This window comes from Ictidomys tridecemlineatus, unplaced genomic scaffold (genome assembly GCF_052094955.1).
Source record: "Ictidomys tridecemlineatus isolate mIctTri1 unplaced genomic scaffold, mIctTri1.hap1 Scaffold_210, whole genome shotgun sequence".
Taxonomy (NCBI): Eukaryota; Metazoa; Chordata; class Mammalia; order Rodentia; family Sciuridae; genus Ictidomys; species Ictidomys tridecemlineatus.
In genome coordinates, this window is record NW_027521806.1 from 3,993 (window position 1) to 148,171 (window position 144,179).

Sequence of the window (144,179 nt, forward strand, 5' to 3'; positions counted from 1 at the left end):
GCCCTAAGCAGAGACTGGCGAAAATCTCTTTCATGGAAAGGGGTTGCCAAGCTTCCAAAAAAAACTACGAGTTGCCTGAAATCTCAGCAAACATTTTCTCACCCAATCTTGATGATTCTTTCAGGTAATGATCAGTACACCAAAACCACTTGGCTCACCAAATTTCGTTCTTCTAGGTTAAACCGTTCGTTTGCAGTAACCGTTTTCATTTTTAGGTTTCACTCTGTTTTCTCCTATAGGGATAAATGTATTTGGAACTCTAAATCAAACACGGTTTGTGCTAGCTCTTTGAAACTTGACACAATAAAGCAGTTTAAAGTTCTATCTCTATGGTTTGTTTGCTGTTGATGTAGCCCTAAGCAGAGACTGGCGAAAATCACTTTCATGGAAAGGGGTTGCCAAGCTTCCAAAAAACTATGAGTTGCCTGAAATCTCAGCAAACATTTTCTCACCCAATCTTGATGATTCTTTCAGGTAATGATCAGTACACCAAAACCACTTGGCTCACCAAATTTCGTTCTTCTAGGTTAAACCGTTCGTTTGCAGTAACCGTTTTCATTTTTATGTTTCACTCTCTTTTCTCCTATAGGGATACATGTATTTGGAACTCTACATCAAACACGGTTTATGCTAGCTCTTTGAAACTTGACACAATAAAGCAGTTTCAAGTTCTATCTCTATGCTTTGTTTGCTGTTGATGTAGCCCTAAGCAGAGACTGGCGAAAATCACTTTCATGGAAAGGGGTTGCCAAGCTTCCAAAAAACTACGAGTTGCCTGAAATCTCAGCAAACATTTTTTCACCCAATCTTGATGATTCTTTCAGGTAATGATCAGTGCACCAAAACCACTTGGCTCACCAAATTTCGTTCTTCTATGTTAAACCGTTCGTTTGCAGTAACCGTTTTCATTTTTACGTTTCACTCTGCTTTCTCCTATAGGGATACATGTATTTGGAACTCTAAATCAAACACGGTTTGTGTTAGCTCTTTGAAACTTGACACAATAAAGCAGTTTCAAGTTCTATCTCTTTGCTTTGTTTGCTGTTGATGTAGCCCTAAGCAGAGACTGGCGAAAATCCCTTTCATGGAAAGGGTTTGCCAAGCTTCCAAAAAACTACGAGTTGCCTGAAATCTCAGCAAACATTTTCTCACCCAATCTTGATGATTCTTTCAGGTAATGATCAGTACACCAAAACCACTTGGCTCACCAAATTTCGTTCTTCTAGGTTAAACCGTTCGTTTGCAGTAACCGTTTTCATTTTTACGTTTCACTCTGTTTTCTCCTACAGGGATACATGTATTTGGAACTCTAAATCAAACACGGTTTGTGCTAGCTCTTTGAAACTTGACACAATAAAGCAGTTTCAAGTTCTATCTCTATGGTTTGTTTGCTGTTGATGTAGCCCTAAGCAGAGACTGGCGAAAATCTCTTTCATGGAAAGGGGTTGCCAAGCTTCCAAAAAAAACTACGAGTTGCCTGAAATCTCAGCAAACATTTTCTCACCCAATCTTGATGATTCTTTCAGGTAATGATCAGTACACCAAAACCACTTGGCTCACCAAATTTCGTTCTTCTAGGTTAAACCGTTCGTTTGCAGTAACCGTTTTCATTTTTAGGTTTCACTCTGTTTTCTCCTATAGGGATAAATGTATTTGGAACTCTAAATCAAACACGGTTTGTGCTAGCTCTTTGAAACTTGACACAATAAAGCAGTTTAAAGTTCTATCTCTATGGTTTGTTTGCTGTTGATGTAGCCCTAAGCAGAGACTGGCGAAAATCACTTTCATGGAAAGGGGTTGCCAAGCTTCCAAAAAACTATGAGTTGCCTGAAATCTCAGCAAACATTTTTTAACCCAATCTTGATGATTCTTTCAGGTAATGATCAGTACACCAAAACCACTTGGCTCACCAAATTTCGTTCTTCTAGGTTAAACCGTTCGTTTGCAGTAACCGTTTTCATTTTTATGTTTCACTCTCTTTTCTCCTATAGGGATACATGTATTTGGAAATCTACATCAAACACGGTTTATGCTAGCTATTTGAAACTTGACACAATAAAGCAGTTTCAAGTTCTATCTCTATGCTTTGTTTGCTGTTGATGTAGCCCTAAGCAGAGACTGGCGAAAATCACTTTCATGGAAAGGGGTTGCCAAGCTTCCAAAAAACTACGAGTTGCCTGAAATCTCAGCAAACATTTTTTCACCCAATCTTGATGATTCTTTCAGGTAATGATCAGTGCACCAAAACCACTTGGCTCACCAAATTTCGTTCTTCTATGTTAAACCGTTCGTTTGCAGTAACCGTTTTCATTTTTACGTTTCACTCTGCTTTCTCCTATAGGGATACATGTATTTGAAACTCTAAATCAAACACGGTTTGTTTTAGCTCTTTGAAACTTGACACAATAAAGCAGTTTCAAGTTCTAATTCTTTGCTTTGTTTGCTGTTGATGTAGCCCTAAGCAGAGACTGGCGAAAATCCCTTTCATGGAAAGGGTTTGCCAAGCTTCCAAAAAACTACGAGTTGCCTGAAATCTCAGCAAACATTTTTTCACCCAATCTTGATGATTCTTTCAGGTAATGATCAGTACACCAAAACCACTTGGCTCACCAAATTTCGTTCTTCTAGGTTAAACCGTTCGTTTGCAGTAACCGTTTTCATTTTTAGGTTTCACTCTGTTTTCTCCTATAGGGATACATGTATTTGGAACTCTAAATCAAACACGGTTTATGCTAGCTCTTTGAAACTTGACACAATAAAGCAGTTTCAAGTTCTATCTCTATGCTTTGTTTGCTGTTGATGTAGCCCTAAGCAGAGATGCGTGAAAATCACTTTCATGGAAAGGGGTTGCCAAGCCTCCAAAAAACTACGAGTTGCCTGAAATCTCAGCAAACATTTTTTCACCCAATCTTGATGATTCTTTCAGGTAATGATCAGTACACCAAAACCACTTGGCTCACCAAATTTCGTTCTTCTAGGTTAAACCGTTCGTTTGCAGTAACCGTTTTCATTTTTAGGTTCCACTCTGTTTTCTCCTATAGGGATACATGTATTTGGAACTCTAAATCAAACACGGTTTGTGCTAGCTCTTTGAAACTTGACACAATAAAGCAGTTTGCAGTTCTCTCTCTATGCTTTTTTTGCTGGTGATGTAGCCCTAAGCAGAGACTGGCGAAAATTACTTTCATGGAAAGGGGTTGCCAAGCTTCCAAAAAACTACGAGTTGCCTGAAATCTCAGCAAACATTTTTTCACCCAATCTTGATGATTCTTTCAGGTAATGATCAGTACACCAAAACCACTTGGCTCACCAAATTTCGTTCTTCTAGGTTAAACCGTTCGTTTGCAGTAACCGTTTTCATTTTTAGGTTTCACTCTGTTTTCTCCTATAGGGATACATGTATTTGGAACTCTAAATCAAACACGGTTTGTGCTAGCTCTTTGAAACTTGACACGATAAAGCAGTTTCAAGTTCTGTCTCTATGGTTTGTTTGCTGGTGATGTAGCCCTAAGCAGAGACTGGCGAAAATCACTTTCATGGAAAGGGGTTGCCAAGCTTCCAAGAAACTACGAGTTGCCTGAAATCTCAGCAAACATTTTTTCACCCAATCTTGATGATTCTTTCAGGTAATGATCAGTACACCAAAACCACTTGGCTCACCAAATTTCGTTCTTCTAGGTTAAACCGTTCGTTTGCAGTAACCGTTTTCATTTTTACTTTTCACTCTGTTTTCTCCTACAGGGATACATGTATTTGGAACTCTAAATCAAAAACGGTTTATGCTAGCTCGTTGAAACTTGACACAATAAAGCAGTTTCAAGTTCTATCTCTATGCTTTTTTTGCTGTTGATGTAGCCCTAAGCAGAGACTGGCGAAAATCACTTTCATGGAAAGGGGTTGCCAAGCTTCCAAAAAAAACTACGAGTTGACTGAAATCTCAGCAAACATTTTCTCACCCAATCTTGATGATTCTTTCAGGTAATGATCAGTACACCAAAACAACTTGGCTCACCAAATTTCGGTCTTCTAGGTTAAACCGTTAGTTTGCAGTAACTGTTTTCATTTTTACGTTTCACTCTGTTTTCTCCTATAGGGATAAATGTATTTGGAACCCTAAACAAAACAAGGTTTGTGCTAGCTCTTTGAAACTTGACAGAATAAAGCAGTTTCAAGTTCTATCTCTTTGCTTTGTTTGCTGTTGATGTAGCCCTCAGCAGAGACTGGCGAAAATCACTTTCATGGAAAGGTGTTGCCAAGGTTCCAAAAAACTACGAGTTTCCTGAAATCTCAGCAAACATTTTTTCACCCAATCTTGATGGTTCTTTCAGGTAATGATCAGTACACCAAAACCACTTGGCTCACCAAATTTCGTTTTTCTAGGTTAAACCGTTCGTTTGCAGTAACCGTTTTCATTTTTATGTTTCACTCTGTTTTCTCCTATAGGGATACATGTATTTGGAACTCTACATCAAACATGGTTTATGCTAGCTCTTTGAAACTTGACACAATAAAGCAGTTTCAAGTTCTATCTCTATGCTTTGTTTGCTGTTGATGTAGCCCTAAGCAGAGACTGGCGAAAATCACTTTCATGGAAAGGTGTTGCCAAGGTTCCAAAAAACTACGAGTTTCCTGAAATCTCAGCAAACATTTTTTCACCCAATCTTGATGATTCTTTCAGGTAATGATCAGTACACCAAAACCACTTGGCTCACCAAATTTCGTTCTTCTAGGTTAAACCGTTCGTTTGCAGTCACCGTTTTCATTTTTAGGTTTCACTCTGTTTTTTCCTACAGGGATACATGTATTTGGAACTCTAAATCAAACACGGTTTCTGCTAACTCTTTGAAACTTGACACAATTAATAGTTTCATGTTCTATCTTTATGCTTTGTTTGCTGTGGATGTAGCCCTAAGCAGAGACTGGCGAAAATCACTTTCATGGAAAGGGGTTGCCAAGCTTCCAAAAAACTACGAGTTGCCTGAAATCTCAGCAAACATTTTTTCACCCAATCTTGATGATTCTTTCAGGTAATGATCAGTAAACCAAAACCACTTGGCTCACCAAATTTCGTTCTTCTAGGTTAAACCTTTCCTTTGAAGTAACCGTTTTCATTTTTAGGTTTCACTCTGTTTTCTCCTATAGGGATACATGTATTTGGAACTCTAAATCAAACACGGTTTGTGCTAGCTCTTTGAAACTTGACACAATAAAGCAGTTTCAAGTTCTATCTCTATGCTTTGTTTGCTGTTGATGTAGCCCTAAGCAGAGACTGGCGAAAATCCCTTTCATGGAAAGGGGTTGCCAAGCTTCCAAAAAACTACGAGTTGCCTGAAATCTCAGCAAACATTTTTTCACCCAATCTTGATGATTCTTTCAGGTAATGATCAGTACACCAAAACCACTTGGCTCACCAAATTTCGTTCTTCTAGGTTAAACCGTTCGTTTGCAGTAACCGTTTTCATTTTTAGGTTTCACTCTGTTTTCTCCTATAGGGATACATGTATTTGGAACTCTAAATCAAACACGGTTTGTGCTAGCTCTTTGAAACTTGACACAATAAAGCAGTTTCAAGTTCTATCTCTTTGCTTTGTTTGCTGTTGATGTAGCCCTAAGCAGAGACTGGCGAAAATCCCTTTCATGGAAAGGGTTTGCCAAGCTTCCAAAAAACTACGAGTTGCCTGAAATCTCAGCAAACATTTTTTCACCCAATCTTGATGATTCTTTCAGGTAATGATCAGTACACCAAAACCACTTGGCTCACCAAATTTCGTTCTTCTAGGTTAAACCGTTCGTTTGCAGTAACCGTTTTCATTTTTAGGTTTCACTCTGTTTTCTCCTATAGGGATACATGTATTTGGAACTCTTAATCAAACACGGTTTGTGCTAGCTCTTTGAAACTTGACACAATAAAGCAGTTTCCAGTTCTATCTCTATGCTTTGTTTGCTGTTGATGTAGCCCTAAGCAGAGACTGGCGAAAATCACTTTCATGGAAAGGGGTTGCCAAGCTTCCAAGAAACTACGAGTTGCCTGAAATCTCAGCAAACATTTTTTCACCCAATCTTGATGATTCTTTCAGGTAATGATCAGTACACCAAAATTACTTGGCTCACCAAATTTCGTTCTTCTAGGTTAAACCGTTCGTTTCCAGTAACCGTTTACATTTTTAGGTTTCACTCTGTTTTCTCCTATAGGGATACATGTATTTGGAACTCTAAATCAAACACGGTTTGTGCTAGCTCTTTGAAACTTGACACAATAAAGCAGTTTCCAGTTCTATCTCTATGCTTTGTTTTCTGTTGATGTAGCCCTAAGCACAGACTGGCGAAAATCACTTTCATGGGAAGAGGTTGCCAAGCTTCCATAAAACTACGAGTTGCCTGAAATCTCAGCAAACATTTTTTCACCCAATCTTGATGATTCTTTCAGGTAAAGATCAGTACACCAAAACCACTTGGATCACCAAATTTCGTTCTTCTAGGTTAAACCGTTCGTTTGCAGTAACCGTTTTCATTTTTAGGTTTCACTCTGTTTTCTCCTATAGGGATACATGTATTTGGAACTCTAAATCAAACACGGTTTGTGCTAGCTCTTTGAAACTTGACACAATAAAGCAGTTGACAGTTCTATCTCTATGCTTTGTTTGCTGTTGATGTAGCCCTAAGCAGAGACTGGCGAAAATCACTTTCATGGAAAGGGGTTGCAAAGCTTCCAAAAAACTACGAGTTGCCTGAAATCTCAGCAAACATTTTTTCACCCAATCTTGATGATTCTTTCAGGTAATGATCAGTACACCAAAACCACTTGGCTCACCAAATTTCGTTCTTCTAGGTTAAACCGTTCGTTTGCAGTAACCGTTTTCATTTTTAGGTTTCACTCTGTTTTCTCCTATAGGGATACATGTATTTGGAACTCTAAATCAAACACGGTTTGTGCTAGCTCTTTGAAACTTGACACGATAAAGCAGTTTCAAGTTCTGTCTCTATGGTTTGTTTGCTGGTGATGTAGCCCTAAGCAGAGACTGGCGAAAATCACTTTCATGGAAAGGGGTTGCCAAGCTTCCAAGAAACTACGAGTTGCCTGAAATCTCAGCAAACATTTTTTCACCCAATCTTGATGATTCTTTCAGGTAATGATCAGTACACCAAAACCACTTGGCTCACCAAATTTCGTTCTTCTAGGTTAAACCGTTCGTTTGCAGTAACCGTTTTCATTTTTACTTTTCACTCTGTTTTCTCCTACAGGGATACATGTATTTGGAACTCTAAATCAAAAACGGTTTATGCTAGCTCGTTGAAACTTGACACAATAAAGCAGTTTCAAGTTCTATCTCTATGCTTTTTTTGCTGTTGATGTAGCCCTAAGCAGAGACTGGCGAAAATCACTTTCATGGAAAGGGGTTGCCAAGCTTCCAAAAAAAACTACGAGTTGACTGAAATCTCAGCAAACATTTTCTCACCCAATCTTGATGATTCTTTCAGGTAATGATCAGTACACCAAAACAACTTGGCTCACCAAATTTCGGTCTTCTAGGTTAAACCGTTAGTTTGCAGTAACTGTTTTCATTTTTACGTTTCACTCTGTTTTCTCCTATAGGGATAAATGTATTTGGAACCCTAAACAAAACAAGGTTTGTGCTAGCTCTTTGAAACTTGACAGAATAAAGCAGTTTCAAGTTCTATCTCTTTGCTTTGTTTGCTGTTGATGTAGCCCTCAGCAGAGACTGGCGAAAATCACTTTCATGGAAAGGTGTTGCCAAGGTTCCAAAAAACTACGAGTTTCCTGAAATCTCAGCAAACATTTTTTCACCCAATCTTGATGGTTCTTTCAGGTAATGATCAGTACACCAAAACCACTTGGCTCACCAAATTTCGTTTTTCTAGGTTAAACCGTTCGTTTGCAGTAACCGTTTTCATTTTTATGTTTCACTCTGTTTTCTCCTATAGGGATACATGTATTTGGAACTCTACATCAAACATGGTTTATGCTAGCTCTTTGAAACTTGACACAATAAAGCAGTTTCAAGTTCTATCTCTATGCTTTGTTTGCTGTTGATGTAGCCCTAAGCAGAGACTGGCGAAAATCACTTTCATGGAAAGGTGTTGCCAAGGTTCCAAAAAACTACGAGTTTCCTGAAATCTCAGCAAACATTTTTTCACCCAATCTTGATGATTCTTTCAGGTAATGATCAGTACACCAAAACCACTTGGCTCACCAAATTTCGTTCTTCTAGGTTAAACCGTTCGTTTGCAGTCACCGTTTTCATTTTTAGGTTTCACTCTGTTTTTTCCTACAGGGATACATGTATTTGGAACTCTAAATCAAACACGGTTTCTGCTAACTCTTTGAAACTTGACACAATTAATAGTTTCATGTTCTATCTTTATGCTTTGTTTGCTGTGGATGTAGCCCTAAGCAGAGACTGGCGAAAATCACTTTCATGGAAAGGGGTTGCCAAGCTTCCAAAAAACTACGAGTTGCCTGAAATCTCAGCAAACATTTTTTCACCCAATCTTGATGATTCTTTCAGGTAATGATCAGTAAACCAAAACCACTTGGCTCACCAAATTTCGTTCTTCTAGGTTAAACCTTTCCTTTGAAGTAACCGTTTTCATTTTTAGGTTTCACTCTGTTTTCTCCTATAGGGATACATGTATTTGGAACTCTAAATCAAACACGGTTTGTGCTAGCTCTTTGAAACTTGACACAATAAAGCAGTTTCAAGTTCTATCTCTATGCTTTGTTTGCTGTTGATGTAGCCCTAAGCAGAGACTGGCGAAAATCCCTTTCATGGAAAGGGGTTGCCAAGCTTCCAAAAAACTACGAGTTGCCTGAAATCTCAGCAAACATTTTTTCACCCAATCTTGATGATTCTTTCAGGTAATGATCAGTACACCAAAACCACTTGGCTCACCAAATTTCGTTCTTCTAGGTTAAACCGTTCGTTTGCAGTAACCGTTTTCATTTTTAGGTTTCACTCTGTTTTCTCCTATAGGGATACATGTATTTGGAACTCTAAATCAAACACGGTTTGTGCTAGCTCTTTGAAACTTGACACAATAAAGCAGTTTCAAGTTCTATCTCTTTGCTTTGTTTGCTGTTGATGTAGCCCTAAGCAGAGACTGGCGAAAATCCCTTTCATGGAAAGGGTTTGCCAAGCTTCCAAAAAACTACGAGTTGCCTGAAATCTCAGCAAACATTTTTTCACCCAATCTTGATGATTCTTTCAGGTAATGATCAGTACACCAAAACCACTTGGCTCACCAAATTTCGTTCTTCTAGGTTAAACCGTTCGTTTGCAGTAACCGTTTTCATTTTTAGGTTTCACTCTGTTTTCTCCTATAGGGATACATGTATTTGGAACTCTTAATCAAACACGGTTTGTGCTAGCTCTTTGAAACTTGACACAATAAAGCAGTTTCCAGTTCTATCTCTATGCTTTGTTTGCTGTTGATGTAGCCCTAAGCAGAGACTGGCGAAAATCACTTTCATGGAAAGGGGTTGCCAAGCTTCCAAGAAACTACGAGTTGCCTGAAATCTCAGCAAACATTTTTTCACCCAATCTTGATGATTCTTTCAGGTAATGATCAGTACACCAAAATTACTTGGCTCACCAAATTTCGTTCTTCTAGGTTAAACCGTTCGTTTCCAGTAACCGTTTACATTTTTAGGTTTCACTCTGTTTTCTCCTATAGGGATACATGTATTTGGAACTCTAAATCAAACACGGTTTGTGCTAGCTCTTTGAAACTTGACACAATAAAGCAGTTTCCAGTTCTATCTCTATGCTTTGTTTTCTGTTGATGTAGCCCTAAGCACAGACTGGCGAAAATCACTTTCATGGGAAGAGGTTGCCAAGCTTCCATAAAACTACGAGTTGCCTGAAATCTCAGCAAACATTTTTTCACCCAATCTTGATGATTCTTTCAGGTAAAGATCAGTACACCAAAACCACTTGGATCACCAAATTTCGTTCTTCTAGGTTAAACCGTTCGTTTGCAGTAACCGTTTTCATTTTTAGGTTTCACTCTGTTTTCTCCTATAGGGATACATGTATTTGGAACTCTAAATCAAACACGGTTTGTGCTAGCTCTTTGAAACTTGACACAATAAAGCAGTTGACAGTTCTATCTCTATGCTTTGTTTGCTGTTGATGTAGCCCTAAGCAGAGACTGGCGAAAATCACTTTCATGGAAAGGGGTTGCAAAGCTTCCAAAAAACTACGAGTTGCCTGAAATCTCAGCAAACATTTTTTCACCCAATCTTGATGATTCTTTCAGGTAATGATCAGTACACCAAAACCACTTGGCTCACCAAATTTCGTTCTTCTAGGTTAAACCGTTCGTTTGCAGTAACCGTTTTCAATTTTAGGTTTCACTCTGTTTTCTCCTATAGGGATACATGTATTTGGAACTCTAAATCAAACACGGTTTGTGCTAGCTCTTTGAAACTTGACACAATAAAGCAGTTTCAAGGTCTATCTCTATGCTTTGTTTGCTGTTGATGTTGCCCTAAGCAGAGACTGGCGAAAATCACTTTCATGGTAAGGGGTTGTCAAGCTTCCAAAAAACTACGAGTTCCTGAAATCTCAGCAAACATTTTTTCACCCAATCTTGATGATTCTTTCAGGTAATGATCAGTACACCAAAACCACTTGGCTCACCAAATTTCGTTCTTCTAGGTTAAAACGTTCGTTTGCAGTAACCGTTTTCATTTTTAGGTTTCACTCTGTTTTCTCCTATAGGGATACATGTATTTGGAACTCTAAATCAAACACGGTTTGTGCTAGCTCTTTGAAACTTGACACAATAAAGCAGTTTCCAGTTCTATCTCTATGCTTTGTTTTCTGTTGATGTAGCCCTAAGCAGAGACTGGCGAAAATCACTTTCATGGAAAGGGGTTGCCAAGCTTCCAAAAAACTATGAGTTGCCTGAAATCTAAGCAAACATTTTTTCACCCAATCTTGATGATTCTTTCAGGTAATGTTCAGTACAACAAAACCACTTGGCGCACCAAATTTCGTTCTTCTAGGTTAAACCGTTCGTTTCCAGTAACCGTTTTCATTTTTAGGTTTCACTCTGTGTTCTCCTATAGGGATACATGTGTTTGGAACTCTAAATCAAACACGGTTTGTGCTAGCTCTTTGAAACCTGACACAATAAAGCAGTTTCAAGTTCTATCTCTATGCTTTATTTGCTGTTGATGTAGCCCTAAGCAGAGACTGGCGAAAATCACTTTCATTGAAAGAGGTTGCCAAGCTTCCAAAAAACTACGAGTTGCCTGAAATCTCAGCAAACATTTTTTCACCCAATCTTGATGATTCTTTCAGGTAATGATCAGTACACCAAAACCACTTGGCTCACCAAATTTCGTTCTTGTAGGTTAAACCGTTCGTTTGCAGTAACCGTTTTCATTTTTAGGTTTCCCTCTGTGTTCTCCAATAGGGATACATGTATTTGGAACTCTAAATCAAACACGTTTTGTGCTAGCTCTTTGAAACTTGACACAATAAAGCAGTTTCAAGTTCTATCTCTATGCTTTGTTTGCTGTTGATGTAGCCCTAAGCAGAGACTGGCGAAAATTACTTTCATGGAAAGGGGTTGCCAAGCTTCCAAAAAACTACGAGTTGCCTGAAATCTCAGCAAACATTTTTTCACCCAATCTTGATGATTCTTTCAGGTTATGATCAGTACACCAAATCCACTTGGCTCACCAAATTTCGTTCTTCTAGGTTAAACCGTTCGTTTGCAGTAACCGTTTTCATTTTTAGGTTTCACTCTGTTTTCTCCAATAGAAATACATGTATTTGGAACTCTAAATCAAACACGGTTTGTGCTAGCTCTTTGAAACTTGACACAATAAAGCAGTTTCAAGTTCTATCTCTATGGTTTGTTTGCTGTTGATGTAGCCCTAAGCAGAGACTGGCGAAAATCACTTTCATGGAAAGGGGTTGCCAAGCTTCCAAAAAACTACGAGTTGCCTGAAATCTCAGCAAACATTTTTTTACCCAATCTTGATGATTCTTTCAGGTAATGATCAGTACACCAAAACCACTTGGCTCACCAAATTTCGTTCTTCTAGTTTAAACCGTTCTTTTGCAGTAACGGTTTTCATTTTTAGGTTTCACTCTGTTTCTCTTATAGGGATACATGTATTTGGAACTCTAAATCAAACACTGTTTGTGCTATCTCCTTGTAACTTTACACAATAAAGCAGTTTTTAGTTCTATCTCTATGGTTTTTTTGCTATTGATGTAGCCCAAAGCGGAGACTGGTGAAAATCCCTTTCATTGAAAGGGCTTGCCCAGCTTCCAAAAAACTACGAATCTCCGGATATCTCAAGAAATATTTTTTCAACATATCTTGATGATACTTTCAGGTAATGATCAGTACACCAATCCCACTTGGCTCACCACATTTTGTTCTTCTAGGTTAAACCGTTTGTTTGCAGTAACTGTTTTCATTTTGATGTTTCACTCTGTTTTCTCCTATATGGATACATGTATTTGGAACTCTAAATCAAACACGGTTTGTGCTAGCTCTTTGAAACTTGGAAAAATAACGTAGTTCCAACTTCCATCACTATGGTTTGTTTGCTATTGATGTAGCCCAAAGCAGAAATTGGCCAAAATCACTTTCCTAGAAAGGGCTTGCCAAGTTTCCAATAAACTACAAATCTCCTGAAATCTCAGCAAATGTTTTTTCAACCAATCTGGATGATACTTTCCGGTAATGATCAGTACACAATTCCCACTTGGCTCAGCAAATTTCGTTCATCTAGTTTAAACCGTTCGTTTGCAGTAATTGTTTTCATTTTGATGTTTCACTCTGTTTTCTCCAATATGGATACATGTAGTTGGAACTCTAAATCAAACACTGTTTGTGCTAGCTCTTTGAAACTTGGCAAAATAAAGTAGTTCCAAGTTCCATCTCTATGGTTTGTTTTACATTGATGTAGCCCAATGCAGAGACTGGCCAAAATCCCTTTCATTGAAAGGGCTTGCCCAGGTTCCAAAAAATTATGCATCTCTTGAAATCTAAGCAAATGTTTTTTTACTCAATCTTGATGATACTTTCAGGTAATGATCAGTACACCATTCCCACTTGGCTCACCAAATTTCATTCTTCTTTGTAAAACTATTCCTTTGCAGTAACCGTTTTCATTTTGAGATTTCACTCTGTTTTCTCTTATATGAATACATGTAGTTTGAACTCTAAATAAAATGCGGTTTGTGCTAGCTATTTGAAACTTGGCACAATAAAGTAGTTCCAAGTTCTATCTCTAAGGTTTGATTCCTATTGATGTATCCCAAAGCAGAGTTTGGCGAAAATCATTTTTATTGAAAGGGCTTGCCCAGATTCAAAATACTACGAGTCTCCAGAAATCTCAGCAAATGTTTTTTCAACCAATCTTGATGATACTTTCAGGTAATGATCAGTACACCAATCCCACTGGGATCACCAAATTTCATTCTTCTAGGTAAAACTATTTGTTTGCAGTAACGGTTTTCATTTTGAGGTTTCACTCTGTTTTCTCCTATATGGATACATGTATTTGGAACTCTAAATCAAACACGGTTTTTACTAGCTCTTTGAAATTTGGCAAAATAAAGTAGTTCCAAGTTCTATCACTCTTGTTTCTGTCCTATTAATTTAGCCCAAAGCAGAGATAGGGGAAAATTACTTTCATTAAAAGAGTTTCTCACCTTCCAGAGAACTATGAGTCTCCTGATATCTCAGCAAATGTTTTTTTCACCCAATCTTGAAGATACTTTCAGGTAATGATCAGTACACCAATTCCACTTGGCTCACCAAATTTCGTTTTCTAGGTTAAACCGTTCGTTTGCAGTAACTGTTTTCATTTTGAGGTTTCACTGTGTTTTCCCCGATATGGATACATGAATTTGGAACTCTAAATCAAACACAGTTTGTGCTAGCTCTTTGAAACTTGGCAAAATAAAGTAGTTCCAAGTTCTATCTCTATGGTTTGTTTCCTATTGATGTAGCTCAAAGCAGCGACTGGCGAAAATCACTTTCATTGAAAGGGCTTGCCCAGCTTCCAAAAAACTACGAATCTCCTAAAATCTCAGCAAATGTTTTTTCACCCAATCTTGATGATACTTTCAGATAACATTCAGTACGCCAGTCCCACTTGGCTCACCAAATTTCATTCTCCTTGGTTAAACCGTTCATTTGCAGTAACCATTTTCATTTTGAGGTTCACTCTGTTTTCCCAATATGGATACATGTCGTTGGAATTCTAAATAAAACGCGGTTTATGCTAGCTGTTTGACACTTTGCACAGTAAAGTAGTTCCAGGTTCTATCTCTATGGTTTGATTCCTATTGATGTAGCCCAAAGCAGAGACTGGCAAAATTCAATTTCATTTAAAGGTGTTGCCCTGCTTCCAAAAAACTACGAGTCTCCTGAATCTCAGCAAATGTTTTTTCACCCAATCTTGATGATACTTTCAGGTAATGATCAGTACACCAATCCCACTTGGCTCACCAAATTTCGTTCTTCTACGTGAAACCGATCATTTGCATTAACCGTTTTCATTTTGAGGTTTCACTCTGTTTTCTCCTATATGGATACGTGCATTTGGAACACTAAATCAAACACAATTTGTGCTAGCTCTTTGAAATCTGAAAAAATAAAGCATTTCCAAGTTCTATCTCTATGGTTTGTTTCCTATTAATGTAGCCCAAAGCAGAAACAGAGGAAAATCACTTTCATTAAAAGAGTTTCCTAGCTTCCAGAGAACTATGAGTCTCCTGACATCTCAGCAAAGGTTTTTTCACATAATCTTGATGATACTTTCAGGTAATGATCAGTACACCAATCCCACTTGGCTCACTAAATTTTGTTCTTCTAACTTAAACTGTTCGTTTGCAGTAACCGTTTTCATTTTGTGGTTTCACTCTGTTTTCTCCTATATGGATACATGTAGTTGGAACTCTAAATCAAACATGGTTTGTGCTAGCTCTTTGAATCGTGGCACAATAAAGTAGTTCCAAGTTCTATCTCTATGGTTTGTTTCGTATTGATGTAGCCCAAATCAGAGACCGGCAAAGATCACTTTCATTGAAAGAGCTTGCCCAGCTTCCAAAAAATTACGAATCCACTGAAATCTCAGCAAATGATTTTCACCCAATCTTGATGATACTTTGAGGTAATGTCAGTACACAAATTCCACTTGGCTCACCAAATTTCGTTCTTCTAGGTTAAACCGTTTGCAGTCACCGTTTTCATTTTGAGGTTTCACTCTGTTTTCTCCTATATGAATACATGCATTTGGAACTCTAAATCAAACACGATTTGTGCTAGCTCTTTGAAACCTGGGAAAATAAAGCATACCTAAGTTCTATCTCTATGGTTTGTTTCCTATTGATTTAGACCAATGCAGAGACTGGTGAAAATCACTTTCATTAAAAGAGCTGCCCAGCTTAAAAAAAATTACGAGTCTCCTGAAATCTCAGCAAATGTTTTTTCAACCAATCTTGATGATACTTTTAGGCAATGATCAATGCATAAATCCCACTTGGCTCACAAAATTTTGTTCTCCTATGTTAAACCGTTCGTATGCAGTAACCGTTTTCATTTTGAGGTTTCACTCTGTTTTCTCCTATACGGATACATGTATTTGGAACTCTAAATCAAACACGGTTTTTACTAGCTCTTTGAAATTTAGCAAAATAAAGTAGTTCCAAGTTCTATCACTATTGTTTGTGTCCTATTAATGTAGCCCAAAGCAGAGACAGGGGAAAATCACTTTCATTAAAAGAGTTTCCCAGCTTCCAGAGAACTATGAGTCTCCTGATATCTCAGCAAATGTTTTTTTCACCCAATCTTGAAGATACTTTCAGGTAATGATCAGTACACCAATCTCACTTGGCTTACGAAATTTCGTTCATCTAGGTTAAACCGTTCGTTTGCAGTCACCGTTTTCATTTTGGGGTTTCACTCTGTTTTCTCTTATACAGATACATGTAGTTGGAAATCTAAATCAAACACGGCTTGTGCTAGCTCTTTGCAAGTTGGCAAAATAAAATAGTTCCAAATTCTATCTCTCTGGTTTGTTTCAAATTGATGTAGCCCAAAAAAGGGACTGGAGAAAATTATTCTCATTGAAAGTGCTCGCCCAGCTTCCACAAAATTACGAGTCTCCTGAAATCTCAAAAAATGTTTTTTCACCCAAACTTGATGATACTTTAAGGTAATGATCAGTACACCATTCCCACTTGGCTCACCAAATTTCCTTCTCCTAGGTTATACCGTTCGTTTGGAGTAACCATTTTTATTTTGAGGTTTCACTATGTATTATCCTACATGGATACATGTAGTTGAAACTTTAAATCAAACACGGTTTGTGCTAGCTCTTTAAAACTTGGCAAAATTAAGTAGTTCCAAGTTCTATCTCTATGGTTTGTTTCCTATTGATGTAGCCCAAAGCAGAGATTTTGGAAAATCACTTTAATGGAAAGGGGTTGCCCAGCTTCCAAAAAACTAGGAGTCTCCAGAAAACTCAGCCAAAGTTTTTTCACCCAATCTTGATGATACTTTCATTTAATGATCATTACACCAATCCCACTTGGCTCATTATATTTAGTTCTTCTATGTAAAACCGTTTGTTTCCAGTAACCGTTTTCATTTTGAGGTTTCACTCTGTTTTATCCTATATGGATACATGTTGTTAAAACACTAAAGCAAACACGGTTTCTGGTACCACTTTGAAACTTGAAATAATAAGGTATTTCCATGTTATATCTTCATGGTTTGTTTCCTATTGATGTAGCCCAAAGCAGAGAATAGCGAATATCACTTTCATTGAAAGTGGTTGCCCAGCTTACAATAAACTACCAGTCTCTTGAAATCTCAGCAAATGTTTTTTCACCCAATCTTGATGATACTTTCAGGTAATGATCAGTACATCAATCCCACTTGGCTCACCAAATTTTGTTCTTCTAGGTTAAACCGTTTGTTTGCAGTAAGCGTTTACATTTTGACGTTTCACTCTGTTTTCTCCTAAATGGATACATATAGATGAAACTCTAAATCAAATGTGGTTTTTGCTAGATCTTTGAAACTTTGCAAAATAGAGTAGTTCCAAGTTGTATCTCCATGGTTTGTTTCCTATTGATGTAGCCCAAAGAAGAGACTGGCGGAAATCAATTTCATGGAAAGGGGTTGCCCAGCTTCCAAAAAACTACGAGTCTCTTGAAATCTCAGCAAATGTTTTTTCACCCAATCCTGATGATACTTTCAGGTAATGATCAGTACACCAATCCCACTTGTCTTACCAAATTTCGTTCTTCTAGGTTAAATCGTTCGTTTGCAGTAACCATTTTCATTTTGAGGTTTCACTCTATTTTCTCCTATATGGATACATGTAGTTGGAACTCTAAATCAAACACGGTTTGTGCTAGCTCTTTGAACCTTGGCACAATAAAGTAGTTCCAAGTTATATCTCTAGGGTTTTTTTTTATTGATGTAGCCCAAAGCAGAGACTGGCGAAAATCACTTTCATTCAAATAGGTTGCCAAGCTTCCAAAATCTATGAATCTCCTGAAATCTCATAAAATATTTTTTAACCCAATTCTGATGACACTTTCATGTTATGGTCAGTACACCAATCCCACTTGGCTCACCAAATTTTGTTTTTCTATGTTAAACCATTCCTTTTCAGGAACCGTTTTCATTTTGAGGTTTCACTCTTTTTTCTCCTATATGGATATATGTAGTTGGAACTCTAAGTCAAACAAGGTTTGTGCTAGCTCTTTGAAACTTGGCAAAATAAAGTAGTTCCAAGTTCTATCTCTAAAGTTTGTTTCCTATTAATGTAGCCCAAAGCAGAGACTGACAAAAATCACTTTCATTGAAAGGGGTTTCCCAGCTTCCAACAAACTACGAGTCTCCTGAAATCTCAGCAAATGTTTTTTCACCCAATCTTTACGATACGTTCAGATAATGATCAGTACACCAATCCCACTTGGCTCACCAAATTTTGTTCTTCTAGGTTTAACCCTTCGTTTGCAGTAACCGTGTTCATTTTGAGGTTTCACTCTTTTTTCGTCTATATTGATATATGTAGTTGGAACTCTAAATCAAACACGGTTTCTGCTAGCTCTTTTAAACTTGTCATTATCAATAGTTTTACGTTATATCTCTATGGTTTCTTTCCCATTGATGTAGCCCCAAGCAGAGACTTGCGAAAATCACTTTCATTGAAAGGGGTTGCCAATGTTTCAAAAAAATACGAAATTTCTAATATTTCAGCAAATATTTTTTCACCCAATCTTGATGATATTTTCAGGTAATGATCAGTAGAGCAATCCCACTTGGCTCACCAAATATCGTTCTTCTAGGGTCAACCGTAAGTTTGCAGTAACAGTTTTCATATTTAGGTTTCACTCTGTTTTCTCCTATATGGATACATGTAGTTGGAACTCTCAATCAAACACGGTTTGTGCGAGCTGTTTGAAACTTGGCACAATAAAGTAGTTCCAAATTCTATCTCTATGGGTTTTTTTTTATTATTGATGTAGCCCCAAGCAGAGACTGAAGCAAATCACTTTCATTGAAACAGGTTGCCAAGATTTCAAAAAACTACGAGTTTCCTAAAATCTCAGCGAACATTTTTTCACCCAATCTTAATGATACTTTCCGGTAATAATCAGTACACCAATCCCACTTGGTTCACCAAATTTCATTTTTCTAGGTTAAACCGTTAGGTTGCAGTAACCGTTTTCATTTTTAGGTTTCATTCTGTTTTCTCCTATATGGATGCATATTCTTGGAAATCTAAATAAAACACAATTTGTTCTAGCTGTTTGAATCTTGTCATAATAAAGTAGTTCCAAGTTCTGTCTCTATGGTTTGTTTTCTATTGATGTAGCCCCAAGCGGAGACTGACGAAAATCACTTTCATTGAAAGGGGTTGCCAAGCTTCCAAAAAACTACGAGTCTCCTGAAATTTCAGATAATGTTTTTTCACCCAATCTTGATGATACTTTTAGGGAATGATAAGTACACCAATCCCACTTGGCTCACCAAATTTCATTCTTCTAGGTTAAGCCGTTCGTTTGTAGTAACCGTTTTCATTTTTAGGTTTCACTATGTTTTTTCCTATAACATTATACATAGTTGGAACTCTAAATCAAACACGGTTTGTGCTAGCTCCTTGAAACATGGCACAATAAAGTAGTTCCAAGTTCCATCTTTATGGTTTGTTTCTTATTGATGTAGCCCCAAGCAGAGAGTTAAGAAAATAACTTTCATTGAAAGGGGTTGCCAAGCTTCCATAAAACTACGAATTTCCTGAAATCTCAGCAAATATTTTTTCACCCAATATTTATTTTTTATCTGTTCACTTGTTTTTTTTTTTATTTGTTGTTTAAAACCTTACAAAGCTCTGGACATATCATTCTTCGAACAATAGTTTCAAGTGAGTTATGAACTCCCATTTTTACCCCAAATACAGATTGCAGAATCACATAGGTTACACATTCACATTTTTACATAATGCCATACCTATCCTCTACTATCCCCCTCTCCCCATCTTCTCTTTTTATCCCATCTACTGTAATTCATTTCTCTCCTTATTTTTTCTGCCAATTCCCCTCACAACCTCTTTTATGTAGTTTGTTATAACAATGAGGGTCTCTTTCCATTTCCATGCAATTCCCCTTTTCTCTCTCTTTCCCTCCCATCTCGTGCCTCTAATTAATGTCAATCTTTTCTTCCTGCTCTTCCTCCCTACTCTATTCTTAGTTGCTCTCATTATATCAAAGAAGACATTTGGTATTTGTTTTTTAGGGATTGGCTAGCTTCACTAAGCATAATCTGCTCTAATGCCATCCATTTCCCTGCAAATTCCATGATTTTGTCATTTTTTAGTGCTGTGTAATACTCCATAGTGTATAAATGCCACATTTTTTTAATCCATTCATCCTTTGAAGGGCATCTGGGTTGGTTCCACAGTCTAGCTATTGTGAATTGTGCTTCTGTGAACATCGATGTGGCATTATCCCTGTAGTATGCTCTTTTAAGGTCTTTAGGGAATAGACCAAAAAGGGCAATAACTGGGTCAAAAGGTGGTTCCATTCCTAGCTTTCCCAGGAATCTCCATACTGCTTTTCAAATTGGCCGAACCGTTTGCAGTCCCACCAGCAATGTATAAGAGTACCCTTTTCCCCACATCCTCTCCAGCACTTGTTATTGTTTGACTTCATAATGGCTGCCAATCTTACTGAAGTGAGATGGTATCTTAGGGTAGTTTTGATTTGCATTTCTCTGACTGCTAGAGATGGTGAGCATTTTTTCATGTATTTGTTGATTGATTGTATGTCCTCCTCTGAGAAGTGTCTGTTCAGGTCCTTGGCCCATTTGTTGATTGGGTTATTTGTTGTCTTATTGTCTAATTTTTTGAGTTCTTTGTAAACTCTGGATATTAAGGCTTTATCTGAAGTGTGAGGGGTAAAAATTTGTTCCCATGATGTAGGCTCCCGATTTACTTCTCTTATTGTTTCTCTTGCTGTGAAAAAAACTTTTTAGTTTAAGTAAGTCCCATTTGTTTATTCTTGCTATTAACTCTTGTGCTATGGGTGTCCTGTTAAGGAATTTGGAGCCTGATCCCACAATGTGTAGATCGTAGCCAACTTTTTCTTCTATCATACGCAGAGTCTCTGATTTGATATCAAGGTCCTTGATCCATTTTGAGCTAATTTTTGTGCATGGTGAGAGGAGGGGATTCAGTTTAGTTTTGTTGCATATGGATTTCCAGTTTTTCCAACACCATTTTTTGAAAATGCTATCCTTCCTCCATTGCATGCTTTTAGCCCCTTTATCGAATATAAGATAGTTGTAACTTTGTGGATTAGTCTCTGTATCCTCTATTCTGTACCATTGGTCCACCCGCCTGTTTTGGTACCAGTACCATGCTGTTTTTGTTACTATTGCTCTGTAGTATAGTTTGAAATCTGGTATTGCTATACCACCTGATTCACACTTCCTGATTAGAATTGCTTTTGCTATTCTGGGTCTTTTATTTTTCCATATGAATTTCATGATTGCTTTATCTATTTCTACAAGCAATGTCATTGGAATTTTGATTGGCATTGCATTAAACCTATAGAGGACTTTTGGTAATATCCCCATTTTGATGATGTTAGTTCTGCCTATCCATGAACAGGGTATATCTTTCCATCTTCTAAGATCTTCTTCTACTTCTCTTTTTAGGGATCTGTAGTTTTCATTGTATAAATCTTTCACCTCTTTTGTAAGGTTGATTCCCAAGTATTTTATTTTTTCTGAGGATATTGTGAATGGAGTGGTTTTCCTTATTTCCATTTCAGAGATTTTATTGCTGATATACAGAAATGCCTTTGATTTGTGCGTGTTGATTTTATATCCTGCCACTTTGCTGAATTCATTTATTAGTTCTAGTAGTTTTTTTGTAGACCCTTTTGGGTCTTCTAGGTATAGTATCATGTCATCTGCAAATAGTGATAATTTAAGTTCTTCCTTTCCAATTTTTATGCCTTTAATTTCTTTCGTTTGTCTAATTGCTCTGGCCAGTGTTTCGAGAACAATATTGAATAGAAGTGGTGATAGAGGGCATCCCTGTCTTGTTCCTGATTTTAAGGGGAATGCCTTCAATTTTTCTCCGTTCAGAATGATGCTAGCCTGGGGCTTAGCGTAAATAGCTTTTACAATATCAAGGTAAGTTCCTGTTATCCCTAGTTTTTCTAATGTTTTGAACATAAAGGGATGCTGTACTTTGTCGAATGCTTTCTCTGCATCTATTGAGATGATCATATGGTTCTTATCTTTAAGTCTGTTGTGATATTGCCTTTTCATCCCTTATGTTAGTAATTTGAGTTCTCTCTCTTCTTCTCTTCGTTAGCATTGCTAAAGGTTTGTCAATCTTGTTTATTTTTTCAAAGAACCAACTTTTAGTTTTGTTAATTTTCTTGATAGTTTCTTTTGTTTCAATTTCATTGATTTCCGCTCTGATTTTAATTATTTCTTGTTTTCTGCTGCAATTGCTATTGTTTTGCTCTTCCTTTTCTAGGGCTTTGAGATGAAGTGTGAGCTCATTTATTTGTTGGTTTTTCCTTTTTTTGAGGAATGACCTCCAGGCGATGAATTTCTCTCTTAAAACTGCTTTTATTGTGTCCCATAGATTCCGATAGGTTGTGTCTGCATTTTCATTTATCTCTAAGAATTTTTTGATTTCCTCCTTTATGTCTTCTGTAACCCTTTGATCATTCAGTAACATATTGTTCATTTTCCATGTGATATTGGATTTTCCCTTCCTTCTTTTATCATTAATTTCCAGTTTCAATCCATTATGATCAGATAAAATGCATGGTATAATCTCCACCCCTTTATATTTATTGAGGGTTGCCCTATGGCATAATATATGGTCTATTTTTGAGAAGGATCCATGTGCTGCTGAGAAAAAAGTATATCCATTCGATGATGGTTGGTATATTCTATATATGTCAGTTAAGTCTAGGTTATTGATTGTGGTATTGAGGTCTATAGTTTCTTTATTCAACTTTTGCTTGGAGGATCTGTCCAATGGTGAGAGAGGTGTGTTGAAGTCACCCATAATTATTGTGTTGTGGTCTATTTGATTCTTGAACTTGAGGAGAATTTGTTTTATAAACTTCGAAGCGCCATTATTTGGTGCATAAATATTGATAATTGTTATGTCTTGTTGTTTAATGGTTCCTTTTAATAGTATATAATGTCCTTCCTTATCCCTTTGGATTAACTTAGTCTTGAAGTCAATTTTATTTAATATGAGAATGGCCACCCCTGCTTGCTTGCGAGGAGCGTGTGCATGGTATATTTTTTCCCAACCTTTCACCTTCAGCCTGTGTATGTCTTTTCCAATAAGGTGAGTCTCCTGGAGGCAGCATATTGTTGGATTTGTTTTTTTTTTTTTTTTTTGATCCATGTTACCAGCCTATGTCGCTTCATTGGAGTGTTTAAACCATTAATGTTTAGAGTTACTATTGATATATGGTTTGTACTTCCAGCCATGTTTGATTATTTATCTTGTTTTTTTTTTAATTGCGTTTGTTTCACCATGAATAGTTTTCCCCCCTCCGTTTGTCTTTACTGAGGTACTTCCCACTGTTGGCTTTGGTTATTGTTTTCCGTTTCTTCCTCGTGAAGTGTTTTGCTCAAGATGCTTTGCAATGCTGGTTTTCTGGCTACAAATTCTTTTAGTTTTTGTTTATCGTGAAAGATTTTTATTTCATTGTCGTATCTGAAGCTTAATTTTGCTGGGTACAGAATTCTTGGTTGGCATCCATTGACTTTCAGTGTTTGAAATACGTTGTTCCAGGATCTTCTCGCTTTCAGCGTCTGAGTTCAGAAGTCCGTTGTTAACCTTATTGGTTTACCCCTGAATGTAATCTTTCTCTTTTCTCTTGTAGCTTTAATATTTTCTCTTTGTTCTGTATATTGGCTATCTTCATAACAATGTGTCTTGGCTTTGGTCTACTGTGATTTTGTATGTTCGGTGTCCTGTATGCATCTACAATTTGTATATCTGTTTTCTTTTTTATTTCTGGAAAGTTTTCTGTAATTATTTCATCTAGTAGATTACTCATTCCCCTTGTTTTAATCTCTATCCCTTCCTCTATCCCAATGACTCTTAAATTTGGTTTTTTTATATTATCACATATCTCTTGTATGCTTCTCTCATGATTTTTAACCAGCCTATCTGAGATGGCTAGACTCTTTTCCAGATGATATATTTTGTCTTCATTATCTGACGTTCTAGCTTCTACTTGCTCCACTCTATTAATGATAGTCTCATTTGAGTTTTTAATTTGGTTTATAGTTTCCTTCATTTCTAAGATTATGGTTTGATTCTTTTTTATAGTCTCTATCTCCTGATAAAGATGCTTAACTTATTCCTTTATCTGTTTGTGTAATACATTCTCAATGTGTTCTTTCGCTGCTTTAATTTGCTGTCTTGTATCCTCTTTAAGGTTCCGATCCATCTGCCTCAAGTGTTCCATGAGTTCTTTATATGACCATTTTTCTGGTGACTCTATATCCTCCTGAATATTTAGGTTGCCCTGCATTGTTTACACTCCTTTTTTTCCTTGCTTTTTCATGCTGTTCATATTGTTTCTTGTTCTGTTTGACTGCTGAGTTACTGTTTACTCCTATAAATATATTTGAAGCTTGGGAGGAAAGGTATTAGAAGGGGTGGGTAGAAGTCACTAAAGAGAATAAGAGTAAGCAGGTAGAATTCAAGGAAGGGGGAATAAGAAAATTCAAAAGAAATGTAAAGACAGGAGAAAAGAAGGATAGAAAAAAATAGAAAATTAAAAGGGATTTAAAAAAAATAATAATAGTAGAAATGGAAAATGAAATTTAAAAAATAGAATAAAATAAAATAAGATGGATTAAAAAACATTTAAAAAGACAGCAAAAAAAAATTTATAAATGCAGTCCTAGAATTCAATTAATTGCTCTTCCAGTGAATGGAGCTATGCCCACCGAGCCAAGTTTCTCCTCTCAGTAGGCGGGAGTCAATCACTGTACAGCGGTTCTTCCTCCCGGATTGGGCGGGTCTCCATTCCTGCTGTTCGTCGTGTGGGCGGGGCCTTTTGCAGAGCTGGTCAGGGGTCGTTTGCAGCACTGGGTTGGAAGGGTGGTCATCTGCAGCTCCAAACTGCCAGAGGAGGTTCACAGAGTCAGGCTGGCGGGGCTGGGTGGGCAGCGCCTGCTCCCCCACTCACTGCAAGGGTGTAGACAGCGGCTGCTTGGCGGTAGCCAGCAGCGGTTCACAGAGTCGGTCTGCGGGGGCTCCGGCTCCCATGTTCACTGCACTGTGTGAGCGGCGGCCGGCTACGGTACACAAAGCCAGCACGAGGGGGGGGGGCAGGCAGGCAGCCAGCAACGGAGCCCAAGTTTGCTTCTACGTGTGGTTGGGTCACAAAGCCAGGCTGCGGGGGCCCAGGTAGGCAGTTCCTGCTCCTAAACTCGCTACAGCGTGTGGCCTGCAGCCGGCTGCAATTGACAGAGCCAGCTCGCAGGGGCCCAGGCAGGCAGCTCCTGCTCCTAAACTCGCTTCAGCGTGTGGGCGGCGGTCGGCTTGGGTTCACACAGCCCGCCCACGGGGGTCCAGGCAGGCAGCAATCGTTCCCAAGAACGCTGCAGCATGTGGGATTCACAGAGCCAGCTCGCAGGGGCCCAGGCAGGCAACAACCATTCCCACGAACGCTGCAGCATGTGGGCAGTGGTCGGCTGCGGTTCACAGAGCCCGCCCACGGGGGTCCAGGCGGTCAGTGTCCGCTCCTATGTTCACTGCAATGTGCAGGCAGTGGCCATTTGGCGGCCCTGGCGGGACTGTGCCCCTGCTCTGGGTTGCCGAGATTCAGTATTCTGTGGCAATCTTACACCTCCTATTAAACTTACTACTTCCAGAAAGGTCTCCTTTCAGAGTAATTTTGCTTGATGCTTCTCAGCAGGACGCATGTGGGTGTTTTAATGAGTCTCTCTGATCCCCTTACCAGGGAGGCATTGTATGTGCTGCCTCTTCGCTGGCAGCCATGTTCTTCTCCTTTTCACCCAATCTTGATGATACTTTCAGGTAATGGTCAGTACACCAATCTCACTTCGCTCACTAAATTTCATTCTTCTTTGTTAAAACATTCGTTTGCAGTAACCGTTTTCATTTTTAGGTTTTACTCTGTTTTCTCCTTTATGAATGCATGTAGTTGGAACTATAAATCAAACATGGTTTGTGCTAGCGCTTTGAAACTTGGCACAAGAAAGTACTTCCAAGTTCTATCTCTATGGTTTGTTTCCTATTAATGTAGCCCTAAGAACAGAGTGATGAAAATCACTTTCATTTAAAGGGGTTGGCCAGCTTCCAAAAAACTATTAGTCTCCTGAAATCTCAGAAAATGTTTTTTCAACCAATCTTGATGTAACTTTCAGGTAATGATCAGTACTCCAATCCCTATTGAAATCACCACATTTTGTTCTTCTAGGTTAAACTGTTCCTTTGCAGTACCTTTTTTAATTTTTAGTTTTCACTCTGTTTCTCCTACATGAATACACGTAGTTGGAACTCTAAATTAAACACGGTTTCTGCTAGCTTTTTGAAACTATACTCAATAAAGTAGTTCCAAGTTCTATCTCTATGGCTTGTTTCCTATTGATGTAGCCCAAAGCAGAGACTGACGAAAATCACTTTTATTTAAAATGGTTTTCAAGCTTCCAAATTACTACGAGTTTCCTGATATCTCAGCAAACATTTTTTCAACCAATCTTGATGATATTTTTAGGTAATGATCAGTACACCAGTTCCACTTGGTTCACCAAATTTCGTTCTTCCTGGTTAAACCTTTCAATTGCAGTAACCATTTTCATTTTTAGGTTTCACTCTGTTTTCTCCTATATCGATACTTGTAGTTGGAACTCTAAATCAAACACGATTTGTGCTAGCTCTTTGAAGCTTGGCACAGAAAGTACTTCCAAGTTCTATCTATATTGTTTGTTTCCTATTGATGTAGCCCCAAGAAGAGAGTAAGGAACATGACTTTTATTGAAAAGAGTTAGCAAGCTTCCAAAAAACTACAAGTTTTTTGAAATCACAGCAAACCTTTTTCACCCAATCTTGATGATACTTTCAGGTAATGATCAGGACACCAATTCCACTTGGCTCACCAAATTTCGTTTTTCTAGGTTAAACCCTTCATTTGCCGTAACCGTTTATATTTTTAGGTTTCACTCTGTTTTCTCTTATATGGATACATATAGTTGGAACTCTAAATAAACACGGTTTTTGCTAGCTCTTTGAAACTATACCCAAAATAGTACTTCCAAGTTCTATCTCTATTGTTTGTTTCCTATTAATGTAGCCCTAAGAACATAGTGATTAAAATCACTTTCATTAAAAGGGGTTGGCCAGCTTCCAAAAAAGTACTAGTCTCCTGAAATCTCAGCAAATGTTTTTTCACCCAATCTTGATGATACTTTCAGGTAATGATCAGTACACCAGTTCCACTTGGTTCACCAAATTTCGTTCTTACTGGTTAAACCTTTAGATTGCAGTAACCATTTTCATTTTTAGGTTTCACTCTGTTTTCACATATATCGATACTTGTAGTTGAAACTCTAAATAAAACACGCTTTGTGCTTGGTCTTTGAAACTTGGCACAAAGAAGTAGTTCCAAATTCTATCTCTATGGTTTGTTTCCTACTGATGTAGTCCCAAGAAGAGACTAATAAAGTGACTTTCATTGAAAGAAGTTAGCAAGCTTTCGAAAAACTACGAGTTTTATGAAATCACACCAAACCTTTTTACCCAATCTTGATGACACTTTCAGGAAATTATCAGTACACCAATCCCATTTGGCTCACCAAATTTCGTTCTTCTAGGTTAAACTGTTCGTTTGCAGTAAACGTTTTCATTTTTATGTTTCACTCTGTTTTCTCCTACATGGACACATGTATTTGGAACTCTAAATCGAACCCGGTTTTTGCTAGCACTTTGAAACTTGGGGCAATAAAGTAGTTCCAAGTTCTATCTCTATAATTTGTTTCCTATTATGTAGTCCCAAGCAGAGATAGACGAAAATTACTTTTTTTGAAAGAGGTTGCCAAGCTTCCAAAAAACTACGATTTTCTGAAATCTCAGCAAATATTTTTTCACCCAATCTTGATGATACTTTCAGGTAATGATCAGTACACCATTCTCACTTGGCACACCAAATTTTGTTCTTCTAGGTTAAACCGTTCGTTTGTAGTAACCGTTTTCAGTTTCAGGTTTCACTCTGTTTTCTCCTATATGGATACATGTAGTTGGAACTCTAAATAAAACATGGTTTGTGATGGCTCTTTGAAACTATACCCAAAAAGTAGTTCCAAGATCAATCTCAATGGTTTGTTTTCTACTGATGTAGCCCAAAGCAGAGACTGGCAAAAAGAACTTTCATTTAAAAGGGCTTGCCCAGCTTCCATAAAAATAGGAGTCTCCTAAAATCTCAGCAAATGTTTTTTGAACCAGTCTTGATGATACTTTCAGGTAATGATCAGTGCAGCAATCTCACTTGGCTCACCAAATTTCCTTCTTCTAGGTTAAACCGTTGGTCTGCTGTAATCGTTTTCATTTTGAGGATTCATTCTGTTTTCTTCTATATGGATACATGTAGTTGGAACACTAAATCAAACACGGTTTGTGCTTAGCTCTTTGAAACTTGGCACAATGAAGTAGTCCAAGTTCTATCTATATGTTTTTTTTCTTATTGATGTACCCTAAAACCGAGACTGGCGAAAGTCACTTTCATTGAAAAAGGTTGCCAAGCTTCCAAAAAACTACGAGTCTCTTGAAATCTCAGCAAAGGTTTTTTAAAACAATCTTGATGATACTTTCAGGTAATGATCAGTACACCAATCCCACTTGACTCACCAAATTTAGTTCTTGTAGGTTAAACAATTCGTTTGCAGTAACCGTTTTCATTTTGAGGTTTCACTGTGTTTTCTCCTATATGGATACATGTAGTTGGAACTCTAAATCAAACATGGTTTGTGCTAGGGTTTTGAAACATGGCAAAATAAAGTAGTTCCATGTTCCATCTCTATGGTTTGTTTCCTATTGATCTAGCCCAAAGCAGAGACTGGCGAAAATCAGTTTCATTAAAAGGGGTTTCCCAGCTTCTAACAAACTATGAGTCTCCTGAAATCACCGCAATTGTTTATTCGCCCAATCTTGATGATACTTTCAGGTAGTGATCAGTACACCAATCCCACTAGGCTCACCAAATTTTGTTCTTCTAGGTGAACCCGTTTGTTTGCAGTAACCATTTTCATTTTGAGGTTTCACTGTGTTTTCTTCTATATGAATACATGTAGTTGGAACTCTAAATAAACACGGTTTTTGCTACCTCTTTGAAACTTGGTAAAATAAAGTAGTTCCAAGTTCTTTCTGTATGGTTTGTTTCCTATTGATGTAGCCCAAAGCAGAGACTGGCATAAATCACTTTTATTGAAAGGGGTTGGTCAGCTTCCAAAAAACTACGAGTCTTCTGAAATCTCAGCAAATGTTTTTTCAACCAATCTTGATGATACTTTCAGGTAATTATCAGTACACCATTCCCACTTGGCTCACCAAATTTCGCTTTTCTAGGTTAAACCATTTGTTTGCAGTTACCATTTTTATTTTAAGATTTCACTCTTTTTTCTCCAATATGGATACATGTAGTTGGAATTCTAAATCAAACGCGGTTTATGCTACCTCTTTGAATATTGGCAAAATAAAGTACTTCCAAGTTCTATCTCTATGGTTTTTTTCCTATTGATGTAGCCCAAAGCAGAGACTGGTGAAAGTCACTTTCATTGAAAGGTGTTGCAAAGCTTTAAAAAACTATGAGTCTTCTGAAATCTCTTCAAATTTTTTTCACCCAATCTTGATGATACTTTCAGGTAATGATCAGTACACCAGTCCCACTTGGCTCACCGAATTTCGTTCTTCTACGTGAAACCGTTCGTTTGCAGTAACCGTTTTCATTTTGAGGTCTCACTGTGTTTTCTCCAATATGGATACATATATTTGCAACTCTAAATCAAACACGGTTAGTGCTAGCTCTTTGAAACTTGGCAATATAAAGTGGTTCCAAGTTGTATCTCAATGGATTGTTTGCTATTGATGTAGCCCCAAGTAGAGACTGACGAAAACCACTTTCATTGAAAGGGGTTGCCAAGCTCCTAAAAAACTATGAGTTTCTTGAAATCTCAGCAAACCAATTTCACAAAATCTTGATGATAGTTTCAGTTAATAATCAGTACACCAATTTCACTTTGTTCACTAAATTTCGTACTTCTTGGTTAAACCGTTCGTTTGTAGTAACCATTTTCATTCTTAGGTTTCACTCTGTTTTCTCCTATATGGATACATGCAGTTAGAACGCTAAATCAAACACGGTTTGTGCAAGCTCTTTGAAACTTGGCACAATAAAGTAGTTCCAAGTTGTGTCTCTATGGTTTTTTTTCTATTGATGTAGCCGCAAGCAGAGACTGACGAAAATCACTTTCATTGAAAAGGGTTGCCCAGCTTCCAAAAATCTTCGAGTCTCCTGAAATCTCAGCAAACATTTTTTCACCCAATCTTGTGATACTTTCAGGTAATGATCTGTACAGCAATCCCACTGGACTCACCAAATTTCGTTCTTCTAGGTTAAACAGTTCGTTTGTAGTAATTTTTTTCATTTTCAGGTTTCACTCTGTTTTCTTCTATATGGATACATGTAGTTGGAACTCTAAATCAAACACGGTCTGTGCCAGGTCTTTGACACTTGGCAGAATAAAGTGGTTCCAAGTTCTGTCTCTATGTTTTTTTTCCTATTGATGTACCCCAATCAGAGACTGATGAAAATCACTTTCATTGAAAGGGGTTGCCAATCTTCCCGAAACCTACGAGTTTCCTAAAATCTCAGCAAAAATGTTTTCAGCCAATCTTGATGATACTTTCAGGTAATGATCAGTACACCAAACCCACTTTGTTCACCAAATTTCATTCTTCTAAGTTAAGCCGTTCGTTTGCTGTAACCATTTTCATTTTAGGTTTCACTGTGTTTTCTCCTACATGAATACATATAGTTGGAACTCTAAATCAAATACGGTTTGTGCTAGCTCTTTGAAACTTGGCACAATAAAGTTGTTCCATGTTCTATCTTTATGGATTTTTCCTATTGATGTAGCCCCATGCAGAGACTGAAGAAAATCACATTCATGAAAAGGCTTGACAAGCTCCCAAAAAACGAGTTTCCTGAAATCTCAGTAAACATTTTTTCACCCAATCTTGATGATACTTTCAAATAATGATCTGTACAACAATCCAAAATGGCTCACAAAATTTCGTTCTCCAAGGTTAAACATTTCGTTTTTTAGTAACCTTTTCAATTTTTAGGTTTCACTCTGTTTTCTGCTATATGGATACATGTAGTTGGAACTCTAAATCAAACACGGTTTGTGCTAGCTCTTTGACACTTGGCAAATAAAGTCGTTCCAAGTTTTATCTGTATCCTTTGTTTGCTATTCATGTATCCTCAAGCAGAGACTGACGAAAATCACGTTCATTGAAAGTGGTTGCCAAACTCCCAAAAAACTAAGAATATCCTGAAATCTCAGCAAACCTTTTTTCACCCAATCTTGATGATACTTGAGGGTAATGATCAGTACACCAGTCCCACGTGGCTCAACAAATTTTGTTCTTCTTGGTTAAACCGTTCATTTGCAGTAACCGTTTTCATTTTAAGTTTCACTCTGTTTTCTCCTATATGGATACATGTAGTTGGAACTCTAAATCAAAAACGGTTTGTGCTAGCTCTTTGAACCTTGGCACGATAAAGTAGTTCCATGTTCCATCTCTATGGTTTGTTTCCTATTGATCTAGCCGTAAGCAGAGACTGACGAAAATCACTTTCATTGAAAGGGGTTGCCAAGCCTTCAAAAAACTAAGAATTTCCTGAAATCTCATCAAACATTTGTTTTCCCCAGTCTTGATGATACTTTCAGGTAATGATTAGTACACCAATTTCACTTGGCTCACCAACTTTCGTTCTTCTAGGTTAAACCGTTCGTTTGCAGTAACCATTTTCATTTTTTGGTTTCACTCTGTTTTCTCTTATATGGATACATGTAGTTAGAACTCTAAATCAAATAAGGTTTGTGCTAGCCCTTTTAACCTTGGCACAATAAAGTAGGTCCAAGTTCTGTCTCTATAAATTTTTTCCTAATTATGTCTCCCTAATGAGAGACTGACGAAAATCACTTTCATTGAAAGGGGGTGGCAAGCTTCCAAAAAACTACGAGTTTACTGAAATCCCAACAAACACTTTTTCACCCAATCTTGATGATATTTTCAGGTAATGATCAGTAAACCAATCCCAATTGGCTAACCAAATTTCACGAGTTTCCTGAAATCTCAGCAAACATTTTTTCAGGTAATGATCAGTACCCCAATCTCACGTGGCTCACCAAATTTCGTTCTTCTTGGTTAAACCGTTCTTTTTAAGTAATCATTTTCATTTTTATTTTTCACTCTTTTTTCTACTATATGGATACATGTAGTTGGAACTCTAAATAAAACAAGGTTTGTGCTAGCTCTTTGAAACGTGTCACAATAAAGTAGTTCCAATTACTATCTCTATGGTTTGTTTCCTATTGATATAGCCCCAAGAAGAGACTGGTGGAAATCACTTTCATTTAAAGGGGTTTCCAAGCTTCCAAAAAACTATGAGTTTCCTGAAATCTCCGATAACATTTTTTCACCCAATCGTGATGATACTTTTAGGTAATGATCGGTACACCAATCCCACTTCGCTGAACAAAATTCTTTCTTTTAGTTTAAACCGTTCATTTGCAGTAACCGTTTTCATTTTTAGGTTTCACTCTCTTTTCTCCTATATGGATACATGTAGTTGGAACTCTGAATCAACCACAGTTTGTTCTAGCTCTTTGAAAGTTTGCAAAATAAAGTAGTTCCAAGTTCTATCTTTATGGTTTGTTTTCCAGGGCAATTGAAGGGCAACTGTTCTTTCCCAGAGTTTTTGCCCATTCTGAGCACTGGCTAAGGAGCAGATCATGGCCCAGCTATGGATCACTGGTAGGGAAGAGAAAATGGACAAGTTTTTCAACATAGGACTAGAGTCATAGCTGAGGATGATACTGAAGATTATCAGTAAGTCTTCCTCACATGTTGAACTTTGAACATTAGCAAAGCATGCCAAGAAAAGCATATGAAGGAGGGTTTATTTAAAAAAGGTTAACATAGACTTCCTCCAGAATGGAGAAGGGGGACAAAGCTGGTATCCTCAAAAGTGATGTGTTCTGCCCTTTTTATGTCTTAGGCTTCCTTTGTTCTCTTGCCATTTTTACCTAATCTTTCACCTTCCTGCATACATCACTAGTCCTAGGAAATGCTGCTTGGTGGACTGGCTAAAATTTGGGAAACAGGTGAGCTGAAGGGGATAGGGTAGGATGAAGGAGCCCAGGACACATTACTTAACAACCTTTAGGCTCCCTGTAGGAAGGGACATTTCAGAGTATAGGTAATGCTTGCAACCAGCTGTAGCATGGGCTGGTTCTCATTAAGGGTGCAGGAAGGGCTCTGAAGGAATTAAAATTTTAATTCTCAGAGCACAATTTCCAACTTGCCAGACTCATTCGAAATTGGTCTCTTTGATCCAATCTGACTTGATTTACTTATCTATACTAATCTAATTCTGGCTTCAATGGTACTGGATAAAGACTTTCTATTTTGTGTTTTTCCACCAGGGATTGAGTCCAGGGGCACTTAGCAACTGATTTTTAACCACTGATTTATTCATTTATTTTATCTTGATATAGGGTCTCACTAAGTTGTTTAGGGCCTTACTTTTCAGAAACTGTTAACCTTGTGTTAGACCATGATGCAAGAAAAGACCACTGACTCCAAATAAATCAAATTAAAGCAAGCTTATTATTTTGACTGGCCGGCTGCCTTGCCCCTCAAAATCGTGAGAGCCAAGGACAGCTCCAAGCTTCTTTGTGGCCCAGTTTTATAGCCCAAAAAGCTACACAAAAAGGGGGGTTACATAAAACAATGCTCTGAGGAGCATAACATAAGTTTACATTTTTGCTGGCCCCAGCATCAGAATTTATGGAGATCTTAGAGACTCAGAGAGGGTCCTTATCCAGCCAGGGAAGGCCAGAATTTATGAGGCATCAGTAAGGTTTAGGAAAAGTTTGTTATATGGTCAGGGAAAACCGGACATGGGTGAGTTCAGGGCATTGGCAGGCATCCCAATCAGCTTTACAACATCAACTAACGGCCAGGCCATACAGACCTCCTGATATTTTTACAGAAAACAGAAATGAATCCTTCATAACTTGTGACAAGCTGGCTTCTGATTTAATGAGATAAGTAGGCTAGGTATATCACTTGTTTATCGTGATGAGACCTTGCTTTCCCAATGTAGAAGTATAACACCAGAGTGTAAAGGTCCGGCATAGCATCGGAGGAAGAGACCACACAAAGAGACTGGCTCCATGCAATTGGCAAAAGGGGATTTATTAATTCAGCATGCTGAGGTTCCAGGCTCACTCAGGAAGATAGAGCAGCCCAGAGCCCCAAGCAGAGGTTAAGCAGAGCTTAAGTACACTTTTTGGAGAGGGCGGGGGGGGAGGGGCTTTGCATACATGAGAACAAATCATCATGAGGCTCGGGAAAATTGAACAACAACTCTGAGACATGATTAGCACATTCATTGGCAGGAATAGGTCGGGCGGGGGTGATCGGTCACTCCTAAGCGGGGTACATATTCAAACTGATTGGTTCGGGGCCTGTGACAAACTGCACAGGGCTCTAGCTAAATAACCAGTAGGGCGTTGTCTTAACTATCTCAGGAATTTCAGGTTCTGGGTGTAGCAGAGAAACTTAACAATATCTAGTCTTTTACATTTTAATTCAGGCTTTGCAGCTTAGAAACTTTACAATGCCCGGTCTTTTATATTTTAAATCAGGCTTTGCAGCATAGAAACTTTACCCTTTCATTCCCCACTCCTTTTTCTGACTACATTTAATCTTAAAAGTAATGAATCATAATTATTGGGGAGTCTCGTTTTTCATCTCTGTCAGTGGAGCATATTGCTGTCTGATTACCATGAGTTGTCCTGTGTTTCCTGGAATCATTTTTAGCATGGCCTCCATTTTAGATTTCACTCGGTATTAGACCCCTATTTATCTAACTACACTGACTCCCTATCTTTACATCTGGCTTTATTCCCCCCTCTAATTTGGGAACTCCTTACTGCTGTGAGGAAGGAGGATGAAGAGGATCTCTCTGGCTTCTTCAGGCTGAAAAGGGATGGTGTGGGGCAAGCAGTTTGGAGTCCCCCTTAAAAATATCGGGTCTATCGAGTGGTCCATGCTAAAAGTCCAATTGAGAAGCAATAGGCTGGAGGGCCATTTGAGTAATAGGTGGTCTATAAGAGAGAAAAGAACTCATTAGTATTGGAACCATATTGATGCAGTAATAAATGCCACAGCACAGAAATATGCCAATGAGTATAATGGCTAAGACAAAGACTAACAATGTTTTCTATCAGGCAGTACCAGGAATAGGAGCTAAGATACTGTTTCCACGACAATGTTGCTGAGGACATGGCTTCTATCTGAGCATGTAAATCTTTGAGGATATTTGTCACATTGCCAGAAATGTCAGGGATGTAAACACAACAACTAACATTTAGGTTTACACATGCCCTTTCCCTTAAGATATAGTCTAATAATTTAATGCCATCAGATCTTTCAAAATCCTTTTACCAGTATGACCTCTGTGTCTAAGAGAAATCTTTAATTCTGTTACTATAGGGCTAGATAACCATACTAGCAAACATTAAGCCTACCTGCGTTGGTTAGGAATATCTGTGGGCCTTAAGCTAAAACTACTCTGGCAGTTTCTTTTGATAGTTATCAGGCATTTTTACCTAATAATCTCTTTTGCAGCCTCCAGCTTACTTATTTATGGAAGTTATATTTAACTATTATTATCATTAAAAATGCCCAGGAACAGCTGTGTTTTGGCTTTGAGTGTCTTTGCTAAGTGTTTAAGATGAAGCAATCCAAACTGACTTTTGTTTCCATCTATTGTTAACAGTCAGCTGAGTCTCTCTGGGAGTCCTCGGGGAACTTACAGCAGTTTCTCAGTACCACTAGTGCCATTTGCGCTAGGATGGGTCCAGGCCTTGCTTGACCATACAGCTTCCCTCGGAAGCATCAGGGATGTTTCCCTTCTCTGATGACTCTCCTCTTTACAGCAAATGCACTGATTGGCCTTCTGCCCTCTACTGGTCACATTAATCTCCCTGCTCGGGAAGTTATGTGGCCTAGAGTTGCAGAGCCCTTTGAAGAAGTCCCCTATTCCCTGATTCAGACTCACTCAGAGGGCAAGAGCCAAATTTTTAATTTTAAAACTTAATCTTAAACATCTAGCAAATAAGTTAACAGCCTTATATTAAGGGTACTGGACTTTAGTACCTGTCTCTCTATCCTGTAGGTGATAACTCCTTGTAACACATTATCTTAAATTAACCCAGGTCGTGAGCTCTTAAAGCAGTATCTCTTTAAAACATTAACAGGCAATCCTTAGTCCATCTAAAAGCAAACTACAAAACAAAACTAACTAGGGTAAAAACATATTTAGTTTATGTAATAGCTACCTAGAATTTTGGCAGAGTTATACATTATAATCTCCTGTTTGATATCCTGGCAATCGTGACAAAATCCAGCTTTTGGGCACAACTTTAAATGTACTGAAATCTGGCCTACCTCTTTCATAGTCTCTTCTACACGCAGTGAGATGGGACATAGAGCCTTATTTCAAGTAAGGCAGGGCTCTTCATAAATCTTAAGTATTATAGTTCTGAAGCTGATCTTTGTTTTTTTCAGACATCATTTTACAAAGCCTACATAAATTGTTGTTCAAGTTCACATGAACATTAGCTAACATAATATAATATTACATCTAAAACATGAATTAAAAAAAAGGCTGAAAGCTTCTAACCTCTTGTAGGAAAGTAGCAAAGTACTTTTGTGTTTTGCAATAAAACCTTTACACAGATCAGGCTCTCATTAACTTAAAAATACATTTAAATTGTATCTCAATGTAGAAAGTAACATAGAACTTTACATATCTTACTGATAACAAGTCCAGTTATTGAACACAAATGATATAATTAAATCTCCACCATGTTTTTCTCTTTGAGCCTAAAATTACCATACAACTTTAGAACACCAGCTTGACATAATGCTCTTTTGAAGCTTTTACCTTACAGACTTGTATACCTGGAAGATATGAACACATTAGTAACATCACAGTTACATTGATGATTTTATATTAACTAAGTTTGACTTTTAAAGAAATGACTAAGGGGGATATGGCAGGGCTTAGATAAATGACAGTCAACCCGTCTATTGGCAAGTTCTTTAAGATATCATCACCAACACCTGAAGATCAGAGCGAATAAAAACAGAATTAAGATAAACATTAGAGCAAAGATCAATTTCTGGCAAAAGTTCCATGTTGGGGGGCTGACAGAAAAGAGACCAAGGACCATGAGGAAGATTAAAATGATATAAAAACTCATGAATCCAAGATGGCAGATTAAGAGGTTCTCTGAATTTGTTGTCTCCCACTGTCTGATGTTCCCTGCATTCCATCATGCCTGGTAGTGAGCTTCAGCACTGAGTGAATTGTTCTCTTGAAGATGTTGGGGGTCCATCAGTCATCAGAGGCTGGTAGTGCCTAAGCAGAAGCTGGTTGAAAGTTTGATTTGAGACTTTCTGCAATTTAATTTGAAGGAACTTCATTATGCAGAGCAAGAGAGCACAAGAAAAGTATTGAAAAACCACAGTTGTTGTTTAACCATAGTTGTGTAACTTACTCAAAAACTTATACACATAACCAATTTACATAAACCTCCTTTATCCCTTACTTAAACCCTCTTGATTACTTAGTCACATAGACTCTCCTATCTAGAAACACAATTTTTTCTCTCTATTAGTTCCATACCTAGAACCTTTTTGTTTCTCTTTTTTTTTGTATTAACCTCCTTTTGTTCACATTTTGAAACAATACTTGTAAACTTTTAAATTTAAGCAGAGTTGACATTTTCTTAGGGCCTTTTTGAACACCTAGAGAAACTCATGAGTTTAATTTTAAAGACATCTTTACTTTTATCTGTTTACCCAATCTAAATTGAACCATTTTAATCAGGTGAATTGAAGATATTTGGATCCATTTTTAATTTTTTATTAGCACTCCTCATCTGTCAATTGTCATATCACTGCAGGATATATGGACATACACACATACAGACATACTGACATACAACACATAACAAGAGTGTTCACACATAACAATAATAATGGCCTTGCAGCTTTTCACAGATGAAATCTCTATTTCAATGTTTTAAAAAACTTCACTGATCAGAAAAACATTAACCTAGTTCTGTAGGATCAGAATCACGAGCTGAAAAGAAAAAAAAAAATACAGAATCTAAGAAAAAGCAAGAGCCCTAAAAAAAAGATGACTGTCCAGTAGTTAGTAAATATCATACAATTTAGTTCTTGGTTTTGTCTAGTCTGAATTCAGGTAAAAAGACACTTTTACTTTTTTTTTCCCCTTGGGCCTGAGCTCCAAGCTGCTTCTGTTTGCATATCAGCTTAAACCCTGGCTAAGGTCTGGAAGGAGCAGGGAAAAATTGCTATTTTGAGCAGACACTTTAGGCCTAAGGCATTTTAACCTTAAGTTATAATTTCCAGGTTTGGATGTTGAAAATTATGATACAAATTTAATAAGCAATTCCCAAAATTTCATATTTTTTTTAAACTAGAAAAACTTGCTTACATAAAACTAGAAATAGGTTCTCTACCATCAGAGGAAATTTCTTTAGGACCTTTAAGCCATTTTCCTTGTTCTGAAGTTTCTAAAGTAGCATTAAGTTACATTAAATTTACCTGAAAAATTTTAAAAAGAACCACACACTATCATGTATATCTGAAATTAAGCTTTAAAAATTTCCAAGACTGCTGCTATTTAATTATTTAATGTCATTTTAATAAGCCAGACCAATGTTCTAATTTAGCACTCTCTTTTCCTGAATTTTATAGGCTGAGGGGAACAAATACCATCATAATTTACTATCCTTGCCTAAACTAATGCACTGGTTCACCTAGTGAAATTTTCTCAAGCTACCCAGTTCAAAATTGAAACTTTTTAATTTTTTTATCCTAAGTATTTAAGTTTTCAAGCATGAACTATCTGAAATCAAACTAAACAATTGCTCAAAACCAACTTTTAACTGCAAGATAGTGCAATGCTTTAGAAACCCATTCAGATGCCAGATTGTTACAATAAAAAAAATCATCTTTTAGATACATATTCAACCCAGATCATTCCCAAAAAAAACAATCAATAATATCAACACATTACTGCATCCATTGTGCAGGAAAGAACTGAGGGAACTTCCCAGAGCTAAATGGCTCTGGCAGCTGCTGGGAGTCCCTTAATCCCATCCTCCACACACAGGATCATTTTCTCTGGTTTGGTTTGACCTTAGGCACTAGGCATTTATTTTTCAAACTTTTCAGTAGTCAGCTCCCAAAAAGTTCATCTTCTGCTTGTAGTTGTTTTGAGTGGTAGGCTTCCCCAAGAAAGCAGAGTGGGGATTTCTTAAAAGCCCCCTCGGGAGTGTCAAAATTTGTGACTGAAAATTTGGTTCCCATCCCCCAAAGTCAATTAACTCCAATTTAATAATGAGGACAGGGCTTTGAGAAAAGTCAAAGCGAGATGTAAAAGTTGTTAAATCTCCAGCAGGCATCTCTATTTTCACTCAAGCCGACTATGGGAGGGAAAGAAAACATTGTTTTCCAAATTTTGTTTAACAAAGAGCAGCAAAGTTTACCACCCACTTTGGGGCTGCATTCCCAAGCAACTTGACCCTGGGGACCCAGTCTCTTCTGCCTCCACAAGGGAGGTAAAGGGCCGGGTGCCCCCAGCCACCTTCCCCGCTCACTGGGTGGACAGAGGGAGGGGGCAGTCCCCCGCCAACTCCATCTCTGACCCCTCCTGCCCAGCTGTGGTGGAAATGTGTCCGATGGCAGCTGGTTGCCAGCAGAGGGGGGGGGCCGTCCCCCGCCGATCATACCTCTGACCCCGCCCACCCATCCCTCATGCCCGCTGGAGCACACCCCCTCTCTGGGGAGGGGAGACAGTGAAGGGGCGGAGAGGACAGGTGGGTGGAGGGGCCAGGAGGAACAGGGATGGGGCAGATCCACTATACCACCGGGTTGAATCCTCCAGGCAGACTGCTCGGACCCCACCCATGCAGGAGGAGATTACATGGCTCTTGATCTGGATGGCCATGCGGCCCCGGCTGAATGACAATATCTCTGATTTTGCGGATTAGAGAGAGATGGAGGGACTCTCCTGGGGGCCACTCAACTCTGAGTGTGGGCCACTCTGAAGTGCAGAGAGACAATACAAACGTGAGAAAAACACGGACACAGAGTAAACATTTAACACAAGTCCAGAAGCAAAAATTAAAGACAGACAGTCGACTTAACCAGAGGGAAAGAAAATAGCCGGCAAAGCCAGACGGGTTGGCAGCAAAATACGCTGACGAGGGTTCGTCTGCCCCTCTACCTGATGGGGAGCACTTCCATCCCCCCGAGCCCCCCTAAAGCGTCTTTTGGAGGGGTGGCCTGTGGCTCCTGGACATGTCTGTCTGCCACCACCAGGGGGAGCTTAAGCTCTTCGCTGACAGCCACACACTGCCAACCCAACCTGAGGCTCTGAGACTTTACACCCTCTGGGGGCTTATGCCCGCCATTGAGCCAGAAACCGCCAGAAACTGAACCTGAGCGATCACAAAAGAGTGATCACACAAGACAGATGCTCTCTGGGTGCTTACACTCTCCACTGAGCCAGAAATCGAACCCGAGCATCGTGAAAGAAAAACAAGGAGGAGAAAAAGAGAAGAAAGAGGGGAGAGAGAGAGAAAAAGAGAGAGAGAGAGAGAGAGAGAGAGAGAGAGAGACAGAGAGAGAAAAAGGTGCCTTACTTACCCTCTGAAGCAGTCCTTTGTTGGGGTCTCCCTGTCCGGCGATGTGCAGTTCCCGGCCAATGCACCAAATGTAAAGGTTCGGCATAGCGTCGGAGAAAGAGACCACACAAGAGACTGGCTACATGCAATTGGCAAAAGGGGATTTATTAATTCAGAATGCTGAGGTTTCAGGCTCACTCAGGAAGATAGAGCAGGCAAGAGCCCCAAGCAGAGGTCAAGCAGAGCTTAAGTACACTTTTTGGAGATGGTAGGGGGCTTTGCATACATCAGAACAAATCATCATGAGGCTCGGGAAAATTGAACAACAACTCTGAGACATAATTAGCACATTCATTGTTGGGAACAGGTCAGGCGGGGGTGATTGGTCACTCCTAAGTGGGGTACATATTCAAACTGATTGGTTCGGGCCCTGTGACAAACTGCACAGGGCCCTAGGCTAAATGGCCAGTAGGGCGTTGTCTTAATTTTCTCAGGAATTTGAGGTTCTGGGTGTAGCAGAAGAACTTAACAATACCTAGTCTTTTACATTTTAATTCAGGTTTTGCAGCTTAGAAACTTTATAATGCCTGGTATTTTACATTTTAATTCAGGCTTTGCAGCTTAGAAACTTTACCCTTTCAAGAGTAGCAAGCAGAGGCAAGGTTAGAGTGGAAAGTAAAAGCTTTATTAAAGGACAGCAGAGAAGACTTCTACTGGAAGAAGAAGGGGACCCATGAGGTTGAATCTGTGGAAGATGGGAGGAGTTCTCCCTCTTTTATTGCTGAGGTCTTTTTCTAGCTTTTCTGCATTCCTGTCCTCTGTTATCTTTCAGTGATTGAATGTAGGTGGGAAGGCCTGAAGGGTGCGGCACAGGTGGGCTAGAAGCATCTCCTGTTTGCTGGGAGCTGTTTCATTAACATTTCTTTTGGATGGGCTCAGGGCCTTGGGGACATTATCATTCCAAGTGTTGTTCTGCTTTTTTTTTCCTCAGACTCCATTCTCAACATGACCTTCATTTTTTATTTAACTGGATATTAGCCCAAATTTAGCTAACTATACTGACTACCTATCTTTAAATCTGGCTTCAAAACTGTCTTTGAACTTGACATCCGGCTTCCTCAGTCTCCTTGTTATGCTCGAATTCGGGACCCCCAAAAGACCACCAGAGACCAAGATCTATGTAAGCAGCAAAGAGGTGTTTATTGTGAGCTAGCTCTGTCCTCCGAATGCCCACAGCAACTGGTGATGCTGAGAGGCCCTGAGCCCAGGGTTTGCAGCAGTTTTATACATTCTTTGGAGAAGGCAGGGATCCCCACATCATAGCATCTCTTAGCAAATCATCACAAATAGTGGAAAAATAAAATAACAATTCTAAAACATGATTAGCACATTCACTGGTGGGAACAAGTTGGGAAGGTGTGATTGGTTACTACAAGAGGGGTATTCATTTGAACTTATTGGTTTAAGCCACAGGGGTGTTCCTACTAAACTACATGGTTTCCCAACACCATAAACTACTGGGAGGATCATATGGCATCCCAGGTATTTCCCTATCTCATGCTGATTGGTGGCTGCTAGGGGATTTCTATTGGTCCTCACCTAGCCTAAGTCAGGGACATAGGGCACAGCATATCTTTCCTGTTATTTGTAGATAAACAACTTAGCAGGGTGGGAATGCACCTAGGAGTGCTCTGTGGGTCTTTACAAGGACAAAGGTCATGTCCCTTCCTTGGACAGGCTTTGCTCTGAGGTAGAGGCCTGCTTTTCATCTTGAGTTGCTGGTGATACTGCTGGTTATTGGTCCTGCTTCCCCACATGTTGAAGTTTGAAAATTAGAAAAGCATGCTGAGGCAAGCATATGAAGTAGGATTTTTAAAAAAGGGTAACATAGACTTCTCCCATGAGGGAAAATGGGGCCATAGCTGGTATCGTGACATTTCAAGAAATAAGATGTTTTGCCATTTTTATATGTCCTAGGCTTCCTTTGTTCCCCTGCCTTTCCCACCTTATCTTTATCCTTCCTGATTAAGTGACTAGGCCCAGGAATGGTTGGTAGGAGGGCATGAATTATAGGTAAGGAAAAGGAGTGGGAGGGGAAGGTAAGAGGAAGGGAATTACAAGGATGGTGGAATGTGATGGACATCATTATTCAAAGTACATGTAGGAAAACACAAATTGGATATCAACATACTTTATATACAAACAGAGATATGAAAAATTGTGATATATATGTGTAATAAGAATTGTAATTCAAAAAAGTACATGTATAAAAACATGAATTGGTGAGAACACACTTTATATACAAAGATATGAAAAATTGTGCTCCATTGTGTAATAAGAATTTCAATGCATTCTGCTGTCACGTATTTTAAAAAAATAAAATCAATTAAAAAAACGTGGGAAACAGGTGGGCTGAAGGGGTAAGGGCAGGACAGAGTAGCCAAAGACACATTAACAACCTTATAGCTCCCTGTAGAGAGGAGAAATTACTGAGACAGGTTACCTTGGCAACAGATAGGGGGGCAGGTTCTTAATAAGATCCCTCAGGGGACAACTTCCCAGACTCACTCTAAATTGGCCTCCTTTACTGTACCTGACTTGATTTACCTATGTACACTGACTAACTGTCTTATTTTGGCTTTACTGGGATTATAGTGTTATGCTCGAATTCGGGACCCCTAAAAGACCACCAGAGACCAAGATCTATGTAAGCACAAAAGAGGTGTTTATTGCGAGCTAGCTCAGTCCTCCGTGTGCACACAGCAACTGGTGACACTGAGAGGCCCCAAGCCCAGGGTTTCCAGCAGTCATATACATTCTTTGGAGAAGGCAAGGACCCCCACATACAACATAGCATCTCTTAGCAAATCATCACACACCGTGGGAAAATCAAATAACAACTCTAAAACATGATTAGCACATTCACTGGCAGGAACTAGTTGGGTAAGGGTGATTGGTTACTACAAAAGGGATATTCATTTGAACTGATTGATTTAAGCCAAGAGGGGTGTTCATGCTGAATTACTTGGTTTCCAAACACCATAAACTACTGGGTGGGTCATTTGGCATCCCAGGTATTTCCCTGTCTCATGCTGATTGGTAGATGCTAGGGGGGTTGCTATGTATCCCCACCTAACCTGACTGAGTCAGGGACACCTGGTGCAGCATATCTCTCCTGTTATTTGTAGATAAACAATTTAGCAGGGTGGGAATGTGCCTAGGAGTGCTCTGTGGGTCTTTCCAAGGACAAAGGTCATGTCCCTTTTTTGGACAGGCTTTTCTCTGAGGTAGAGGTTGGTTTTTCAATAGGCCTGAGCCACCATGCCCAGCTGCCTTACCATTTTGGCAGGTATCATGAATATATTTTTCTTTAATATGAGTTTTCCTCAGAAAATTCTACACAGAAAGTAAATTACCTGAGGCAAAACCTTCTCAAAGTCTGAGTAAGATCTTTGGAGTCTCAGAATTTTAGGCAGTGATTACATTCTGTGGCAGGCAACCTGATATGAGAGCCCAGGAGGGAGATGAGATATCACACTAAGATCTGCACTTGCTTTGAGGCCTGAGAATACCTGCAGCATTTAGCAGAAGGCCCTTGGGTGGCAGAAGAGACACCTGTCTGGAAGAGAAATGACAATTGTGGAATCTTGAAGGGCTTCAGAAACATAACTGGTTTTCCACTGGAAATATCCATGTGATTTTTAAGCTGTTTACGGGTGGTCTCAGAATTTATTGAAAAAAGATGTGGATCTTCAGCCACAATTTAGGAACATCCTCCTGAGGGAAATGAACCTCAGGAACACTGGTAAACTAGAGGTGGACAGAACATTTTTAAAACCTGCTAAAACTGAAACCCCAGCCCCAACCAAGTGCAATTTTTTTCTGGAATAACTGTAAATACCGATCTAAAATTTTAGAAAAGTAAATTTCAATATGTTCTTTGTGCCATATGGAAAGAGAACCTTGTATTTTAAACTTCTTTTTAGAAAGCTTGACATTGTAAGTGCTCTTTCTGCTGCTGTGACAAGTATATAAATCTTTTAAAATGCTGAATGGAACTCTTGCCAGTTTTGTATTTCTGGAGTCTTCCTGGGGATCTTTGGAGTCATCTCTTCAACATATAAATATCACAAAGGGTATTTTCCCACCTTTCCATCTCTGGTGGTTATGCTCAGTTTTTGCTGCAAAGTTTAACATCTTCCCTTTGGAAAGGTATGCAGTTTTGATTTTTTCTTTTGATAAAAAGACCACTTATTTACCTATCTTCAATGGTTTGTAGCTTCTATGTCACAATCATACCACTGATTATCTGTGAAAAGTCGTGCTTCCCTCACATGATGAAGTATAATATTAGAGATGCACATCAAGAAAGCAAATAAAGCATTTTTTTATAGGTGGTAAGATAGATTTCTTCAAAAAGGGAGAAGGAGTCCATAGCTGGTTTCCTGGTGAAAGGGTAAACTATCTAAGCTGCAAAGCCTGAGTTAAAATGTAAAGGACCAGGTATTGTTAAGTTCCTATGCTACACTCAAAACCTGAAATTCCTGTAGCTGTTAGGACAATTCCTGGGACCTCCCAGTAGATATTCCCCCTGACCATTTAGTTATTAAATAACCTAGGACCCTGTGCAGCTTGGCACATAGGAATCTCAGGGCCCAAACCAATCAGTTTGAATGTACCCCCCTTTTTAGGAGTGATCTATCACCCCTGCCCGACCTGTTCCTGCCAATGAATGAACTAATCATGGTTGAGAGTTGTTGTTCAATTTTCCCGTGCCTCATGATGATCTGCTCTGATGTATGCAAAGCCCCTTCCCTCCCCAAAAAGTGTACTTAAGCACTGCTCAACCCCTGCTTGGGGCTTTTTGGCCACTCTCCCTTCTTGAGTGAGCCTGGAGCCCCAGCGTGCTGAATAAGATCCTCAATAAATCCCTGTTTGCTGTTGCATGAGTCGGTCTCTTGGTGATCTCTTTCTCCGATGTTCGCCGGACCCTTACATTTGTATCCCAAGAAGGGAGGGTGTTTTGCCTTTTTATATGTCCTTGGCATCCTTTGTTCTCCTTCTCTTTCCCTTTCTTTCTCTTTTCTGCTTAAGTGGCTAGGTCCAGGAGAAGTTTAGTAAGAAGGCCAAAAGGTGAAAAGCAGATGTACAGGGGAAGGGACTGATGGAGAAGCCCAAGACACATTAATTAACAACTTTTACACCTCACTTTAGAGAGGGGCAATTCCTGGAACAGGTTACCTTAGCGACATGTTGAAGCAGGGACAGGTTCTTAGATAAAGATGGACGAAGTGTCTGAAGAAATTAATATTTCAATCCTTTCATTTTGTAGATCTTACTCTTGCCTTTCTGCCTGTCTAATTCTGGCTTCAAAGGGGTGAGATTTCTTCTTGTCTTTGCAATGCCTCCTGTGTATTTCCCATGAAGTGCATTGCAAGCTAATTTAATGCTCATTCAACAATAAATTGGGATTCTTGGTCTTTGACTTTTGTGAAGAGGTTTTCTGGGTTTTCAGATGGTTTTATTTTTGAGTATTTTTCCAATTCTGAATGTAGGAAAATTAGCCCCTGCTATTTATGCCTTAATAAAGAAAAGAAAATGTCAACAGTATAATTTATCATTGAGATCCTCTGAGAAAATACTGGCACAGTGTCAAACTGTAGGGCGGTGAAAAGGTGAGACAACATAACTAATAACCAAGACAAAAAGCAGCAATAGAAACTATCACAGAGGAGCCAGCTATGAACTGTGATATAGAAGGACTTTAACACAACTGATCTATAGGTTTAAGAAGAAGAGAAGAAATAGAAGATTTTTATGAGTACTAGAATTTATACAAATAAAATGGATACTCTAGAAATAAAAAATCCATAAAAACTATAATAGTATATGAGTTTAATATCACATTTTAGTGGATTATAAAAAAGAAGGCATATGTATAAAAATATCTTAAATGAAACACAGAGAAAATAAACAGAGATAAAAAAAAATCATGAGACATGCAGGAAATGTCCAACATTTTTAAAAGGTATGTGTCTGGAGTTGCAATAGGAAAGAAGACAGATATTAAAGCAGAAGCAATACTTAAAGAATTTAAAGTGTTAGTAGCTAAGAGTGCTCAAGAATAGATTAACAACTCCAAGTAGAGACTTCTAGCATGCCATAAGTGGTATTCAAAAATAATAATATCTTAATATATAATGCTTCTTAAAAGTATTCTTTGTCCAATTATTAATACCTTAATATATATTGCTTCTTATAAGTATTTTTGGCCAGGACCTCAAAAATACTTAATGCCTTAATATTCTTAGACGGAGACTTTGTCAAAAATCAATAACAAAATAATCTTAAAATCAACATGCAAATAATTATTAAACACAATGATATATATTTTTTGTCACTCGATCAAGTCATTTGAAATTTTATTTCAAATGGGACTGCCAAACTAAAGAATAATCACTATCTTATTAGAAAGACAGACATACAGAGTTTTAAAAGACATTTTTCCAAATGAGTAAGACATTTGTGAGTTTGTTTCACCCGTATAGATATGGAATTAAAGGGAGAATCAGTGGTGCAAAAGTGATTCCTTAGAGAGAGAGAAAGGAAAAATTTAAAGCAAAGATGTTGTTAGATGGAAAAAAATGTTATGCACAACTAAATTGGAGGCAGAGGCTGAGTCTCCTGAAAAATTTGGAGAGTTGGAGATTTTTATCTCTGATTTATTTTGCAGTGCACCAATATAATTTATGCATTTTAAATTTTCACCAAATGGCTCCTTAAATTGAATTGGGTATAAATATGAGTGTACTTTCAAAGAAGAGAGTCCTATGTAGCTAGTTTTTCATTTGAAATTATGAAAATATAAACTCTCTAAAGGCTATTGATTAACACGTCTCTACATTACCCAGCCTCAGTATAAGAGATGTCTCACTTCTTTTCTGTCCTCAAGTTTGGCATCCACATTTTCATAAAATCTGATGTATATTTTTTTCAGAAAAATGGGGATTTGCTTTAAATGAACTATAATCACTGTTATGAGACACATGTCCTCACCTTGACATCCTAAAAGTAAAGTTGGCAAGGTCAAAATGAGCTGGCTAAATGTAGCATGGACAAAACTGAGCTCATGGTGCCACCCCCCCCTTGCACTTGAGAGGCTTTTTTCCCTGAATTTTAAGTAACTAACAAAACATACAAACTTCATAGCCCTTGGCATGACTCTAAAAATGGTGACAGCTCTTTCTGGCCATCTACCTGACTAAAAAATCCCAGTACATTTTCCAATTTATTCTCTCTTTAGCAAAATTTTCAATTCCTGTATTTTTTTTAAGATACTTTCCAAGTCCATGGAAATGTCCTCAATTCATACACTTTTGAATCTTTTGCAAAAATATATTTGTGAAAGTTCAGAAACATTATTTTACATTATAGATATGACAAGTGTCAGGCAGAATATAATTGAAAATATGCCTATGTGTCTTACTATTTGTTACTTTAGGCAGTTAATTTTTTTGAGATTCAATTTCTAAATCTGTACTAAAAATATAAGACCTCTAAACCTGTGTACCTATAATGAGGATTAAATGAGATAGTACTTACAAAGCTTTTCATATGTAACTAATATGGAATAAGTAAATATTTGTTTATCTATAGGACAGACTAGGAACCAGCTCTCATTAACTCTTTATATAAATATATCTTATTTTGTGTTTGCATTCTAAATGTCTTACTGTTTATATAACAGTTTCTGAATTTTAGCTCACCAATTCTATTGCTACATTCCTGGATTCTCATAGGCTTAACTTGGATTCAGTGAGCTCTTAGGACTATTCAGTTGATTCAGTGCCAGGTTTCAGTGGGTCTTGTTTTTAAAGACCTGTCTGTGTTTTACAGGTCTTATAACTGTGGCAGTGTGGGACAACAAATACTTCAAGACAGAACTGCCATTTAGGGATACTTATTTTCTCACAGATCCATGAAGGAAGGGCCATGCCTCACCAAGTGACACTCAGGAGTCCCCTAGGGTGTGGTGTGCATGCAGAGGAAGGGAGGGGAACTGTGGCCAAGCTACTTTATGGGAAGGGACAGATGAAGGAGATTAAGCTTATTTAGGACAATTTTTTAATAATGCCAGTGGGGTCTGGGGCACAAGAGCTGTTCCTAGTGGTTTTTTACCTGATCCTGGGGTGATGAGGGAAATACAAGTGTAGAGTATGAGAGCCCAGAAAGGCAAGAGGTTGGTTATGGACTAAATTGTGTGCTCAGGAAGGGGATCCGACAAGCCTCTGCCCCGGACCTGAAAACTGGCTCAAGACAGTGTTTCAGACATTCTAAAAATATTCTACACTCTATTATGTTAATCCATGAGAGACACAGTCTCATAACATGATGTAGGTAGCTCCTTGTGTAAAGGTAGGTTGCTGAGACATGGAACTCTGAAGATGTTGTGCAGCTGTGGCCTGGGGTCCTCTGGATGAACCTTCACTTGGGAGGACATTGGCCATCAGTCACTATTACAATGTGCCACATAGTCTTCTTTTCATGAGTTAGATATCATATCAGCAGTGTGAAAAAAAGGATGCACGTAGATCTTTACCTCAGAGAATATATACATTTCTCTCTGGATCTTACAAAGCTGGAACACTCAAAAGAGCATGGAGGCTGAAGGCATTATTTGTGAGACTCTCAGGCAAAAGTACTTGTTCATGAACATGGAACTGTGTTGATATGATGGTGTCATTCCTGAGTGTCAGGCTGTTGTCTGCATAGCTCTTCAGCAACAGGATAAACAAAACTGCATTGATGAGTGGACTCTTAATCATACTAAAAGTATCCATATGTGGTGACCATTCCAAAGTTTAGCATGTAATTTCCTATGCAGTTTAGCTATGACACTGGAAGTGAGTGAAAGAAAAAGTAGGGAAAATTCAAACATTTGAGACCCTTTATCTCAGTCCTCCAGGGCCTACTTATCTGGTAGGTACAATAGTCAAAGAAATGGTTTAATTTTTCTTTCTTTCTAAATGAGAAGAAAAATTCAGCTGTCACAATTAGGAGTATATAGTAATAAATCAGGCCTATGTCATATTTGTCTCTTTGTTGATGCAGTGATAAAGTATAATATGTAACATTATTTAATGAAGAAAAATGTCCACATGGCAAAATTACCTGTTAAGTTAGAGAAAATAATGTATTCCCCAAAGATGTTTGTGTGCTAAATCTGAAATCTGTGACTCTGGTAAAAAGGACTTAAAAAAGCAAGTTAAGAATCTAAGGTAGGAAAAAAATTGTTAATTATCCAGGGTAGTTCAATGTGATCACAAGAGTCCTTATAAGACAGAAACATGTCAGAAATAAGAGAGGTGATGACAAATGCAACGGGTGTAGTGACTTGCTTTGAATGTGACAGAACTGGTCTTAAGTAAGAAAAGCAGGTGGACTCTGAAAAAGGTGAGAAACAGATTCTTCCCTGGAGCCTCCAGAAGAAAGGCAGTCTTGTGGACATCTTGATTGAAGGTAAGAAAACTGGCTCCAGAATTCTGAAAACTAAAGCTGTAATACAAGAAATTTGTTTAAAGTCACTAATTTCATGACAATATGGTGCAGTCATGTTAGGAAATTTACACACCAGTGAAGTTATATAGCAGTCCTCCCATCATCTTGGATAAATCCCTTAAACAACATGACTTGTATTTCCTCCTCTGCCTAACAAGGAGGTTGAGTATGCAAATGTCATTCACAAAGTTAGATTATTTCAGTGGTTACACATGTAGAATAAACTAATGCTCCTGACAGAGTTAGGAGAAGGAATTCATGCATCTGTGACAAACTGGTCCTAGCCTGATCAAAATGTATTGAGAAAATGATGTGAAAAAGAATCATAGAGTCCCCTTCAAAGCCCTTACAGACTTGAAAATGACAATGACAGATTATTGAAACTGGAAAAAAAACTTGTAAAAAGTTCATATTATATTTCATAATTATATTTACCAATGCAATTCTTTAAAGTATAGTTGCTATTTGTATGTAGAAAATGAATTATGAGACCAGGCAGAATACTTGTCATCATACATGGTCTCTAGAAGAAATTGTTTTGAAAGGTAGAGCACATTGTGTTGGATCAAAGGTCTTAAATTATTACAAAATTAGGGGCTGGGGATGTGGCTGAAGCAGTAGAGTGCTTGCCTGCCATGCATGCAGCACTGTGTTCGATCCTCAGCACCACATACAAATAAAGATGTTATGTCCACCAAAAACTAAAAAATAAATATTAAAAAAATCTCTCTCTCTCTCTCTCTCTCTCTCTCTCTCTCTCTCTCTCTCTCAAAAAATGAAATGAAATTAAATTGGTTAGGACAACTTTTGGGGAACTTTAAAAAAATTATTACAAAATCATATCCTTTAATTTTTTGGCTTGAGTTATGAAGCCTATCTGGTTTCACTTGATAAAATGAGAAGTGTTTGCTTATTTAAATATATGTTCATATTTAAATATACACATAAATATATTTATGTTTTATACTTAAATATTTTTATACTTAAATATTATATATATATATATATATATAATATATATATAAATACATATATTTATATACTTTCTACCCCTTTGGGGAAAAAGATGGTTTCACTCAGTTTTCTCTGTAATCTCACTTTTTTCTCAGAATCAAGGTTGCACTGGGTTTTTGTCTTGATAAAACAAAAGACAAAGCATTCATTGCATCAGGCTTTGTATCTGCCACATGAGCATCTGTGATGCAGTCAGACAGCCAGCTAAGCACAACATGTTTTCACAAGTAACTCAAATATCACCCTTTCATCACAGAAAAAAATGTATAGTTGCTCCCTTTTAATCATATGTGGAGGTAAAAATCGAAAGACAGCAGCTGGAAATATTTATTTTGCTTCAAAAAAACAATCCTCAATATCAAAATAATTCTCAAATCTTGAAATTCAAGGCTATGAAAAACATTAAAAATGGTATTTTAATATCCCCCTCTTTTTAAAAAAAATATTTTTGTTTAGTTGTAGTTGAACACAATACCTTTATTTAAATAGGCAAGCACAGGAAAACAGGAAAAGAAAGTTGAGGGCATATGATGTCCCTTCCTCCCAGCACCCTGACTTCAAGGCTCATTTCCAGCCAACTTCAATGACTTGGTAAGGAACTACTACCAGTGCCCAAGATCCCCCTTTATCAAGACCCCAAGGACTAATGCAGGTCACACCTGAAAATGACCTGTGTCAACACTGCAGCTAGTTTCCTTGTGGTCCCAGTCATGGCTATCATGATTAGCTGACCCCTGGCATGAATATCTTTACCAATTGCTTCAAGAGACCTCTATTCATCCGTAAAAGCACCCCCCCATACCTGCTGGACACAGAGGGTGCATTGAAACTCCCAGAGTGCGGGACTGTAGCCTGGCTGGTGGCCCTGTACAGCACATTGCCCACCTCATAGAAGGAGGCATGGAGGAAGGGCGGGTGTGGTGGGTTCACATAAGGGAGCATAGGCCCACACTGGAACCCCATGGCCAGTCCCGAGTTCTGGATGTATCAGTCCCGTAGCCCCTACAGGGCAAGGTTCTTGTGGCCACTCTGCTCACCAGTCGGGCCAATATGGGTGGATAGGGGCATCCATTGCAAAGGGTTAGGGTGCACCTCTGGACTCTCAGCAGTTTCCAGGGGCAGGCCACAGGGCTTTGTAGGGTGGCATGGGTGTCGGGGTCCTTGCAGTGGAGGAGGGGGCTGCTGCCATCAGCTGCATACATGGGTGTTGGGCCAGGGAGCATGGGTGAGGAGGCCATCCTGGAGGAAGAGTTGTCCTGTTACCTCAGCTGTAGGTAGCAGCTCTCCCCAGCGTGCCCCATGCGGGCAGGTCCCCGGTGTAAGGAATAGTCCAAGAGGAAGTCTCCAAATACAGGTGAGAGAAGAGCCTCTATGGGAAGCAGGAACATGTAAGCTAGGCCTGGTGCCCCAGGGAGGGTCTGGGGGCACAGCTGTGTGAGAGAAGGCAGGGCCTGCTCATACATCACCTCATTGCTCTTTCAGACTGGTAGGCCAGTGGCAGGGGAAGCAGGAAGAGAGCCAGCTCCCCCAGCTCCCCCATCAGGGCCTCAGAGCTGTTGCTGCAGCAAGTGCGAGCTGCAAAGAGGAAGGTATGATCTGAAGCAGGGCCCTCCAGGGGTAAGCCCTTCTGAGAGTCCTTGCTGATGGCCTTCAGGCTTGCAGAGCTGAGGGCCAGCGTCCCAGCTGGCAGGCACACTTTGCCCCTCAACTGGAGGCACTCCTGGGCAGCAAGCATGTGGGGCTGGTGTCCACAGAGTTTCTCCGGCTCTTCAGATCCCCTTACAGATCTGACAGAGGTTGTTTCCATGGGGTTCGCCCTTCAGGGTACCCTCAAGATATTGCTTGCAGCAGGTCCCAAACCTTTGGTGGGGAGGGGTGCTTTGCCAGAGAGAAGCAGCCACAGGATTCCTCATTATCATGGCTGGCCCCAGACTCTGATAGGGAGGTGCTCTCAGAATGCAGAACTACATCTTCTTGGCTGAGCTGAGCTAGGCATGTGCCCAGGCAGAATCCCTGGGTGCTCCTGCAGACTGTAGCAGAGGCTTGGGAGGGAGAACTGGGAGGCCAAGGCAGCCGGGCATCCCCCAGCTGCTCCTCCAACTCATGCAGTGTGTGCGTCTGTACCTGGAGCCTGCGTCGCAGCTGTTTACCACTCAGCTCAGGGGCTGGGGCCAAGCTTCAGGCAGCAGCTGCGATGCTGCAGCACTGACACCTCCTATTCCAGCTCCTCAACAGGGCTTAAGGAGTGGTGCGCTGCGTTGGGATGCAGTGGAGGGTAGGTACAGGTTGCTGGGGCCGACAGCGCACCAACTGGGTCTGTTCACCAGGTTTCAGAGGGCACTCAGGGGGCAGGTGGCCAGTCAGCTCCACCTTCTGGAGACACCCAGGGCCTCTTGCAGGGCTAGCTGCCGGTCAAGCAGCACCCCCCTCCCCCTCAGAGATTCTGAATTCACTTGGAGGGCAGCTGTTATGCCCGAATTTGGGACCCCCAAAAGACCACCAGAGACCAAGATTGATGTAAGCAGCAAAGAGGTGTTTATTGCAAGCTAGCTTATTCCTCCACACACACACTTGGTTCCCTTCCCATTAAGTGGGAACCCAGCAAGTGGGAAGCTGGGCAGACTTACAGGCATAAGTCTGTAAGTCAACTTACTCAGAGGCCCATGGGCCACAGCCAGGAGTCTTACCTAGGGCACTTGCTCTGTGGCATAGGCGGTTTCGTTTTGGCCAGCAATAATAGTGGGTGCGCCCCTCCCTTTCTGAGCCCTGCTAGTCTCTGAGCACTCACCCACACCCCTTCCAGCTCTTCTGGTGGGCGGTATTCTGCCTCTGGACCATTAGCCTGGAGGCAAGATGGGGGAGCTTGCTGAGGATGGGAGATGTGTGTTGGCCCCTCTGCAGGTTGCGGACCCCCAACCCCCACCTTTAACTTGGTGGAGCCGCTCTTGGCACCAACGCCACCTCCAACGCTGAGCACACAAGCCTGAGGAAAACAGGGAAGTGAAGCACCAGACTACTGCAGCAGCCGAGATGAAGTGCCTTCTTTTTTTTTTTATAAATTTTTAATAATCCCAGAACTAGTGAAGAGTAGATAGAGCTGGTTTAATTGTTAATCAAATACTTTTCTTATAAATATAATGTTCTGCAAGAAAGTTCAATCTGTGGACACCTAATTTGTACTTGAATTATAATCCTAGAAATAATGAATATCTGATAGTCAAGATGACTTTTAGGAGCCAGATAAAATTTCAATTTTTAGTATTGCACTAATACTCAAAATTAAATAGATATTAACAGTGAAAGAAAGTATTCTCTGAAAATCAATGACATGCTTAAGTCAATATCTTTGTAAATTTTAGAATTTCAATTATGGAAGATTTATACTTAAATTTTCAGCACTAGAAAATGTGTAAGCAAAATCAGAAAAGATGGGAAATTAATTTCAGTATTTAGGATGTTTCAGTATTCTCTGGAAATATTCTTCTGCATTTACCAAGTTTCTTTCAATATGTGACATTTATATGTGAATAACATGACAGAAAAACTGACAGAAGTTAACATAAAAATGGACATTCACTTAAATGTCATTCTTAAAGACAGATCCTGAGGGATGAGGTTGTAGAAAATGATTAATAAATATATAATAAATAGTATAGTAAACCATTAAGATGCTGCAATTAAGGGTCACACATTAGGGGCACCAAATGGTTCATCAGGTGACAAATGCATACTACTCATCCCGGCTCAAGCCACAGTCCATATGTACCCAAACAGACATTTACCAATTGCCCCTACCAATGAGAATACTGTGGTAAAAATAAAGAATTAGAGCAGTGATCAACAAATGGGAAAGATAACTTTAAGAGAAAAAATTTTTTTAAGGTACTACAAACAACAAAACACTTTCAAGGTATTAAAAACCATTTGAGAGAAAATTGTGAGATCCCACAAAAAAAGCAATATTTGAGCTCAGAATACAAATCTGGAGTCCAGAATACCTTAGACTGTGGGAGCAGCACATCTGTAAGTGAGGCAGAGAGTAAATTAAGTAGTGTGAAGCAGTACAAGTGGGTGGAAATCAAGTTAAAAGGCCTGTCATTACCAGTCAGCATATGTGTGTTAGAAAACTACCCAAGGTCAGAAAAGAACCATCTGACATGATGAAGTGATCCCTGACCCTGACACAGGGCCAAGAACAAAGTCCATTTCTTCCATCAAGAATGGAAAACAGATGAACCATCTGTGCTCATAATCATGCTTAATCCTGAGCAGTGGGGAAAAATTAACAGAGGATAAAAAGATTTTCAAGTACTGATTGTGTCCCAATCCAAAGTTCAATATTTGCATATTTATAGGAATACCACATTGTCTAACACAAAAAAAAGAAAAAGAAAAAGAAAAAAGAAAGAAAAATTAAAAGCGTCACAAAAATTATCTCGTATGAAAACAAAGAGAAAATAGAAGAATAATCAGTAGAAAATACAAACTGACAAAAATAAGAAGGTTATAGCATTACTGAAGAAGACCATAAAAATGTTACAATCAAGTCAAAGAGGATAGCAAAAAATAAAAGATGAAATTTCATATATAAAAATTAAAATAGCTGAGATTAAAAGTACACTGTGTAGGACTTAGGGCAGACTTTTAAAGTTAGCAGGAATGAAATAAACATCAAAAGAATGAAGTGTGAATTCACAGTGGTAAATAATATTTGTGCAAGACAAATGTGATAATAGAAGCTTACCCAAAATATGCAAAGAACTGTTCAAGCTCAATTCAAACTTATATGCACAATGACAACAACCACCACCTGATGAAGTAATGGGCAAAAACCATCTGAACAGACTTTTATCAGAGAAGATATATAAATGGCAAAGTAACATATATGATAAGACATTCAACATTATTCATCAATAGGGAATTGCAAGTTAAAATAAAATGAGGTACCACTATGTTATTGGGATGGTAAAAAAATCCAAAACACAGATAAGACAAAATTCTAGGAGAATGTAGAGCAACAGATACTCTCATTCTTTACTGGTGGGATTGCAAAGTGGTACAGTCATTCATTAGTTTGTCAGTTTATTACAAAACTAATCTCCACCCATATAAATGTGACATTTTAGGGAAAATGCATAAATTTCATGAAAAATAGAAACTATTACAACTCCCCCAATAAGAAATATGTAATTTTGAATGGTCCTACATCTATTGAGGAAATTTAATTCAGAATATTAAAAACATCTGAAAGAGAACATTTAGCACCAAATAGTTGCACTAAAGAATTTTACCTAATGTTTAAAGAAATAACAACAGTCTACATAGTCTCTTTAGAAAATAGATAGAAAAGAAAACTTCTGAATTAATTTTATAAAGCTTCTGTTACCCTGATGTCAAAAAGAGTATCAAAAGTAATTGATAGTCCAATTACTCTCATGGACATAGATGTACTAAGTGTTAACAAACATTGGCACTCAGAATTAAATAATAATAATAATTATTATTATTATTATTATTATAAAAATTAAACTATATACCTTGTTCAAATGTTTTTTTTTCTAGTAACTTCACTCCTAGCCTTAATCTCAGTGATAATAAAATTTAATCCATGCAACAATTTTCACATGGTTGTTCACAGCAATTTTATTCATAATAGCCTCAAAAAGGCAAAAACCAAAATGTTTCTGAATAAGTGAATATATAAACTGAGGTACATGAATACCATAGAATACTACTCAGTCTTAAAAAGGGATGAACTATTGATACATGTAAATATTTTAATGGACCTCAAAAAAATTATGCTGAGTAACCAACAACAACCTCAAAGTTGTCACAAACTATACCTTTACACAATCATGTGCCACATGACAACTTTTTAGTCAATAATAGACTGCATATATGATGGTGGCCACCTTCTAAAACCCACAATCCAGTTGTGCTAGGGAAGTGGGACAGGTTTCCAAGTGTTCAAAGAAGATACCCCGAGATGGGAAATTACATATAAGGTTTGTTGAGAGACACTTATAGGGAAGCTCCAGGAGTAATATCTGACCCTTGAGATGCTTTGCCAACTAACACTTCAGATCCTCTCAATGTAATTCCAGAAAAAAAGCATCTCTCTTTTTCTTGATGCTTTGCTCAGTGGCAGCCAGCTTACCAAGTGGCTTTTCTCTCCACAGAGCCCTCAGTTCTGCATCACTTACCACATGGAGAGGGGTTTTATAAGCCAGACTACAGAAGCAGTGAGAGTACTAGTTTGTCTTGTACAGTTGGGACAGGCATCATAAAGAACATAGAGTATACACAAGAAAGAAGCTTTCAGCAGGTAACACTAAAGTGACTACATTCTTTGGAAACCCAAGTGAAAATAAGCATCCATTAATACAATTCCTATTGTTCCATTAAATTGGCCAAGATTTGGGGAACAGAAAAGGGTACTTCAGAAAGTTGTTTTTCTACCATCCTCCTTGTCTTCAAGAATAATACAAGTTGATGAAGGACACATGAAGGTGGACACTTAGGAATTATCAGGAAGCAAGTTAATTGGCTGCAGCTGGTCCAGAAAGGACTTCCACATAAATCAATTCATCCCTCTGAAATAGTCCAGAAATATTTAGAACTTTATACCCAGTGTGTAGGGGTATGGGGAATTCAGAGGCTCAAAATTTGCAGAAGTCTACATAAAAGTAGTTTTTGTGTGTGTATGTGTTTGTTTTCTTTTACAGTAGTGGGTAATAAACCCAGTCCTGAAAACAAAAATAAGCCAAGGTCATTCTCTTGAGAAAATTAGTTCATGAGAAAGGGAGAGTCCTGGATTCCCCCAGCCCTGGTTTTCAAGGAACCTATTTATCACCATTCACTCTTAACTTTTAGACTGTAAAGGACTTTCCACAGGATCTACCTACTTTTCTTTAAAGTATAAACACCCATGTTAAGGCTTGGTCCAATGCTAGAAGCCAATATCCCTTATCACACTCTGCTTTTGTAAACATACCTCCAGCCTGAAAACTCATACAAAAAATCACATATAATTTTAGACTATAAACTTATGAAACTCTTTAGTCTATAAATATTGTAAAAAACTAGAAAGGGGTGCTGAGAATCTTAAATGCTGGTCTCCTCCAAGTCCACTGCCAAATTTAGTTATTGTAAGAGAGCAATAAAAAACAGGAAGCCTAACCACATTTAAAGTCTTTTGCAGAAATCCTCGCTGATAGTATAAGAACAATTATGGTGAAAGTCTCTGAAGTATCTTAATAAAGAGGAGGGGGTGCCACTACATAAACTGTGGAATAGACTATAGCAGGTACGTTTGTATTCACCCTGTGATGTTTGGGCAACAAATTTGCCTAACAAAGCATTTCTCAGAATGACTCATTTTATTAGGAAATACATGGGTATGTTATATTCTATTAATTAATTAATTGATTAACTAAAATTCTAATTTGTTATATATGACAGCAGAATGCATTTCAATTCATATTACACATATAAATCACAATTTTTCATATCCCTGGTTGTATACAAAGTATACAAAGTAAACAAATACTAATAAATATTAATGCTAATATTGCTGAGTAAAAAATGAGCCAGACGACATTCATTATTACAACTGTTGTAGAATCAAGAACAAATTAAATTAAACAATAAATTACACCCACAATTTTTTTATAAAGACAAATTACATTGGTATTAATTCATGAATTCTAGAGTAACTTAACAATATTTTATTAATTATGTTAATTTGTATGATAATATTAGTTTAATATCTGTATTTTAAATATGATAATAAAATGTTAATATTTTTGTTATAGTACTATTTGTATTATAATATTTAGTTTAGCTTTTTGTAGTGCTGGGTGTGAAACTCAGGTGCTCCCTCACGCCAGATAAGGGCTTTTCTACACCCCTCCCATAATATATATGTATATTTTTTTAAATGCCAAATTTCTTTATTCTAAAAATGAGCACATTATAATTTTCCCTTAAATGCAAAATGTCCACTTCTCTTGCAGGTAAGAAATTTCACTAATATTTCTATGTCAACTGGCTTCTTTTTAATCAAAATCCTTCCATTGAAAATAATAAACATTTAAATTACTGAACTGTTATATTCATTACTCTCAATACCTCTTACAATACTTAAAACTTTATAAAACCATCGCATAACTTGCAGCACTGTCTGAGCTGGCCCCTCGGGGGTGAGGCTGCTAAGGACAATAGACAACATGGGAAAGGGTAAAGGAGGGTGCTTTGAACTGCAGTCTTCCTAGCCGGCCGGCTTTCAACTGTGCCTGTTACACAAAGAATGAGCAGAACGAGTTGTTTTATCATTTGCTGCTTTATTTTTACAGCAAACAATACTACTGGGAATGGTTCACTGAAAAAATACTAGAAGAGCTAAAAATACCTTTAAGAAGTTTTCTTTGGGGATTTAAACTCAGAAAAAACTGTAGTGCTTATCAACTTGATAGGTAACAAACAGACTTGAGAGGTGGGTACATAAAGTTAAAGAGATAATTCTATAAGCAAGACCTCCTGTGTTGAAACCAACATGGTTTATTGCAGGTAAAAAAAAATTTACCTGACATTCTGCCTGGTTTAAGTCAATATGATATGTTACAGTCTTGGGCAAACAACCAGTTACCTACTGGAGAAATGTAGGCCCAAAGTAAAGCTTCTCCTTGCCAAAAAGATTAACACAAGTTACCCTGGGATGGGATGGTAATGAACTTCACACACACCAGTTTTCACAGTTCAGGGAATTATGATAATTAGAACCAGTTAGGATGACTCAAAATGACCCAGATTTTCCTTGAATTGATTAGGATTTTAAATCTCCCTTCCATGTACGGATAAGACCATGTACAGTGGGGACTTGAAATCTGATGTCATCTTATGTCATTCAAAAATTAAGAGGTAAACCTGGCAGAACTTTCTGAATAATTCTCTGGGAACTCCAATGATACAAGAAGGTAGGAGGTACATACTGTCTGTCTCATCTCTGAGAAGACCCACTCTCTTTTTTGAGAGTGCTGCCTTCTTTCCTTTTTCTTAGTTCATCTAATAAACTCATGTCTGCTACTATGACATTTCTGAAACTTTTTGGTATGATCACAAGAACCAGTAACCTAGGAAAGCCTTGGCTTCCCTGGCTCCATAGTGGGCCTTTGGTCTATTAAAAACTTATATTTTTATATTTTGGAAAATTTCCATAATACTGGTATCTAACTCAGTGCCTTCTGCAGGTGATAAGGCCTTCTACCACTTAGGAACATCATGACCATACATTTTTTTGTTATGGTAATAAATTTATTTTCTAATGGATTTGTTTAGATATAATTGAACAGCAATAAATTAAATATTTTACAAGTGTAGAATTTGATAAGTTTTTAAATAAATAGAATTGTGTGGGCACCCAAACCAGGAAATCTGCCTGGATCACTGCTGGCTGGACGTGAACCTCCTGCCAATATAAGAAATAAGCAAACAATATAAAAAGGAAAAAATTAATTCTATATGGTTAAATCAAATTTGGGGAAGCAGCTAGATTGTTTCTCTGCTGTTCACACAGAAGCTGTTACATTTTGTAAGAACTAAAGCCAGGCAGGTAATAAATATGTGTATACTGAATGTGGCTTTGTTTAGCCCACCCCTTGGTGCCTGGCCAGCACAGGGGTCAGGTAGTTTTTTGTTTGTTTGTTTTTTCATTCTCAGCATGAGCAAATTCAAGATGCAGAAAAACAGTTTGCAGGAAGTTGCTATTAATTTTAAATAGGATCTGGCTCAGAATTACACAGTATGCATTATTATTTTAGTTAGGTTTTCTTCATCCTGCATGATTGTTCTGTGATTTATCCCTGTTCTTGCACTTAATTCTAGGCCACTCTATAGTAGTTAATAATTGGTTTACTTTTTTCCAGTTCAGAGTTATTGCCAATAAACTCTTGCAATCATCAATCCTTTGAACCTCGTCCATTCTAGTAGGTGTGTAGTTTCATCCATTGTGCATTTTGTTTGCATTTTCCTTGTGACTATGAAGCCAAGCATCTTTTTCATGCTGATAAGCATTTTCATTTATTTTCTACTGTGAATTGACTATTTAAATTATAGTAGCTTTTAAAAATATTTGTTTGATTCCTATTATTGGATTCTAAGAGTTCTTCATATATTATTTTGTTATTGGTAAGTATTTTATCTAGTTATATCTAAAATTTTTATTTTTTTAATCATAAATGCTTCTGTCAAATAGCAGAAATGTTAATTATGGTAAATTCCCTTTCTTCTCTGTTCTATCATCTTGGAGTTCTGTGTAAGAAATATTTGCATACTTTAAGAGCACAAAAAAATTCCATGTTTCTTCTAGAAATAATATTATCTTACCTTTAATATTTAGACATATAATTCAATTCAAACCAATTTTTTTAAAAATCTGAGCTATGAGTCAATGTTTTTAATTATTGTTTGGTTGTTTGGTTGAATTTTTGCTTTTTTTTTTTTTTGTCAGGGGTAATTAGTGAAATCTACAACCCCCTCTGGTAGGCCTCAATATGACAATAAACTATAAAACCAAAGCACTTGTCTTTTCATAGTACAATTAGCTGAAATAATGATCTACTTATTAAATCTTGAGGAACATAAGATTTAAGAATATAATCTTTTGGGAACAAGTGATAGAATTTACCTGTACTGTGCTATGGTCACACACTGAGTTAACAGCCAACCCTCTCTCCACTTGTCAGTTACAAATTGTTCACAGCAAGTAAGTGGCAACAAGAAAAAAAGTCATACAAGCCCTTGCAAATATTTCAATTAAAAAAGTGCCTAAATAAATAGATTTAGCAGAATTATACTTTAGAGGTCAAATAAGTATCAATTCAAACGAATTTAATCAGACTCTCTACTTTGTTTTTTAACTTTGTTTCAATCTACACAGCATAAATATTAAATGCTTATATATCATAATTAATTTGAAATGCTTTAAATATAAACAATTCAATCACAAGCCAATGCATTATGGCCTCATCAGTACATTTATACAACACTGTAATAAAAAACTTACTATAGCAATATTAACCCAACAAACGACTTTAGACACAAAGAACACACAATGTTAATTATTCTTTCAGTTGTACTACATGAGATAAAATACAAATTCTCAAGTTCTAGTAGTGATAATAAAATTAAATTACTTTGTAAAATGGATTAAAAAGTACTTAACTTGAGGCTACATAGCTCAGTGGTAGAGCACTTTCTTAGCATGTGTGAGGCACTGGGTTCTATCCCCAGCACTACATAAAAATAAATAAAATAATAACATTATGTCCATCTAAAACTAAAAAATATAAATAAAAATATTTTAGAAAAGTACTTAGTTTTTAGAAAATTTTGACTTTTTACTTGACAATAGGACCACAATGTGCCAAGCGAGCAAATCAGGAGTAAGGCATGTAGACCCACATTTTGTTTCAAATCTGATATTATGGTGGTTGATACGTATGTCACCAATGGTAGAATACTGGGATTCTTACAAGAATCTCACATAAAGTCCAAGTTCTATGGAGTAGAATTCAATTAAAAACGACCTCATATACTTTTTTTTTTAAGTGGCAATCAGACTTCTAACCTAATAAGAGAATCATTTTTAGAAATCATATAGTTGGGTGAGGTGTGGTGGGGAACAACTGTAACCCCAGAAACACGGAGGTGGAATTAGGAGATGGTAAGTTTGAGGTCAGCCTGGACAACTTAGCAAAGTTAAATTAAAATTTAAAAATAAGGAGGACTGTGGCTGTGGTTCAGTGGTAAAAAGCCCTTGAGTTCAACCCCCAGTATAACAAAATAATGACCCATAGTGGTATTCATCTTCCTTCAGCTGAAAGGATGAAGTAGGAAGTGTTGCCACAACTAGTTACAGAATAAAATCCAACTAGTAATTCCAACGCCACCTGCTATTTTTGTAGGGAAGTCTACCAGGCAGTCTAGTGGTGTTGTTTATTTCCTCAGCACAACAGTCACAGTGGACAGTATAATACTTCCAAATGAGTGACTTCATCAAGGCAGCTTGCAATATGTAGAAAGCAACACTTAAAACCCATTTTATCATGGCTAGTTGAGCTGTTCTGGGCTTTCACATGAGTCTTGAGTTTTTCCATCATCTTGTTGATTTTTTCCAGCCAGATACGGCAAACTTGTGCATCATGTTGACCGTGGAAAGCTCTGCTGCATATCCTGGATCTCTGCCCTCATCTGTGACTTATGCTCTGCATCCTTCTGCAGCACTCTGGATTTGAAGGAGGACAAGGACAGAAGTAGGATCCCAAGGACACTACATCCAAACAGGAAGCAGAGCACTGGCAGCCATGCCCAGCATCACGCTCATTCGTTTATCCCAGAGCTCCCTGAAGCCCAGACACCTCTACAAAAGCTGCAAGGGGACCTTGTCAGTAGGCGTGCCTACACCTGCGTAGTGAGTCCCACCAGCTGTGCTTCATTAAATATGGTTTGTAAAATTTATTACTACACATTTTATATTGTTGATGCTTTTTTGAATTGTTATAGCCCAGTGTAGATTATGGCTCAGCTCAGTAAACACCCTATAAAATGTAGGAGTTTAATAAATATGAGAGGGTAAGATCATAGGAGAAGTAATGTTAAGTTATCCTGGCTGTTCAGTTCTCAGCACCGCATATAAATAAAGTCCAATGATAACTAAAACAAACAAACAAACAACACCCCTCAAAAAAAAAAATCTAGCCTGAATGACTCCATTTTGAAGTTCCACCATAGTGACTTAGATGTAACCCTAGTTATATAACTTACTTTTTGTACAAGTTGTTTTTGTACTAGATGTGTTCAGAATAAGAATATGGTTATACGCATTGGCTGGCTGATTGCTACCTTTAGCTTCTGTGTCCTCCTTGCTTGCCTGCACCTACATTTTAGGGATGTGATTTTTTTTCCCCTTAGGAAACCCATAGAACTCGGACCAGGCACTGTTCCTGGCAGGTACAGTTTGAGTCCTGCATGGAACCGTTACCAGCTGGCTAAAATAAATACTCTCCAGTTTGGACAAAATTGGACTGAGAGTGTTTTCTGAGCGATTGGCCCACAACAGAATGACATCATTTTAATATTTCTATTTATGAAAGTTCATGTCTACCATATATACAATTGATATTTATGTGTATGTTGATTTTGAATCTCAAAATTTTACTATTCTAGACGTTTTTAAAAGATTAAATCTGATTTTTAATATAAATGATCATGTTTTCTGCAAATAAAGTTAATTTAATTTTTTTTCTTTTTCATTAATATGCTTTTTAATGATTTTTCTCCCTTCACAGAGTACAAAGGTAGAACCTTTAGTAGCAAACTGAAAAAAATGGTATTTACATTACCCGTTTTGTTCCTAAGGATGTTTATTCAGTCTATTGTCCCTAAGTTTTATGTTTCTGGTAAGTTTTAAATAGATTCCCTGTGTCAGACTCAGGAACTTTCTTTGTATTCCTAGATTTTGAAAACTTTTAAACAGAAGTTGATATTGGGTTATGGGTAAATACTTTCCTACATTTATTGAGGTGGTTTTATGAATATATGTGTATATGTCTATACATATTATACATGTGTGTAATTTTAGATTATTAATATGGGAAATTACATTGATCAATTTTGAAATGTTAAATCAACATTGCATTGGTATGTAAAAGTTTTGTATGATATATTAACCTATTTCATATGTTGTTGAATTTTCTTTGTCAAGTTTTGCTTAGAATTTTTTCATCCAAAATTAAGACGCACTGCAGAGGTGAGGGGATTAGTGATCTTAGTTTGTATTATTTGTTTGCAATGCTTTTTCCTGTTTGTTTTTTATTTTTTATAATGAGAATAATACTGGACTCATTAAATGAGTTGAAAAACATTTCCTCTTTATCTTTCTTTATGGTTTTGTGTAAAATTGCATTACTTCTTTTTTTATATATGGAATTTAATATTGTTGTCACTTGAGATTGAATTCTTATTGGTAGAAGGGTTTTTAACTAAAATTTTAATTTCTTCCACAGATACAACAATATTGACCAAATTCATTTCTTCTTGATAAACTTTTGGTTTATTCTTAACTTTGAAAGAATTAATTCATTTTATCATAGTTGTCAAATTTATTGGCATTAAATAATTAATAATATTTTCTGATTTTTTTTACTTTTCTTTTTCTTTCATTTTTTCTTTTTCTTTTTTTTTTTTTTCGTTTTTGAAGGGGCATGGGGTTTGGTGCTAGGCATTGAACCCAGAGGTGCTTAACCACTGATCCACATCCCTAGCTCTTTTCATTTTTTTTGTTTTGAAACAGAGTCTCTCTAAGTTGCTTAGGGCCTTATTAAGGCTGTCCTCAAACTTGCCATTCACCTGTCTCAGTCTCCTAAGCAACTGGGATCACAAGAATATGCCACCAGAACCAATTGACTTTTCTTTTTATATCCATATAATATTAAGTGATATAATATCTCTCATTCCTAATATTATTAACTTGTGTCTATTCTTAAATTCTCTTGTGATTCTTCTAGAGATTTATCAAGGTAATTTTGTTTCTTCTAGGGCCAGCTTTTGTTTTTGTAGATTACCCCCAGTTTTAGAAGTATTTTGTTTAATTGATCTCTATGCTGATATTTCTTTTTTCCAAATTCACTCATTTCTTGTTTGTTTTTATTTTCTGCTGTGTTAAGGTGAACGTTTTATCAATACAAACTAATTGGGCAGATAATACATGCAGTAACATGTATCCACACCATACCCAGCCTCCTACCTCACATATTTCCCCCTGGTTTCCATCTTGCATTAGTGTGGTACATTTGTTGCAATTAATGACCCCAAATTGGTCTACATTATTAGCTATACTCCATAACTTCTATTGTTTCACTCTGAGTTACACAGTTATGTGGGTTTTGACAAATTGCATAATGATATATATCTACCATTTCAGTTTTCAGTAGAATGGATTCACCACCCTAAAAGCCCCTGTGCTTCACCTATTTATCCTTCCTCTCCTCCTAAATTCCTGGTAACCATTGATTTTTCTAACTCTCTATACAGATTTACCTTTTCCAAGATGTCATATAGTTGAAACTTTCAAGGATATAACCTTTTCAGACTACCATCTTTCATTTACCAGTATACACTTATGATCCCTTCATGTATTTTCATGGACTGATACCTCATTAATTTTTATTGCTGAATAATATTCTGTTTTAATGCTGTGTTCATCTATTAATCAGGACAAAGACAACTAGGTTGCTTCCCATTTTGTGTGATTATTAACAAAACTTCCATAAATATTCATGTTCAGGCTTTTATTGAACATAAATTTTTGACTCATTAAGACAAATACTTAGGCATAAAATTGCTGGATTGTAAAGTAAAACTATGTCTTTGCAAGAAATTTCAGAGTGGTCTTCCAAAGTGAATGTATTACTTTTCATTCTGACCATCACACATGAAAGTTCCTCTTACTTCATATTCTCACTTTTATTTGATATTGTCATTTTAAAAAAAAAATCCATTTCAATTGTGGCATAGTGGTGTCATGTTGAAAATCTCTAATAACACATGGTATTATGTAGTTTTTCATAAGCTTTTTTTCCATGTGTAGATTTCCTTTTAAAATCTATTTACTAATTGTGTTTTTTCCTTATTATTGTATTTTTGGAGTTGCTTTTATAGTTTGGATACAGGTTTTAAGAAGATATTTGTTTTGTAAATATATTTTGCCAGTCTATGATTTGTTTCTTTATTCTTTCAACATTTTTTCCAGAGCATTAGTTATTGATTGATTGATTGATTGGTTGGTTCATACATTATTTGTGATGGTATGCCACTATATTGCCCAGGCTTTTCTTAAACTACTGGACTCATGTATTCCTACCATCTCAGCCTCTCAGGTTCTTAAAGTTTTTCATTTTATCAAAGTTCCAATTTACCAGTATTTTCTTTAATGGATTATATTTTGCTATTGAATTTTAAAATCCACTGTCAAATTCAAGGTCACCTAGACCCTTTCTGATGTTATATTGTAAATGTTTTATTTTTAAACTTAGGTCTTGAAGTTTAACTCATAGAAGTAGAGAGTAAAATGATTGTTAGAAGACACTGGCATCAAAACAGACATGTCCTCAGTGGAATACCATAGAAAACACAGAGATAAATCCCTAAATGTACAGTCATCTTATCCTTGATATCAGAAACGCATTGGAGAAAATATAGCCTTTTTAACAAGTTGCTTTGAGAAAACTGGATAACATATGCAGAAGAATGAAATGAGAACCGTATATATTTTAAAATAACTAAAAGTAAGTTTAAAATATTTTACTCACATAAAGAACAGTGAATGACTAGATAGATATGTTAGTGAGCTTGACCTTTTAATAATTCCATATTGAATACAAATATGAAAAAACATGTTACCCCATAAATATTTATAATTATGAGTTCCCAATTTAAAACAATGTTAATTATGGTAATAAAAATTACATCTAAGATGCAGGTTGAATAAATATTTATTTAAAAAAGCAAGGATTATTTTAGAGTTATGGTTTGGATCTGAAATGTCCCTCAAAGGGCTCATGTGCTGAAAGCATTGTCCCCAGTGCATCAAGTTGCACAGATGGGGATTTTAGGCAATGATTGGATCCTGAGTTTTTTGACCTCATCAGAGGATTAATCCATTGATAGCTGAGTATACTTCTGGGAAGCAGGACCTAGTTGGAGCTACCAGGTCATTTGTGAACTAACCTAGAGATTATCTTCTCTATTGTCTGTTTCTCTGCCTCTCTTTCTCTGCTTCCTGGCTTCTCTGAACTGAAAAGCTTTTCTTCACTAAATGCTTACACAATAATATTCTGCCTCACCTCAGGCTCAAGAAATGGAAACATTCATGCAAGGGCTTCAACTTCTGAATCTGTGAGCTGAAATTAATCTTTCCTCTTCTGATTTGTGTCAGGTACTGCAATCAGCAATGAAAAACTGAATAGCACAGATCATATCTAGATTCCTTTTCTCTATTTCTTTCTCTTTTTTTGCTGCTGGTGTTTTTTTATCTCTCTTTTTTCTCTTCCTTCATTTTCAACATATAAATATACAAAGATTTTACTTGGTTTGGAAAGAGTACCTTTTTCTGCATTGAATTGTCTTTGCTTTTTTGTAAAAGAATTGTTAACTGTGTTTATGTATTTCATTACTGGATTCTCTGTTTTATTCCATGAATCAATTTGCAAGTCCTATAAGTTTTTTCTTCTTCTACAATATTGTTGACTATATGGGTCTTAAGCCTTTCTATAAAGTAGTTGACTTTATATAGTAACTTTATATCATGCAACATTGTATAATCACTTCTTAATTATAGATGCTTTTCTGGTTGAATCTTTGAGATTTCCTACATAAAAAAATCAAGTAATCTGTGAATGAAAGCATGTAATTACTTTATTCCAAATTTGTATACCTTTTATTGTTTTATTTTGTTGTTTTACTGCATTAGCTAAGAATCCAAGAACAGTAAGATGGGGCATTCATGCTATCCTCCTGATCTTTGGAGCAATCATTCAGTTGTTCACATTATGTCTTACATTGTTGTTGGGTTCCTTATTTTTTTTTGATAGATTTTTAAATCAAGTTGAGGAATTTCCATTTATTCCTAGTTTCCTGAAAGTTTTAGTCATGAATCAGCATTAAAGTTTGTCAGATGCATTTTCTGTACCTATTTGTATGATCAGTGATTTTTCTTCTTTAATCTGATTGATGAGTTAATTACTTTAACTATATTTTGAATGTTGAGCTAGTCTTGCACACTTGGAGTAAATATCACTTGGTCTTGGTGCAGGATTGTTAATATGTATTGCTAGATTCTCTTTGCCAATACTTATGTTGGGGATTTTTTTAAAATCTTGTGTTGCTGGGATGAGGACGTGCCTCAAATGGTGGGACATGGCTCAAGTGGTAGCACGCTTGCCTGGCATGCATGCAGCCCGGGTTCGATCCTCAGCACCACATACAAACAAAGATGTTGTGTCCACTGAAAACTAAAAATAAATATTAAAAAAAAACCTTATCTTCCTGAAAGACATTGGTCAGCACGTATTTTTTCTATTTATGCCTTTATCTTGTTTTGGTATTTGGCCCCATGGAATGATTTGGGAGATTTACTATGTTCTTTCATTTTTTGGAAGAGATTATAAATCATTGTCATCAATTCTTTCTTAAATTTTTGGTATAATTTATCAGTGAAACTTTCTGCACCTGGTGTTTTCTTCATTGGAAGGCTGTTGATTATTCATTCAAACAACAACAAAAAGGTGAATAATCACGCTTTATTTCTTTTTATATATAAACCAAATCTACTTAACATTATCTATTTCTGCTTTTATGAATGCTGTAGACTGAGTTAATATCCATTTAAAATGTATTAATTGAAACATTGTCTCCTATGTGATAATATTAGGAGGTAGGGACTTTGAAAGGCAATTAATTTTGAGGGTGGAACTTCATGAGTGGGATTAGTGCTTAGATAAGAGAGGCCACAGGGATCCTCACTCTTTCTGCCATGTGAGAACACATTCATTCATATTGCAGGAAGTGGATCCTCATCAGACACTGAAACTGCTGATGCCTTGCATTGATTTTGAACCCACTCATCCTCCAATAAGATGAGAAATAAGTTTTGGTCAATTCAAAATAATATCAATCCACTTGGTTTATGATTTTATGTTATGTAGCATCATGAATATATGAAGACACTGAGTTTTGGTATTTTGTATCTGTCAAGGAATCAGTGCATTTTAAAATCCAGAAGCACATATAATTTTCATAATATTTTTTGATAACCTTTAAATGTCCATGACATCAGTGGTGATTAACTTCTTTTATTTCTGACATTAGTAGTTTTAAAATCTTTTATGTCTGTTTCCTCTCCTCTTAACTTTTCTTCTCTTCTACCTCTTTTTTTCACTCTTTGCTGTCTCCCCTTCACTTTCAGCTACCTTGGCTTGGGTTTTAACAATTTTATTGATCTTTTCAAAAAAAATAACTTTTAATTTTGTTTACCTTTTGATATTGCTTTCCTTCTAAAAAACATCACTGATTCTTGTTCTAATTTGTTTTTCTTTTTTTTCTGCTTTATTTAGGCTCTTTCTCTATTTTCCTAAGGTGGATGCTTAAATTATTAATGTTATATTTTTACAGTGCTAAACTCTTACTTCTAATACTATTTTCTCTATGTCCCTCAAATTTTGACCAAGTGTTTTAATTTTCAAAATGCTTTCTAATTTCTCTGAGACTTAGACATATGTGTTGTTTAGAAGTCTATTTTTTGATTTGTTTTATATCCTAGCATGTAATCTATCTTGGTTGGCATTCTATATGAGCTTGAGAAGAATGTGAATTGTGCTATTGTTGGATAAATTATTCTATAGATGTCAGATATTTCCAGTTAATAAGCAATATCACTCATCATACTTGGCCTTTTTAAACTAAAATATATCGAAATGTTATTCTCTTGAGAGTGGGAAACATAGCATAAACTAGCCAGGAAAGTGGGTGTGTGGCTCTTCCTCCCCAGCATTGCCAGCAGTGAGCCAGCTTTAAGATTTACTGTCCCTGCCTGAACTTTCCTATTTTACCACCAGAGAAGCCTGGACCTAGGGGCTCTGCAGGTGTGTGGGGCAAGGAGTGCAAAATGGCAGATGAGTGGATGTGTCTGCAGGTTCCACCTTCGTCCTATGTCATAGAAGAGAGAAAAGGTGGGGAGGATGTGCATCAAGAGACCTCTACATTGAGTGAGATATTGGATGTAGGGTGGAGGACCCTCAGAGAATGTGGACATGAACCCTGTTCCTGGAATCTTGCTCAGGATGCTTACTCTTTTGAAATCACAGACCTGCAACCCAGTAGTGGTGGGGGGGGTACTTGTGAGTACAGAAGATCTTTTTAAACTTAGAAATTTTGTAGTTATTGTTAATAAATACTGAAGAATGTAATCGCTGGACTATTTCTGAAAATGAAGCTTTAAAATTATCTCCAAATCCCACCACTAAAATTATTTTTCCTCTTGTTGCATCTAAACTATAAGAAGCATGTTTGACTTTTGTGAACCTAAAGGTAGGTTGCTTTTTTGTATATTCTTTGAGTAATTTCAAGTTCTAGTGAAACCTAAAAGTAGCAGTAGAATATTGACAGGTGAGATGAGGTGAGTGAACATAATAGGAGCTTTCAACTTATGCCATTTCACTACAAATGTGTTTCATAGGAACTATGTAAAAAAAAGTAATAGCGGTCGAACTGTCTCTGTCCTGCATAGCGTAGATCCTTGCAGTTGCTACTCTGCAGAGTGGAGTGGACCAGGTAGCTTGTGTTTTACATTTTCCTCCTCCCTTTCTCTTGACTTCTCTCCCTATCTCTCTTTTTTATTTTCCTCTATACTCTCTCTGTCTCTGAGGATAAACCAAATTGTGTGAACTGCAAGTATAGTCTATGACACATGATCTATTATTTTAAAAATATGAAAAACGGCCTGGCCTGTCTTCTAAAACTATTTTAGTAAAGATGAGAGTGTTTTATGTGGAACTCTTCTTTTGAAGGGAACTCTAGGGGAAATTTGAACACAGATTCTGAGTTAGAGTTGTGTTTTCTGTATAAGCAGTTGTCATTTCCTTCACTTCCTACTGGGAGACGCAAGAGGAGGAAGAAGGTAGCTTTCTGTTTTATCATTTTCCTTGTGAATCTGCCATTTATTAATTTCTGGGTATTTGGAGGAAGAAGAGGGAGAATAATAAAATGTCCATGTTTTGATTGTTTGTCTAGTGCTTTAAATCTGTCTCATGGATTGTCACTCTGATATATAGGGTTTACTCTTTTCTCATGTAGCAACTACACAGTTGGAATCTAACAGCTGCATCATTTGCTCCATGTAGGTAAAGCACAAACTCTACCTGACAGCTTCTGTGCCCCCACTAATCTAAGGAGGATTGAAGTACATATTGAAGTACATTTTATTCCTTGATAGTGATATCTGAGGAGTGGCCACACTTACAGATCCATGAGTCAATTCAGTGTGTAGGTCAGGCTTGGAATCTCCACATCTGTAATTTTTCTCCAGGAGCTTCATTTTCCTTTCTTCCCCAGTCAAAAGTTCCCTTCATATTCCAAGAAAAAAAATTCTGGATCAGTATATGTAGGACATACACTTTGAGTCACACTTCTAAGAGTGATAATGTCTGGTTTCATCCATTGATGTCTTACCTTCTCTCCATTAAGTTCAAAAAATTACTCATGGAAATGTTCCTGCCCATGAATGGGGGTGCAACAAAGTGTATTTTGTTGACCTACATGGGAAGAAAACCCATAATGTTCAAGTAATATGCTTGACCTGAGGAATCTCCATATTGATCCCGTGATTTGAAGATTTGTATGCGTTCTTTATTGACACCTTTTAGAAAGTACTACTTTATATCATCTTTGGTGATAGTGTATTAATCCTACAAGTTCCTGCACAGTATTACAAGTTTCAAGTATAAATATCCACAGTGTCACCTAATAGTGAGAAAACTGTAGTGTATAAGTTACTCTTATCTGAGAAGAAAATCAACTTTAAATACTTGGTATAAATCAGGGGCATGCAGAATAGAGGCTCTAAACAGTCTCCCATTGCTAGGAATATAACATCATGAAGATTTATGAAAAAATTGTTCAATAGTGTCTTTGTCAAACTCTCTAAGAGTTTTCTCTCAGTAGTCAAGCCATTTAGTGGACATGGATTTCTTGTCCTTATTTGATAAGTGCTGTCCACACTCTTTATTTCTAAAGGAACATGTTCAATCTCAAGTAACATTATGAGTGCTAAGAGGATCAATATAGTCTATAAAGCCTTGGATAACAGGGACTAAACTCCTGCTGATATTTTAACTGAGTCAGGCTCTTCTATTCTCAGTAGCATGCTTGTTATTGGCCTAGAGTAAGTCTGATCTGTGTCAACCTAATGTGTATAGGAAGGGTCCCTGTGAATGGGAAACCAGCATTGATGTAGGCATTGAGGAAATAGCCTTGGAAAAAGGTATCAGTGTCTTCATGGGCATTTGAACTTGGAGTTTTTTAAAAAGAACTTTCAACAAACTAGTAAACAGATCTATATTCATAGTATGTGAACACATTTCCCAGAAATATGAAGACTAGGATGTGTTTGCATACTTACAGAAAACAATAGCATTTTCTTTAATAAAAGTTCATGTGACTGCTAAGCCCAGAGTGCCAAGTGAGGAGAGATCCAGGTTTGGTGGGGTCTGAAGCCTGTGGAATTGTAGGAGATTCTTTAAGCAAAAGAAAACTAAATGACCATAAGGACCCATTCTCAGTGCCCCTGCCAAGCCTCTAGGGTATTATGAGGAGAACTCAAGCCTTATGGGCCTCAAGAAAAATCTTCTCTGTGTGGATTTTTTTAGAAAAGTTAGATCAAATCATTCCAAAGTACCTGATAAAGGGCAGAAAACTGTCCTTAAATAAGTAAATGTTAAAATGTGGTATATATACACAATGGAATTTTACTCAGCCATAAAAGACAATAAAATCATGGCATTTGCAGGTAAGTGCTCGAATTCAGGACCCTCAAAATACCACCAGAGACCAAGATCAATGTAAGAAGCAAAGAGGTGTTTATTGCAAGCTAGCTCAGTCTTCTGCGTGCATACAGCAACTGGTGATGCTGAGAGGCCCTGAGCCCAGGGTTTGCAGCAGTTTTATACATTCTTCAGGGAAGGCAGGGAAATCACATACATCATAGCATCTCTTAGAAAATCATCACAAACCACAAGAAAATCATAAAACAACTGTAAAATATGATTAGCAATTCACTGGCAGGAACAAGTTGGGTAGGGGTGACTGGTTACTACAAGAAGGGGATTCATTTGAACTGATTGGTTTAAGCCATGAGGAGTGGATGTGATGATCTACATGGTTTTCCAACATGTTATCAACCATCATAAACTAGTGGGAGGGTCATCTGGCATCCCAGGTATTTCCCTGTCTCATACTGATTGGTGGCTGCTAGGGGGTTGCTATGGTTCCCCACCTAGTCTTACTGAGTCAGGGACACCTGGCTCAGCAGATCTCTCATGTTATTTGTACATGAAAAACTAAGCAGGGTGGATATCTGCCTAGGAATGCTCTGTGGGTCTTTCCAAGGACAAAGGTCATGCCCCCTTCCTTGGACAGGCTTTGCTCTGAGGTAGAGGATGGTTTTTCAGATGGAGTTGGAGAAGATAATGCTAAGTTAGCCAATACAAATGCCAAATGTTTTCTCTAATATAAGGAGGTTGACTCATAGTGGGATAGGGAGGTGGAGCATGGGAGGAATAGAAAAACTCTAGATAGGACAGAGGGATGGGAGGGAAAGAGAGAGGGCAGGGGGTCGAGCAAGGATGGTGGAATGTGATGGGCAGCATTATCCAAAGTACATGTATGAAGATCTGAATTGGATGTCAACCTACTTTATATACAAACATAGATATGAAAAATTTTGGTATATATATGTAATAAAAAATTGTAATGCATTCTGCTGCTGTATATTTAAAAAATAAAATCAATTAAAAATAAGCAAATATTATGGTAAATTTTCTCTTTAAATAAAAATTTGGGTCTGGGGAGGTGGCTCAAGCAGTAAGAAGCTTGCCTGGCAGGTGTGGGGTGCTGAGTTTGATGCTCAGCACCACATAATAAAATAAAATAAAATAAAAATTTTCTGTCCACCAAAAACTGAAAAATAAATGTTAAAAAGTTCTCTCTCTCTCTCTCTCTCTCTCTCTCTCTCTCTCTCTCTCTCTCTTTAAAAAAATCAAAAAGGGAATATAAAATATAATATTTCTAGGTAATTGTGACTCGAAGTGTATGTCCTACTTGTAGTGATCAAGAAATTTATATTCTTGAAATATGAAGGGCACTTTTGACTGGGGAAGAAAGCAATATAATATATACACTTTTGAATATAAAAGTGTAAAATAGCTTAAATGATTTGAAAGTAATTGATCTAGGGTTTAGCTGTAACCTCGTTTTCTAAATAACAACAATAAATTGGACTTTAGAATATTTCACTCACTTATTTTATTTTTTAGAACTTTTGAAGGATTATTTTAACACACAAAGTTCTTTATCATGTCTTATAGATTTTACACATTTCTACTGGTCTCTGGGATCCACTGAAAATCCAGTTGCCTTAGGCCTGTGTTGTTAGTATTGAATACCTTCTTAAAAACTGCATTATACATTTCTGTATATTTCTGAAAGGCATAAAACCAAATATAAAATATTTCTCCAAAATATAGATACATATTTTTCCTAGTTTCAATTCTAAAGCATAAAATTATGTGCTTTAAATGTTTTTTTCAAATCACTGCTTAAGAAATTTCTGCACGACTTTTAAATACTGCCAAAGAGTGTGATAGTGTGACCTCTCAGTCTTCTACAAAGGCATTGTTTAACAGGTGTTACTATTGTGTGCTGGTGACAAGTCTTTGCTTCCACGAATGCTGAAGTATTACACCAGAGAAGCAAGCTGAGGCAAGTGTACAGTGGAGAGTAGATGCTTTATTAAAGCTAAAAAGATTTCTCCTGGGGGAAGAAGGGGACCCAAAAGGTGGAATCTGTAGAAGGGGGAGGTCTTCCCTTTTTTATAGCTAAGGTCTTCTTTCAGCTTTCCAACATTCATTGTTTTCTCTGGTTTCCTTTATCTTTCAGTGATAGAATGCAGGTTGGAAGGCCCAAAAAGTGGGAGGTAGGTGGGCTGGAGGAGTAATCTTAGAAGGAAGGGCCTCTGGCAGCTTTTAATTAGCATTTTCTTGTTTGCTGGGAACTGCTTCAACATTTCCTTAGTATGCTCTGGAACGTGGGCACATTAACATTTCAATCTCCTCAAGTGCTGCTCTGGTTTGCTGGAGTCCATTCTCTATAACGGCCTTCATTTTATTTATCTTACTCTCTATTAGACCCTATTTACTTAACTACACTAACTACCTATCTTTAAATATGGCTTCACAGATACCCATTATTTCTTATTTATTTAGATAATATTTCCATAGCTCTCTTAATCATTTACTATTTGATTATAATTGAAACACTGAAATATTACCTGCTAAATTGATGAGTGCATTTTTGTAGATATGAAGGATAATGATGTTAGTGTCCTCCAGGACATTAATTAGTTTTTATGTAATCTAGCCATCTGTTTCTTATGTCCTCTCAAAAATGCCTGAAAATTTCTACTTCCTCAAAAATGTACTTTCCCTGGATCATTTGTTGATGAGTTTACAAAACTTTCTTTATTTGCTTAAGAGTCAAACACTTTGATTAATTGTTTTGAACTGTTTGAAAATGGTGCTATGACATAGGCATTGCACATATCATTATGTGATCATAAGGCTACTTAGTTAACTTGTCCCTTTATACTGTATATCCTTTCTTGTACATTAGAAACTTAAATCTTCAATAATAGAATAAGGAGCTAGCTTGGAAAAGAGGTAAAAGTATCATTAGATTCAAAATACTGGGTATTTTCAATGTATTATAATAAAAACTAATGGAAGCATAAAACATTTGACTTTCAAATATTGTTATTATTTGTATTAGTGTATTATAATTATAATAGTGAAATTTATTATGCCATATTCATATATGCATATATCATAATTTGATTAGTCTCATTCATTCTCCAATACCTTTCCCTCTATTCCTTCCTTTCCTCTTCCATCCACTTGCTCTATTCTACTGATCTTTCTTCTACTATTATTATTTTTTGTTAGTGAGTTATAATTGTCCATCCACTTGCTCTATTTCACTCATCTTTCTTCTACTATTATTATTTTTTGTTAGTGAGTTATAATTGTACATGTCAGCAAGATTCATTTTGATTTATTCATGGAGGGACATAACTAATTTGGTAGATTTAATTACCCACGACTTCCCCATGTCCTTTTCTCCTCTCTCTCTATCCCTTTCTTCTACTCTATTGGTTTCCATCTATTTTCATGAGATACCTTTTTAATTCCTTTTCCCCTCTCTCTTGCTTCACATATGAGAGAACATTTCACACTTGGACTGTGTGAGTCTGGCTTATTTTATTTAGCATGGTGTTCTCCACTTTCATCCATTAACTAACAAAGACATGATTTCATTTTTCTTTATGGCTGAGTAAAAGTTTACTGTATTCAATTATTCATATGTTGAGCACTTGGGCTGATTCCACAACTTGAACTAAATCAGTATACTTTAGTGATACGTGAATATCAATGATTATAGCAGTGCAATTCACAAAACACTTAGCATTTTAATTAGATTAAAATTAGAAATTACATTCTTATTATATACTCATTAGTATTACAGCAATAAAATATTTCTTCCAAATTATAAATTGCAAAGTGGGGAAAAATGTATACTATCTCTTATCCATGCTGTAGCATTCATTAAATTTTTCCTGTATACACTTTAGGATAAAATATACTTGCACATATAAGATATGCATGGAGGCAGAGTCAATTATATTTAACCCATGAAAAGAAACTTGGATAAAGTTTGATTTTTTACTAACAAACATAACATTTTTGTATTTCATTAAGAGATTATTATGAATGTGTCTGATATTTAAAATTCTGAAGCTTTCTAAATGTTTTCAGAATGTGGCTTTCAGAAACTGAATTGCTTGTGGTTCCATCACCTGATTTAGTGGTTTGTTCTCTGGAGAAGGAATTGTAATGCTACGTGATTTTGGGGACTTGTGGACATTGGACTCTATCTGTTTCCATAGCCCTGGATGGTTTCTGTAACTTTGGCTGAGGCTTCAGTCTTCTTTGTAATATCCCATTATTTGGAATATTCAAAACTCAACAGAAAATTTCTCTAACGTGTGAGAAAGCAGTGGAACCACTGGTTGGAATCCTGCAGATTCGATTTCTTGCCAGAAGACTTAGCAGGTGCTGCCTGTAGGACTCAGACTCTGTAAGTCCTTCATTATATTACCTCGTAAATCCTTGGGTTGCCTTAGTGCTTGGTAAAGTTAAATTGAATACAGTGTTTCCAGGAATAGTGAAATGTTGGGCAAAGTGTTGAAATTATCACTGCTGTCAACAGAAATTCACTAGGGGAGAATTCAAGATAAAAAGGAAGGGTCTAGCTTATTGGTTAGTCCAAGCAGAAAAAAAATAAAAATAAAAATAAAAAACCTGAGAACTTCTGGGACCATTAGTTTTGGCATCTGAGGCAATGACACATGTGTTCATGTGAAGGCTACCAACTTTAGCTGTGGCCCTTCCAGCAATGCACAGACCCAGTGAGCATGTCACAATCATGAAATGGCTCTCAAGCTGGGTTCTGTGTTCAGGTCCAATTAGCTAGTGGGATCCTTTTTGGGGATTCTGCTGTGTGCCTGTGCACCTGTGTACCTGTCTGTGTGTCCTGAGCAGGTGACAGGTGGAGAACACTAAAGAGAGAATCACTGCAGTCCACAGGTAAATTAGGTGTAGTTTGGTTGGGTTCAGGAAGATAGTAAGTACTCATCATATATTTGCTCAGGAAGTATGAATAAAATGTGAATTATTCTCTCTCCTAAAATATCTAGCAAAATTCAAAGATCTGGCTTTCCTTATTTGAACTGGGTCCCATGCTTTACCCAGTGATTGTGACTAGAGAATTTGGTCTTTCAAATGCCCAATGGTGAAGCAAGAAATTGATTTGTAACTTGAATCTTTACAAGGTGCACACCTAAATCACCTTGCCAATAAATTAAAATGCACCAACTCTTTAGCTAATTAGCTTAACATCTGTACTATTAGAAGTGTTTGGTTTTAGGTTCATATGACAGATGGTTGGTTGTGTGTCTGCCCCTCATGTTACATTCTAAACTTACCAAGAATGGAAATACATTTTTGTGGTGGTCTGTTGATAGAACTTAATAAGAACTTACCCAGTACCTGAAAAAGTTAGCACAGTCATGTGCCCATAATGATGTTTTGGTTGGTGATGACCAAATATGCTGGTCTCAAAAGATTCTATTTGAACTTAAACAATTATTAAAATTTACTACCTATTCAGTACAGTAACATGCTGTATAGGTGTGCATCCTAGGAGCAATGGGCTATACCATATGGTTTAGGTGTGTATTGGGCTAGGCAATCTAAGTCTGTGTAAATGCACTCTATGATGTTTACACAATGTTGAAATCACCTAACATCTTTCAGAATGGGTCCCTGTCATTAAGTGATGCATGACAGATTTTTAAATATGCTCCTTTGAATAGGCCCTGGACACATGGGCTGCTTGTTATCTGACAGATATTTCTAAAGTATTCTAAAGAATATGTGATTCCAGGCTACCAGTGCTCACAATAGAAACATATGCATTAAATGCATAAGGAAGAACACTACTTTACAGCAGGGTCCATGGAAATAACAAACTATAGGATGAGAAAAAATGAATGTAGTTGTTGGAAATAGATTTAGAATGTCAAAAAGTTTCTATGTCTATAGAAATAGCAGATAGGAATAATGAATGGAATAAGTAACTTATTTCTATCAGTTTCCTTCATGCAAAGAAACAATCTTTACATAAAAACAATCAAGCATAATTTAAAAAGAATTGTATGTGCATATGGAAAAAAGAAATAAAGAATTCAGTGAATTGTGAAAAAGCAGATGAGAAATAGGTGGAGAAAGACAGCCATTTGAAAGACAGATCTGAAAAAAATAACAGAAAAAGAAAGAGAAAGAAAATATGAAAGAAAGGTTAAGGGGCAGAATGGGGAGCGACAAGATCCATGCATCTGATCTGGGTTCTGCAAGAACAGGAAAGACTTAAGAGATGATCTACAGGAATTCTCCAATTCAAGCAGGTCACCAACTTTGTGAGTCAGGAAGACTTTGAAATTTGTAAAAATAAAAAAAAAAAAAACAGTGCACACCATCAACACTATCATATGGGAATTGTCTAACAACAGAAGTAGAGAGAAGCTGTAGAAAGAAGCCAGGGGTAGGAACTACATTGAGACCCATGAGCTCTCAGAGTTCTAAGAGGGAATAAACACCAAGGATTATAGACTTAGCTTTCAATAGTGGTCGGGACATAGTCTTTTGCAGAAAAGTAAAATCTTTAAGACTTCAGAGGATGCAAGACCACCAACCAATTGCTAAGGAGGTGCTAATGGATGGGGTTGGGACAGGAAAGGAAGCAATTATAGGGGCAGGTGTGAGTAGTTAGAATTCAGCATCTGTTACACAAACAACTGTTCATGAAAATCTAATTGCAAAGTCTAAACAATACAAAAGGTATATGTACAATATCTGTGTGCAATTGGTGGAATTAAAGGAAAGAATTCAAGACAAATCTAAGTGAACAACTGGAAATACATGTAGAAAGGCAGTCTGAATTAAAGCAGTCATGGTTCTTACATTATTGGTGAAGGGGGTTGAAATTTGTTTATTTTTATGCTTTAATTGTTAGGCAGAATCAGCATAAAATTTCAAGGGGGATCACTGAATAGAAGTTAAATATATAAATTATATATATATGAGGGGGGGAGGGTAGGGGAGATTTTAGTGTATTCAAAGAAGAAGGAAGATAGCAGAAGGAAAATAACTGGTTAAACTGGGTGAGGTGGTGCACGCCTGTAATCCCAGCTACTCAGGAGGCTGAGGCAGGAGGATCAAGAGTTCAAAGCCAGACTCAGCAACTTAGTGAGGACCTAAGCACCTCAATGAGACCCTTCTCTAAATAAAATACATACAGACTGGAGATGTAGCTAAGTGGTTAAGCACCTCTGGATTTAATTCTCAGTACAAAAAAAGAAAAGAAAAGAACTGGTTACAATGGGCATATGGGAAATAATTAAAAGAAAGAATAAGAATACAAGAGATTTTAACAAACTATTTCCCAGTTTTATTTTTATGGTTTATATGTAACAATTGATAAATATTATGCATCCCCAATTACCTAAGTAATATGCATATCTATCCTTGTCCACAAAGTCCTTTCCATACATTTTAGAATATCAGTAAGATTAGAATCTTATAAAAACTTCCTGAAACTGGTAAAGATAATGTGTTTTTATTATAAAACCCTTGTTATGCTGAAATAGATAAAAGAAAAATTAAAAAAAAACAATAATTACAAAAACACACGGAGAAACATCAAAGTCATATTTTAAACCACCAAAGACAGTGATATAAACCTATTTGCTGTGAAGAAATGAGAACTAGTTTGCCTTTAGCAGAGCAATGATACCAGAGGCAAAAAGAAATGCAGAAACAGTACATAGTAAGGGAACATAATTTTGTAATTTATTAAAACCCCTTGAGCTAGGGATGTAGCTCAGTGGTAGATCACTTACCTGGCATGCATAAAGCATTGGGTTTGATCCCCTGCACCACGGTAATGAAAACCCAACTTAAAAAAACATAATGTCACTGAAGGGAATCTGAGGAGATCCTGAAAGGGGGACCTTAACTCAGGATGACTGGGTCCTTGACAAACTTTGCAGAAAAGAATTTCAAAAAATGTCAGAGAAAGAGAGAAGCAGAGATTTATTAAGGAAAGCAAAGAATCCATATTCAAAAATTCAGCTGTCAAGGGAGTGAGATGTACCTTTTTAAAATTCGAGCTCTTGGGAAAAAAGCTTGCTTGGGAAGTGACGACTCTAAGAGAAAAACTGACCAGAGAGTGAAAGTATGAAGAAATTCATCACAAGGCTTTGAGTTTAAAGATTAAACTCAGGGGTGCTTTGAAAAACCAGCCTCCATCTCAGAGCAAAGACTGTCCAAGAGCCATCAAAAGACTACCAACCAAGAAAAGCCCAGGACCGGATGGGTATACAGTGGAGTTTTACAAAACCTTTAAAGAAGAATTAATACCAAAACTTTTCAAGTTATTTCAGGAAATAGAAAAAGAGGGAGCTCTTCCTAATTCATTCTATGAGGCCAACATCACCCTGATTCCGAAACCAGACAAAGACACCTCAAAGAAAGAAAACTACAGACCAATATCTCTAATGAACCTAGATGCAAAAATCCTCAATAAAATTCTGGCAAATCAAATACAAAAACACATCAAAAAAATTGTGCACCATGATCAAGTAGGATTCATCCCTGTTATGCAAGGCTGGATCAATATACGGAAATCAATAAATGTTATTCACCACATCAATAGACTTAAAGATAAGAACCATATGATCATCTCAATAGACGCAGAGAAAGCATTTGACAAAGTACAGCATCCCTTTATGTTCAAAACACTTGAAAAACTAGGGATAACAGGAACGTACCTTGACATTGTAAAAGCTATCTATGCTAAGCCTCAGGCTAGCATCATTCTGAATGGACAAAAGTTGAAGGCATTCCCTCTAAAATCTGGAACTAGACAGGGATGCCCTCTATCACCACTTCTATTCAATATAGTTCTCGAAACACTGGCCAGAGCAATTAGACAGACGAAAGAAATTAAAGGCATAAAAATAGGAAAAGAAGAACTTAAATTATCACTATTTGCAGATGACATGATTCTATACTTAGAAAACCCAAAAGGGTCTACAAAGAAACTACTAGAACTAATAAATGAATTCAGCAAAGTGGCAGGATATAAAATCAACACGCATAAATCAAAGGCATTTCTGTATATCAGCGACAAAACTTCTGAAATGGAAATGAGGAAAAACACCCCATTCACAATATCCTCCAAAAAAATAAAATATTTGGGAATCAACCTAACAAAAGAGGTGAAAGATTTATACAATGAAAACTACAGAACCCTAAAAAGAGAAGTAGAAGAAGATCTTAGAAGATGGAAAAATATACCCTGTTCATGGATAGGCAGAACTAACATTATCAAAATGGCGATATTACCAAAAGTTCTCTATAGGTTTAATGCAATGCCAATCAAAATCCCAATGGCATTTCTTGTAGAAATAGATAAAGCAATCATGAAATTCATATGGAAAAATAAAAGACCCAGAAGAGCAAAAGCAATTTTAAGCAAGAAGTGTGAATCAGGCAGTATAGCGATACCAGATTTCAAACTATATTACAGAGCAATAGTGACAAAAACAGCATGGTACTGGTACCAAAACAGGCGAGTGGACCAATGGTATAGAATAGAGGACACAGAGACTAATCCACAAAGTTACAACTATCTTATATTTGATAAAGGGGCTAAAAGCATGCAATGGAGGAAGGATAGCATCTTCAACAAATGGTGTTGGGAAAACTGGAAATCCATATGCAAAAAAATGAAACTGAATCCCTTCCTCTCACCATGCACAAAAGTTAACTCTAAATGGATCAAGGAGCTTGATATCAAATCAGAGACTCTGTGTCTGATAGAAGAAAAAGTTGGCTCTGATCTACATATTGTGGGGTCGGGTTCCAAATTCCTTAATAGGACACCCATAACACAAGAATTAATAACAAGAATCAACAAATGGGACTTACTTAAACTAAAAAGTTTTTCTCAGCAAGAGAAACAATAAGAGAGGTAAATAGGGAGCCTACATCCTGGGAACAAATTTTTACTTCTCACACTTCAGATAGAGCCCTAATATCCAGAGTATACAAAGAACTCAAAAAATCAGACAATAAGATAACAAGTAACCCAATCAACAAATGGGCCAAGGATCTGAACAGACACTTCTCAGAGAAGGACATACAATCAATCAACAAGTACATGAAAAAATGCTCACCATCTCTAGCAGTCAGAGAGATGCAAATCAAAACCACCCTAAGATACCATCTCACTCCAGTAAGATTGGCAGCCACTATGAAGTCAAACAACAACAAGTGCTGGTGAGGATGTGGAGAAAAGTGTATTCTTGTACATTGCTGGTGGGACTGCAAATTGGTGCGGCCAATTTGGAAAGCAGTTTGGAGATTTCTGGGAAAGCTGGGAATGGAACCACCATTTGACCCTGCTATTGCCCTTCTCGGACTATTCCCTGAAGACCTTAAAAGAGCATGCTACAGGGATGCTGCCATATCGATGTTCATAGCAGCACAATTCACAATAGCTAGACTGTGGAACCAACCCAGATGCCCTTCAATAGATGAATGGATAAAAAAATGTGGCATCTATACACAATGGAGTACTATGCAGCAATAAAAATGACAAAATCATAGAATCTGCAGGGAAATGGATGGCACTAGAGCAGATTATGCTTAGTGAAGCTCGTCAATCCCTAAAAAACAAATACCAAATGTCTTCTTTGATATAATGAGAGCAACTATGAACAGGGCAAGGAGGAGGATCAGGAAGAAAAGACTAACATTAAACAGAGTCATGAGATGGGAGGGAAAGGAAGAGTAAAGGGAAATTGCATGGAAATGAAGGGAGACCCTCATTGCTATACAAAATTACATATAAGAGGTTGTGAGGGGAATGGGAAAATAAACAAGGAGAGTAATGAATTACAGTAGATGGGGTAGAGAGAGAAGATGGGAGGGGAGGGGAGGGGGATAGTAGGGGATAGGAAAGGTAGCAGAATACAACAATTACTAATTGGGCATTATGTAAAATTGTGGATGTGTAACCGACGTGATTCTGCAATCTGCATTTGGGGTAAAATTGGGAGCTCATATCCCATTTCAATCTAATGTATGAAATATGATATGTCAAGAGCTTTGTAATGTTGTGAACAACCAATAAAAAAAATAAAAAATTAAAAAAAAAGACTGTCCAAGGAAGGGGGTGTGACCCTTCTCCTTGGAAAGACCCACAGAGCACTCCTAGGCACATTCCTACACTGCTAAGTGGTTTATCTACAAATAACAGGAGAGATCTGCTGGGCCAGGTGTCCCTGACTCAGTGTGGCTAGGTGGGTACCCTTAGCAAACCCCTAGCAGCCACCAATCAGCATGAGACAGGGAAATACTTGGAATGCGAGATGACCCTCCCAGTAGTTTATGGTGGTTGATAACATGGTGGGAAACCATGTAGTTCTGCGTGAACACCCCTCTTGGCTTAAACCAATCAGTTCAAATGAATCCCCCTCCTATAGTAACCAATCACCCCTACCCAACTTGTTCCTGCCAGTGAATGTGCTAGTCAAATTTTAGAGTTTTTTTTTTTATGATTTTCCCATGGTGTGTGATGATTTGCTAAGAGATTCTATGATGTATGTCAAGTCCATGTCTTCTCCAAAGAGTGTATAAAACTGTTGCAAACCCTGGGTTCTGGGCCTCTCAGTGTCACTAGTTGCTGTGTGTGCAGAGGACCAAGCTAGCTCTCAATAAACACCTCTTTTCTGCTTACATGCATCTTGGTTTTTGGTGATCTTCTGAAGGTCCCAAATTCGAGCATAACAGCTTAACCACTGAGGGACATCCCCAGCCATTTTTTATCTTTATGTTTTAGTTTTGAGGCGGAGTTGTTGAGGCCCAGCCTCTCAGAACTGCTGGGATTACAGCTCTGCACCACTACTGTTGGCCCATAATCCACTTTCTATGGGGCCTGCTGTAGCCAAGGAGGCTCACCTATGGTGGCTAGGTGATCCCTGGATGGATCCATGGGGTATATTTTATGCTTCTACAGTCTTACCAGTGTATTTAAGAAGTTTCTACAATCACTATTGCTGATAAATTATAGAGTAAACTCTTCTTTTCTGTGAGCAATTTAAATATTTATTTAATTCTTATATTTTAAGTTTTCTTGCTTTACTAACGCTTATAGGGTGTAGATTTAGATTTGGATTTATAAAAGAAAAGTCACTATCCACACATGGTGATGATCAGACAAAGGGACATTTGTGTTGGGCCTTCTCAAGGTTCACTGGTACATCCTGATGGAGATTAAATTGGAGAAGAGCTATACAAATTTATTAAGGTGGAAAAAGGAAAAACCCAGCAGGTGTGGGGGTTGGGAGAGATCACAGGAGGATTGGATATGCACAGCCAGCAAGGGTGTCTTTTGATGCAGAAAGTGTCTTCAAGGCCACAACTACCTGTGGCTATCTATCTGGGTCAGGTGTTAGAATCCCAATCTTTATTTGCTGTATTTAGAGCCCTGCTAGGCAAAAAAGACTTGGGGGATATAAAATGGATCTCCCACCCCAACACACAGCTGCTATTTACTAATGTAGATAGATACTTTTCTTTTTGAAAAGAACCACGTTTCAGAGCCATTCCTGTGTTCACAGAGCCTAAAGTTTCTCTGAATTATCCAATCTGAAATATGCCAAAGAAATGTTTCTGGGCTGGGATATTTTACTCTCCTGCAGGGTCACTAAATAATGTTTCTCTAAATTCATCTCAACTGCAAATGTTCAAATTATCAGATTTTTTTCTAAGAAAGTGAAAAAAAATTCTCTTGCAGCCTAAGTCTTATCCTGAAAACCCAACATATTATTATACTTATGGATCTAATGTGACAGCATATTTGTTAGATTTTTGTAAGTTTTAAAAATCTGTGATCTTTTCAGAAGAAACATTTCTGTAAATACAACTGACCATCTGAACTTTTTCACATTATTTCTTGGGTTTAAATAAATTGTGCAGCAATTTTCAATTATTCCACAACAATATACAGAGAGCTAATTCATAATTTTGTCTTCAATTTTCCATGGAAAATATTGAGGTACTCACAGTGTAAAAATTTTGTATAAAGCTTATTAAATAAGTTATTTACTCAAGAAAAATTAATGTAAACAAATATATGGACAAAAAATTAAAATTATATACTTGGTTGATTTATAGTCATTTTAATAATTCATATAACAAATTTGAGCATTTCATAGAATTCTACAAAAATCACAAAATGTTTTGGTGTAAAATAATAGATGATATTTAAGAGTTATTAAATATAATATTTAAGAGTTTTGTAGCAGGGCAGTTTTCTAGATAGCAAGCAATAGATAAAATCTTATAAAACTAAATATTTAAGTCAAGATCAATACTAATGAGAGTCCAACAGCCAAGCCTTTCATTTGTGATATCACAAGCTCTAGCTTGATTGGGCTTTAGGGTTTTGCATTGTGTCTTTACACTGCCCCACTCTCCAGTGGTGGTTCCACCATCTGTTATGTTCAAATTCGGGACCCCCAAAAGACCATCAGAGACCAAGATTGATGTAAGCAGCAAAGAGGTGTTTATTGCAACCTATCTCAGTCCTCTGCATGCACACACAGCAACTGGTGAGGCTGAGAGACCCCAATCCCAGGGTTTGCAGCAGTTTTATACATTCTTTGGAGAAGGCAGGGACCCCCACATACATCATAGCATCTCTTAGCAAATCATCACACACTGCGGGAAAATCAAATAACAACTCTAAAACATGATTAGCACATTCACTGGCAGAAACAAGTTGGGTAGGGGTGATTGGTTACTACAAGAGGGGGATTCATTTGAACTGATTGGTTTAAGCCAAGAGGGGTGTTCACGCTGAACTACATGGTTTCCAAACAGTTATCAACCACAATAAACTACTGAGAGGGTCATCTGGCATCCCAGGTATTTCCCTGTCTCATGCTGATTGGTGGCTGCTAGGGGGTTACTATGGGTCTCCACCTAGCCTGACTGAGTCAGGGACACCTGGCACAGCAGATCTCTCCTGTTATTTGTAGATAAACCACTTAGCAGTGTGGGAATGTTCCTAGGAGGGCTCTGTGGGTCTTTTCAAGGACAAATTTCATGTCCCTTCCTTAGACAGGCTTTGCTCTAAGATAGAGGCTGGTTTTTCACCTCAACCACAGAGCACACTGTAGACACCAGGACTACCCCTGTGCAAACACACTGAAGGACAAACCCTGGGATTCACAGCAAACTGCTCCCTGCATAGTCCAGGAGTCCATTACTGTAGAGATGTGAAGGCTGCTGACCTGAATATCTGTATTTCCTTGTTTGGATTTCATAAATGACTGCCTTAAATGTACAAATATCATCCACTGTATCCTGAGTGCTATGGATTGGTTGAGCTCAGAGTAGGTTACAAAGTCAGAATTTTCAATAAGGTAATGAGGAATTGTTTGTTTTTAAAAATATCCCTGGAAATTTATATTTATTTCCAAGTTTGAGGACTATTGCTTTACCTGCAGTGTTTCCAGATCAATGAAAGTGTGAAACAAGCCAGAGGGCCTTGGGAGAGACTGAGTAAGCACAGCCTGAAAGCCCTCCCACCCTAGCCAGACATTCTTTTGAATTCTGACTCTGAGTTTGGGGAGCAGCATGATTTGGTTTGTGGAAAAGGATTCCTTGATTATATGTATCTGCAAAACCACAGCTGTGCCTGTTTTCATGGATTTTACTCTGTAGAATTATGCAATCTTGACAAATCTGAGATGTTACTTTCTCATAATGCAAAACTACCCTAAATGTTCAATATTTGGATTTTTTTCTGAAAATTATCCCTGAGTATGTTGGGTTGTTGAATTTTGCTGATATGCTTGTTTAAGCAGGGTCAGCAGTGTCTTTGGAAATGAGTGCTTCATGGAGCAGTGTCTCTTGATAATAAGAAGCCTTTTCTCAAGTCTATCTGTTCTCCTGTCTTCTTCTGTCACTTACTTACCCCACATCCACCTGGAAAATTTAGACACTCTAGTTCTTATTATGAATTTTTTTTCCTTTTTGTTACCAGAGATTGAACCTAGTGGGGCTTAACCACTGAGCAACATCCCCCACCCTTTTCATTTTTAATTTTGAGACAAGGTGTAGCTAAATAGCTGAGGACCTCATTAAGTTGCTGAGGCTGGCTTTGGAACTGTAGATATTCTACCTCAGCTTCTTGAGCCACTGGAAATACAGGCATAAGTCCAAAGTTGGGCTGATAAATTGGTTCTTAAGTGCTTTGAGTTAAATATATGTCAGAGTTGAAGTATAACTTAGATAGATTTTAGAAAGTTGTACAAGAGTTCTCCAACTTGTGGTCAGTTTAATTTAGTAAATATTTATCAAATGCCTACTGTGTGCCAGGCAGTATGATGAAAGCTGAGAAAGTGAACATAAATACTAGTTTTATAAAAACGTGCTGATCCTGTAAGATATATATGCCTATATAAGAAACATTGGTTATAATATTAGAACCACTCTGATTATTTAGAATCTGTTTCTTTTGCTAAATTCATTTCTTTCTCATGGCCAGGTGAGAATAATAACTAGGATGATTATTAAAAGTTGGCTTTCTAAAAGCTGAGTGTGGTGGTGTTCTCCTGTGATCCTAGCAACTTGGGGGGCTGAGGAAGGAGTATTGTGGTGGCACCCTTTCCTCCATAGAAAGTACTAATTAAGCTTCTCCAAAAATCTTCACTATAATTGATTTTAGGATTATCAGCTCTACAAAAAAGTTCAATGAAATTAAACTTCCTATTTCCTGTTGCTCTGTCTTTCTTGGCCACTGCCTGGAAAAGGTCAGTGCTCCAAGTTCTGTATACCCATTTACTAGTTTTTTGCAAACATTTATGGATTATCTAATATAAATAAAAACATATATAATAGTTTATAGAAGTGTGCTTGCAAATGCAGAGTGTGATAAGAAAAACACATTGTTTTAACTAGTCCCCTGACCTTGAGCTGCAACTTCACAGAGATCTTTACATTTCAAACATAAGAGAAGGGGTTACTAATTTGGCTCCGTGGTAACAGCTGGAAGGGGGAGGGAAGAAAGGGAAGAAGAAGCTCTCCCCTTCTCAGGTGTTGTCCTTGAAAGATTAACTTGCTTAGAACAGTGAAAGAAAAAGTTGCTTTTGTGTGAACTTCTGCAGACCATGAACTTCTGAGCCTCTTACCTTACACTTTGGGTAAAAAGTTCTGAAATTGCCTGAATTCAGGGGATTAATTGATTAATTAATTGATTACAGGAAAACTGTGCCCTCTGAACCTGTTGTAGCCAAATAAAACTATTTCCTGCTATTTTCAGTGCCTTGTCCCAACTGTCCCCTGAAGCAGTATCACAAGTTCCAAGGCCAGCCTCAGCACTTAGTGAGGCCCTAATCAACTTAGTAAAGTACACCCTGTCTCAAAATAATAAATAAAAGGTGCTAGGGATATGGCTCAGTGGTTGAGCACCTCTAGGTTTAATTCCTGCTACCAAAAAAAAAAAAATGGCTTTCTGGCAGATCTAAATCATTTTCGTTTTAGGGCACCAAGCAGAATAGTAAGTAAGAACTAGGAATATGTTTTCAAACAGAGTTTCCATTTCATAAAGGTTCTGTAGATTTTGTACAATTTTAAAACCATGAAGCAATAGGCTTGATTCTTTTTTTTTCTTCAACCCAATAGGCTCTTACCACACAGCTCGAAAAACAACTCCATAACCATGTCAGCTGGTTCAAGTAAAGTTTTTATGTTTATTTTTTCCTGTAAAGTTGTTTAAAACAGAGTCTTCATTTTTAACTGAATTAATAGATTTGTACATAAAGATGAAGCCCTTTTTAAAAGCAGGTTTTCGTGTGTTCTCCCAGATTTTCTGGAAGTTTAAAACCAAATATTGCACTGGAAACTCTTTTTAGTAGCAAGTACTTGTCCAACTAAATGTCCTCTGCTATTAGAATTTCAGTATTTGGAAAACACTAATTTTATAATTCAATCTTTTTATAATAATTATGTAAGGCTTTTCACAAATACTGTGATCTAAAAACACTATTATTATTGTTTTCATTTATACCAAAGCAGCTTAATAATAGTTTAAATTGATGGGTACTTATTGACTGTATTGCAACCCTAAACTGAATGAAAATTGTTCTCAAAAATGTTACAACTAGATTTAAATTTACAAGTGAATTTTCAAACAGTAAGAAATAATTTCACAGGCAACATAGTGATTCATGACACATCTGTGAGTTAATGTAATTGGCATAAAGCAAACCTATGAAATAATTTATGAATATATTTTTACAATAGGAAAAAACAGTGTGCTGAAGTGAAAAAAAAGAGCTTAAATCAGGATACTGCTACTGGAAAGACATAATCCCTTTTTATGTGTAAAATAAATAAATTAGGCAGTGTGCCTTTTCTTTGTTTCATCAAAAATATATCTATGTTCTTTTTACCAAAAAGCAGAAAATATATCAAATCACCCCTGTTCTTCTTCCCTTTTTTCATATTTTTTGTCCTGGGCTTTGAGGGTCAGGGAGTTAAGCAGTATGAGAGATCTGTTGAAGCTCATGGGATGCAAAATGGTTCCAGATATACACCCAGGTAGGGTGGTTGCTGACAGGGAAAAATTGGGACCATTGATGACATGTTTAGAGGCAAATGAGGAAACAGGTAGATGGGGATGAGGTGAGGTTGGGGAATTAGGCATTCAAGGATTCTACATGCAAAGTTACTGAGCTCGGAATTCACTGGGAGTTTTAAGGGGTATCTGCATTCTCTCTACTTTGTATATTTGGGGGTTAGACATGGTCTAGTACTCCAGTACACTTGGCAAAGATCATAACTAGGTACAAACTAGCAAAGACATTATGGGAATCTTCATGATGATGGAATAAGGGCCAGTTATGTGGGGTGAGTACAACCTGGAAAGAGTGAGTACAAATTTGGGGAAGGTGAGTAGGTGGACCCTGATGTTCACAAATTCTTAGAGGCCTTGATGTGTTACTAGGCACTAGGAACAGGGGATCCTGGATCCAAAGAAAAGTTCCAGACTTAACTCTTATCAACAGAGAAATGATCCCAGATATTTATAGGTTCTTTTAATCCAGACATTGGCCCAAGTCCCAAGACAGAGGGGAGTCACTGTGTGTCTGTGGGTCTTAAGCATTGGCACCTCCTGACATTCCAGCAGTTAATGTGTAAGGACCAAGTAGAGTCAAAGTCCACATCCAGCGGAGTTTATATACATTCACTTTTCAGTCCAGGGTATAGGTTTCCTTATGATGTGTTGAGGAATGAAATACGTATTCTCTTGGAAGAATATTTAATCTAGCTCAGAAGATAGTTCATACCCAAAAGCCATCACTTATATACAATTGTGTTTGCATAGAATTGGGTAGTGATGAAGAAAGTAAGAGCAAATGTATTACTGAGGGGCTGTAGTTAAAGAAGTGTGAAGATGTTTTTCATTTGAGGGGAAATATAGATTAAGTAGTTTTAGAAAGAGGTAAAGGGCCTAGAAAACTGTCATATTGTTCATTTAGTTGGGAAGGAGTGAATCAGTTATATTTTGCCCAACTGTAGGAGGTTCCAGATTTCTAAATTCACTTGGGGAAAAAAAAAATATATATATATATATTTATTTATTTATTTATTTATTTATTTATTTATGTGTGTATACTAGTCAACTTTGTGTTGCTCTGACTAAAAGACCTGACAAGAACAATTTAGAAGGGGAAAAGTTTATTTTGGGCTCAAAGTTTCAGAGGTCCAGAGTCAGCCTCATTCATTCATTGCTATAGGCTTGAGGTGAGGCAGGACATTGCTATGGCAGAAGGGTATGGCAGAGAAAAGTTGTTTACCTCACATTAGAGGGGTTGCAGACAGACATCGAGGAGCCAGAAAAAAATATAATTCCCAAGGGCTTGCTCCAGTGACTTGCTTATTTCTGTGGTTCCCCCCTGCTGATAGTTACCACCTAGTAATCTATTTAAATCATTAGTCTTTCAAATAGATTAATCTACCAATTAGGTTATGACTCTCATAATTAATCATTTCACCTGTGAACATTTCTTCATTGTATATGAGCTTTTTGGGAGTAGCTCATATCCAAACCATAAGAATGAGTGTGTCTTAAGTTTTAAAATTGGAAGCTGAAGTATTATTTTATTATTTCAGTCTAAGGTTGTTATTATGGCATGACAAACAACAGGCTATGGATTAAAGTGACTTTTTTATATTGTTTAAGTGTTTCATAAATATGAATTTGTTGCATCAGACTGCCTAGGATGCTATCCCTAGCAATCTGATCCGAATCAGTGTCAATTGTGTACATTTGTGATGTCTTTAGTTTTTCTATAAAACTCATCACAACTAAAATTTTTTCTTTTTTGGTGCTAGAGATGGAACCCATCATCTTGCTCATGCTGGATAAGCACTCTACCACTGACTTATGCCCCCAGCTCAATTTTTCAGTTTCTTTTAGAAATACAACTTTGAGTATGTTCATACCTATGAGGGAATAAATGCATTCAAAAGTTGAGATAATTTTGCAGAATCATTCTCATGTATATGAGTGGCTATTATGCAGAGAAATAAATTTGCTTTGTCCTTACTACAGTATTTTCTTTTCTCTTATGTTCATACTTATAAGCTTATTATTTGTCCTCAGCTTGTTTCCAGAGAAAAAATGTTATAGTTCTTCACAATCGTTTAACATCTCACCTATTAAAATTTTCTTTGAATAAATTTTGTAGCTTTGAAGCATTTATCTGTTTCTTATAGACATATTATTTATCAGATAATTTTAAAGAATAATATTCAGTTAATGAATATGCATAATTTATAATGATGTCAGAGAATCAAAATGACATCTGATCCTACCAACTTTTGCTTCAGGCATCATAGTATAAAAGAAACAACAATTCGTATTATAAACAGCAAGGAGTGAAGATTTCTGAGGGTATTTGAGACTTCACCTTGTGTGTGGGTCAATTAGCTGGAAGATGAAGAAGGGCAGGAAGTGCATAGGGAGAGAGATGCTCCTGTCTCAGGGACTCACAGGAGGTGGGCACTGTGGGAGGTTACTCTGAATGATTTGTGTTTTCCATTCCTGAGCAAAGAGGCTTTGACTATCACTACATCTAGTAGTGACCTGGATATTGCTCTGGTTCCAGAAGTTGAGGATGTGTCTTCAGACATAGGCATGTCACCCTGCAGCCCCTTGAGTAGAATTACACTCACCTGTGCTTTGTAACCCTGCCCTTCTTGACCTTTTTTTGGATGGTACTTTCTAAGAATGATGGTCCCCCCAATAAAAGCCCACTTCTGAACATGCTCCCTCTCTCTGGCCAGCCTCTCCTGACTTTCCCTTGCTCTCCCATTTGGGTAGCTTGAGGCTGAGAGAAGTGGAGCCATCCTGAAGCTTGTTTAAATGTAGAGTTTGTGTCTGTGTTTTATTTGGTGTCCCTGGAAATTCACATTAGCAACCTTAAGTTCAGCTGCCCAAGTGGGTCAGAGGCAGCAGGGCACCTTATTTTGATCATAGGATTTCACAGTGACCTCAGGAATCAACTGGAATAGCTAATTTTAAGGCCTTCCAGTAAGGTTTATAAAGAAAATGATCATTTTTTAAAAAAAGTAACAAATTGTTCTTCCCAAGGAAAAATTATACTGTAAAAGTTGTTATTTCTTTTTTCTTTTTAATAATATTATTATTGGGGCTGAGGTTGTGGCTCAGTGGTAGAGTGCTCACCTTGCACATGTGAGGCCATGGGCTCAATCTCAGCACCACATAAAAAATAAATAAATATATAAGGATATTAAAAAATTATTATTATTATTATTAGTAGTAGTAGTAGTAGTAGTAATAGTAGTAGTAGTAGTAGTAGTAGTAGTAGTAGTAGTAGTAGTAGTAGTAATACCATGAATTGAACCCAGGGGCACTGTGGTTAAGTGAACAACATCCCCAGCCTTTTAATTTTTTTTTTTTTATTGAGAGACAGGATCTTGATAAGATGCTTAAGATCTTGCTCAGTTGCTAAAGCTGACTTTGAACTCATAATCCTCCTGCCTCAGCCTGTTGAGCTGCTGGCATGCACTACTGTGCCCATTTTTTTTCTTAATAATAAGCTTTTGGGTATGAATGAATGTGTTTTTTGGCACTGTGAATACTTCCCTCCTACTCTTCTATTTCAAATTGGATGTGGAGGTTACAAAAATTATAAGTACTCATTACCTGAGGAAACTATCCTAACAGGATTATTTGTAGGGTCTTAATATGGGATAACTTGTTTCACCATAAAGAAAATAACACAAATGATTTTTATCCTAGCAGCAACACTGTTGGTTCTGTGATCTCCACTCTATAGATGAGAAGGCTGAGGCAGTGGAACATCCCAAGATTAGCCAACTGGTGCATGCTCCCTTAATGTTCTGCTTCTCAAATCTGTGCTTGGTCCTCAGCAAGCTAAGGTTTGTGTTTGGAGAGTGGGTGGATAGAGACACCATAGTGGTGAGAAAAAATGTGAGCAGAGGTGACTACACTGGGAGCCATGGGCCATGATTTTCAGTGGACACTCATAAAGGAAGGCCTGCTGGGACTCATCTCCACCCCAACCCGCTTCTCGGAGTAATGCTAGTAGATGCAAGAACATTTGCAACTGGGAAAGGGAGCAGGCCATCATATTAAGCAGTTCATTGGTTAATCCTCACTTGCCCCCCACCAATGGGGAAACCCCTTTGCATACAATACAAATGACTCTGTCTGGACTGCTAAATTTGTGGCATTGGAGAAATTGCCATGGTAACACTCCAGGTAGCAAAGCCCGTAGAGAATTCATTGAAATGTCATAATACCCCAGTTATATAATATTCCAGTAACATCCCAACCACTTAAGGGCTTCTTTTTTTTTTTTTTTTGGATCTAATAACTACTGTTACTTTGAAGAGATGAGAGACACAAACATTTCCAACCATACAGTGATTACCAAAAAGAAAATCTGTAATTTATATTGATAACAAATGCACAGAGCATGCTGAACCTATGTGGGCTATCTACTTCCGTCATTGAAGTAAATGTTGAGTTTAGTTAGAGGTTAGTGAAAACAAAGATATAATTGTCTTTTACTCATGTTTGCATAGCCTCTTCTCTTCATTCCCCTGGATTAAGAACCTTGAGCCATGTGGGGCACTCCTTCAAGTCTCTTGAACAACGTCCTGGGCTTTCAATTGGGCTTCTAGTGAACCTTTAGCTCAAGTAAGGGAAAATGATACCTTAAAAATATGGAGTCTTCTTGCTTGTGGTTCTTGCAGACAGCATTTAGGGAGCACCCCCACCCCCATTTCCCAACACAGTGTTTATAATGATCCCCATAAACACTTGCATCATTTTGTAGGATACATTCTTAGAAGCCAGTATATTTTGTTACCATTTGATATTCTCTCTTGTTTTGTAAGTATAGATAGTGTTCTGATATAGCATTAGTTTTTGAATATTGAGCTAATAGCTAAGCGACCATTTTTTTTAAATTTTCTAACTATGCAGTCACATCATCTGGAAGTTCTAAAAGTTGCTTTTTCTATTTTCCAGTTCATATGGTCTTCATTTTTAAATTTTCTTCTAGTTACTGATAGGACTTTTGGTACAATGATAACAGAAGCAGTGATATCAGTGACTTGTCTTCCTGATATTAAAGAAAATCCTTCTAATATGTCCCCATTGAGTCATGTGCTAGTACCAATTTTCAGCAGCTAGCAAGAGCCAACCATTAACTTTTCATGAGTTTTACAAATCTGTGTTAAAATATAGTCATTATTTAAAATTAAATTATGACTCAAACATTTCTGGCTGATTAACGAGCACGTTCGGCACAGTGTTTGCTGCAAGCTCACATACCTCTGGAGCACAGGCTAGGACTTATCTGGCTTGGGCCAGATGTCCTGACTTGGTGCTTCTGAACGCCCTGGGAATCCAGTGCCCAGACCTTTCTGCAGGGCTTTGAGGACTCATCCACGCCCCCCACCCACGCATCTCCCAACTAACCACAGGGCAGCATCTTTATAGCTCTGCCAGGCTGCTGTCCCACACTGGAGTCCTGAATACCAGCAACCACCCTACTTTCCACCACCCTACAAGCAGTTGGTTTATACTCAGTCTGCGGATCCCTACTCACATCTGAGGGAAGCCTATGCTGCGGCCATTATCCCGCTGCACCAGCTTGCGGCCAACAGCAGCCAACAGCAGTCCTGGCCTGGCCACCGGAGCCAGGAGGGGGCCGCCCTATCTTTGCACCTTGGGCACCTGGCCAGCCTGCTTCCCCAACTCTCTGGGATACAGGGAGGTGCTCTGGGTGCCCTCGGCGATGCCTACAGCTGCTCAGACCTGCTGTTGCCCCACATGCACACCCTGGACACTGCAGGACAAAGAACCTGGGGCTCCCGTGACATTGCTCACCAGATGGAAGAGGTGCAGAATGTCAACCCACATCTGCTTGTGCCTGATCAGACTGTAATCCACAAAGGTCCCATTTTCCATGGTTAAGAATCCTCTGGGTCTCCCCTATCAGAAAGAGCTGGTGGTAGCCCTGTTAAATCCCACGAAGTCTTCTACTTGGTTCTGGGAAGATTGTCTCTCTTCAGCTCGCTGTCCAAATATAAGTGACTGTGGCTGAAGTGCACAGGTGATTGTCACCTTCTAAATGCTTAAATGCCTCGCTGCTGGGAGGTGTTCTCAGAAAAGCAAAGTCCAAAAATGGCTAATTGTTGTGGGAAAAGTTGGACAAGACTGTGCTTAATCTTCCAGCTGGGAGACGGAAAGCTGCTCTGTGACCCTCCTGACATCCTTGGTGAAAGGAAAAGCTGTTCACTTGGCTTGGGACTTTGCATATGGCTGTGAAGTGGAGTTTCCTAGTAAGCCAGTGGCCAAATATTTAACCAGGCCTCACCTAGGAGGGTAAAGCTGCTGCAGTCCAGCTGCAGCAAAATAACCCAGGGGGTGACCAGCAACTTGTGTAGATTGATACAGTTGGAGTGGGAGCCGCTTATTGTAGGACCGGAGGGGTATATATACATTACACACAGCTTATCTTAATTAACATAAACTAGATACAGCAGTCAACCAATAAGGAATCTCCACACTTAATGGCTCACTGGCGTTACTTCACAAACCATTCCCTCTGTCAAATTTCCAGGCGCCATCCTGACTTGTTTACAGACCCTAACATAAACCAAGATGGCAACAAGGAATAACACTGCAGGCAGCTCAGCAAGTGTGTAAAGAATTCATGGACCTCCTCAATCAAGGCTGAACACTCAACTACAACAACAGGCCCTCCTTTGTCTTAGAAACCTACAAACAGAACTGCTTGTATCATTTTAGCCTGATTACTCAAGGATTTGGCAGCCAGCCCATCTGCAGCCCTGTGTCTGGGTGCAGAACTACATCAAAGAAGCCCTGATTGTCATAGACAAATCCTATCTGAACCCCAGAGACCAGAGTCCAGCAGATTCCAATAAGACCCTGGAGAAAATGGAGAAGCACAGGAAGTAAATTGGGGGTGAGCACAGGGTGTTATTCTCGAATTTGGGACCCCCAAAAGACCACCAGAGACGAAGATCCATGTAAACAGCAAAGAGGTGTTTATTGCGAACTAGCTCGGTTCTCCACGTGCACACACAGCAACTAGTGACACTGAGAGGCCCAGAACCCAGGGTTTGCAGCAGTTTTATACACTCTTTGGAGAAGACATGGACTTGACATACATCATAGAATCTCTTAACAAATCATCACACACCACGGGAAAATCATAAAAAAAACTCTAAAATTTGATTAGCACATTCACTGGCAGGAACAAGTTGGGTAGGGGTGATTGGTTACTATAGGAGGGGGATTCATTTAAACTGATTGGTTTAAGCCAAGAGGGGTGTACATGCTGAACTATATGGTTTCCCATCATGTTATCAACCGCCATGAACTACTGGGAGGGTCATCTGGCATCCCAGATATTTCCCTGTCTCATGCTGATTGGTGGCTGCCAGGAGGTTACTATGGGTCTCCAACAAGCCTGAGACAGGGACACCTGGCTCATCAGATCTCTCCTGTTATTTGTAGATAAGCAACTTACAGGGTGGGAATGTGCCTAGGAGTGCTCTGTGGGTCTTTTCAAGGACAAAGGTCATGTCCCTTCCTGGACAGGCTTTGCTCTGAGGTAGAGGCTGGTTTTTCAAGGGCGTGAAGGGAAAGGACAGAGGAATCCATCAACACTGCTGCAGACTGGAGGCACTCTTGTTGGAGGAGGAGTTTTGAACTTCTATTTCCCAACTATCCAAAGTCCTCTGTCACTTGAGGCATACAGGATCTTTACCTGCCCTCTGGAATCCCTGCGGCTTCTCTAGCACTGCAGTGTCTTCCTTGAACACATGATCCCAAGGTGAAAAGTACTGGTTTTTGTTTTGTTTTTACTTGTTTAGCATTTATTTTTTTGAACCCCATCTCTCCTTCCTCTGAAAGTGGTGCTACAGAGTCTTATAATCTTCTCATAAGTTCCCCAGGGCTGACAAGAAGTCATGCACCTAGCTGTTGAAAATTCAGATTGATGATATACAGATTATCTACCTACTTTGGTGATGGTGCCCTCCAGGAGGATGCAGAGGTGCCATGTGCTCTGCTGTCAGTGAGCAGGTGCTACATTGATGTAAACCCGGTGAACAGAGGGGCCTTCTTGTTGTAGGAAACTTGTAGAAACAATTTCTGCTGACATTTTATTTTTCTTTTGTCATTTTTTTAACTTTGAAAGTTAACTCTTTAAATGGTGACTCTTTGGAATGACACATTCCTGTAAGGAACTGAAAGTTTTGTTTGCATATTTATTTCAGATCTTTATTTTTCAAGTAAACTTGAAAATGGTAGGCACTAAGCATCTGCCGCTGCCTGTCACCCCTCAAGCCCCCGTGGAGGCTCTGTATTTTCAGAAACTGTGTGCTGAGTTTGCAGACTTTATTTATGCACAGTTTAATGAGATCTGTAAATACTGGTGCATTTCTTACAAGTTTTTGAGAAATAGGATTCAATTTTAATATTAGCTTTTAATGGTGGTGGGGAAATTTATAACAAGTCTTTCAATTTGATTAATCTGTACAAAGGGTATGAAGAATTAAGAGGATACACAGTTTTTTTCTTGGTTTGGAAGATTCTGTTTAATTGGGCTCTCTGTTCAGAAAGCAATAACTTCACATCTCTTTCCTGTGAGGCTCATTCACTGTAAGGTGAATGTGTGTTATATTTGACATTGATGAAATGGAGATTTAGAATTGAACTCCCTGCATGTAAATGTTCCTCAAAGCAAAGTGTGCATATGATACCAGTATAATAAAAGTATTCTTGATAGAATGTGTGGAAAAATAAGAAATAAAAAAGTAAAATTAAATTATGTAAATGTGAAACTAAGCCAATCATATTAAAAATGCAGATAACCAATTATCAAAACTCATATCTTTTGCTTTTTTTGTGGTGTCTCACTATGATTCCTGCACTTCAGGCTCTTTATGTGTCTTCTGTGTGTGTGAGATGGAAGTGTTCTGTGGTGTGTGATTGTGTGCCTTTCAGTCACAGCACACTGAGAGCTTTGACTTGGCCATGATGGGAGTAGCTATAATAGGAGAATGAGAAAGACTAGAAACTAGAGCTTTTATTTTCCTTTTTAGTCTGTTGTCAGGCATAGTCTAATATGCTTATGACCAAGATGGTGCAAATTCTAAATGCTTAACTAAAAAAGAAAGAAGAGAATGAAGGAAGAGGATAAAGAAGAGCTTCTCCTAGAGTGCTAACCTTCATATGTTGCTCTTCTCTGCAGACATCTGTGATGCTCTGCTGGCCTCTGCCTTGCTCTGGGTATCCTTGAGCAACTCTTCAGAGCTTTCCAGTAGCCATGGTCTTGGCTTTGCAAGACTAAATCAGAGAGATGAGATGATGAGTCAGCTGTTGTCTCTGCTTTTTCCTCAGAGAGAGCTTGCATCTTTATTTCTGTTCCTATAGCTCAAAATTATTTTTTGCATTTTAATGAAATTGAAGAATTTGGACTTTTCATGTTATCTTTGTTTTTATTTTAAATTTATTTTTATTTTCTTTGGATACATTTCTTTCTTATTGTTTGCCAGTAAAAACTCATAAAGGAAATTAAGTCAGAATGAAAATATTGGAGCTATTCATTATTTTCAGTTATACCAAATCTTTTTAGTTTGACAATAGACTATGAAAAGGTTACTATTCCAGTGAGCATATCATAGAAATCTGAAATGTATGAACATAAATATAAATACAAATCCCAGAGCCACTGTGATTAGTCAGCGGGCTGCCACACAGTATCTTTGTGATAGAAAGAGTCCAGGGCTGCCTGATGGGCAATGAGCACCATCCTGGGACATTATATGAGAGGAAGCCAGGGGAAGGCTGTGCTGATAGTAGGGATTTCCTTCCCAGGTAGTATGAAGGAAGCTGTGAACTTGCTTTTTGGAGATGTATCATTCCATCTTAGGACTCCAGTGTCATTGAGTAAATTACTTTTTCTGTTTCACAAATAGTATTCAGAGGATTAAATCAGTTAAAACAATTAAAAATAAATCTGTCTACAAAATTCTAAAGAGGTAGACTGATTTTTCTGTGAAAGGTGAGCTAATTCATTCAGGAAGTACAATTTAAAATGAGCTCTGCCTCTTCTAAGTACATCCTTGTAAGTATTGGTGATGTAGACCGGAGTATTGGCTCCCTTTATGTAATATTCCAAAGTCTGGGTTTAAGTATAGCTTGAGTTTCTTTATCACTTCAAAATCAAGCATGGTGTTTAGTTATCAGATACATTCATAGGAAAGAGTAAATACAAGAGGAAAACCCAGAAAGTAATATTTTAATATAAAATATTTAAATTGCCCATGATTGTCCACTCTCATTGTTTTAATATGTGGGAACATTCTGTGGCCTGAGTGTTAGACTTCAAATCTCATTCAATATTTTATAAAATATATTGTCATTGAAACCAGAGTTCAGCTATTATTTACATTATCAAATTAACATTTTTTGTCTGGTGATTAATCTAGTACCATGTTAACATCTAAACTTTTCAGTGGTTGCAAAGATTATAATAACTAAGTAAACACTCAATTTTTTAATTTTATTTTTTAAATTTTTTAATTTTTTTTAAAATAAATGATAGCAGAAAGCATTACAATTCTTATTGCACATATACAGCACAACTTTTCATATCTCAGGTTGTATATAAAGTATGTTCACACCAATACATGTATTTTGGATAATGATGTCCACCACATTCCACCACCCTTGCTAACCTCCTGTCTCCTTCCTTCTCCTCCTACCCCCCTGTCCTATCAAGAGTTCATCTATTCCTCCCATGCTTCCCCTTCCCTACGCCACAATGAATCAGCCCCTTATATCAGAGAAAACTTTCGGCATTTGTTTTCGGGGGATTGGCTAACTTCACTTAACATTATCTTCTCCAACACCATCCATTTACCTGCAAATGCTATGATTTTATTCTCTTATTGCTGAGTAATATTCCATTGTGTATATATGCCACATTTTTTATCCATTAATTTACTGAAGGGTCAATTCAATTATTTTTAAAAAGTCCAGTCGGCTTGCATGTTGTTATTTCTGATCTGCAGAGACACAAACCTGTTATGATTCAGGCTTCTCTGCAGTAGGTACTTTGGAGGTTATAGAGGAAAAAATCTTATAGTTTCAAATCTACTTATTTCCATTATATTTATTTTAAAAAAGTTAACAGCTCAGAATATGATAAGCAGTCATTATGATATGGTACTACTAAATTCACCATGTATATTTAGATTACTTTCACTGCATATTTAAGTTCATTTTTCCTAGGAGAGTAGCATTTAGCTGATGAGGTTTAGTGTTTATGGTGGCAACTCTGATTGCATGTAATGTGTGTTTCAATAAATATTCTTAGATATTACTACCAAACTTTATATTCATTCCTGAAGTGTGATTTACAAAGCTCAATGCATCAATAGTTTTTCTGAAGAATTATTTATGTGTTTTTTGTTATGTGTATGATTTTCCTTTTATACTCATGCATTTTATTTATTTCTGTATTTGTGTTGTTTTCTATTGATTTATGAAAAGTAATAAAGTATTTCTTAGCAACACTTTTGTGACAAATAAAGAAAAAGGGTCTTATGAACTGTACAGGGAAGGCTAAGTAGAGAAGTCTGGGCAGGTTCAGGTGCTTCCAGTGACCAAAGACAGAAAAGAAGTTCTCAAGGGGCTGAGCATCATGGCAAGTGATCTTTTGGCCATACTTGAGTCAGTGATTTTTTTGAGTTTCCTACTAGAAGAGAAAAATTATTATAGCAATAGTAATGGATTTGTATTATCATTAAACATAGAATTATATGCTCTTAGAGTTCATTTATTTTTTATTTATACATGAGAGTAGAATACATTTTAACATATAAACATAGAGTACAACTTCCCATTCTTTTGGTTGTACATGTTGTGGAATTACGTTGGTCATGTATTCATCTTTGAACATAGGAAAGTGATGTCAGATTCATTCTACTATATTCCCTATTTCCATTCCCCCTCCCTTCCCTTCATTCCCTTTTATCTAATCCAAAGTACTTCTATTATACCTCTACCCCACTGTGAGTTAGCATCCACATATCAGAGAGATCATTTGCCCTTTGTTTAGGATTGGCTTATTTCACTTAGCATAATAGTCTCTAGTTCCATCCATATAATGGCTAATGCCATAATTTCATTTCTCTTTATGGCTGAGTAATATTCCATTGTGTGTGTGTGTGTGTGTGTGTGTGTGTGTGTGTGTGTGTGTATATATATTACATTTTAAGAGTTTAATTTTAAAAGCTCTGCTTGTGGTGCTTCTTCTGGAATTCCCATTTAAAGCCTGAGGGTAGGTTCAAGGTATACATTTTAATAGAGTGGCCCTTACATGATATGCCTAACCTTTTTATTTCAAGAAACATAAACTGTTTAAAAGTTAACATCTCCAAATGCCTCCACTAATTTTTTTTAAATTAATAGATTTTTTAAATACCTTCATTTTGTTTATTTATTTTTATGTGGTGCTGAGGATTGAGCCCAGTGTCTCACACATGTGAGGCAAGCGCTGTACCACTAAACCACAACCCCAGCCCCCAAATTGATAGATTTTAAGAATTAAAACTAATTCCCAATTAAGAAAACTCATGTGATTACATACAGGTAAAATTTCTTTTTTTAAGAGACACTTTTTGTTGTTGTTTACTTTCAGGACAAGTTTAATTTACAATTAAATATCAGTTCAATTTTAAATCCTTGAACATGGCCATACTTTTTGCACCAAAATATTTTTCTCATTAATTAGGGGTTATAAGATTACTTATTTGAATTCTCCATAAAGGAAATACTGTCAATTTTAGCTTTTCACCATAAATTCTGATCTAAGGCATTGTTACTGAGACGTATTTGGACTGACATGGTCCAAGAATATTCATATTCTTGCAATTTTTAAATTATCTATTAAATTTTTTTATTAGTTGCTCATGACAATACAATGATCTTGACATCATACATTTGAATAAAATGAGGTATAATTTTTCATTTTTCCAAGTGTACATGTTACAGAATCACGTTGGTTATATGGCCACATATATTCATACAGCAACACTAATGTCTACTTATTGTGCTGCCCTTCTTATTCCCCCTTCTCTTTCCCTCCACTCCCATCACCTCTCTCTACCCAATCAAATGTTACAAATTTCTCTCTTCCCTCCTCTCACATCATCATACATGTATTTTGTATAATGATGAGGGTCTTCTTCCATCTTCTGTGCAATTGATAAAGGTAAAATTTCTAACAAAATTGGATTTGACTGTTTACTTTGTTGCCATCAAAATTAAATTTGTATTTTCTAAAATTAAGAGTTAGTATGTCTCATATAAATGCAGATTGCTGAATATGCATTCTAAATGAGAACATGTTATAATATTAATTTTCACTTTTTCTTTTGAAAAGCTTTCTTAAGAAACTTTGTACTCTACATTTATCCAGATAAATGTTAGAAAATAAAAAATAAAATCAACACCCAAAAAACTATCTCCATGTGAGCTTTTACTCCACATTTTGCTTGTTCATGGAGTCTAGGGACCATAGTAAAGCTGACTCATAGCATTTAGATGCTGCTGCCTTCCAGCCTCATTGGTACCTTCTCATTCTGTTAGTCATGGGGGCTGTAGGTGCAGGCCTCCTCGAAACCAGAGCCATGATTTTGGCAAAGGTGGTTGAAATTGACTAGGAAATCATATCATTTTTTTTCTTTCCTATTTTCCCAAGTGCTTGCATAAATTCTCCTTTTCAGGAAAGAGATTGCTTTGTTCATAACTCAGATGCTGAAATTGTGAGCTCTAAAGCTGAAAGTGGCCACCTGCATGGGTGATCCCATTGGAGACAGTGGAAATTGTAAACTGCTTTGATTACAACTGTATCAAAAGTGGCAGTGAGAATGCAGTATCAATTTTTTTTGCATAACAAAATTAGATGGAGAAAAATGAAACTGATTTGATTATTTCTTTTTTTCTGGTAATTCTCAGCCTTACCAATGATATTAAATATGTTTCCATAGAATATGGACTGCACTCATCTACCTTCATTCCCCTTTGTCTAATCCAAAGTACTTCTATCCACACCCTCCCCCATTGTGAGTTTGCAGTAGCTAATCTGTGATATGCATTCCTTAGAAACTGTACTTTGAATTTTTTATTTTACTATTTTTGCCTCATCTGTTGGTGAAGCCAGGAAAATATTTGCCTAATACTTCCAATACTAATCATTGTTGTGCATTTTAAAAACTCTTGTTAACATTAAGATACTTATTCTCACTTCTATACAGTTAGTAGTATATACATCTATGTTATGGGCATCAGGAAAATGAATAAGAAAATAAAAATGATTAGATCAGGAAAAATATTTAAATTTTTCCAAAAGATACTAAATAGCTTCTTACAACATGAGGATTGACTATTTGAATTCTGAAACTTCCCAAATAGCATATGATATAAAATTTATTGGCTTTTAGTCCAATAAAATGTTTTTATAAAAAAACTTGAAAGAGTAAATATTAATTTAAAATATCTGAAAGTATGTCAATCTTTGATACAAATCAGAATATTACTAAATATTCAGTGTGAATCTTACCCTCACATTTTTGTCATAGAACTTAGGTTTGTTTATTTTTTTTTGCTTTGTTTGGTCTTTGTATTTCCATCATTATGCACAGGCAGGTGCCTACTGGAATTGGCCTGTGTTCCAGTGGGTAAATTCAAATCACAGCAAAGGGAATTGCAAACTAGATTTCTATAAAGGTGAATAAAATACAGGGATGATTTTGCCTTTGCACATCAGATACTTAATTATGTTTATTCTTTCTAAAAAATTTAGACCTATGAGGGCCCAAAATATTTTTGTTTCTAAGCTACCATTATTTTTGTCCTGAGAAAGAAAGTTGTGTGTGTTTTTTTTTTTTAACACTGCAAGATACACTATGGGTATAAAGTGCTGTGGACAGGCCAAAGATAAAAATGTGTGTTTTAAATATGTCCATGTGCTAGCACACAGCCCTGTCTCGGCAGCTACATAGCTTTATTTAGTCAGGATTTACAAACTCCAAAATGGTAGCATGAGGAAGCACCTTGAAACAACAAGGTTTGGACAGAATCTGCCCTGGAGTCATTATATGGAAGGTAAACATTCATCTGCTCTGGTTCTTTCCTGCTCCTCCACTAGTTACAGAGCCTTCATATTCTCCATAGAGCTGAAGTTACCAGATGAGAAAAAAAGAATAAACCAGCCAGGTTGGTTGTGGTCAGCAGCCTTCAGAGAGGCAGTGTTAGTTGTGACTTTGTCTCCAACTATGTCAAATTAGAGAATTACCCTCAGAATCTTGGCTCTGCTGGACTCAGAGATGTTGGGATGGTCGAACACATTTCAGGAATGCTTATATTTATTATGCTGTTCCTTCCTTGCAAGATGGTATTTGGATGCAAAGTCTCCTGCCCTTGTGGAACTGTATGATAGGAGTAGACATCCTGGTATACCTCAGATACTCATGATGGTCCTTGGCTCTTGCTGTGTGCTGAGGGAGTTTGCCTGGCCTTAACCATGAAGACTAGTTACATCTTCTCCTGAAGCCTGTGGTGGGCTTTCTAAGTGTTCCCAGGAAGCAGTCATCATCCTGTGCTGAATTGTCCCATGTCACTTGGCCTCTTGCTGATGGTTTGGCCTTTCTGAGGTCTGTGAGTCTCATTTATGGCCTGAGCAGCAAATAAGGGCCGTAATTATGTTTACTTTGCCCCTGTCATGTTGACCTTCTGTTTAGATTCTATTAGACTCAGCTTATTTTTTTGCCTCCTTTTGGGAATTCTGGGTCACTCTGAGGAAATGGAAAAAAAAAGTATTAATTGGTTTTGTCCTTACAGGTTAGTCTCGGAACTTACCTATCAGCTCAGCTGCAACAACTAGTAACTTTTCCCTATGAAACCACAGAGGGCATAGAAGATGGAAGGTTTACATGGCCAGGGAGTGTAAAACCAGGAACTGCAGACTATCTCTGATTTGGCATGGTCCAACATGTGATTTTTCAATTTTACCATGGTGTGATAGTGATATGCATTCTGTAGGAACTGTACTTTGAATTTTGTATTTTAAAATTTCTTTTGCCACATGATCTAATATTAAGGTTGAACAACCTGTATTGTATAGCATATTGTGGTATTTGGTAGGTTAGGTGTATTTAATGCATTTTTTCTATTTATAATATTTTAAAATGATGAGTTCATCAGTTTGCAATTCCATGTTAAGTCAAGGAATATTAGTATTTGTTAAAGGGTGGTAATGGCTGATGACGACTTTGCCTCTACTAGATCGTATCCCTAAATTCCACAGGGAAACAGAACAAAAGCCTGCCTGTGCTTTTTACATGTTCCTCTGACTTTTTGGATCCTCTAGGCCTTTGTTCTTGAGCAAGGAGTGTGGATTACTGTCACACCATGTTAGGTAATTCTTCCTCTTGAGCAGAAGGAAGTCATCACATCCTACTTTTCTCTTTTTCAAATTGATTTTACCCTCCCTGACTTCTCTGGGACTTAAAAGTATAATGATCCCTGGCAAACAGCAATAACTAAAGGTGAGGAATGACAACTAGAGCAGCCTATTTCAAAATTATTTCTGTGTATATGATCTGTGTGGTCAGTATATCAAGGTGACTACAATTTTGCCATGGAAGTTTTTCAATTATCTGAGACTAAGTAGTACCAAAGGCTCACTTGGTACCTTCCCAAATGGTATTGGGAGGCCTTCTTGGGACCAACCAAATTCTAACCTAGTTGGGTAGCAAATTCTATTTCTTCTCCCTTTCAAAATAACTATTCTTATTTTTTAACTTCTTATATTATTCATGATACACTGCAGTAGATTGAGAATCTTAGTGTGTGCTCTTTTTATAACCAAGAAGTTTTTGTTTACTTAACCTGTTTATGAATGAAATGCTTGTCCCTATGGAGGTGTATTTTGCTGCCATACTTTCCATGGCTTTCCACCCATGAACAAACTCTTCTGAGGAATGAGAGATTCCCTTTTCCCCATTCAGGGATTCTGGTAAAAGGCCTATTAATGAAGGGGGCCTTCATTCCTGGCCAAAAGCTGAGGTTGAATTAGTGACCTTTCATGAGGCAATTGGGATCACTAAGGTTCATGGATGCTTTTTAAATCAAAGCACGTGAGATTCCTAAAAAGCAGGTCTAATTTGTAGCACAGCAATTGCTCCAGACTAATGGAATGTCTCATATTGATGAATGTTAGTGGAGACCTTCCTGAGAAGGGGTTGACTATAAGACTGTTTCTGGGACTCCCTCATCTCTCTTCCCCATAATTTTTGAAGTTTTACTTCTATGAATTTGCTCCATTAAAATAAGGACAAATGTCACATTATGGGGACACATGCCCCCGCTTGAAATGCTATTGATCAGTGGAATTCACCATTTGTGAAGCTTGGACCTCCTCCATTTTTCATGTGTATTAGAGCAATATATATTCTATGACAGGGAATCTACTTGTGCCTCTTCTCTTCCAAGGCCCTCACAGCACATTTACAAATCATAGTGAATATCCTATCATAGTATCCTTAGGGAAAATGTTTTTCCATTGATGGAATTTTTTTCTCAGAATCATTTGGCAGACTGTACCAATAAATAGAGGATTTAGTTCTCATGGCATTATTTCTGAGGGCCTCACCTTTTAATTTCCAGCCATGGTCGTATATTATATTTATTTTCTTTACATAGTGACTAACTTTTTTAGGAACAGTAACAGAAAGCTCTCAGCATTTGTGGTGCCTGGCCTCCTGCTTTGCTGGGCAGACTCCCAATTGTTATGAGGACATCAAAGGGACATGCTATTGTTCTGAACTCCTGCATGACAATCTGAAATCTTATGTATTGAGGTAACTCAGGGGACCTCTGGAAGATGCACACAGATGCTTTCATTGAGCCTGATGAGATCTCTGAACAATACCTCATAAATGTGAGCAATTCACATGATAAAATCATCTTGGTGACATACTTTATTCATGAATAAATGAAATACTGTATGTGTTCAGATTGTCGATAGGCTTGCTAGGCAATTCTAGTTTTATTTTTAATGTGAGAAGTTAGCAGAACTGTTTTAGAATTTGTCAGTAAAGAAGTTCTAACAACTAAGACCTGAAAGAACCAGGTGAACACAAATCTTCAAGATGTCATGGTGCCTCTTTGGCCTCTTCCTTTTCAACTTGTTCTGGATACTGTGCACATAAAAAAATCAAAGTAACACTCAATAGTGGTAGATTTTTGTTTATGTAGATAGAGCTACAGAAGTGCATATCAAATGCCAAAAGGCACTAAAATTTGTCCCTGGGGATGGCACACACAAAACTTCAGGAAGCTAGTGGTGACCTCTCATGATGCATTTCCAAACCAGGTTCCTTTTGCCCACCATGCAGTGTTTTATGCACTGAAATGGGTTTTATAAATAAGCATGAGTTTATCCACAAGGTGACCAAGCATGCAGATGGGAATCCTAAGTCTCATATTGTCCTGAGAATAGGGTTTGGGGACATTTATGGAATATGGAAACAGGGTATCTAAGATGTGGGCATGATTTGAGGTGAGGTAATCAGTGGTTTTTATAGGTATAATCAATCTTCATAGCTCTTTCTGGGTTGTGTGTTCAGAAAATATCAACATTAGTTTGCCCAGCAAAGCAGGTGGAGGTTTGGTCTCTTGACATCAATAGGACACCCATTGCACACCTGAACAGGCCCATGGGAAGAGTCCTTTTTTAAAAACAAACAAAAAACAAAACAAAATGCAAATATATACTTCTCATTCCTGAAAAGTAACCTAGGTAACCATTACCATTATAATGCCTGTGTCAGAGGTGCTGGCTATAGCAAGGCTAATAGGAGACTAATATTATTTTGCTAAACTGAGTGACCTTCAGAGTTAGTGATTTTTAAAGGGAACTAAAAGAAGTAACTAAGCAGGTAGTATAGGGTCTCAGAGTCAGGGAAGTACAAAGGCTTGATTAGTGTAAGTGAGAGTAGGCCACCTGTGTTTGCTGTAGGCTAGTAATTGTCAAAATTGGGGTTCTTTCTTCTCTTGGAGTCTTGGGAGACAAATTCTTCTGATGGCTAAATTCTTGAGAATTACCTGAATGGGGAATAGGAGGTTGACCTTGATGGAACCTTTGTGCTTCAGAAGATACATACTTACCATTGTAGGTCCCTCTTTTACTACATGTCCAAGGGATGATTGTTGCCTATCTAGCAAGGGTTACATTTAAATGTACTTTCTTTGCCTCAGTATTACTGATATTTAATGAACATCTCAGATTGACCAATATAAACTTGTTTTCAATTTACTTTTTAGTTGCTTATTTGTAGAGCTACTGTAGAGTATGTATGCACTTCATTAGAAACTGTTTTACCATTAGGTTTCTGAGTGTGATTTTTTAAATTGAGGAAGGCATGCACTTATTTTCACCCTTCTCTAAGTTTCCCCTCTTGAAAAAGCTGACACTCTTATACGTTTTAGGGCAGTGTGTTCTTAGGGGCCACCAAAGCATTGGTCAGCGTAATCATCTTTGGCCCGAGTAATGAAGGCAGGGCAAGTCCTGAGCTTTTCACATGATTGTGGATAGTTTTTTTTTTTCTCATCTTCTTTTCAAAATTATTCAGTATTTTTGAGTTACTTCCTAGGAACCTGTAGTAAAACTGGCAGATGACTGATGACTAAGTCATGGAATTGCTGCAGATTGCAGCACTTGGTGTGACCTCTTGCTGTAATTTCCATGAGAGCATCAATACCTGCTGCAAGCAGCCTGACTGTCTTCTATCAGGCAATGGTACCTGGAGGGAAATTACTAGGCATTCACACATCTTCTTATTGGATCTTCACACAATCCTAAAAAAAAAAAAAAAAAAAAAAAAAAAAACTTATTCTACTTTTCTTATAGGGTAAAAAATGTTTCTGTGGCAGATGGCTTCCCAGACTTTAGGACCTTGCTCTGTGAAATTGAGGCCCTATGTACATGTTTTTATTTCTATAAATAGGTTTTTGTTGTTTCTGCTTTTGTTTTGTTTTTCAGCCAAGCTTTCTGTGAAAAGGGTGAAGCTGGTGAAGAGGAGGAAATGGACAAGTAGCCTATGCTGTGGGCAGTGGGAGAGCTGTGGCAAGGGGCACCTTCCTTGTGGGTTCAGAATTAGTCACTATGAATGGATAACTAAAAACTGCTGGGCTCCATTTCAGGGGCTATGGGCTCCTTTGTGGTCTTCACTGGAGATTTGCAGTGTTTAATGTTAATGTTAAGAACTATTGATGCTACATCCTAGTCCTCTTTATTTTATATTTTGAGATGGGATCATGCTAAACTGCTGAGGCTGGCTTGAACATGTGATCCTCATTCCTTAGCCTCCCCTGCCCCCAAACAATCTATTGGTGCTTGTTAATAGGAGGCTATCCTCAATCCAGCCCTTAATATGTTTCATTTTTTTTTATTTTTGTTGGGCAAAAGTGTGTAGAACCATGATACAAAAAAAAAGACCACTGACTCCAATTTAAACCAAATTAAAATAAGATTATATTGTGCACACAAAGAGAGCTGGCCATCAGTTGTCTCACCTGGAAAAACAGGGCCAGAGAACAACAATTGGTCTGATTACAGGAAAGTTTTATTTTTAATATTTATTTTTTGGTTGTAGTTAGACACAATATATTTATTTATCAATCTATCTATCTATCTATCTATCTATCTATCTATCTATCTATCTATCTTTTATTTATGTGGTGCTGATGATCGAATCCAGGGCCCTGCATGAGCTAGGTGAGCACTCTACTGCTGAGCTACAAAACCCAGCCACCAGGGTAGCTTTTATAGCATACAAAATTATAAAGAATGGGGGTGTCTTGGGAACTTACAGCTGACAGGGTTCAGGCAAGTATAATACAAAGGCAGATAGCATGTTTATGATCTACATTATTTAACATCTCAAGGTAGGGGGCAAACTTAGATTCCAACATCAAAGTTAATGAGGAGCAGCTGGGATTTCAGGGAGCTTTGTTATCTGGTCAAGGGGAGCCAGGAAAAGGTAAGTTCAAAGCACAGGCAAGAATATCAAACAAATTTATTTATTTATTTTTTAAAAAATCAAACCATGGTCAGGCCAAATAGAAATCTTAGTATTTTACAATAAAACAGAAATTAATTTTTCATGACTTTGTGATGAGACGCTTCCCAATCTTAAGATGGAATTAGGCTGGGTTCATCAAGTGTTCTCCCATACTGTCACAATCTCCCTGGTATTCCTCAGGTGAGAATTTGTATATTTTGCAACTATCTCTCTTAAACACTTTATTAAATTATAGAAAAGCATCATCCAATACAGCAGGCATGCACAGAGGTCCAGCAGCTCAGCATCAGAACCCACAGGAATCTGGGGTTTACCTGTGACTGTTTTCCTGCTGACATGGTTGCCTTATGGCAGGGGGTGTTCTAAAGTTTTATTACTTTATCAGGCAGCCAGGTGAGTAAGCAACTTAATTTGCATACCTATAGCACCTTCTCCCCACAGGTAAAAGATGTGAAATGTTCAAGTTTGATTCACTGCAGAAGTTGAAAGCTGGCCTGCATAGATGGGTTGCCCTTAAGGGAGAGACTGGTCCCAGGGTTATAAGTTGGGAACAAGCTGATATTTTTCATTTGACTATGCTTTTCTACTTGAGTTCTTTTTTAAATTATATTTACTGGCTTTCAGAGGGAATGAAAATGACAAAGAGATGGTTAAATGGAAAAAAAAATAATTGTATTAATATGTTTTTTGAGAACTTCAGTACTAACTGATGTGAACAAGATCACAGAGTTAATAGTTTTTCAGTGATTTAGGCTGAGTCATCTAAAATTTCAAATATAGAAATTTTTAATATAAAAGAATCAACAATACCTAATGTCTGACATTGAAAAAATAGCTATAAAATCAGGAGCTGTTGCAACACGAATATTACTCAAGATTGTCAGTTAACTCTCAGATAGAACCAGATAGACTCAAGTTTACCAGATATTAGAATGGAAGCTGGGACAGACATTGGGAAGAGGCAGGAAGGCACTGAGTGATCAACAGCCTTGTCATGAAAAGCAAATGCTGAGAACCCATCACATACTGCAGCGCTCTAAGGGGATGGGGTGATGGCATTTAATATAGAATCCTGGGGTAGACCCTGGAACAGAAAAACGGAGTTAGTGGAAAACTCAAAACAATCAATAATTTGAGCTCTTGTTAATAATATTGTCCTGATGATCTCCTGAATGTAATTATCCCATCATGTGACTGTTGCTGAGAGTAGATTTTACAAAGTTCTTACCACAAAAAAATAGTATTTTGGTAATATGTATGCTAATTGTATGATATAGCCACTCCACCATGTATGAATATGTCAAAATATGTGGTACACCATAAATATATGCAATTTTTATTTGTCATTAAATAATAATAATAATATTGCCCCAATGTTAGTATCTTAGTTTTAATCACAGTGTCCTGGGGAAGCTAGTTTTAAAGGATATGGAAATTCCCTATATAATCTTTGTAATAATTCTGTAAATCTGAAATTATTTCAAAATAAAAATATTGAAAATGCACTAAAGAACAACACTAATTACATATGAGTTGAGATTCAGGATAAAAAAAAACATTATGCTTAGGAAAACTTTGAAAATTTTTAAAAAACCTTTTTTTAGTTATACATAGACACAATATCTTTATTTTTAAAATTTATTTTTATATGGTGGTAAGGATCAAACCCAGTGTGCCTCATGTGTGTAGGCAAGTGCTCTGCCACTGAGCAACTACCCCAGCCCAGAATTTGAATACATGAGCAAAGATGTATTGCTGCAAATGAGGAAGTTTTAGAAGAAACTTGGGTTCAATAATTTATAAGCTTTATAATTTCCTGAAGGAAACAACACGTGCATGTAGTGCTGTGCTCAAAGCATACAGCCAGAGGCAGTGGTCTGCATGTTCCCACCTGCACCTCTAGGAGTCCTGATGCACGTGCCAGAACATGCCAACTTGCTTCCTCCTAACCACATCTGCTTACAAGCCTGGCATGGGTGTCACTGCTAGTGGTTAATGATCTGACACATCTAAAGAAATAAATTAACAATGAATGCAATCTAAAACTGTCAGAGCCTTGAATTAAATATGAGTATTGGGAGAAAATTAGGGGAAAAAAGCAATTTTTCTCAATTAGGGATTATTGAAAAGATATTGCCATTTTTCTACATATTATTAGAAAAATAATGATTCTCAAGCTTATTTCCAATTTTTGTATAATCACATACTAATTTGAAAATCAGAAAATTCAATAAGAAAATTATAAATCTAAATTTGTGGGTTCCTTAACTGTGGATTCAAGCAACTTCTATTTAAAAAATGAAAAAAAAAAAGTCCTGGGCTGGGGTTGTGGCTCAGTGTTAGAGCACTTGCCTAGCACATGTGAGGCCTTGGGTTCAATCCTCAGTACTACACATAAATAAATAAATTAAATTAAGGTATGTGTCCACCTACAGCAAAAAAAAAAATAAAATAAATAGTCTTGACTATGTACAGACTTTTTTGTCATTTCCCCTCAACAATACTGTATCATAGCTTTGTATGTAACATTGTATTGCATTATACCTACAATACATATTTTATTAGGTATTGCAAGTGATCTAGAGATGATTTAAAAGATATAGAGGATTTAAAGGATATAGAGAGTAATTTATATGAAAATACTACGTCATTTTATGTAATGGACTTGAGCATCCTTGGAATTTGGTATCCAAGGGGGTCCTGGATTAAGTGCCTAAGGATGTTGATGGATGGTTGTGCACAACTCATATTTGTGTTAAAGAGTAAAAATAATATACATCAACAGTGTGCTCTCAATTTTTATGTTAATTCTTATGTTTGACAGGCACCAGATACAACAAAACACAGTCATTTCTGTTCTGCTCTATTGTCTTGAATGCCTGGGAAAATCTTTGTCCTTTCAGACAGTGAAGGTACCACTTGTGTTGTGGGGCTCTCTCAAACCTTCCTGAATTTCTTGGAACTCTTCCTCTTCTGCATAGAAATCTGCTCCAATCCTGCACCCTTCACTGTACTTTGTTTCAAATTTTTTTTAAGATGTCTATTTGTCCTATGAATCTGCAAGCACTTGAGTGCTTTATGCAATAACCATTTTGCTATCTTGGCCATCAAGGTTGTGCTTCCTAACACTGGGGATCCAGGATTAAGTTTTCCTAGCTGTACTATGGTCTGGATATTTTTATTCATGTCCAATAAAGGGAAAATCATGCACAAAGGCCAATAAAGGCAAGAGTTCCAGGGAACCTTGATGTGCTTGTTCAACCCTGTTTTGAGTTGACTCTTTTTTTTATTGGTTGTTCACAACATTACAAAGCTCTTGGCATCTCATATTTCATACATTAGAATCAAGTGGGTTATGAACTCCCATTTTTACCCAAAATACAGATTGCAGAATCAGCTTCTACCCGGATTGGCATTGTACTAGCAAATACCAGAGATCCAGGGGATTAAGAGCTGTAGTTAAAAATGGTTAATGTAGCCTTCATCAATTTACCCTTCCTGGTTCTTTATACTGTGTGTGTGTGTGTGTGTGTGTGTGTGCGCGCAATTATGAGGTAGTATATATCCTATCATTTTAAATCATTTTTATGTTTCAATGATATTCATATTCTTTTTTGAAATTTTTTTAGTTGTTGATAAACTTTTATTTTATTTATTTATACATGGTACTGAGAATCAAACCCATTGCTTCACACATGCCAGGCAAGTGTGCTACTGCTGAGCCACAACCCCAGCATGATGTTCACATTCTTTTTTAATATTTATTTTTTAGTTATAGTTGGATACAATACCTTTATTTTATTTATTTTCATATGATGCTGAGGATTGAACCCAGGGCCTCACACAGGTTAGGCGAATGCTGCACTGGTGAACCACAACTCAGCCTGACGTTCACATTCTTTTTTTTTTTTTTTTTTTTTTTAAGAGAGAGAAAGAGAGAGAGAGAATTTTTAAATATTTATTTATTTTTAGTTTTTGGTGGACACAACATCTTTATTTTGTTTGTATATGGGGCTAAGGATCAAACCCAGTGTTGCACTCATGCCAGGCGAGTGCACTATGTTCACATTCTTAATATGCTTTGTTGAAGCTTTTAAAAATTTTTACTTGATGCACAAAGAGTTACTGTGTTTTCTATTAGGTAGATATCCTGGAATAATCCATTTAAGGAAGTTCACTTAGTCCAACCTAATGAAGCCTATATTCTTTGTGTACTGATGGAAACAGTGGTACCACACATGAAGCAATTATTTCCCAGAGTGAGAACCCTGTTTGAATTTTTCTAGTGCTTCCTGTAGAGCAGCTAGGGACCCATCTTACTTTCTGGGGTGCAATGAGGGAAAATGTTGGATTTTAAATATACCATTTTTCTTATTTCCATTTCCACACAAAGGAATTGGTAGCTGGACTCCACTTGTATCATATAAATAACAGTGGCTTCAGATTGACCTTGAAGTGAAAATGAAAGTCATGGCTATGGCCACCCTTGGAAAATATGGGAGCTCAGACTGAGTGACCAGCTACCTCCTGATTTCAGTGAAAGCAGGAGGAACTAGAAATAGTATCGATGAAAAGAAAGCTTCTGCGTATGCTCCTCTGTTGGGAAACATTGTCTGTCAGAGTACAAATTTTGCCAGTTCCTATGGGTTACTGCAATCTCTTAGGCCAAATATAGAAATAGAGCCTCCAAAAGCACTTGAACAAGATTTCAAGTACATGAAAGATACAAGTAGTTTGAAAAAAAAAACACTGCCAATATTTAATTAGTGAAATAAGTAAAAGCAGAACAGTTTTGTAGTCCAGTGGAATAATGAGAATGTCCTCTCATTATTCCTATAAGTTGTATGAAGCCTAGGGATTCAGAAGTCAACCCATTTTATTTTTGTTATATTACTCATGGTTTGCATTGCCTTGGCATTGTTTAATCCAATAAATTTAGTCCTCTAAATTAGTCCTCTGTTACTGAGATTTTCAAGAGACACTGAACACTTAAAAACACATATAATGGAGAATCTTCCTATGGAGGATATATGTATTCATGGACTTAGGTTTCCCTTGCCATTTATGACCTTTGAGATTCCTGAAAATCATAACTGTTTTCAATTATTTAAAATTGATATGACAAGTGACAGTTTCCACTTCTGAGTACATGTTGATGCTTCTTTTATGTTGAGGGCCACAGCCAAGTGACGCCTGGCATTTTGCCAGAGGGAATAGTTGAAAGGTGACACGAGCAAGCCATTCAGATGATAATGGTTAAGTTAAGCTTTGTATTCAGTTGTATATAGACCTTTGCTGTCCCGCAATAGGGCGGCTCTTGCTGCCTCGGGTGCCTGCTACATTGGAGTTCCCGTTGAGTTCTCACGGTCCGAGAGAGTTGGCGCAAAGCCCGGTGGAGAGGAGAAAGAGTTCCTGGGAGGTGTGCATGGAGTGCTGGTGGAGTTAAGGCAATAAAGTTTCCTGTTTGAACATACAAGTGCTTTGTGGCAGCTTGGTTATTTGTGACCAGCCAGACTGCAGCATATGGTGGCCCGTGCAGGGAACACCTGAAGCTTGGGGGTAAGTGAAATTGCTCGCCCCTGAAAGAGAGCAAAAAAAAGGGTGACCATTTCAAAAAACAATGTGTTCTTGTTTTGATTTATTTTGTTTTTATTTCAAGTTGCCTGTCCCTAGAACTTTCTCAGGCAAACTGGGGAAAATGGTTGGCTCAAAGTTTGAAGCTCTTCACTTCTGAAGAAGAGATAATGTTAGACCACAGATATACATTTCAAGAAAATAGGAAAATTGATACAATGCATTTTTGTTTAATTTCTGTTTCATTCTGTTTTGGTTTTGTTTTGTGTTATCTTGTTGGGATGAGTTATCTTTATAGTAGATCAGAAATTAGTAAAAAACAAAATAAAAGAGTGTTAAGTAAATTGTTAGAGGTTCATACTATGGTAGAAAATATGTTAGAACAAGTAAATGAAAAGGTCTCTCAAGGTAGTCAGACAGAGGAAGAAAATTTAAAGGAAGAAGGACTATGAGGAGGCTGCTAATATCACCTTTCTATCACCAGAGGGCAAACGTGGCCAACCAACAGCTCCACCTATGGAGACAACATATGCTGGGGGCTCCCAACCCCCATAGTTGATAGATGGGATCCTGAGACAGGACCTCAAAGATTAGCAAGTCCTGTACTTGAGCAGGCAGGAGGGCAGTGAATTCACCATGCTCTAGATTTCAAAATAGTGAAGCAGCTGAAATAGGCTGTAACAACCTATGGTCCTCAAGCACCCTTCACTGTCACCAACTTGGAGATGATGCCAGCAGATTGGACTAGCATGTGTAAAGCTCTGCTAAATGGAGGGCAATATTTGTTGTGGAAGATTGCCAATCAGGAATTTTGCATAGAGACGGCTAGGAGAAATGTAGCAGCTAGTAATCCTCAGAGAAATCTAGATATGTTGTTAGGAAAAGGACCTTATGAAGGTCAGCGGCAACAAATTGAATATGATCCTACCATATATTCACAAATTTCTGCAGATGTGGTTAGGACATGGAAAACTTTAGAAGAACATGGAGATTTACAAGGTCAATTGTCTAAGGTTATACAAGGAGCTAATGAACCTTACGCTGAATTTGTAGATAGGCTTATTCAAACAGCTACCAGAGTTTTGGGGGATACAGAACACTCAATGTCATTAATTAAACAGTTAGCCTATTGAACAAGCAAATAAGTGGTGCAAACAGGCCATTAGACATTGGAAACATATAGATTTAAACACATATATTAAATTATGTAGAGAAATTAATGAATAGGGGCAAGTCTTGGCAGCTGCAGTACAACAGGCTATAGATGCCAGGCTAAAAACATGCTACAATTGTAAACAAACAGGACATTTTAAAAGGAGTTGCCCCATAGGAGGAGGGCTTAATAAAACTAGGTATCAAAGGGGTAGAATGCTGGGTTTATAATAATGGGCATAATTTGCCCCTTATGTCATAGAGGGAGATATTGGGCTAACGAATATCGTTCTCAAACCACCAAAGAGGGTACTCCATTATCAAAAAATGGACAAGGACTAGGTGTTTACCCATGATATCTTGGAGAAAAGCATCAGGCTCCATTGCCAAAAAACAGATGGGGGGCCCAATGCTCTGGGGCCCATAAACACAAATATATGAGGCATTGGAGGATTCCAGCAACAGCATCAGGGTAGTGCCCAGGACACATTATCCATTAGATCACTCACTAGACAAACCAGAGGAAGTGCAGGGTTGAACATGTGTGCCTCCACCAGAGCAGTACTAACTCCGGAGATGGGAGTTCAACTCATTCCCACAGGGGTAAAAGGACTTTTTCCCCAAGGAAACAATAGGCTTATTATTAGGACACAGTTCTTCAACTCTAAAAGAACTTATGATAACTTCTAGGGTAATTGATCCCAATTATGAAGATGAAATAAAAATTATAGCCAGTTCTTCAAGAGGTATATCAGTAATTTCACCAGGAGATAGAATACAACACTTTTCAATAATGATAAAATTTCCAGTAGTACTATACAAAGAAGTTCCAGGGAATTAGGCTCCACAGGTGTATATTGGGCTATGCTTTCTTTAAATTTAGATTCTCACCCAATGCTAAAATTAAATATTCAAGTATATGAATTTAATGGGCTACTGGACACAGGTGCAGACCTTAGCATCATCTCTCATCAAGAATGGCCAAAACATTGGCCATTATAACAAGCCAATCAAACTCTTTGAGGCCTAGGAGTGGTTACTAATTCTCATAGAAGCGCAATGGTATTAGATTGGAAGGATCCTAAAGGATGTGAAGGAACTATACAGCCAAATATATTGGATCATCTTCCTATAATTTTATGGGGACGAGATGTCCTGGATCAATTAGGTTTGCCACTAACAAATAACATCAACTCAAATGTGCCCACTATTATGGCTAGACAAGGTTTTAGGAAAGAAAAAAGATTAGGAGAAAAAAGACAAAGTATAGTGGCACCAATACAAATAGATCAAGAAATAGATAGACATAAATTGGGTTTTCTGGAGGGGTCACTGAGGCAATAAAAATTACTTGGAAATCAGAAAGACCAGTATGGGTTCCTTAGTGGCCACTGACTAAAGAAAATACACAAGCAGTCCATGACCTGCTCAAACAACAATTAGCGGAAGGACATATACAACCTTCCATATCTCCCCATAATAATCCCATTTTTGTCATTAAAAAGAAATCTGGTAAATGGAGATTATTGCAAGATTTAAGAGCCATTAATAATGAGATTGTTATTATGGGACCTGCTCAATCAGGGATTCCCCAATTGTCTGCTTTGCCAGATGTGTGTTTTAGTTATACATATTAAAGATTGTTTTTTTTTTCTTTCAATTCCAATTCATCCTGAGGATAGTCCAGGTTTTGCATTTACTATCCCTGCACTGAATCATGAAGGTCCTGATCAGAGATATGAATGGAAAGTACTCCCTCAAAGGATGGCTAACAGCCAAACTATGTGTCAAATTTATGTTAACAAAGCAATCCAGCCACATATAAATCAAAATCCTGAATTACAAATATTTCACTATATCGATGATGTATTATTAGCACACAAAGATAAAAACACATTGCTAGAATGTTATGCCACACTTACAAACTTATTAAAAAATTATAATCTAGAGATAGCAATAGATAAAGTACAATTAAATTTCCCAATTAATTATTTAAGAGATCTATTATCCTCAACCATGGTCCTTCCACCAAAAATTCAAATACGAGTAGAACAACTCAAATCACTTGATGACTTTCAAAAGTTATTAGGAGACATAAATTGGATAAGGCCTTATCTAGGCATACCAACAGGAGAGCTGAAACCTTTATTTGATATTCTAAAAGGTCCATCAGATCCAAATTCACCCCTCATGTTAACACCTGAAGCAAGAGAGACATTAAAAATCATTGAAACATATATCAAAAATATGCATTTGAATAGAATTGATATATGTTTGCCTTTATTATTTATTGTACTACCAACAAAAGATATTCCTACAGGAGTATTTTGGCAAGAAGGTCCATTATTGTGGATACACTTATCTTATTTTCCTAACACTATTTTTACTAGGTATCCTGAGGCTGTAGGACATTTGATACTCAAAGGAAAAAAGCAGCAAAGGGAGTGTTTGGAATTTCTTCCAATAAAATTATTACTCCATATACTATGGGTCAAATTGATGAGATAGCTAATGAGTTAAATACTTGGGCAATAATCATGTGCAAATCTAATGCTTTATTTGATAACCACTTACCATCTAATCCTTTGCGACTTTTTGGTCTTTGCATGCTGTAGTTTTTCCAAAAAATGACAAGAAAAACACCTATCATGAATGCTCCAAATATATTCACTGATGGATCAAATAATGGTACAACAGCAGTAGTTACCCCTGATCAAACTTTTATGTTTTTAGTACCCAAACAATTAGCTAAAATTGTAGAGCTTAATGCAGTATTACTAGCTTTTGTGATGTTTAAGTATTCTGTATTTAATTTATTTTCTGATAGTCAGTATATAGTTAATGCTATCGTATCCCTTTAAATTACTGGTAGGATTTCCCCTTTCTCTACCGTTTTCTCTTTGTTTTTCACTATACAAAGTCTAATCTGGGACAGAAAAGATCCCTTCTTTATAGGACATATCAGGGCACATACAAAATTGCCTGGAGCCCTTAGTTTAGGCAATGATTTAGCATATAAAACTACACATGACTTACATATTTTTTCTACATTAGAAGAAGTTACAAATTTTCATAAAAGGTTTAATGTCAATGCAAACACTTTAAAAAAGCTCTTTAAAACAAAGAAGGAAAAAGCTAGACAAATAATAAAACAATGTCAAAATTATGTGACCTTTTTACCACAAGTTAATCTTGGAGTCAATCCTAGAGGACTGATACCTAACCATATTTGGCAGGTGGACATCACACACCTGCCAGAATTTGGGAAATTAAAATATTTTCATGTTACAGTTGATACTTCTTCCGGATTTTTGATGGGCTCCCTTCATGCCAGAGAAAAATCTAAAGATATTATAGCTCATTGCTTACAAATTTTTGCCACTGTGGGCGTTCCAAAACAGTTAAAAACAGATAATTGCCTTGGCTATACTTCTACCTCTTTTAAGCAATTTTGCTCATCATTTGGTATTACTCATATAACAGGAATCCCATACAATCCACAGGGACAAGAAATAGTTGAAAGAGCTCATCAAACTATTAAAATGTACTTATTAAAGGAAAAAGGGAATTGGGAAGGGGTATATATCCCCCAAAGATAAACTTAAAATAACCCTTTTTACTCTAAACTTTTTAAATTTAGATTCATCAGGGCTTAGTGCTGCAGAAAGGCATATGTGTCCAAAAAATGTACATAAGCCTAAGGCACTTTGGAAGGATATTCTAACAGGAGAATGGAAATGTTCTGACCCAGTGATTGTCTGGAGTCGGGGGTCTGTTTTTGTGTTTCCACAGGGAGAACAGCAGCTGATTTGGATTCTAGAGAGATTAACTAAAGCGATTTCTACACACCAAAAAGAAGGTGACTTGGCTCAAATCCATAACAGCTGATATTCTTACATCTGCAACAGTTGTTCTCCCACACCTGGAGGCTAATGAATAATGAACACCATTAGAGCCTATTTCAAATGTAAAAAACCTTGGGGCTTGCTTGTGGGAATACCTTCAGACCCATTATGCAAGTTACAGGAAGAAGGATGAAATATCAAAAGAAGAGTGAAACCTAGGTAGTTAACCATGATGCTTTTTTCAATATCTATTTTATTATTGCCCTTTCTCACATCAGGAAGTTCTATTTTATTTAATGGGCTGATACAGACCTAGGTTAATGTTTTTCTGATCAGTTCTATTTTTTGACTGTGGAGTTTTTGAACATTGCAATAGAGATTTCACGAGTGAAAAGCTACAAGGCATTTACTATTATGTTATGTGTTGTTAATGTTAGTCCTAATTGATCTAGGACATCTTGTCCTCATAAATTTATAGGAAGGTGATCCGATACATATGGCTGTATAGTTCCTTAACATACTTCAGGATCCTTCCAATCTAATACCATCACACTTCTATGGGGATTAGTTGCCACTCCTAGGCCTGGAAGTTTTTGAGTGGCTTGTTGTAACAGCCAATGTTGTGTGTTTAACGTTTTGAATATTCTAATAGTTCTAGTTTATTACAGACTTAGTGCTTAATATGTTAATCATTCTGTGCTCTGAAAAACAGGTTGTAAAGAGAGTATTGAACCCCTCTGCACAGTACTGGTACCAGGCTGATGAGCACCTGTTGGGGGTGTAGACTCAGGAAGGTTTGTCACAGGGAGAAGAAATTGCTTTTTCTAATTGAAAATATAATTTTTGGAGGTTCACAGGAGCTTGTTGAGGGGAGAAGGGAAAGCTATTGTTAAACATATACAAAGTTTCAGTTTTGAAAGATTAAAAAGTTCTGGAGATGGGTGGAGGAGACCAAAATGAATGATCTCAGTGCTGCAGAATTTGAGGCCTGAAAACCACTAAAGTGGTAAAGTTTGTGCTAATGTATAATTTACCACTATAACAAGATACATAGTTTAGCTTCATTTAGTTCAAGCTAATGATGTTGGATAACTTTTTCTTTTTGTTCAAGTTCCATGGCAAGAGAAAAGATGTTAGCTTAAAGCACTACTTCTTAGTACATGGCTTATCAATAAGAGTAAAAGGCCACAGAATGATCAACATCTTTGGGTAACAAATTGCCTTCAGCTGAATTTTAATAAAACTATGCTATTTATAAGTAAAGAGATTGTGGCCTGTTTTTATATTTGAAACTCATTAGCTTGGCAATAAATATTGATATTAATTGAAAGAAGAACTAGATGATAGGACTGGGGATGTACCTCAAGTGGTAACGCGCTTGCCTGGCATGCGCAGGGCCCTGGGTTTGATCCTCAGCACCACATAAAATAAATAAATAAATAAATAAAATAAAGATGTTGTGTCCCCCCAAAACTGAAAAATAAATATTAAAAGAAGAACTAGATAATAGTGGGAAAAAGATAACAATAGATAAAAGCAAAATAGGATGGAATTTAAAATAATTTTTGAAAGAATAGAAAGGAAACAGATGCCAGGAATATGATCAGAAGTAAAAATTAATGTTGAGCTAACTCAAATAAAACCACATACATGCCAGGATTAAGATAAATGCAAATTAAAAATGAATAATGTGGTTGGGGGCATATTTTAGTGGTAGAACATTTGCTCACTATGTTCAGGGCCCTGGGTTCAATTGTTGCCAACATTGGAAAAAAATTTAAAAGTAAGAGGTAAAACTTAATGAGGCATCTGTGAATATAAAAAAACTTTGGTTCAAAACTAAATAGAGGGCTAGGCTGCAGCTCAGTGTTAGAGCACTTTCCCACATGCAAAAGGCACTGGGTTCAATCCTCAGGTAAGTTATAATTACTGCATACACTTTTTTTTGGGGGGGGGGGTGTATAGGAGATTGAACCCAGGGCCTTGTGCATGCTAGGCAAGCACTCTACCAACTGAGCTATATCCCCAGCCTCTAACATAGTTATTCTTACTTACATTAAATCAGAGTTGCATTTTTAACCCCTCCTCCAATTAAATGAATGAGAAATGGTGAAAATTGTTATTTTTTGCTTAAGTTGGAAGGAAGCCACATCTAAGTGTCAGTCTGCCATTTTGATCACAGGGCAAATGCCCTGGTAGAAATACTATTAAGAATACTGATATTCATGGTAGTTGTCATGTAAATGCTTCTTGAATCAATGGAATAACTTGTATCATCAATTGGTAGTTGGATTGGCTATGGAGGATTCATATTTCAGAATCCATTGAAAATTTGGACTGATTTTGAAAGTTTATTTTAAAAAATATATGTGAAATATAATTACCACAATGCTTAAAAGAATAAATCTATAAATATAAATAATTTTAGGTAATGGCATATTGACCAAATACTCTGCATTTGTTTTTTTTTTCTGATGTATATTCTTAAATTTATGAAAAGTTGATATTGAGTTAGTGAGCATATGCAAATATTTTAATATTCAAATGCTTATTATTATATTATTTTTAAAATTAAAATGGGGGGCATTATTAACTCTTGATGATGTGAGTGAGAACAGTGCTGGCCCCCCTCTATCCTTGGCCAGCACTGTTTGTTTAGGCTCTGCTGCAGAGTGGTACCAGGAGCTAGCTGTGCTTGGTGCATCCCTAACACTGCATGATGCTTCAGAATATGATGTTAGCTTAATTGCCATATGAGTGAAATCTATCATTCTTGATCCCTAATTAGGTGGGGATTTTAGGTGATTAAGTTATAATAGCTTTACACTCAGGTGTGGGATTAATGCCTTATAAAGAGCTGGAGGGATCTCTTTGGGCCCTTTCCCTTTCATCTTTCCAGGAGGCCACATTGTATTGAGGAACTGGATTTCAATAGGCACTGAGTGAGTCTGTTGGTGCTCAGATCTTGGGCTAGAAAATAAACAGAGTACTTGTAATAGTTAAACTTTTACTAGTAACTACAATAAGCATGTATTGACTTTGTCATTGTTTTGATTACTGTTGTTAAAAAGACTGAAAATTAGTGGCTTAATACAGGATACAATTATTAGCTTATAGCCTACTCAGGTCTAATGCCTGGGTTGATATAGATAATTTTGTGTAGGTGTCAGAAGGGCTGGTTGTTGTTGTTTCTGTTTGTTTGTTTGTTTGTTTTTAGTATGGGTTTTGAACCCTGGAGTGCTTAACTACTAAGCCACAACTGAGCCCCTTTTTAGTTTTTCATATGAGACAGGGTCTCGCATAGTTGCACAGGGCCTTACTAAGTTACTGAGGCTGACTTTGAACTCTTGATCTTCCTGCTTCAGCCTCCTGAACTGCTGGGATTATAGGCATGTGACATTCTGCCTGGATTATTTATTTATTTATTTATTTTTACTTGAGGCTCTGGAAAAGAATTATTTTCCAACCTGTTCCATGAATCCCTAGAAACTTCCCCATGTTTACTGGTTAACTGGAAGAGATTACAGGGCTCAACATATAGTCATCCCCATTGCTGTGTTTTACTGCAGCTCAGAGTGAAAAGCAAAGTTAGTAAAGGAAAGAAGCTCCTGGGGCAGGGGCCTAAGACAAACACAAGTCTGATACTTCTCTTGTCTTGCAGGTGGGTACTTCATTCTTCCAGAATTGGTGATGAAATGTGAACATCTAGGGAAGTTAATTAGTGTTTTTTTAGGGGTGATGAGTCACTTTGGCCACTTCTGCCTCACACTTTCCAAAATGGATTCTCACAAGGAAAGCAGGTGTTGAGCATCAACCCCGCTGTTTGTACAAACCATTCAGGACCAGCTAGACTTCATCCTTCAGGGTTGTAAGAATGAATTCAGATTTTGGCAGACAGACCTGCTCTGCCACCCTTCTTACACCACTCAATTGGGTGACTGGACCACTGTCCCTCCTTGTGGTTGTAGGTGTGATGGCCATGTGTGAGGTGGCAGGTCTCTCATCATCTAGGAAGATGGTTTCTTTTATTTTTTCTCCTGTCCTGGTGGCCCCTCCACCAATGACTAGTGGAGACTCTTCCACGATACAGATCTTGGTGTCTTATGATGCATCTCCTTGTCTTCTGCTAACAGCTAGAAAAGTTTTTCTGCTTTTAAGGGCTCATAGGCTTAGGCTGAATAAACATGGTCATCCATGGTCACTTACCTAACCTCAATCATGTGTAATAAGTTCCTCTTTAAATTCTTGCAGTTTTCTTATATTCACATTTTTCACACATTAGGGAAGGATCATCTGTGGAGCCATTCTGCACGCCATGCCATATTTATACATCCTGATGGTTGTTTTATCCCTGTTTTTCATTTGCTTTCTACCTTCCATGACCTGCATGGCCTAACCCTAGAAACCAGCAAGGAATAATGGGAAATTGAGAAAGGCACAAAACTTATAGAGAGAAAGCTGGGACAAGGTGTGACACCGACCTCTAATGGAGGAACAGTGGCCTGGAGCTAGCTCAGCACATTTATTTTATAGTTTCAGAATCAGGAAGTTACTGCACATTGTTGCTTTTGCACTAAAAATTACAGAACTAGAAACATTTTTGTAGCTATTCTACTTTTGAAATGCTAGGAACATCCTATTATTATTCTGCTATACCCAGGAAGCCCATTTTCCAGAATTTCTGCAAAGCAGCTAGGCTTGAAATCTATGCCATTTGTAAGATGTTGTGATTATCTTTTTGTGCTCAGAATTTTCTATCCCCTACAACTGGTGTCTGGGCTCAAAGCCAAGGTTGTTATAGTTCTCTACCATTGCATAGAACTTTCTCAGGTAGGACATTACCATAGTTCTGGGGCAATATCATTCTGTACCTTTGCACAGAAAGTTTCCAGGGCAAAGGTCAGCCAAAGCTCTGAGGCAAAGACAATTATCCAAGTCACTGTTCTTCACACTACCAAACAAACGTTTTCTGCTAGACCTTATGATACTTAAAAGTGTTGTATGAAATAATTTCACAGTGATATCAAAGCACCTGATCAGGATTGGTGAGGTTGAGTCATCCTCATGACAGACTGCTGGTCACTAGTTCAAAGCCTGGTTGCCCTAATCTGTATCTAATGGAGGGATACTGTGTAATCACTTTTTCCCTAGGAGGTGAACTTTCTTATATTTTAGAATAACCAATTAAATACTTATTGTCCAGCCTTTAAGTATTTTAGATACTCTTTCTGTCATGGGTGTGTGTGTGTGTGTGTGTGTGTGTGTGTGTGTGTGTGTGTGTGTATTTTTCTGGTTCTATTTGTGCTCTGTGCTAACTTTATGTGATACCACATGGCAATAATCTCTTTTACAATTCCAAAAAAAAAAAAAAAACTACAGGAAAGATGCATCATAACTTCAGTTCCTTACTGGAAAGGGGTACTATTAATGATCTTTTTTCTGTCACTTGGGCAGTATGCCTGTGCTTTGCTATGTGTTTGCTTTGGGGATATTAATTGATACATGAAATACAATGTAGGACTCTTATGCAAAGGGACTTATTCTGTAAAGCTTTTTTTTAAAAAAAAAATTTGTTCCGTTTCATATTGATATTCTTTTCTTGAGGAGTTACTTCTTCCAAGGCTGGACAGCCTTTATATCTGAAAATATTGAAAAGATATTCAATATTCATATTGAAAAGATATTCAAATTTGTAGAATTTATTCCAAAAGGAAGAAGAATTTCTATGTGAGGAAAATTTAGAAATGTTTCTTAAGTTATAGGAAAGACTTTACCTTCTCATATCAAGGGATAAAATAGTCCTCAGACATTTAAGCTCATTTGATGTGCAGAGTAAACATCCTCATTTGATATGTTGTTGAAGAAGAGATGAATGATTATTGCAGATAAACACATTTCCTAGAAAAATGTATTTTCTTCTTTTTGTTTAAATTGGTAACTTGGTTTAAGAGCTTGCCTTGTTTCATAGTGCTTTGCTTTTTTGCACCTTGGAACTTTGCAGAATTTTATTTATTTTTTCTTTTTTTAAACAAAATGAAGGTTTGTAGAAAGCTTGTGCTGAATAATTATGTAAGCAACATTTTTTCAACAATGAGTACTTACTTTCTATGTTGAGCTATGTTTTGGTAATTGATGCAATATTTAAAGATTTTTCATTATGATTCCATGTGTAACAACAATCTGTGATCTTTGAAGTTATTGTTTAGGTTTAGTTTAAGGGCACCAGGAACTGCATTCATGAGATGGTGAACTTAGTAAGTGCCATCTGTTTTGACTCTTCATCAACTAGTGTTCCTAATCTTACCCTCTCCTTGGGCCTCCTTATTCCCTAAGACAAAATTATGTTGAAATAAAGTGGTAATAATTCTGGTCATAACATTAACAATACTTTATACTTATTGGGAACTTACTATATACCAGATATTTGTAATTTTTTTACAAATCTTATTTTTATTTTTCTAATAAAATATGGCATCATTTGTTTACAAATTTAGGGCAGTTAGTAATTGTGCTATAGCCTCTAAGTGTTTAAGTGAAAGAAGAATTGCTTGTCTCTCATATTTAAATCAAAAGTTAGAAATATTTAAGCTCAGTGAAGAAGGCATTTGGAAAGCCAAGGTAGACCAGAAGCCATGCCAGGCAAGTAAGCTGAGAATGAAAAGGATAGGTTTTTCAAGGAAATGAAAAGTGTTACTCCAGTGAACACAAAAATGATATGAAAGTATAACAACCTCATTACAACATGGAAAAAGTTTAGTGGTCTGGATTCAAGAGCAGACCAGTCACAACATTCCCTTAAAACAAATCTATAGCAAGGCCCTAACTCTCTGCAATACTATGAAGGCTGAGACGGTTGAGGAAGCTCTGGAAAAAAAGTCTGAAACTAGCAGTGGTTAGTTCATAAGGTTTGAGGAGAGAAGCCATTTCCATGGCATGAAGGTAAAGCAGCATGCACTGGTGGAGAAGCTGCAGCAAGTTACCCAGAAGATGTAGCCATAACTTCTCAGATAGATTGCTACACTGCACAGAAGCCTCCCAGTACAAACTGTGTAGCTTGTATTGGAGAAAGAGGATGACAAGGACCTTTAAAACTAGAGGGGAGAAATTAATGCCTAGCTTCAAAGGACAACTGACTCTCTTTTTGGAGTCTGAAACAGTGGTAATTTTAAATTAAAAGCCCATTTTTATTTGCCATTTCAAAAATTTCTACAAAAGAAAGGCCCTACATAACCAATGAGCCACTACTGAGTAGGTAGTCCACAGACTAGAAGTTTCACTTGGAATTTTGATAGAAATATATAATCTCAACCCACATCCTCATATGGCTAGGCAGTCACTTCACCTATCTAGCTATAAAATTCCTATACAGCATATTTTTCCAGTAGAAGGCTGTCTGCATCAGAAACCTGTTGTTTGGTGTAGCTGACTTCACCAATTTTCTTGGTTAGACCTTCTCAGTAACTTGCTCCAGATTTACATCAGCATTTGCTGTATCTATCATCAGAATCTGGTTTCTGAATTCACCATGGAATTCAAGTAAAAGTTAAATTATGAGAAGCACTGACCAAGACAACCTAAATTTCATCTGTGAGAAGGATTGCACTACCCCACTTGGATCCTAGGGGATTGTGATATCAGCTTAAGGAAGTGGCTTATCCTATAGATGTGTTCGTGAAAGTGGAAGATTCTCTTTACAACTGAACTTTAAGACAATTGCTTCTATGGTCTTGCAAGAGTCATTGACCTAGTAGAGCAAAGCCCAGTGTGTGAATTACTTATCCAGTGTGATTCTAATTGCTTTTATGGATAAATAACAAGCAAATAGCTTACAGTTTGTCCTATCTTTCAGAATAATAATTTTTCCTGAATATCACATTCTATATTAAGCAGGACTTTGTCCGCTTGTCATTAAAGCCTCATCAGAACTCTAGTTTAGAAGGTTGTATCCCTGTGAATTTAGATTGATAGTTATGATTCACAATGTATTGACAACTTGCAGTTTAAGTAGGGTTTTCCTTCTGCACAGATTGTGTGTGAAAAAAAAACATTATTTGAAAAGACTGCTAAAAATACATTTAAGAAAAATCAGAAATTATTGTAAATAGTCACAAGTAGTATAAATAATTCTACTTAATAGATGTATTTTGTATTGAAAAAATATGTATCAGTACATCCTTAGATGTAAATAAAAATAGCAAACAATTTGAAACATTCTTTAGGGAATAAATCCCAATCTGGAAAAACAAATAGGAAATGTTGACTAATTCATGAGACTAATTAATATTGTATTGTAAAAGACGTGACAGTATCATGGTTTTCTAAAAAATCTTAAGGGTGACTCTAAAGGTGTAGAGAAGAAGAAATGACAGGGAAATATTGGAACCACGAGGGATGGAATGGGTGCTTCTGTTGTATCTGCAGTGCTTTATGTATTAAAAGAAAAAGAGTCTGATGCTTTCTGTTAAATGTAGATTTTAGGTACATTAGTAACTGTTTATTGGGGTGTTTTAAAACATTTACATAGAGGCTTGACACAGTGGCACATGTCTGTAATCCCAGCATCTTAGGAGGCTGAGTCAGGTGGATCACCATTTCAAAGCCAGCCTCAGGAACAACAAGGTGCTAAGCAACTCAGTGAGACCCTGTCTCTAAATAAAATACAAAATAGGGCTGGAAATGTAGTTCAGTAGTCGAGTGCCTCTGAGTTCAAACCCTGGTACCAAAAAATAAAACAAAACAAACATAATTTTAAAAGATAATAAAGAATGTTGGTTTTTGGTTTAAAAGAATCATAAATACTTATACCAATTGGAAGGTCATATGACACTAGTGAAATCAAAATAATAGGATAATAAAGGAGTCAAGTCACAATATGAATAACATGAGGATTACAGATAAGAAAAAAAGTGTTTGTGTGAAGGAGTAAGACATTCTAGTAAGTATAAATCTCCTTTGGGAAGAGGAGGAAGGAAAATTCATTTTACGGCTTATTCAGTTATTTATGCAGTTTATTTCAGGTCTAGCTGTATTACCATAACACATCCCTCTTTCTAATTTTATAGCTAATAAGCAGATGACTCAGACAGAGCCATGCACTACATCATCTAGGAAGTAGCACAGAAGGTTCTCCAGAGTCTCCAGGGTCTGGTCTGGCTGTTAGAGACCTGTCCTAGGTCTAAGTTCTCCAGTTCCAAGTACAGCTCCATAAGTGGCTGGTCTCTTGCAGAACAGCAGCAATACTTCAAAAGTTTTATACAGCCAATTTTATGTACTTTTATTCTTGTGCTTCCTACCATATGCCTCACCACATTGGAAGTCATTGATCCCTTGCAGGATTAGGTTTGTTTCTCAGGCAGTCTTATTAATTGCACACACCATAGTAGACAACAGTTGCCTTGTCTAGATGGTTTCTTCTCCCCTGGACTCTGAGAGCTATTAGAACTGTAATTAATTTGTTATACATGACAGTAGAAGGCATTTTGACACATTGTACACAAATGGAGAACAACTTCTCCTTCCTAAGGCTGTACATGGTGCAGAGTCACATGATAGTGCATTGGACTTCTAGAAATTTAGCATTTTTTCCCACAAAGTTGGATAAAGCAGAATAAACCTAAGAGAGGAGGTGATCCCATTTACACTGGATTGTGGGTCTCAGTGACAATTGGAATAAATGCTGGACTCAATTAGAGCTGAAAATGTTTTTAAAAAGTGAATGGTCCTCTGATCTGCAGCCACACAATAATAGATGACTCTCCAGGGGTCATTGATTCTGTAGCACCCACCTCTCATGATGATTTGCTGCTCTGGGCAGATCTGTTCTTCTGTGTGTTATATGCCTCCCGAGTACATTAAACTGCTTAAAAGCAATTCCCTTGGCACAAAAAGGCTTAGATGTTCCCCCTTTCTATTCCTAGGACTTTTTATTTTTATTTCTTGCTTGATACTCTTTTACTCTAGTAATGTTTGCTTATTTCACAAATTCTAAAGTTAAAGGCTACAGTGTGTTTTCTTTCTACATCCATGGTACTTGCTTCATTGCTTTGCAAATGCAATATTTTTTCTCATTTGAACCATGTTTTCAGGTTTGGGTTGAGGAGAAGTATAGTAAGCAAGAGGAAATTTAAATGTATAATAAGATAGGTAACAAATCTCAAGACATTACAAATTACAGCTTTGCTTTTTATATAATGAAGTGTTTGATGAAGTGGTATTACTAGAGACATATGGAAATTAGGATATCAGTTTTAAACAATGTGACTGGAGGTTGTCATACTCATAGGAAAGAGAGCATTAAAATTAGGATTTTAAAATCCATTCCAGGGGCTGGGTATGTGGCTTAAGTGGTAGCGTGCTCGCCTGGCATGCATGTGGCTCAGGTTCCATCCCCAGCACCATATACAAACAAAGATGTTGTGTCTGCCGAAAACTAAAAAATATAAATAAATGTTAAAATTCATTCTCTCTCTCTCTCTCTCTCTCTCTCTCTCTCTCTCTCTCTCTTTCTTTAATAAAATAAAATAAAATAAACTTCATTCTGGAGAACAGGCAGTTTAGTTTAGTTTTTTTTTTTTTTCATTGTAAGCAAGAAAATGAGTGATGGGAAAATTAAATGCTTTAAAAAAAGATGCTCAGCAATGCACACATACATCAAAAGGCAGCGTTAAGGAGCTGGGTTTAATTCTTTCTAAACCACTGCAGTTTAGGTGACTTATAGGATATTGTACAAATTGTGAGGCTTGTATGTAAAGCGAGTTGAACACTACAAATTCTACAGCTTGTACACATGATGTAAATATGCCAAATGCATAAGTTTTTAGGGTATTGAGGAGTGATGTCCTGACATAGAATATTCAAGTGTTTTAGTGACAGACTTATTGAGGTCTTCAGGAAATTCCCCACAGTGGAGGTGAAGTGGTCAGGACAATGTTGTGTCCACAGCTCTTCATAACTCCTGTAGGTTGGGAGCCCCACAGTATTTATGCCGCTTGCAGTTAGAATAATATTTTGTCTTTATTGAAGAGCACAACTTATAAGTTTGTATGGACATAAGCATAATGAAATAAATGATCTAACTTTGTCAAGGGGGATGACAGACTTTAAGTATTTTTTATATATAGTAATAATCTCAAAACACAAGATGTGAAAAAAATTTCTGATTGGCAAGCTCTAAACTTTCAGAATTGGAAGGTAAGAATGTCGTTTGGAAAGTTGGATATCACCAAGCATGCTTTAAAGTCCAAGACAAGGAGACATAGTTGTTTAAAAGAGGGTTCAATAAACTCTTTCTGTAAAGGGAGGAATAGTAAATGCTTTTGGTTTTATCTATTGTAGAGTGTGTGCTGAGTATAAACTCCATGGTTGCAGTGTGAAAGCTGCCATAAGCGATTTGTGAATGAATAGGTATGGTCATGTTCCAATAAAACTTTATTTATAAAATCAGACAGTTCCTTACTTGGTCCTGGTCTGAAGGTTGCTTGTCCTTGGTTTAGAATATTTTATATCTATAGATCCATCTTTCTATATTTTTCCCAAAGGCTACTTGGTCTTTCTCTAGGTCATTTGTGGAACAGTACTGAACATCTGTGGTGATTATTATTGACATAAATGTGAAATAGATCTGCCTTGTAATCTGAAATAAGTTTTCCCATAGAAGGCAGTTGTCTTCATGAACAAGTGGTGTTATTTAAACAAAAAGTGTTTCTTTTCCACATTTTTATTCATACAAAGATCCAACACTTGTGCTTTTGCTGTTTTTTTTTTTAACATGTTCCTAGAGAAGATCAGTTTAGAGTTTTCCTTACTTCTGAGAAAATAGAAAAAAATGTAAATGCTATGCATTATGGCCGTTGAAAGATGATTTGTAGCTTTCTTTTCTAGTCTGTTCTTCCTTTCCCAAATAATCTAGTGCATTCAGTTAGAGAGGGGAAATATTATGAGAGGCATAGAAATTAGAAATCAAGTTAAGTTATTATTATTTGCTTTTTGAAACACACACACACACACACACAGACACACACACACTGTCAGAACACACTGACAATCTATATTTCCTGGTACAGATGAGTTGCATAAAGAAAGACACATGCACATGCACACATCCAGTAGTAAATAAGCAGCAGCTTTATTTTTTTTCCCTACTTCTTTTATACATCAATAAACAAAACACATCTTCTCGGCAGTTTAATCTTATCAAACATGGATAAACATTCTCAAAATAACTTTGTTCATGGTCACAGTGTTCCATACTTCTTATTATCTGAGTTGTAGTTAGTTAATTTCTTGGCAAGCACATATATATATATATATATATATATATATATATATATATTAAACTTTGTGAAACATTCTTTTATCTTCTTAAGACAGCAACAAGGACACAGTTCAAAGAGTTCATATTTTCTCACAGAACCCCTTTGTTTTGCTAAGCACAGCAAAACTTAACACTTTGTGTGCATAAGCACACAGTTCCTCCCTTAAATAACAATGACAGCGATTGCGCCTGTCTTAGGTTGTGAACCATGCTGCAACATTCTTACCCATCATGGAGGACTTCCATTGTTGGAAAATGAAAGCCTCTGTCTTAGCTTGATATGTGCAGTGATTCATCTTACCGTCATTGGCAACAATCATCCAAACCGTTGAGGGGCATATGAAGTCACCACAGGAGGATGAGATGAGAGACAAGTGATCTTACAAAGACCGAGGATGCAAACAAGTATAGACATTCCAAGTACAAAATCAAACATATCAATAATTATTTTAACCAGGAAATATTAGGAAGCCAAGATGTTAACCATGAAAATAATTATTCATTTCCTTCATATTGTATAATATTATCAATCATTTCTTTCAAATGATGAATTTCTGTATTAATAGGAACACAGTTATCAATCAGATTAAAGTAGCACATATTTTTTACTTGAATAAATTTTTTATGGTGTAACAATAGTAAATAATCTATAGCAGTTCTATTATCCAAAACTCCTTATTGTAAAACTTGCTGTTCTTCATTCAACAAGGCTAGAGCAATAGATGTATGATTAATGTTTTTTTGCCATTACACATGCCAATTTTATAGCTGTCTTAAAAGCTCCTACCACCAACCCAGGGATCCCCACAATAGAAAAGGTCAATGCATCAAACTCTGCTTTAGATAATAAATTTATATTGTCTTTACAGTCAGATGTTAGTGTCTCGTAAGTGACGAGAAGAATGTTCATGAAGCAAATTATCAATGGAGTGAAGGAAAACTGTGAAATGACTAAGACAGCAATGTGTCCCATGAGTCATATTTGCTGGTATGTAATTGAAAGTATAAGTTCCACAGGAAAAAAAAAAACAGCCTCTTGGAGTGGCACATGTCCATAACTTCAAGGAACTACAAAGAAATTATTACATGCAAAAGAAGGTTCCATAGATCTACATTTAGTTTCACAATTGTGAAACTCAGTGAAGGTGTCATTATCTGTTACAATAACAGGAGTGGTTATAACTTGAACTGCATTGTGGGGTAGGCAATAAGAAGGGGTGCCCCAATTAGAATAATCAGCATAAGTAATAGTTTTATCAAAATTGGAGAAAAAGGTCATATTTTGTATTTCTTCTGCAGGATGACAGACAGAGAGTAAACAGGAACCCAATACTGCTCCCAGATGGACATCCTTTTTTAAGCAGATATTATCAGTTCCTGCCAATTGAGCCAATTTTAGCCATACATTTGTATGATTGAAAGAGGCAACTTCACCATGATCAAGTAGGATTCATCCCTGGGATGCAATGCTGGTTCAATATACGGAAATTAATAAATGCTATTCACCACATCAATAGGCTTAAAGACAAGAACCATATGATCATCTCGATAGATGCAGAAAAAGCATTTGACAAAGTACAGCATCCATTTATGTTCAAAACACTAGAAAAACTAGGGATAACAGGAACTTACCTTAACATTGTAAAAGCTATATATGCTAAACCTCAGGCTAGCATTATCCTGTGATGAGAAGTCAGTCGTTAACCTAATTGGTTTACCTCTGAATGTAATCTGCCTCTTTTCTCTTGTGGCTTTTAATATTCTCTCCTTATTCTGTACGTTGGCTATCTTCATAATTATGTGTCTTGGAGTTGGAGTTGGTCTATTATGGTTTTGAATGTTTGGGGTCCTGTAGGCTTCCAGGATTTGGCAATTCATTCCATCTTTAATCTCTGGGAAGTTTTCTAGAATTATTTCATTTAATATGCTCTCCATTCTTTTGGTTTGAATCTCTGTGCCTTCTTCTACCCCAATGACTCTCAAATTTGGTTTTTTTATGACATCCCATATCTCTTGAATAGATTGCTCGTGGGATTTAAGCATCTTTTCTGTGTTGACTATACTCTTTTCAAGTTGATAAACCTTGTCTTCATTATCTGATGTTCTGACTTCCACTTGATCAAGTCTATTTGTAATATTCTTGTTTGAGTTTTTAATTTGGTTTATAGTTTCCTGCATTTCTAGGATTATTGTTTGATTTTTTTTAAGATCTCTATCTCTTGGTAGAGCTCGTTTTTTGCCATTTGAATTTGTTTGTTTAATTCATTTTCAATATATACTTTTATTGCTTGGACTTGCTGTCTTATGTCTTCTCTAATATTTCTTTCCATTCGAGTTAGGTATGCTTTGAGTTTTTTTCCTATCCCTGCTTCTGATGTCTCTATGTCTTCCTGTAGAATTAAGTTGTTTTGCATTGTTTGTACTCCTTTTTTCCCTTGTTTTCTCATGTTGTCCACGTTACTTTCCAGCTCTATTTGATTGTCCGTGTTTCTGCTCTCTTCTATAGATTAGTTTTGGTTCTGTATTACTCTTATGTCTCTCCTTTGTGTTGTTAAACTATGCCTGCTAACTTGGATTCTGCTAGGAAGGGATTCCGACGTCCGAGCTCCAGTGACGACACTACTCTGCTATGACAGGCCCCAGGCTCCTTGCCGGGGTGTCCTAATGGGGGAGGTGTGACTCGACTGTCTCTGTTTGGTTTCAGCTCCCAGTCGCGGCAGGTGGGCAGTCTCCAGCCGCCCAGTATCATAGGTCACGGGCGGATGATCGGTCGCCAGTTGGCCGGCGTTCTCCTACCGCCCAGTTACGTGGGCAGTGGGTGAACTGTCGCGGGCGGGCCTGCGGTTTCCAGCTGCCCAGTCGCAAGGGCCTTGCCTCTGGTCCCCTGGTTTTTCCTGCTAGTCTTGGTTTCTCCTGCTAGACCAGATTTCCCCTGAGTCATGCTTCTCTGCAGTTCAAACTGTACTCTGGGCCTGCAGTTTGTTGGGTGTGGACGGTGACTATTAGGAACCCCGGCAGTCTATTGTTTTGTAGGGAAATATATTATGAAGTTCAACTCTACCTATTTAGCACTAATTCAAATAAATAATACTAACCTTGTCACATTAATGCAGATATTAGTAATGAAACTGAATAAGGCTTATTAACAAATACACAGACATAATTAACACATAATGTGCTATTTCAAATCAGTAACAAAAAGGAATATTCAATATTTATTGAAAGATACTGAGATAATGAGGTAGCTATATGGAAAAGGTACTCTAAACTGAATCCCTACTTTACACCTTGAATAGAAAATAGTGACTGAGAGCGTCCACAGAGAAGACAAGGCACTCTGATATGTAACATTGAGGATGACATACCTTGCTGGCCTTCTAAGATGGAAAGCCTAGGTGTCACAAAATAAGATCCTGATAAGTTAGGTTTATTTAAAATTGCTGTGTGGGGCTGGGATTGTGGCTCAGTGGTACAGTGCTAGCCTAGCACATGCGAAGACCTGGGTTTGATTCTTAGCATGACATAAAAATAAATAAATAAATAAAATAAAGGTATTGTGTCCAACTACAACTAAAAATAATAAATATTTCAAATATTTTTAAAAAACTGTGTAAAAAATGCTATCAGAAAACATCATTCATAAATGTGGAGAATATTTAAATATGTATGAAAAAGCCAATTTCCTTAATTTATAAAGCACTGTTATAAATCAATGGATAAATTTTAATAATGTAAATGATTATTTAAAAATGGGCAAAGATAGGGGCTGGGATTGTGGCTCAATGATAGAGTGCTTGCCTAGCATGGCCGGGACCCAGGTTCCATCCTCAGCACCACATATAAATAAAGGAATTGTGTTTTGTCCACCTACACTTAAAAAAATATTTAAAAAATAAATATAAATGGGCAAAGATAGAAATATGTAGTTTACAAAAAAAAAGAAGTGTGTTAATAAGGTGTTCATTCCCTCTTACCCATCAAAAATGCAAGATACAACAGAGTGCTACACAAAACATTTGCCAGTACCCCTGATTTGGACAGTTACTTTCCCAAATGTGCCATAGTAAAAACTGCTTTTCATTTTAAATTTGTGCATCTTGTTTGAAATTTCAGATTAAAATGTAATTAACATATGAGCTCTATGATGTAACAGCATAGCAAGAGCATAAAACTAAAGAAAGAAAATTATAAAATAAACATAAGAAATTAACATAGCTGGGTGTCTAGTGAATGCCAGAGCCCATGCTCTGTGCTTTCTGCACATTTATTCCCCAAATTCTAACCTGGGACCTGCTATGTAAGAATAAGGGAAGAGTGTGAAAGAGGACACCAGTTGTACATTATAAAGTCACAGGGACTTGAACCTAGGCCATCAGCTGCAGGACCCACACTCAAACTGCCTTGTCACAGCCAGCATGGGGTATTCAGGTCAGAGATGCAATTGTGACTGTGAAGTTAAGATGATTCAGCCTGAGGATCCTCTTCCTCAGGTAACAGGAGAAGCAGGTTCTCTCTGACAATGTAGAAATGGTCATTAAATGACTAAACCCTTTCAGGGCTGTTTCCTGCGAAATTAAGTCAGTGTCTAAAAGCATCTGTATTTCAGTTCTCCAGCAAATGACAATCCAAAAGGTTTTTGTTGTTGTTGTTGTTGTTGTTTTGTTTTGTTTTGTTTTGTTTCTGGGCTATGGATTTAATTAAGAGTCTTGTGCATGCTAGGCAAGTACTGTACCACTGAACTATACTTCCAGCCCCAGGAATGGTGCTTTAAGTTGCCTCAAGATACCATCTACACCATGTTACATACCCACTATTTTGAAATTAATCACAAGGGGACACTCACAGAGTTTAACAGATGGTGTGTGTAAACTACCAATTGCCTCATTCTTTACAATAATGATCAGGCTCATGTAAATAGATGAGCACATGACAAATCAGGACACCTTTGTTTTATGGAATACTGGAATATGCAGGTATTTTCTGTTAAAAGAATGAAGTAAATGTACTTATTGATAAACAAGCCTTAAGAAACATTTGGTAAAGCATATAAAACCAATGAATACTGTCAGAAGCTACCACTCAGGAAACAAGTGCCCCTTAGCCTTGAGTGACGAGAATGTGGAGATGTGGCAAGCCAGCCATGGGCTGTGTGTGTGTGTGAACTATGGGCATTGAGCACTCGAAGTGGACTGAACCGACATTGCCCTGTGTTCTCTTATCTTTTCACTTGCTCTGCCAAAATCCCCACACACTCATGAGATGGGCATGGCCTCCCTAGATGTCAGTCAACCTGCTGGCAGCAGACATCATGAGGTTAGATTCAAACCTCTGAAACCTTACCCCTTGCCTCATTTGAATGGCTTCTCTCAAAAAAAAAAAAAGGGTTCAGCACATGCTCTTTCTCTCACTTTCTCTTTTCTTGTGCCCCTAAGGTAAGAGGAGCCATCACAGGACCCAAAGAAAAAGGTATTTGTTTCTTTATGGTTATTTTTTAAGCAGGCCAATTCACCTGGAGTGACCCTGAGTGTTTAGTCATAAGACACGACATACTACGTTGTGTGATGATTTGAAATTATATATATATGTGTATATATACATATGTGTGTGTGTGTGTTTGTGTGTGTGTGTGCATGCACATGCATGCATAAATGTATGGAGTACTTCTGGAAAAATATGTAAGAAATTATTAATGGAATTTTTTGTTCTGAGTTTAAAAATAGAGGATAAGTATATGAAATAATTTCCAGTTTTAAGCAAAATTCTTGCATTGATATTCAATTAAATACTAAGATTTGAAATGATTAAAGAAAAAATACTAAAGAGCCTTTTAAAAATGATAGCATTCAATTTTCTATTTTAACCTTTTTAAACTATGTAGTTCAGTTGTGTTAATAATGCTTACATTGTTAGGCTACAGATGTCTGGAACTTTTTTATGTTGCAAAACTATAACTCTGTACCACTGAACACTAATTCCATCCCTCTGTCTTATGGAAGCAACCTTTCTTCTTTGTTTATATGATTTTAAATACTTTAAATACTTTCTACCAAGTGAAATTATATAGTGCATATCCTCTTCTTACAGATTTATTTTGCTTAGCTTATTGTCTTTAAGGTTTATCCATGTTACAGCATGTGATTGGACTTTCATTTTTTATAAGGCTGCCTATATTCCACTATATGTACATACCACATTTTCTTCATCCACTAATGTGTTCCTAAATATTTTTGTTTTTTCTACTTCTTGGCTACTGCAAATAATGCTTTGGTGAATATGGGTATACAAATATTTCTTTGAGATCTGTCTTTCAATGCTTTTGGGATACATATACCCAGAAGTAGGATTGCTGTATTAGATGGTAATTCACTATTAAATTTTATTCGAGAAACTTTCATGTTTTCCATAGTGCTTTTTTATCAACAGCACATATGGATTGCAATTTCTGTGCACTCTTAGCATAAAATTGTTTTCATTCATTTCCTTTACTCACTGAAATGTAGTAAGTAGTTCTTCCTTATCAATGGTTTATTTTTCTGTGTTTTTTACTATGATCAACCATTTCTTAAAAACATTAACATTTGTCTTTTTTCTTTGAAGAGAGAGATACCACAATTACATGCATAACATTTATTATAGTATATCATTATAATTGTCCTATTTTATTATTAATTGTTGGTAATCTCTTAGTATGTCTAATTTATAAATTAAACGTTATCACAATTGTGCATGTATAGGAAAAACATAGTATATTTAGGATTTGGCTCTATCCATAGTTTTAGGCCTCTTCGGGGGTGTCTGGACTTGGCCCCGTTTGGGATGGGAGAACTATTGAACCCTTAGGATGTGTAGGGAGAGGAAGTCTTCCATGGACCCTGATTCATTGTTGCATTTTCTTGTTAGATTTCCCAGAAACACAAGGCTTTGGCTACAGCTTATCTAGGCTAGGTGTATTTGGAATAATAGTCCTGAGAAGTCAGGTGCTATTGTCCCTCATGATGAAACGCAGGCCTGCTGCTGCTATTGGAGCTGTGCATCCTGTAGCTCAGCATTCCTCTACTGTGGAGCACCCTGCTGTGTGCACCAGCACACATCATGCACTCTGGGTTATTACTTAGGGAGGCTCAGGGAACCCACATGATCTTCACTGAGCCTCTTCAGTCATGGGATGGTTTCTAAAATCCTGCCTCTCTCTAGACAGTTTCCTGGATTGGCAGAACTACAGCTTTCTGCCTAAGCTTTCCTTTCTGAATCTAAAGCACTTTCAGTTATTTTCTTTTTCTGGGTTGTTGATCTCTTTCTTCAAATTATACCTTTGACATAGTTTTGTCATATATAATATGTATATGATAATGGCTAGAAGACATTATTTATATTCTTTTTAAACTATTTAATAAATTAAAATTGATACATTTAAAAAATTCATTGCTTTTTGAATCATTAGTTCAATGATGTTTCAGTCTTGAGTTTCCTTCATATCAATTCAATCTAAATAATTTATCTCTACAGTGACTATATTCCTAATTCAAGCTCTTTTATAATATACATAAAAATAAATACCACCTCAATGTAAAAAAAAATTATTTTTGTTTTGGTACCAGGGATTGAACTCAGGAGCACTCTACCACTGAGTCATATCTCAGCACTATTTTGTATTTTATTTAGAGACAGGGTCTCTCTGAGTTTCTCAGCACCTCACTTTTGCTGAGGTTGGCTTTGAATTCATGATCCTCCTTCCTTAGCCTCCTGATCTGCTGGGATTACAGCTGTGTGCCACTGTTCCCAGCTAAATTATTTTAAAAAAATTAAATTAGTACATCATCATTATAAATAATATTGGGGTTCATTTTGACATAATTATACAAGCATGAGTATAATTTGCTCCAATTCAGGTCCCTTCTCCTTTTCTCCCCTCCTCACTCTCGTTTTATTTTCTCTACTGGTTTTTTTCTACTTATTTATAGTTTTTATAAAAACAGTCTTAACAGATATAAATAAAATATATTTCCTCTTGAAAGATAAAAGAACAAGTCCTCTAGGGATGTGTCTAGCTATTACGTCTGGTATGGTGTCTTCATAAATACCTACAAGGACAGCTCCAGGACAGCAGCATGCAACTCACCTTCTGTTCATATCCTAGTTACCCTCTCCTTCCTGATTTATGATTGGCAAGACTTCCTTTCACTTTGTCCTTAATAAAGAATATAGGTTTTTTCTTGCTAAAAACTGGAGGAGAGCAGAGTTTAGAAAAAAATATTGAAAGATCAGGACACTTTTCTAAAAATAGCTGCAAACAAAGAAGAAGGGCAGGCAGAAGAAATGCCAGATCTTGTCCTCAAAATATGTCTACAACACACTGAGCATGCTCAAAATAAATCATATTTCCTGTGAATCAGGCAAATGCAAGTTTTTTGGGTTTAACCTCTTATCTTCTATTTTATATTTGTTCTTTTTAGAAATTTGAATTTTAAAAATTCTATACAATTCTGCATAGCAAAAAAAGTTTTAGAGCTATCAAAAAAGATTCTAAGAAGTGAAAACAGGGGATGGGGTTATGGCTCAGCAGTAGTGTGTTCACCTAGCAAGAACAAGGCCCTAGGTTTGATTCTCAGCACCACATAAAAATAAATAAACAAAAATAAAGGTATTGTGTATAACTAAAAAATAAATATTGTATAAAAAGAAGTGAATACAGAATTGCTATGGTACTATTTTTTTAATTTGTGCATCCCTAAGTAATGAATGAAAGGGTTAATTAACTATATCTCCTTG

At 37.2% G+C, this 144,179-nt stretch overlaps 3 pseudogenes; 1 reads left to right on the forward strand and 2 right to left on the reverse strand.

Moving 5' to 3' along the window:
- Nucleotides 1–51,918: 51,918 nt before the first annotated feature.
- LOC101966212 (coiled-coil domain-containing protein 120 pseudogene) lies at nt 51,919–56,638 on the reverse strand (annotated as a pseudogene).
- Nucleotides 56,639–63,102: 6,464 nt separating this feature from the next.
- Nucleotides 63,103–63,558, reverse strand: LOC101965322 (guided entry of tail-anchored proteins factor 1 pseudogene; annotated as a pseudogene).
- LOC101966507 (transcription factor AP-2 gamma-like) lies at nt 63,558–98,319 on the forward strand (annotated as a pseudogene).
- Nucleotides 98,320–144,179: the final 45,860 nt, after the last annotated feature.